The following is a 144,179-nucleotide window of genomic DNA, read 5'->3' as shown; positions in this document are numbered from 1 at the left end:
TTTGCATAAAAAGAAATAAACTGAGGTTGACTTGTAAAAAAATGTGCATGTTGTTTTAAAAAGAAAATGTGAAAAACAACCTCAATATATATTTTGCGTTCACTCATGAGATATGTATGAAAGATAAAAGAAATGTTTTGACATGAATAGTGTAGACATGAGCAATATTTGACATGTTTCTGAAATATGCAAAAGAACGATTATGATATCATTGAGATTTTTATGCATGTGATATGAAATGATTTGGATCTATTTTTTGATCAAATGGAAATGATATAAATATGTTTCGCGCATCTTTTGATATGATATGGATATGATAAAATTTTGGCATACTTATCTGTTCTGAATTTGATTTCTAAATATGGTTCTGATATGATGATACCGATTCACGTGATATGCTTGGTACCAACATGATATGATATGATATGAGTGCACCCACTTTGGAAACAAAGTGGTCTTTTTACGTGTTCTTTCATGTGTGCACACTCGGGGCTCCGAGAATGAAAAAAAGGAAGTTCACCATATGACATTGCCTGGTTTGGCCACCGGGAATAGCACAACCATACCACGGGGGTTAAACATGGTATATGATATGATACGATATGATATGATAAGATGAAGATATCCAGTTATGTTATGCCAAAGCGTTTTTTAATATGAAACGGATCTTTAAATATGAATAGTTGATTTTGAGTATGAAAATATTAAAAAGTCGCTCTAATTTTCTGATAACACATTTTCTGATATCTGCATATAAAAATAAAATGTTTTGTTTCTGCATACTGAACTTTATGAAAAGGCTCATGTTTACATACTAGTATATGTTCTCTGCTTACTGAGTTGTTAATAACTCACCCCCTCTTATCTTCAATATTTTCAGATGATTTTTGGATATTTTAGCTGAGAATCAGGACTATGAAGAGTTGGGTGAGATAACTTAAGAATAGTAGATTAAGAATAGAAAACTTTCGATGAATATTGGTATTTTTTATAGGGTCTTGCTACGTACAGTCCCCCGTTGGGGCTTGCGTGCGCACGAAAGGGATGTTTATGTCATTTTCCTTGTAATTTTGGTCAAATGTGAAAAATATCCCTCACTTTATCTTCCTCCCTCAAGCAATGCGACAACTCTCTGCACTTTGAATCTTTATCTCTCTTTCCAAAACACAGGCCCAGACTCGTCGACTCGAAGCAAAGTGGCCTTGCGTTTGAGTGTTTGAAAATAGATCTCTACCGTTTGAGTTCCCTCTACATCTCCTCCACCACTGTCAGCATGCATAGTCTCATTCGAAGCGTTTGAGTGCTTTGAAAGTCGTTGTCGTCCTCCAAAAACATATACTTAAAAACAGACCACTTCAAAGATGGATCCAGATGAATTTTGTTCTGAAATTTTAGTCTCCAACGAGAAAAACTTTGATTGCTCACATATGTAAAAGAATCATTCCAATCTTTCCAGTGATCTTGCATTCTTGAACTAATATACCCATTTGAAAAATCATCTTGAATATCAGGAGATCCAGGCCTAAATTGAATATTGATTTGTAGCCACAACATGGATTTGAGTTAAGACGATAACATACATGACTAGTAAATATTGATTTAATGAAGGATTTTGCAAGATTCTAGGAGTTCGTTTTCTAACATTCTATCTGGTGGACTGGGATGAGGTAGGGGATGGCGGACCCACGCTCGCCGCTCAGGAAAGGGACGAAGGACCAGCTTTCAGTAAGGACTCAAGAAGGTCATTTTGTTGGTCTTCTCCAATACGCACCGTTTGCTCCAGTCAATCGACATCTCAATTCCACTAAAATGAAACGATACGTCTCATAACACGTCAAGTGTGCGCAGGGAGTCCCCTGACGAGGATTGCCTTTAGAATTATTCTTTTTTATAATTGTATTGTTGAAAAGTGAGTTTAAGTGACATGTAGAGGCGTTGGTAATTTTGAGGGTTATTGTATGGAAGATTTTATAGACGAATACGTGTGGTTAATTAAATTTGAAGTATTTACTTTGAATTTGGAACTTTTGGAAATGTATTAGTAATGTTGGAGTTGATTATCAAGTGTTTTGAGTTAACTCTCCGGACTCTCGGGGTCGAGGCGTTACAGTTACCCTTGCAAGTTGTTTTTGTAAGAAAAAGAGAGTAATGCAAAGACAGAAATGCAGATTGTATTGGAGTAGATTTCAATCATCTACCTACTGAAAGATTCATGTATTTATAGAGTTGTAGTTACAAAAGAATTCAGCTTTACACGGATATCCAACAACTTATCTTAAGAAACGTTACAATTCAAATTTCAATTATTTAAAATTCTGTTTTGACATAGCTACACATTCGGCAACTGATCTGATACTGCTACATAATCGGTAATGCTAACAATTTTCTCCTGGACAACTATCCATTTCAGGTAAGTGGTTTCTTGCCCCTTCCTTCTTCAGACCAAGTCCCTCCAAAAGTTCCCTTGCCATGCCTCCTTTTTTGTGTTTTTGTTCAACCACCAGAGGATGACTCAGAACTACATGCGCTGCCCCCCTCTTACCTGCACCACCCACCGCCACCTCTGCATACGCCTTGGACTGCCTCTCTTTTTATTTGTGGTGCAAGGACTGGAGCTTTCTTAGCCAAACTTTGTTTTAACTCCATAGAAAAGCTCTTCCAACCCTTTCTTTTCACTCCTTTCAGGATCACTAAGAGACCACGACCCCCCCTACCACCACCATAGTTAGTTACTTCCAAAAATGCCCAAAAGAATTCGACCTCCTATGAGCAAACAGAGTTTTGATTCCATCCCTATATGTCTTGAAGAAGTCTTTCCTTCCCTACGATAAAACACATTTTTTCACTGTACTGGCTAGCCAATAAGCACTGGCATGACTGAGCACGATCTCCTCAGTTACCTTCCAACCCCTTTCTGTGATAAGACAATAATTTCCACCCTCCATAGACAATAAACACCTTTGATTCTATTAAAAGGTGTTTAAGAGTCCCCATCGTATAAACACTCTCCCAAAGTTGTATAAACACATTTCACCGGATCAAACTTCTCATTGTTGGTGGCCAAAAAAAAAAAAGATATGTGGGCCAAAAAAAATCAGGCTACTCAAAAACTCAGTCATTAGAGATGGTACCGGCGTCGAAAGTCCCTTTGGTAGGACCCATGTGTTGTGGTCCATGGCCAAGCCACTAGCCATGTGGAGACAAAGCTAGACAGCCCCAAAACAGCCTCATGGGCATGCCATGGACCCTGCCTTGACATGCCCAAGATGCCCAAGGAGGCTGGGAGCCAAGCCAGCCATGCCAGCACCCAGACCAGCCCAAGGTCACGTCAGCCACATGCCAACAGCCATGCCCATGGCCCATGCCGTGGGTCAGCCTAGCCCACCCTTGGGTTCATGCATGCTATGAGTCAACTTGGCCCATGCCAACTACGTTATTTTTTATTATTTATTTTTAATTAATTATTAATTTTTCAATGGACCTATTGGGAGTTTCCAAGTTGTAATCCTTATAAATAGGACCCTTAGGTTTTGCCTTTACATCTTTTGAAAAATTCCTTTGTGGGTAGACAATTTTGTTCTTGAGATCACCATTCAGTGCTAAGGCAATTGGGCTCTTTGGGGTGCAATACGTGAATCCCCCAAGAGAAGATCACACCTTGCAATTCGTAAATAGGTGTGGTTCAATCTATTTTGTTCTTGCAACTTGGTGCAATTCATGAATCCAAGTTGTGTTTTTTAATATATGAGGTTTATTCAATTCTTGTGCAATTCGTGAATCAAGTATTGAATTATCTTACTTGTTCTTTTGTTCATTTAAGTTCATAAGTATTGTTGCTTTTGTTATTGAGTGTTCATCATAGTGTTTTTGGTGTTCATCTTATTTTTGCTCTTCCAATCCGTCCAAGCCACAAAAGTCGACCAACCTAGTGTTTGTCATCATTTCCATAAGTTTGTCACTTTCCATAATTGGTTTGCCTCATCAAACTTGCTCTAGCTGAAACATACTCCCAATTTGAATTCAAATTCAAATTTCGACAACCCTTGCCTTATTTGAATTTCCCCTAGCCAGCCATTCCACCTTTCATATCCATCACTCTTGCCCTAGGTCCAAAACCCTAATCCTAAACCCTAGCCATCCATCATCATCTTCCCAACACTAAACCCTAAACTCAAGTGGTGCCAACCCTAGTGTCTCCATCTTACCATCTTTGTCATTTACCATAAATAGCCTCATCATCCACCATAAACCCTAGCCGTCCACCTCAAAGCTCTATAAGGAAACTCATTCCTTTTACAAGTCTTGACTTCCTCCAATTCAAATTCAAATTCAAATTCCAATCCCAATTCCAATCCCTTAATATAAGGAATTGCAAATCCTCTTCAATTTCTTAAATCACTCCTCCTACAATCACTCTAAGTCAACTATTGACTTGTCATCTTAATTCAAATTTAAATTTCCCTCTTCACTCAAAGATTCATTTTATCTTACAAACTTCTCATATCCACCCCTAACCGAACCAAATCTAGCCAATCTTCCTAAGACCAAGTCAATCCAAATCCGCCCACCTTAGCCACCAAACCCTAGCCTCACTCTTCCATCTCATTCTCAAACTCTAGCATCATCCCAAACTCCAATCCTAAACCAACTCTTGCAAATCTCGAAATCCACCCTAGCCACCCCACAAAATCCTAGCTACACTACACCATACCTACCATAATTACCATCCAAGTGGCCCAAACAACAAGGGAAACCCTTAAGCCATTCCCATTACATCAAACACCCATAATCATCTCTTAGATCACTCATATTCCATCATCTTGGTATTTTACTCAAGAACAAGTCTAGCCACCCACATTGATTTGTCTTAGCCTAAACACTTAGCATACCCAAGTGCATCACCATTCCATCACTCAAACACCATCATTTTGTGGAAGGTCAAGCAAGTTAGCAAGATCACTCGGTCGTCATCTTCACCAAAGCAAGCTCGTGGACTTAGTGTTAGGGATAAGACCGGGGTCCCTACCATTAATTGGTGCTTTCATTGAGAGGGCTACCTTGCTTGGAAATTTTGATAAATTCTCACTTCTCTAAGGAGGTAAACAACGCGTTAACCCAAGCTTTGTGAATTGGTTCGGGGAGTCCCTCGTGGATCCAATTGATTTTTTTTCTTGATTGTGAAATACATGAAGTTTGAGGGTTGAGGAGGAGAAAGGAGTAATTTTTCTTTTAGGGGTCAGCCACACAAGTTGGTGGAAGACCCAAGGTTGGACCTTTTGTGCAAGGAAGGGGTCGACCACCCTTGAAGGTGGGGGACCCAAGGTTGGACTTGTGAACTAAAAGCAAGCCCCACCACTAAATTGTTAGCCATGAGTTGTGTGGTTCAAGAGGAAGAACAAGGGGGTTCCAACCGGGAACGTATAGAGGCCATAGAAATGCAAGGCTTAAGGCTTGACCACCTCATCCATGAGGTCAAGACTACCTTGGCCGAACTTACAATGTCCTTGAATGCTACCAACCGTGTGGTTGAGGAAAGTAGAAGGGAGATGGAGACCCATAAGAGGGAGACCAATGCAAGTCTTGAGAGGCTTGAAAGGAGAATGGTGGAAACTAATGGTCAAAGGCCCCCACATAGTCCGAATAGGCAAGGGCATGAAGCCTTTGTGGATGGGGCCGAGACAAGTGTCACGGGGTCCGTACGTGAGCCACCACAAAATGACTTGAGAAGGGGGGTAGAGTTGAAAACAATAGAGTGATTGTTGATAGGTGGATCCCAAATATTGATCATCCCACTAGAACCCCAAGTGTGAGAGAAGAGTATCAAGATGTAAGGCTTGAGAGACCACAAAGAGAGGAAGCCTTTGAGCCCGAGTTTGAGCATGAGCATGAGTATGAGAGACCTTATGGTCGTGGAGGCCATTATGAGAGAAGAAGAGACCATCATGGGAGGGGGTATGATGTTGACCACCATGATAATAGAAGGGGAAACCGGACTTATGACCAGGGACCTAAGAGGCCAAAGGTGGACTTTCCCAAGTTTAATGGGGAAGATCCATATGAATGGCTAGATAAGGTGGACCACTATTTCCATGCATATGAGGTGCCTAGGCAAGAAAGAGTGTCGACGACGTGTTTTTATTTAGAGGGAAAAACAAATAAATGGTGGAGGTGGATCCGGGACCAATATGAGAAGGAGAGGAGAAGATTGGGTTGGACAGCCTTTGAAAAAGAATTCCTAATGCAATTTGGGCCATCCCCAACCATTAATCATCATGGACAACTTGTCAAGTTGACGCAAGAAGGCAAAGTGCATACTTACATTGAGGAGTTTAGGCAACTCCAAATACTTGTGAGAGGTTGGTCCGAGGAGGCCCTTGCGGGCGCATTTGTGGATGGGTTGAAGTCTTGGATAACCAAGGAAATTAAGTTGAAACATACCACTAAAATTCAAGAGACTATGAGGATGGCAGAAATCCTAGAGGAGAGCACTAATATGGAGAAACGTCAATCTAAGGAAATTGGGAGTAAGGTTACTATACCCTTACAAACCAATGTTCCTTAGAAAGGCAATAAGGAAATAGGGAGTGCTAATAAAACTAAGCAAATTGAAGTGAAGAAGCTTTCAAGGGAAGAGGTACAAGAGATAATAAAAAATGGTCTTTGTTTTAAATGTGGAGAAAAATTGGGCATAGGGCACAAATGTAGATCAGGACAAGTGTACATGTTGGTTGATAATAGGAGTGTAGAAGAGGAAGATGAATATATTGTGAAAACATGTAATGAAGAGTCCGATCAAGAAGAGGCCAAAGTGAAAAATAATAATAAAGAGGCCGAATTATCCCTTAATACCATGATTGGGACCCAAAAGAATACCTCCATGAGAGTAATGGCTTGGATAGGAACAATTGAAGTCCCTTTGTTGGTAGATAGTGGCTCCACGCACAACTTTATCAACTCCAACATTGTTACTAAAGTTGGGTTGAAAACAATTGCTATAGAACCATTTGATGTGAAAATGGCAAGTGAGGATAAAATGAAATGTGAAGGACTAGTGAAGGAAGTAAAAATGAATGTGCAAGGAATGAGAGTAGTGGCGAACCTACATGTACTTCCTTTGGTAGGTCTTGATGTTATATTGGGCAATTCATAGCTCAAGGGCCTAGAAAGGGTAGTGCTTGACTACAACAAAAGGACAATAGAATTCAAGTAAGGGTCCAAGAAGAATGTATGGGCAACTTTATCTTCCCAAGAGACTAAGTCGGGTGAGGTCTCAATGTTAGAAAAATTGGACAAAGGAGCAGCACAGTGTTTTGCCATAGAGATGGGTAAGGAAGAAAAAGATAAGAGGGCATGGACATTTTCAAATTTAATCCTTGAAGGCAAGGATTTTCTTGAAGGGAGGGGGAATGGTAGAACCCCATGTGTTGTGGCCAATGGCCAAGCCACTACCCATGTGGAGACAAGGCTAGACAGCCCCAAAACAGCCTCATGGGCCCTGCCTTGACATGCCCAGGATGCCCAAGGAGGCTGGGGGCCAAGCCAGCCATGCCAGTGCCCAGACCAGCCCATGTCAGCCACATGCCAACAACCGTGCCAGCCATGCCGATGGCCCATACCATGGGCCAGCTTAGCCCACCCATGGGCTCATGCATGCCATGGGTCAATTTGACCCATGCCAACTATATTATTTTTTATTCTTTATTTAATTATTTATTTTTCAAGAGACCTATCGGGAGTTTTCAAGTTGTAATCCTTATAAATAGGATCATTAGATTTTGCATTTACATCTTTTGAAAAATTTCCTAGTGGGTAGACTATTTTATTCTTGAGATCACCATTCGGTGCTAAGGCATTTGGGCTCTTTGGGGTGCAATACGCGAATCCCCTAAGAGAGGATCACACCTTGCAATTCGTGAATACGTGTGGTTCAATCTATCTTGTTCTTGCAACTTGGTGCAATTCGTGAATCAAGAATTGAATTATCTTGTTTGTTCTTTTGTTCGTTTAAGTTCATAAGTATTGTTGCTTTTGTTCTTGAGTGTTCATCATAATGTTCTTGGTGCTCATCTTATTTTTGCTCTTCCAATCCATCCAAGCCACAAAAGTCGACCAACCTAGTATTTGTCATCCTTTCCATAATTGGTTTGCCTCATTAAACTTGCCCTAGCCGAAACACACTCCCAATTTGAATTCAAATTCAAATTTCGACAACCCTTGCTTATTTGAATTTGCCCTAGCCAGCCATTCCACCTTCCAGATTCATCACTCTTGCCCTAGGTCCAAAACCCTAATTCTAAACCATAGCCGTCCATCATCATCTTCCCAACACTAAACCCTAAACTCAAGTGGAGCCAACCCTAGTGTCCCCATCTTACCATCTTTGTCACTTACCATAAATAGCCTCATCATCCACCATAAACCCTAGCCGCCCACCTCAAAGCTCTATAAGGAAACTCATTCCTTTTAGGAATCTTGACTTCCTCCAATTCAAATTCAAATTCAAATCTCAATTCCAATCCCTTAATTTAAGGAATTGCAAATCCTCTTCAATTCCTTAAATCACTTTTCCTACAATCACTCTAAGTCAACTATTGACTTGTCATCTTAATTCAAATTTAAATTTCCCTCTTCACTCAAAGATTTCTTCCATCTTACAAACTTCCCATATCCACCCCTAACTCAACCAAATCTAGCCAATCTTCCTAAGACCAAGTCAATCCAAATCCGCCCACCTTAGCTACCAAACTCTAGCCTCACTCTTCCATCTCATTCTCAAACCCTAGCATCATCCTAAACTCCAACCCTAAGCCAACTCTTGCAAATCTCGAAATCCACCCTAGCCACCCCACAAAACCCTAGCTACACTACACCATATTTACCCTAATCACCATCCAAGTGGCCCAAACAACAAGGGCAACCCTTAAACCATTCTCATTACATCAAACACCCATAATCATCTCTTAGAACACTCATATTCCATCATCTTGGTACTTTACTCAAGAACAAGTCTAGCCACCCACATTGATTTGCCTTAGCCTAAACACTTAGCCTACTCAAGTGCATCACCATTCCATCACTCAAACACCATCCTTTTGTGGAAAGCCAAGCAAGTTGACAAGATCACTCGGTCTTCATCTTCACCAAGACAAGCTCGTGGACCTTAGTGTTAAGGACAAGACCGGGGTCCCTAACACCCTTGTTGGAGTCTCAATTCTTGTTTGTGTCGGTCGATGTGCCGGAAACACAATCAGCCGCCTGAGGGATGGCCGATGACTGAACACAAGGAACACAACGTCAGAACACAGATCTAGCAAAAAACCATGTCGTCGGAAGCCTGCCAACACTGGACAACCCTCGGCGAAGTCGCTAGGGGGCAATCTTTTATGTGCAGGCAGTGCGAAGACACTCGCCAAACTAGAGTGGGTATCGGGGAGTTATGATTGTGCTGAGAGTGGGTATCTGTGCTGCGAGTTATGACTGAGAGACGGTGGCGAGATCACGGGGATGGAGGGTTTAGAAAGGCCGACAGCGAGAGTGGGACGACGTTTTCCCAGAAAGTACAGTTCTTTGCTTACTTGCCTTAACAACTAATGTTAACCTAGGAGATTTTTTCTACAAACTAAGGTAATTGTCTAATGTTTATCCAGTTAATAATACAGGAGAAGATCAAAGCATTTTCTACATAATGACAACATATTAGTTCAAACAGACAAGAAACTCATTTCAACACCAGATGATGAGAAACCTAGGCAAAGCTGGCCATTGATTATGGATTACGAACTGAAGTACTAATCCTGCTCCTGATCCAACTCAAACTAATGTATCGCACCCTGCAATCAAATTAGCACCCTCCATTAAGAGTCAATAGTCCAGATTGTGCCATGTCATCTATTTCTTGCCCTCTCAGAGGTCATACTTTGATAAAGAATGCAATTCAAGAAAAAGTAATTGTAGCACCCGGACCCAAAATTGGTATAGTTGGACTTTAGATTTTTATTTATTTATTTATTTGAGCTTGGTATTTTAAGTTTTTATTTTACGAATTTGAGTAGCGATTTTTTTTCCTTTAATTTGGAGATCTTGGCAGTTTATTATTATTTTTTTCTTTCCCGCATGTTTCATTTTTAATTCCTTCTCTTTCCGTCTATTTTATTTTTTTTCGCACGGCTTATTTTTTTTTTCCGTCGCACAGCATGCACACACGCACGCATTCGTTCACGGTATGCATGCACACACACGTCTACTTCTCTAGGGTTTTCCTTTCTTGTTCATCCACCTACATATATATATATATATATATATATATGTATGTGAAGATAGCTCACGCCGCTGGCCTCCCACGCGGAACCATAGCCCAGTTTTTCCTCCTCAGCCTTCATCCCCTCGGTTCCTCGCACCCCAAAGCTTATCCGCGTGCCGCGACGCCGCCAAGCACCGTCCGCGTCTATACCTCAGCCTCTCTTAGTTCACCACCCCAACCGTGCCCAGCTAGACGAAGCTGCCACCAGCGCCCGTGAAGCCTCTATTTCACGCCTTGACTTCCACCATTTGTGACATCCGAAAAACACAGTTGTCCAACCACCATAAGTCGCTGCACTCACCCTCCACCGAGAGCTCCACCGCGTGGTGATCCCGCCTCACGAAAGCCACCACCGCGAGCCACCCCTCTCACGGAAGACTCAACAGCTTTTTCCCCTGTTTTTGGCCTCCCGAAACAGAGTCTCATCCACTGGACCACTGCACTGCACCGCACCGCTCCAGCACTCCAGGCCGTCGCCACCCGCGCGGATAAGGGCGCCGAACACCCTCAGGCCACCCCTGTCGTAGCACCCTCATGGTGAGTACCTCCCTCGGTTACTCCCTCCTTTCTCTTCGCTCTCTCTCACTCACCTCTCTCTCTCTCTCTTTGTCTCGTGCCCAGCGCTGCTCGACGGAAGCTTCGCCGCGCTCCTGCTCTTCTGCCGCACCACTGCAGTCCCTCCAGCCAGCCCGTCGCGCCTCGATTTCCCTTGGGTAGTTTCCGCCGTGCATGTTTTCTATTTACGTAGGTTTTGTTTTGGTTAGTTTGCAAGGAATTAAGTGAATTACCGTAATGCCCTTTACTGCATGTTATATCAATGGGTTTTTTTTTTATTATTATTATGTATTAGTACACTGTTATTTAATTATGATTACAGAAAACTATTTTTAATATGTTATTAAGTAAAGATTTATGTTAAGAGTAAATAATATTGGAGTAATATTGTTTTTACACTTTAGATATGATTTAGTCTATTTAAAATAGTCATGGTTTATTTTAAAATATTTTGGGATAATTATATTACTTAGTATTAAGCTTCATAAGTTGTTTTCATTAGTAAATAGGTCTGACTTTTAAATGTTTTAGTCATAGTATTAAAATTAGCATTGACGATTTTAGAAAGTGATGAGTGGTAATTTTAGGTTTTGAGGAATTAAATAGATTATTTTATAAGCTTAGGATTAAATATCGAAATACGTGATTAATTATATATTTATGAGAATTACGTGATTATTTTATATGTGACGATTAATTATTGTTCGACGTTTTTGAAGAATTTCGAAAAAGCTAAGAAATTCAGGTAAGCGGGATTCTTATGCTAGACTTTGCATTTAAAATAAAATGAGCTGAGGTTATTTTTGGAAAATGTACATATTTGATGTTGAAAAGAAATTTAAACTGCCTCAGTTATTTGTTCTGCATTACTCATGAGATTCTGTTTAAGAAGAAATTATTTTCTGTCATGACTGGTGTAGACATGAGCTTATTTTTGACATTCTGTTTCTGAACTTTGAAAAAGAGAGCGAATATGAAATTTTGTGCATAAATTATGTTGTGTAATAATTTTGTTCTGTTCTAAAGATTTTCTGTACTCTGAAATGATCTGATGTGATTTCTGAAAACCTCTGGCATAACATTCTATTTCTATTTCTGTTTTTGATCCGTTCTGACCTCACCACGGGTGTAAAACTGTGGCCTCTGTTCGGGTTGGTACCAACTTTTCTGTTTCTGGTGCACCCACTTTGGAAACAAAGTGATTTTCTGCGTGGTCTTTCCTATGTGCACACTCGGGACTCCGAGAATGAATAAGGGGAAGATTCACATTCTGTTTCTGCTCGGTTAGCTACCGGGATTTGCACAACCCTACCACGGGAGTTAAACATGGTATTTGTTCTGATATGACAAGATAAGATGTGATGTTTCAGTTTATGCTATGCCAAAGGGATTTTGATTATGAATATTTTCGAACTATTGCTCTGATATTTTTGGTAACATGTTCTGACGCTGCATTTTGAAAACATTATTCTGATTCTGCATTTTGAAAGAAAATATTTTGTTCTGCATTCTGATTTCTGTAAATGCTCATGTTTACACACTAGTATATGTCCTCTGCTTACTGAGTTGTTGATAACTCACCCCTTATCTCCATAATATTTCAGATGAAATTGATTGTTCAGCTGAGGATCAATATTAGAGTTTATGGAGAAGATTAGCAGTGAATGGTTGTTGGGTATCTCGTGGTATTAGTGTTGATGTTGGAAGTTATTTATATTTCTTAAGTTTGCTTCAATGGATTTAGACGGTTTATGGAGACTTATGTTAATGTTTCATTATTTTAGTTTGTTATTTGAGACATGAAGAAGAGTTGATTTTATTTGAGTTGCTGGATTGAAAATTGGATAGATGAGTTTATATGGTTTATTTAATTGAAGTATTTACGTGTGATTTGAGGTTTAAGAAAATATATATTCTTGAATTTGGAAGTACTCTAGCCTTATTAGAGTTGATTATCAGGTTATATGAGTTAACTCTCCGGACCCTCGGGGACGGGGCGTTACAGTAATAGTTGGAGCTGGGACCAATATGTCAGTTTCGGTAGTTCAGTGTATCATATTCAGCATATCTCCTCAGCGTATCCAACAATAAACTGTGTAACAAAAATGTCAGGTAACCAAGCAGCGTACATAAGCTTACATCTTTCGAAGCAAATCCCTAAATGGTGGGGTTCGTATTCAACCTTGAATTAACTGCTTCAAGCTTCATTGAGAGGAACTGCAAAACCCAATTAATTACAGCAAAGGTTCAGGATCAACAATGGAAATTAATATCATAAAGTGGCAACGGAGATACACACCTCAACCTGGTGTTGCAGCGACTGGACATAATTAATAATCTCATCGAGGACAAGTGCTTTTCCAATAACCTGTTCAGTGGGGAAGTTGGAACTAAGTCAAGAAAAGCCGAATTTGAACTCGCCTTTAGATTTTGCAGAGTTATAATTGGTTTAATCTATTCAGGAGGTAAGAAAAGTGAAATATGTCAAAACAAATCACACAGAACCCTTAACTTATTTTCATATGATAAATTGTATATCACTAATCAGAGTAATGACAGTTATGGTACCTATGTTAAAAGAAAAAACCAACACAAAACATTACATACCTTGTTACATCCAGGGACCAAATCTTGGAGAATTTTCATACTCTCACTGATCTTCTCTCTCCTTGCCTGCCGATTTGGGTAGGTAAGTAATATGTTTCCAAATATAAATATGTTCTGTTAACCAGCTTTACCACCACACACGTCCTAGACAACAGTCACCCACAGTAAAATACTAAAGACATCTGGATCTAGAGCTCCTGTAACAGAACGAAAGTCTAGTTTATAATGTTCAGAAATTACGTAATAAATGGAATGCAGAGTTCAAGGAGACTCAACGGGATTACCCTCTCTGCTAGACTGTGGCTATCAGTAGCTTGGCCCCTTCTCGCTCTCACATGAATATAGTCTTGCTTAGGTGGCTCAGAAGGTTTAGTACTTTCTTCAGCTCGCATGTTTCCAGCCGCTGAACTAGCTTGCGCTTCAGCTATTGAACAAGCATTCGCATCTCGGGATCCAGCTAGTTTCATCCGTTTACCATTTGATTCTTTCTGTTCGAAATGAATAAGCACTGTCAAACTAGGGTTTGAAAACTGGCGTTAAAATTAAGCAAATTCACAAGCTAAATTGCTTAATAAAATTGCAACCAATTTCATGCCAAGTCGCACAATGCTTAATTTCGTAAAAATTCAAAATTAAACTCCATTGTTTTACATCACAATCTTAGTTATAAGCTAAATAGAAAGAACAAGACAAGATATTCCTCAAAGATGAATTGAAGAAGACAAGACAAGATAAGCTAAATAGGAAGAACAAGACAACGTGCCGACAGTAAACAGTATATTAAAATGAAATCAATCGAATTGAAAGTTAAAAGTTAAATAAAATATTAAAATATTATTTTTTAATATTTTTATTATTTTATAATTTAAAAAATTAAATTATTTATTATATTATAAAATAAAAAAATTATAATAATAAGATGGTTCGAGACACAATGCTACTTATATCGGGCAAGTTTGCAAAAATAAAAAGAAATCACACACAAATAACCCAAAAACCCAGTTAAGTTGCCAAGAAAACGTAGTAAAATAAGCCCTTTTAACCCAAATGGTCACATTCAGGCTTAAACACAATCTACAAAAACCACTCAGAATAAGTTTCTATTTTTTTATTTTTTTGGATAAATAGAATGCAGAGCAAAAAATTTGGAACCTTTGTCCAGTTTCGGAAACTACACAGGAAAAGACGCCCACTCAAATCAGCTTAAACCAAAAATTCAGGCTTTTCATCTATCCAAACAAAAAAACACAAGAACAACATAAAACATTAGACTGAAAATCTTATCATTTTTTCTGCTTTTCTTTCCTATCACTTTCCTCATTTTCCCGACATCCAAACAGAGAATTGAGGCAAAAAAAATCAAAGCGAACGAGTAAAAGCGATAGACCGACCAAGTTGTTGGCACTACCACAAGAAACCGTCTTCGACGACTCGCCCTCCGAGCTCACTTCTTTCCTCTTCTTCCTATTACCACAACCACCGCCACTCTGCTCAGTCACTGTAGATTCCTCGGCCGAACTGTCGCGATTCGCGGAGCTCTCGCGGAACGCTAGAGGGGTCTGACCCATATTTCCAATCCGGAGCCCCAGTCCCCCACCGCCGGGATCCGTACCTAGTGGCCTAATCTCCGCCAAGCTGTAGGCGGACGGGTTGACCGCCGAGAACGAAGATTCGTTTATCAGTGGAGGATCCATTTCCACAGACCCGAACTCATCCACGACCCGTACGAAGATTCAGGACTTGGTGTAAAATCCAAATTGAGGTTATAACTTCCAACACCAGAGAGAAAGAGAGAGAGAGAGAGTGAGGCAGTGGAAGCGGAGGTGTGAATTTTTGGTGGGAGTGAGAGAAGAGTGGTGCGCGTTGCGTCCATCCGTCACATTCAGAACTTAACTACCAAAGAGGAAAAAGGGCGGGCCCCATTTCCTACAGAAAGGGAATTGCTTTCCTGTTTTTTCTTTTTCCTTTTTTCGAAACTTCAGACTTCGTTTCAAATAATGTCACTATGGCCTTCAGACATTGCATTGTGAGTAAAATAGTCTGCCGCCTCATTCTTATCGTTTTAGTTGTCCGCTTGTATAGTTTTTTTTTTTTTATATTTAGTAATTAAAAAAATGATTTTAAGTATATTAATATTTTTTTTATTTTTTAAAAATATTTAAATATATTAAAAAACTATAAAAAAAAATACTAAACAATACGCCTAACGATAAAAATGGTGCGGCATAATAGCCCCACTCTTTCATTGTTTAGGACAAGAACAAACACTACATTATTATGATCTACATCATTTACAGTAGATTGTGCTATAGTTATTACATTTGGACAAAAATTTGATCTATGTATGTCAGTCATAACTTAAGCACTTATATCTGAATTGATAAAATCAATATCAATAACTTCACAAATTTGGTAAAGTGTTTGTTGTGCTAGTCAATATTTTGAATACCGTATCGGACGTCGTACCGATCAAGGTACTGGAACGAAATATTTCGATACCGATACTATTTCGGAATAGCGTTTCAGGATAACGTTTCGGGATAGTCGATATATAAATAAATTATATATATAAATATATATAAAAATTATATTCCAAAATAATAGTCTATATATAAATAAATTATATATAAATACATATATATAAAAATTATAAATAGTTTAGTTTGAATTAGGAGTTAAAAAATAAGTTTGTAGTTTGAAAAACTAATAAAATAATAAATAAATAAAAACACAGGCCGAAATATCGGCCGGTACCGACTGAAATATAGGCCGGTACAGGCCGAAATTTAGTCCGGTATAGCCGGTACGGCCTGTATTTTAGCCGGTATGGAACATATATAGTACCTGTACCGGCTGGACGGCCGAAACGAAAAATTTCGACCGTACCGGCTGGTACAGTACGAAATTTAAAACACTGGTGCTAGCTGATGAGCCACCTGATTAGCACCCATCTTTACATGTCTTATCTTCCATCTTATATCTACCAAGATTGAATGAACATCTTTCACAAGATATTGGAACATACCATTCTTCTGAAAATGTTGTTTTATTGCATTTACAACCTTAAGTGAATCTTCTTCAAAAACTACTTTATGTAAATTGAGCTCTTTGCATAGCTTTATAGCTGATATTAAACCTCTAGCTTCTGTCATAGTAGCTTGTGAACAGAATTGTAATGGTTGCATGCACGAAGCCAATAGATCCCCCTCAGAATCTCTAACTACAATCTCAACTCCAATTCTATGGCCTCTTTCTCTTACTGTTACATCTCAATTTATCTTAATCTAAGCTATCTCAAGAGAATGCCAATGAGTATTGCCTATTTGATCCAATTTGCCATGATTTCTCGAATGGAATTGTTTGTGTTGCATTTGTTGGAAATCATTGTACGCCTGTGTTGCTCTCTTCACCCAAATGGAAAGGGCTAAAAAACTGTCTTCAAACAGCATCTTGTTTCTTCTTCTCCACAACATTCTAGCAATTTCTGCAAACAATAAAGTTTTATCAAGGAATTAAGTTATAGCAACCGACAAAAGTCACCATTGTTTAGATAGCGAGATAAAATAAGATTAGATAAACTAAAAATTAAAATATGATTAAAATGTCATTTTTTAATATTAATATTATTTTAAAATTTTAAAAAATTAAATTGTTTATTATATTTTGTGTAAGAATTTGAAAAAATTATAATGATGAGATGAGATGAAACACTTCTTATATCCAAACTAAGCATAATCAACCGATTAAGTTTTTTTATGTAGTGATTAAAAAAATATTTTTAATACTATTGTGATTTTTTTAAAAAATGTTTAAGAAAATATAAGATTCATATAAAAAATAATTTTTTTTAAAATAAACCCTATATTTTCTAAAAAAAAATAATCCGCACTATATACAACGTTACTCTTGTTTCTTATGACCCCTTGTCACGTTTGGCAATCTCCAACATGCCAAAGACTCAGGATCGATTGGTCATAACCGCGTATTCAACCACATGGCTCTTTTGATATGACTTTCTTATTAGGTACTTCAATGCCGTGTGTCCTCCGGCACCTAGTTTGGTCACCATTTCAGTTTAGTGCAAGTATACTGTCATGAACCGGCGGCTGGCATTGGGACAAGAAACGAAGAACCCTAGAGTAGAGAAACTAATGGGCGTCGAACTGGAAGTGAGAAGTGGAAGCTAAAGTGTTAAGTGTTAAGTGCATAACTTGGAACGACGACGTAAGAAGGAAAGGGAAACGGTGCGTAGCGAGGTCCTGAAGGCAAAGTCGGTGTGCGTGTGTTTTGAGGAGTCGTGAATGGGTGCGTGCGTTTCGGGTGAAATTTGAGCAGTGTGCGTGCGTTTTGAATTACGCATGGGTGCGTGCGTTTTATGTTATATTTTCGGCGTTTAATAACTGTTAAACGCACCGTTTGAGTTGGAAGACTTCAAACTGTGCGTTGGGACAATGCTGGGATTAAAAGCCTGTGCATTACAAAGTGAAGATGAATTTCAATATTGAGTCTGTCATTTGAATATTAAAGTCAGTGAGATTAGTTTATCATTTTGAGAGTTAGTTACAAGTGAGAGAAAATATAAGAATAAAGAGGAATGTGAGTGGAGAGGAACGACATTGAAGAATCTTATTGTAAGAGAATTTTATTGTAAGGAGATTGGGAGCCCTCGAAGCACTCCCGTGGCAATACAAATTCTCATAGTCTTTTTATCAAACATCTTCCATGCACTCTGTTCTTTTCCTTGCAGCAACCATCTCCAACGTATTCATCTTCCTCCATTACATACACTCACCCACCAGGTTCTTAACATATACCCAAATATAAACAAATTTCTATACTACAACAAGAACATGTTGTGTAACGTCTACGTTAGATTCCACTGAAAAATTAGCAGAGGGCGAGGTAAGATGCCACTCCTTAATAACTCTTTTTCCGGCCGGATTGGTAAACCCAAAAGGATTATGCAACATAAGAACTCCATGGCTGGCTTCTTAGAGAAACGATGTGAAAATATGGTCTTTTTACAGCATGTGTGCATACAGTTTCTCTGAAAGCAATATCTGAACGTCACCCAAAAGTACAAAGTACAGCTTTTCATTTGTTCAATATGGTGATCGATGGGTGGGAAGAGATTCTTTCAGTGAAGAGGTAAAGAGGTAAGACTACTTGAGGAGCACATCTATTTCGACCACTATCGTTAAACGGTAGACAACATCATAAAATCTGAATACAACAATAAAAGAATAGAGAGAAAATAACCTCAGCCTCGTTTGTTCAACTCTTTAAAATCTTTCTTTTGTACATGTTGAACCTGTGAGGAGTTTCTAGTTATCAGGGATGGGCAAGAATAATACATTGTTGCTCTGATTCAGCATGGATGTTATAAAACATAACTGTCTGATTTTCCCTCCATACCATAGCAATAAACCCTGGATTCCTGAAGAGAGGCTGTAACAGGGCCTCGTGGCAATCAAAACAAAGAGGTGCTTGACCGATCAGAACTTGACATGGTAGCTCAGCTCGATCAGAAGATTTTGTATCCAAGGGGGAGCTGAAAACAGAGCTTGACGTCACATGAAGTATGTTGATGGGATACCTTCTAATTCCACGGACTTGGCAGCCGAGCATCTCTAAAAGTGGAGGTACCACCAGAAGCAGCAGGAGAAGGAGAGGATGCCATGTAATTTGTTCCTGATACAGATAATGTGGGCAGGTTTGCAGGGTTCCCCGGGTGCCCTGTGGGAGCAAAGCGTGATGGACTACCAGTTACCCCAAAACTTGGTCGTGAGGGGTGTGAAACCTTCATATAAAATTGACATCCAAAAATGAAAATATTGTACTTTCATCATAAGGGACCAAAAAAAAAACTCATAAACTAAAAAAAAAAAAAAAAACTATCAGCCACCTATATTGGTGATTGCATTGCTGTAGAAAATATTTATCGACTCATTGTAGGTCTCTTAAGATGCATGGAACATGGTCATATGTTTATCCATGATTTATGCTATTGCAAAATATTAAATAGGCATAAAATTGTGCAATAACAATAACTTAAGGTCCTAAAAGTGTTGTTTATGCACAAATCCCTAATACAATAACATTAGCAATATGTAGACAGATTCTACAAATGAGAAATATGCAGACAGAGGCTTTGTTTCACAATTCTAACGTGCATGCAACACTTCAATACATTGACAAACAATAATGCATCATTAAATGAGCAACTTCACCATAATCACGCTTTTTTAAAGGAGAAATCAATATGTCCTTCCTGCTGGAAGTTTATTTAGCAATTCAAACAGCTGTATCAGCAATTACTTCTTCATCCTTTTTTAATATTCTAACTCAAGTAGACAAAAACTTAATTCAGTTTTTTTTTTTATGTCATAGAACCTCACCAAGACAGTCGTTCGGACTCATTCTCAGGGAATAAACCCTACGCCAGAATCGTGCATTAATCAAAGGGAACTATCAGTGTGGCAAATATGATAATCTTTATCAAACAACGATTCCTACTGTTTCTTAGCTTCTTTTGAAAAAAAATGTATTAGAACATGGACTGGGCCTTTTACACCTTATTTAGGGACCTAACAACCTTTCTAAGACACCTTAAAAGCCCATAAAATAGGCCTAAGACAATAAATAAATAAATAAATCAACAAAATCCCCATTATAAACTTTAATGAAGTCTTTTTTCCCCCTTTTGATAAGTAGGGTGGTGTGACACAATATTCTAAACTCACTAGAAGGGAACATCTTTGCAATTAATGTTCAAGATACTCCTTTTTGTTGCCATTGCAAGCATGGCCATTAGGCACAAACAAGGTTACTACTTCAAATGCTAGATGTAGAAATAACCTCAAGTCTGAAACTTCTTTCTTTTTTTTTTTCTCTCTGCGATTTTTATCTAAGATTCCTTATTTTCTCACTTAGTCACGTTATCAGATCTATTGCAAACATATATATGCATGTACCATATACCAGACATAGCACTGTCCTCTTACTTCGTATATTTGAAGGAAGTGCCGCTCAAACTATAACTCATTGGCTGCTCTAAAACATTATCATTTTTTTTCTATAGTTTCCATTCTTTAATTTCAGACACTAAATTTGGTCAACAGCTCATATCTTTCTCTTTTTTTTTTATAAGTAACAGCTCATATCTTACAGGAGCTAAAGGTTGGGCCTGCCATATGGCACTATAGGTTTTAAAAGGAAGAGTGAGCTGAAAATGAGAGTAACTTCTGAGAAGAGCTTCTATTAGCATGTGACCAACTCAGCTCAGCCAGCCCTGATTGAAAGTCCAAGCTAAAACCTCCAGATAGTAAATATGTATACTCACTTTAGAAGTTCACACCAAACTCAAAAAAAAAAAAATGAAGAAACAATAACGAAAATAAGAAAAGGTTCAAAAAAGTTTGAAAGAAAACGAGTAAATTAAAGCTGATAAAAGGAAACATGCATAAGTACTTTGCCACATGATATTGTGGTAATTAGTACGCAATACCATGTTGTGTTGATTAGAGGCAGGCCTTCTAAGAGGAGACTCTGAAGATGGTGACATACTACTCATCCGAAATGTATGGCGAGGATGAGTGTTATGGTTTAAAGGATCATCAGCTTCTCCCCCTTCCATATCTCCACCAAGATTGGTCTCCGAGCCCGTCCTAGGAGTGGGCTGCCTAGTCAATGACCCAGTGTCATTTGCAGCATCCACTTGAAGTGGAACGGACGGGCGAATTGTCATTCCTTGCATGCTATTTCGCCTCTTTAATTCCTCCTCTGCATTCAAGATCTGCCAACCACAGCCAGTTAATTTTTTATTTATTCGAATCATTTTCAGAGAAAATAGAAACGTAAAACACAAGTATTATACCAACGTAAAGCATATAGGTATGCCCATAACATCTATATATCTCTTCTCCCATGCTTGAGAAGTACAAAACCAAAGCTTACCTGCTTCAGCGCTTGTACAAGATTATGTTTCTTTGCATTCAGACTTTGTAACTTATCCTCGACTTCCCGTTTCCTCTTTTCTCTGCCATTTAACAAATCTACTTTGTTGGTTACCTAGCACGTAAGATTAAAAAAGAATGGTTAACATGCGTCACAAAGAGCGCGGAAGAATCATAAACACACATTTAAAGAATTAAAATTGATGGTTAGTTAATGTGTCATGACATCTGTAATGCGATCAAGATCTCAAGGTTAATGGTGATGGAAAACATTCGACCTCTCAAACAAGCTAAGCTTCTTAAGATACATGATTGATATTCGTCACCTTCTCTGCGTTATTCTTTACCAATCCATACGAACGAACTAATGCATATTTTCCACCGAATTCTAACCAAATTATAAATGATCCTTTGATTACTTCCACCAAAACGTAATTGGTTTCACTGCACATCTCCTCTAACCAAAATCACCACCACCAATTAATCATTTGTAAAAATATGACCTTCATCGACAATTCATAACAAACTTATCATAATAACGGCGTTCTCCATTAATATTTCGAAAATCACAAGCGGATTTGGCTAAGACGAAGCATACTGTATAAAATCATTGATAATCCATAAACATAGCATGAACAATACCTCCAAATTTGGGGTTGCAAGGTCAGCCAGTTTTGTTTGGACAGGCAAGGCTTTCTCATTGGCACCACCATCAACCGCACCGGAGCCTTTCTCAGGCAACGCATCAGCTGCATCAACTTTCACAGGGAAATCGCCACCGCCGTCTGATTCTTTCTGGTCTTTCTGGTGTTTTTCCTCACCAGAAGGCCCTTCTCCACAATAACAGGGACTTTTTGCTTCCAGTTTAGGCTCAATAGAAGACTCATTCTCTTTCAGGCATTCGCTCTGTTGCTTCTGTTCGGAGATGGGGTTGGGGTTGGGGTTGGGGTTGGCGTTAGCAGTGGTAGTGGAAGAATGGAGGCGAGAGAGGGCTTTGGAGCGACGCTGAAGGAGGGATTTGAACACTCCGAGGGAGATTTTAGGGGTTGGCATAAGCCATCGACGAGGCACGTCGGGAACTCTGTGGAGGTTCCCTCTGTACAGAGAAATCGCCCCCATTTTCCCGATTCTGTAAGCCCTAATCTTCTCTCTGCTTCTAAATACGCAACACTCACATTGTCCTACAAGTCGTTTGACACCGAACTGCATTTGTCGACATGTCGTCTACATGATGAGCTGTACTACGAGTCGTTTATTTACAGTTGTGCCTCGATTTTAAACTATTCTGATTCGGTCATTCAGATCATCTACATTTTCATAGCTAATTTTATTATAATATTCATAGAACTTTAAAAGTTATTTCCACCAATTCAATAACTTCAAAACATCTTGATTCATGATTGATCAAGCTTTAACTTCAATACAAATTTCATACAAACCAAGGGGCTTTATTCTTATGGAGTTTCGTGTGAGAAAAACTCAACTTGCACACAATTTAGTTTCAATAATTCAGTGGAGTATGGTCTGTTGGGAGAAGATCAAGCAGTGATTCACCCAATTACATGAAGTACTTATTTTCAGGAATAAGCTATACTGTCCTAAAAATCTAGCCTTGTGCCCATAAAAGGTTTTTCAGAAAGTGTTAGAAAATACACAGTAATAAAATGAAAAATTACAATAAAATAAAATTTTCAAACGAAATCTGATTGAATTGAGGTATCAAAATATCGCTCTCTTTAAAAAAATTTAAGTTATTTACGATATGTAAAGTTTCAATTGAATCGGTGCAGTAAACTTTCTCTTGATTTATCTCTTTCAAGATACAACAACTTAATTAATTGTCGTATAATTCGAACCAACTTTACAAAAGTTATTGAACTCAAGACTTCCTCTAAAAATAACACTTCTTTTTTGTTTAAAAAATTCTCAATAATATCAAAGTACTATTTTTTCTTACCATACGTGGAATGATAAAAAAAAATGGCTGCAAACCTTTTTATTTTTCTTTTCTCACCTTCGTACGTATCCACAGTACCACTTCTTAAAAGCCTTTTTCCCTCCAAAAACAGTAGGTTGGTTTTTTACGGAACCTACCACCAGATTGTTGCATGCCATATTTTGCTTCTACATTCTAGAAACTGAAAAGTTGCAAATCGCTAGTTTTACTATTTTAGAAATGATAGTTGCAATCATATTATATAAATATTATATAATTATTTTGAAAATAAATAAATAAATATAGAAATCAGATAAAAAAATAATAATTTTTTAATAATAAATTCTACTCTTTTTCAAAACGATTGTACAATATTTACGCATTTTACGATTGTATGTAACATTATTATTTTTTTTTTCCATCCGTTAAAATTAGGGGTGTAAACTCAAACCGGAAAACCGGTCCAGAACCGATTTTTAAAATGTAAAAACCGACCGGTTTCGATTTTGAGATTTTTTGGACCGGACCGGACTTGACCGGTTGATTAAAAAAATAAAAAATAATATTTTTATATATAAGTTTTATACAAAATATTTTAAATATATATTAAATATTAATATAAATAAGTTTTATATATAATGTATAATTATAAATTTATACATTAAATGTTAATTTATAATTTCATATATATATATATACATATATATATGAAATAATTTCATATTATAATTTATAAATTATTACATTAAATGTTAATACTAATATATAAGTTTATAAATAATACTAATAGTCTAATATAGACTATAGATTATAGTTATACTTATAATTAATATTAAAAGTTTTTACTAAAAGATTATAACTAATACTAATACTTATAATTAATACTAAAAGTTTTTTTTTTATAAACAAATTTTTAATGACAAATTGTGAAATTTACATTTTAAAAAAAATCAAAAAATCGGACCGGACCGGACCGGACCGAAAATCGGTAAAACCGAAAGTACCGGTTTAGGAGGGTAACCGGTGCGTAATCGGTTTTGAAAAATACAAAACCGGTACATACCGGTTCATTCTTAGATTTTATCCAAAACCGAACCGGACCGGACCAGTTACACCCCTAGTTAAAACCAATTTGACTTTTTTAACATGTGCACTTAGAAGCTGCCATTTAAACATCCCAAGTTCTAACAAACTGATTCTTAAGAAAACAGAGAAAGAATGTAATGTAGGATTACGAGCTCGGGGTTGATCGGAGTCGAAGATATCGAATCCAAATTGATCACACAGTATATTGCAAAACTTGAATGTAAAATACGGATAATGAGAAAAAGACGGTGAAAGAGGAAGACATTTTAATACTGTCTTATTAAAAAATACCAACAGAAAGTCCTTATTTTTAACCTATTATATAGGTTAATACTATAGTATTAATCTCATCAATCAACTTGGAGGGGACTTTAGTAGTAGAATGGTTCCTCCAAAAGGTTAGGGAAGTCTAAGAACATTCGATATTCTTGATCTAGCATGGCTTCCACAAAAGAGATTTCAGAGGATGAGGAGGGTTGAAAGTCATTGCTTAGGATTTCACAATCTGTTCCTTTAGCTTTAATACATTCTTCTATAGCAGCCTCCTTATTTGTCTCATTTTTCTGTACTATCACATTTTGGTTTTGGCTTGCAAATTCCTTTGATGAATGCGAAGCCATGATTTCTTGTTCTTGAGGATCAGCTGGTAGAAATTCATCGTCGAGAAGAAAGTCATGCCAACTTAAGTCAAGGGGTGACTTCTCTTGCGCTGCAGTGGAACAGGTTGGAGATGATGATGACGACGATGACAAGGAATCTTCGAGGAAGATTGGTGGTGGGTGGGTGTTGTTGTGGCTGCAATTCGAGACCTCCGTGACCAGCTTTATGGTTTGGAGCTCGGCGAGAAGATCAAATGAATGGTTGTTGTTAGCTTGGTTACTATTAAAAAAGGTGTCTAATTGGATTGGTGTTGTTTGGGGTGATGTTGTTGAGGGCACCAATTGACTGCTGATGTTTGGGAATCCTTGTGGTGGGAATGGATATGGTTCAGATTTCAACATAGTTACATTCTTAAAATCTTTATTGAGAGATCCAATTCTGCTGCCAGGTTTTCGAAGGCCTCCAATGTTTCCATAATCAGCAAGTATTTGAGAGAAAGGCTTATGAGTGACAGGATCGATTCCCATTTCAGAAAGCTTCTTTCTCAACTTGGTATTCCAGTGGTTCTTAACATCATTGTCTGTTCTCCCAGGAAGTTGTTGTGCTATTATGGACCACCTGGACATATAAACCATAAGAGAGAAGCCATTATAATTTATATCCCTTAACTAGTAACAGAAGCCAGACAACTAAAATGGATGGTAGTTGTGTTTGGTATGACTTCTGAGTAATGACACCACTTTCTCCTACTCCATACATAAGAAATGCAAAATAGTTTTAAGGCATCCACCCCTCAACAAGAAGAGTGTGCCGCCGTATGGATTTTTTTTCTAGGTTTAGTGCTCAATGCTCATCATGGAGAGACAAGGCCAAAACTGCTCATAGCATAAAGGTAAGTGTGGGAAAGTAACTTTATAATATGATGATTAATAAAGACATGATTATAGATTCTGATGGATAAAACATAATATGGAAGTATTGAAAAGTGGCTTGGTCTCACTGCATCAATATGAAACTCTTTAGAAGAAGTAAGCATTTACTCATGGTAAGTGCCGGAAAACAAATATGATTGCCTTGGGAACTGCAAGTGAATGCATATGATAGTCTGCTTCAAGAGTCAAGACAGACTATTTCTTTCAAAGCGATTAGATCTGAAAAACTTCAGCAAAAAAAATGAAAGGAGAAAGAAAATGTTGGAAGAACAACGGGAAAAGAAAAAAAAAAAATTCCTAGATAGATTAGAGAGAGAGAGAGAGAGAGAGCTTGGGTAGAAGTTTGAGACTAGATCACCTGCTGCCTATGGCTGCATGAAGCCTAACAATCATCTCCTCTTCTTGGGGAGTGAAGCTGTCATGCTTAAGATCAGGCCTCAGGTAGTTAGTCCACCTTAGCCTGCAGCTCTTCCCACATCTTTTAAGACCTGTGAAATGTTAAAACCATCACATACAGCACTCTGATCATAGCACAATCCAATTACAACCATGTTCAAGTAATCCAGCCCATATATATCACATTAAGCTAACCTGCTTTTTTAGGAACAGCTGTCCAGTTTCCTGTGCCATGCTTTGAGACATATGCAAGTATCTTTGCATCTTCCTGTGCAGTCCAGAGACCCCTTTTAAGGTTCAGCTTGTCACAGCAAGGAGGTCTTACCATCTTATCTGCTCAAAACACACTGAAAAGGAAGTGGGAAAAAAAAAAAGAAAAAAAAAAAGGAAGTTGATGTTGTGAAAGCTAGATGACAGTGATGCAACTTCAAATAACTTATTTTGCAAAATGCTCTTGAAGAGGAAAGAGACGATGGAGGTGAGGGGTTTAAAGGTATAACAAGTGTGAAGGCAAGAAAAGCATGGGGCTTGCTCCCATGTTAACTAAATTTGCATGATGAAAATAAAGATCACTCGCTTTTCAACACCTCCATACACAAATGCTTGGTCTACAAGAGGAGCATCTTAGTCAGGTTCGAATCGGGTGAATTATTTGGTTAAACCAAAAGATTAATCTAAGTAAGTTCAAATAAAGTACTGATTTGTTTATATTAGTTAGTTCAGAGTGCAAAGTAAATGACATCTGTTTTAGTTTCTAATAATCACAAGTTTGATGAGAAACACTATTTTAGACAAGGATTCAACTAATTATCGAAAATGGTATTCAAAATCCATACCAGTATCTTTCAACACGCAAGAACCGTGCTTGCATGAGTACCGATTGTTTACAATCCATGATTTTGAGATCTCCATTCATAAGAAGAAGAAAAAAAAGCATAGTAATTAATTAAGAGACAAAAAATAAAACCAAAAAAAAAAAATCAGACTTTGAATTATCAACTTGATAGCAAGGTCTGTAACTAATTTAGATGTTTTGCCCACATCTTCGGGCCAACACGCCATATGCCAGAGACTTGAGCAGAAGAGAGAATTATGCAGCCTTGTGGGGTGGAGACTGGAGACAAGTACTATCTTGCAAACAAACTCTAGAGAAGGGAGCCTACGTTGTATGAAAAATTCAACGCGCCATCCTTATACCACACGCCACACATGATTTTTTTATTTTTTATTTTCTTGTCAAATGAGTAATGTATAGATGATGAGTAAAAGAATTTATTTAGTTTAACAAGAATAAAATAAATAAAATAAAAATCAAATATAGTTTGTAGTGTATAAAATATAAATTATGAGTAGAATGGCCAAAGGTCTGTAACCTGGTTGGCATAACCCCTAGCCTCTAAAAGAAATGTATGAAGTTCGAAACCCTCCACTAGGGATGGGCTCCGACTTTTGTCGCCCCTCCGACTCCAACTCCGAACTGAGTCGGAGTCCGATTCCAATCTGAGTTCGAAGCTCCGACCTCCGATCGGAACTCCGAATGGAGGTCGGAGCTCCGACATTCAATCGGAACTCCGAAACGATGGTCGAGGGAGTTCCGAACGGACGTCGGAGCTCCGACTCCGAATTAAATTTTCGAACTCCGTTCAGAAATAAATTTCTAGTTGTTGTTTTCTGTTCTTTTTTTTTATTTTTTAAATTTTGTTGTTCAATTTCGTTTCAGATAGTGAGCAACATATATTTTTTTTTTAAAAGTGAACCATCTACAAATATTTGGTTTATTCAAGAGTTTTCAATAATTTAAATATTCCTTCTGATTTTGTTACTGAATTTTGATTATATCTTTAATTTGTTTTATGTCTGCCTGAAATTTAGCATTAAAAGTGCTCATGACTCATGAGTCGAAAATTACACAAATTTAAAATTTTATAGAGAAGAATGATGGTACGAATTTGTATAATTCAATTAATTTCAGTTGGATAATAAATTATAAACGTTTGAGAGAAGATGGATAAGTACTAATAGAAATTATAGAATAAAGAGTACTTATCCCACGTCTTTGCTCGGGATATAACTACATAAATATAACTATATAAATAGTTTAAAAAGTAAATAACATGTATGAAGTAGACATAAGTTATAACAGTCTCATTTATAACGTAATAACAATATGACTCAGCCTTGAAATATAACTACATAAAAATTAAACACGGATTTCACTCAAATACTTTTTGTTCCATTGGTCATGCCTGAAATGAAGATAGAAAGTTACAATCAATAGATGAAAAAAAATTGATAATAAAAAATTGAACACGGTAAAAGAATAATTTGATTCTTACCAAGAAAGGAGGTTCTCTCAACTCCATCCCAACTCTCAAGTGGCGTCCGTTCCAGACTCTCAATCATCGGTAATTATGTTAGAGTTCACAATTAGATCTATAAAATCATAAAAAGTAGAAGTTAAAAACATTAAAAATAATTAAATCATCATTTAAAAGCATATAAACTTACCCGATTCAAGCCTATAGCTCTCGGCATCAACGCCAACGGTATCTAGTCCAATGGGCGTTTCACTTATCCAATTCTGTGTGCAAACGAGGGCCTCCACGGTTGACGGTGACAATGAACTTCGATAAGCATCCAACACACGACCTCCAGTGCTAAATGCCGACTCTAAGGCAACCGTAGTGACAGGAATGGCTAGCACATCTCGGGCCACACGGGAAAGGACTGGATATTTAGTGGAATTAACTTTCCACCAAGTTAATAACTGAAATACATCACTAGGTGCTTCGACAGCTTCCATAAAATATCGTTCAACCTCAGATGTACAATGAATAATATTCTTTGTTGACATGAGTTGATGATACTGTCGTATAATACGATGGCCTCTAACCCCTACAGATGGGTTAGTATCACCTGAGGAAACTGTCGATCCTGTCGGTCTCGAATGTGAGGAGCTACCAGCTGCAGATGAAGGCTGAGCACTAGTACTGTAGTGATTATATAAGTCATCAACATCACTTCTTAACAATCTAATAAACTCTACAGCCTTCACTGCCCCGAGGACGGAATTTATCCAAAATTCTAGAACAGCCAACTTAACTCAGGGGTCAAAGATCACAGCCACAAATAGCAATCTATTTATCTTCTCAGTATTCCCCCAATATTTATCATATTTGATCTTCATCCTCGTAGCCATAGCAAATAACAATCCAGTAGAGTCAGTACAACTATTTTCTAACTGGAAGTGAAGCTCTGAGAGCTCAATGAAAAATGAGTTCGCAGTCGTATATTTGGATCCAGATAGCCGCATGGTTATCTCATAAAAAGTTCTTAAAAATTCAACAAAATAACTCACACTGGCCCAATCATGTGCGTCCGGCGCACCGAGCCCTCTCTTGCTGGCTCCAACAAAGCATACCTCAGGCCCCCATCCTCGACCTCCATCCGCTCGAATGCTTTTTGGTACCTCTGTGCCACATCCAACATCATGTATGTGGAATTCCATCGAGTCGGAAATTCCAAGCATAGTATACTAGAACATTCAATCTTCAGATCTTCTGCTATTACCTTAAACTTGGCAAGCCTTTGAGGGAAACCCCTCACATATCGTACAATGTTGCAGACTCAGGTTATGGAATCATCAACCTCTTTTAATCCCTCAACAACTATGAGGTTAATGATATGAGCACAGCATCGAACGTGAATAAACTCGTGGGCCCGAATGGCATCATCTCTGACCGTTGTGTTCCGCTTAAACCAATCAATTGCTGTTTCATTTGCACTGGCATTGTCAACTGTAATACACAGCACTTTTCAAATTCTCTAGTCCTTTAAACAATCATCCATATTCATCCTAATGGATGCACCTTTATGATCCATAATTTCTTTAAAACCAATAATTGTTTTATGCAAAATCCACTCACTGTCAATGTAGTGTGCTGTGATACACATGTAGCAGACGTTCTGTATGGAAGTCCATGTGTCAGTCGTAAACGACACTCTCTAGCCAGTGGTAATAAACATCTTCCTCATCTCCTCCTTGTCCTTCGCATGCCTCTTCATACAATTTCGCATCACTGTATACCGTGATGGAATGGGAAATCGTGGCTCAACAAAATTTAGAAACTTTTGAAAGCCTCTTTTCTCGACTATGGTAAATGGCATCTCATCAGTAATTATCATCTCTGCAAGCATGTCCCTCAACATCTTCTCACTGTATTGAGGGATGACCAATTTCTTAGTCTGTGTACCATCAATGGCTGTAGAAGTTTGGTAACTGAGGTTGGTCTGATCAGTGGTTTACAATATCTTCGTTATCTTATATCGTTGGCAACCATTTAGATGTGCTATTAACACACTGGTACCTTGCTTCTTCGAATGGCATCCACAAAGTGATCCACAGTAATGGCATCTTGCTACCGGTTTCGCAATATCACCAGGAATTTTGGTGAATTGCTCCCATGTCCACGACCTCTTTTTAGAAGGCCGTGATGGTTGATCTTGCTCAATGGGCATCTCTTCCTCTTCGTTGAACATATCCTCATCCTCTATATCAACTGGGAGTGGGAGTCGACCACTCGCACAAGATGTAGCTGCTCTAGATGTAGCTACCCTAGATGTGACTCTAGGGGTGGAAGTACCCACCGGTGTAGGAGTTGTAGCATTGGCATCCGCCACATCCCCTTGTGGACGATCATCTCCACTATGTCTAGGAAGCATATCACAATCAGTGAAGCTGAAAAAATTAAATTAGAAGCAAAAAATTAGTTTAAAAATAAACTAGGCTATTGTATTATTGTATAGGACATGTATTATTGTATCATAATGTATTATTGTATCGATGTATTATTACATCAAGCTTCGGTTGACGTGCGCTCGACTCAGCGGAACCCATCCAGGCATCCAAAGAGGTTCACTCGACGTGCGCTCGAAGTGGCGCTCGAGTAGAACCCATCCAGAGAGGTTCGCTCGACGTGCGCTCGACGTGGCGCTTGAGCAGAACCCATCCAAAGAGGTTCGCTCGATGTGCGCTCGACGTAGCGTTCGAGCATAACTCTTCCAGAAAGATTCGCTCGACTTCCGCTCGACATATCGCTCGAGCCAATGTTCAATACAACTTGCGCTCGACACCTCGCTCGAGCGCAAGTGTTCAATACAATGTAAAATTCAAGATTTTAAGCGCCGTGATTTGTTAGGACTATATTCAATACAACCAATACACAAGAATCACAATTGCTGGCTCCAATTCATAAGAGACGTGCTTAAATTAAATTGCTTGAATTAAATTTAGGGCTCATAACCTTACTCTCACCGTAGGTGGAAGCTGAACAGAGGAGCAACGAGAAACGGCGGCACGGAGGAGCAACAACGAACGGTGGCACGCTGGCAAGAAAGACACGAGACGTGAGGTGCGAGACGGCTTCACTGGTTCAGTGAGATGCGAGAGAGAAGGGAGAAGGAAGAAGGAAGAAGGAAGCAGAAGATTCAGAAGAAGGAAGAAGAACTGAAGAAGGGGGGACCTGGGCGAGTTGGGCGTTTTGGAGGGCCTTTTTAATATGAAATGACGCCGTTCCATATTAAGTAGAACGGTGTCGTTCAATTTTTTTTTTAAAAACCCAGCTAGGTTTTATAAAAAAAATTTCGGAGTCGGAATCGGAGCTACAAGGAGCTCCGACTCCAAATAGTTATTCGGAACTACTCCGAATTCCAACAACTCCGACGGAGTCGGAGTCGGCGTCGGAGCGAAGTCGGAATTTTTGAAATTTTGCACACCCCTACCCTCCACCCCAAATGTATCAAAAATAAATAAATAATGAGTAGAATGACTCATGTTGTATGTAATATTTATAAGAACGATAGCATTTTGTATTATTAGAAAAAATATTCATAATGGAGTTACAAAAACAGTTAATTATAAAATTAGTTTATGCTTGCAAATCACTCTTTTAAATTTTAAATATTTTTTATTTAATATATGTAAATTCTTACAATTAAATTATTTAGCCCATCTCCCATCAATTCATCTAACAGTGAGTTTGTCACATGACATTATTATCAAGTAACAGCCAATCAGAACTCAACATGTAGCATTCCAATTCCATGTCAGCAACTTTATAAAAAAAACTAATTAAAAATCTAAAATACAAGAATAAACATACAGGTTCGTTAAAATAGATTTAAAAAGTAAAAAATGAATATAAATATATGTATAAGTGTAAACATTATTTAAAGAAGCTACACAAATTTAAAGAAAATTTCAAAAATCATTAATAATAATAATAAAAAAAAAGTATTCAGAAGAGTAAGGGAAAAAAATATATCATAAGAAACTTATATTAAATGTGCAATCTTTCAAACCTATGTTTAAAATCACCTCTAGAAATCGATTAAAAAAAATTATTTTTACAAATTTCAAATAGATAAATTTTACAGAATCTTTTGTAAGAAAAAAAATTAGACACTAACTTAAAAAAATATAAAAAAAAATTATTCTTTATTAATAACATTCACTTTTTCACAGATAATTTACATCTTATCTGAGACTTGTAACTAAAATTATTAAAAAAAAATCACCTTTAGAAACATATTTAAAAATCAACAACTTTGTATCAAAACTTTAAAATATGTTGAGCCAACTAGGTAAAGTATGTTTAGATGTAAAAAAAAAATTTTAGATTGTGTTTGAGTAGTGAGATAAAATCTCGATATTTTATTAATAATAATAATAATAAATAATAATAAAATAATAATAGAATAATAAATAAAAGTTGAATATTATCAAAATAAAGAAATTTTTTCATCCTTGTACTTGCATTGCAAAACCATCAGACCCTCTAAATAACGAAACTCCTACCATGTGACTAATAAGCTTAATCATTGTAGTAGAAATTCACCACGTCATAATAGAAAGTAAAATAAAAAAATATTAAAAAATAAACACACCATCGTGTCTCATCATGATATGTAATTTTTTATTTTTTTAATTTGTATCTTTTAAATATTTTTATTTTTATTATAACACTTGGATAGCACACCCAACCAAATATGACAAGTGGCATATATTTGTTGGCAATGACGTGGCTTACATGCCACTTGTCAAAGATTCCGTTAGTGGGTTAATCTACGAAAAAGATCAAAACCATTGAAGTTGAGAATACAAAAATGAAATATTTCTTTAATTCACTAAAAGGATCGAATATATACTTCTTTTTTTTCTTATGTTTCCCATGTTTTAGAGAGGACAGACACATATATATATATATATATGAAAAATATTATTTTGTCCATTCTATTTATCCTCTCATTTAGACACTTTATGTATTTTAATTTTTTTGAATTTATTTCTTTATTTAATAGTTAAGGAAGTGATTATTAATATATTAATATTTTTTATATTTTTTTAAAATATTTTAAAATGATAAAAAAATATGAATAAAAAAATTGAAGAAAAAAAAAATTACAGTATATATATATATCTCTATGGCACAGCTATCCATTTCGAATGTGAGGTTCAAACAAGTATACTTGACCAAACTATAAATACTTTCTTTCATTTGGCCATTTTCTCTTATGTTCAAATAGAGAAAAAGAAAATATTTTTTTTTTATTGTTCATATAATTAACAATTGTTTTACATTTTGTGCTCCTAATTGTCAAATTTGATAAACTCTACTCTTAAATTATCGCTTATCATCCAATAGATCCAACTATTCATCCAAGCCAAATAGTTAATATGTTAAAAAAATAAGTGACATCACACAATATTGATCGGTGGATCTTTTGATTTAAGGTGCTATTTGAAGTCGGTATATAAGTGGTGCAAAGTGCAACTCGTTTGGATAAGAATATTTTAGATTATCTGTGAATGACAGCGAAATGGTTTGCAAATAGTAGGGGTGTTACCCGCTCCGCATGGGCCCCCAACCGTCTGCCCCCTGCCCCTCCAATCTCCACAACAATTCAGTGATTAACAGCACATTGACCACAATCAAGCAATTCACAAAACCACATGCACAATCAAATGCTCTACAATTCACAATCTCATCCTCATTTAATCTCATCCTCCAATCTCCATCCACAAATAATAAAAAAAAAAAAATCAAAAAATATGGGGCGATTCACGAAGAGATTCGGGAGTGAGCCATTGAGCCCTACTTATATTCGTCTGGCACTGAGGCTGAGACGGCGATGGAAATCTACGATAGCAACGGCGACTAAAGATGACGGTGGTGATTGGTGAGACAAACGGCGAATTGGAGAGAACCGAGATGCAAGAATCGCACAGAGAGAGAGATAGAGAGAGCAGAAGGGGAATCACGAGGAAGAAGAGAAATCGTGAGGAAGAAGAGAAACATGGGCTGGGGGGCTCTTCGACTGAGTATTAACCCATAATCAAGCCGTCGTTTTGATTATGGGCATGGGTATTAAAAAACATACCCAGGCACAAAACGACATATTATGTATTATGTATTATATAATATATATATATATATATATATATATTACAGCGGACGGGATAATCTGTCCCTCCACACGGAGGCGAGCGGTCAGGGGATGGGACAGCGAGGGCGGGGGCGAGGCCCCACTGCCCACCTCTAGTAAATAGTAATAAAATAATTTGAGTTAATATATTTTATTGAATTTTTAGAAAGTAGATTTAAAAAACTATTAGTATAATTTTTGTTTTAAAGTTTGAGAAAGTTGTATAGGGTTTCGGGTCTGTTTGGAGTTGCGGTTGGAGTCTTAAAAAATTCTTAAATAGCCTTAAAAGTTATTTAATGAAAAAATTAGATTGTTTGAGTGTTTTGATATGTAACACTCAAACATTTTGATACTTTTCTTAAAGAGAAAATCTATTTGCAATCCTACTCAGAGCTGTGTGTGCAGTCTCATTGATGAATGAGGTAAAATGAGTATCATTTTAAAAATGATATTATTATAATTTTAATTTTTTTTTAAATATTACTGTATGAGCTTGCATGAACAATCCCTATTTTGGGTCTGTATGTAGACTAACTATTTCCTAAAACTAGCTTTTCTGGATAATGCAGAATATAATTCAAATTTTAAAAATATTGTTAATTGGCAAAATTACTGATACAATTTTCATATAATTACAACTTTCAAACATTCAAGGAAATTATTATAATCTTTAAAAAAAATCAAATAATCTTCATTTTTAACTTAGAAAGTACTTTTTTTAATTTGTTTACAAACAAATATAATATGTTTGAAAGTATTTTAAACATATGGTTATCAAACAGTAAATAACTTTTTAATTGTAGAACTTATTACTTAAACTATAAGTTATAAGCTCTAAGACTAGGAGTGACAATATGTAACACGATCCGTTAACCCAATACAAACACGACACGATAATAACAGGTTATGATTTAGCCTTAATGAGTTTGGATCAAAACGGGTTGAACCTTTTAGACACGATTGTATAAAGGGTTGATAACGAATCAACCCGTTTTGATCTGATATAACTCATTATGACCCGTTAAAAAAGTTAAAGTTACAATTATACTCTTATACCTAAAAGTAAAATTGTTGAGATTTTAATTTCGATATTTTTATTATTTGGATTGTACTTTTGAACTTGTGGTAGTTTTATATTTTTTATAGATATTGTGATTTTAATATTTATAATTATGCTAAACATAACCAGGTCAAACGGGTTAATTTCAGATCTGTTTACTACTCATCATCCCCACACACCGCACTTCTTTTTATTTATTTTTTAAAAAAAGATTTAATTTTATTTATTTATTCTTTTTACACTTATTGAATTTTTCTACTCATCATTTATATACAACACATTTTGTAAGAGAAAAGATAAATAAATAAGTGTGGTGTGTGGGGATGATGAATAGAATATTTATTTACATAAACGGGTTAAAACGGGTCGGGTCGTGTTAATCTAATTCATAGTATTCACTATCGGATCAAAACGGGTTGACATGACACAATCCGTTATATTAATGAGTCATATTAGCATTTGAGATTTTGACACAATAAGTTTAATAGGTCGAGTTAGTGTTGACCCATATAGTATAATATATATACTTTGACATGATATGAACATGACCCGTTAACACGATTTAACATCTTTACCTAAAACAATAAGCTATATTTTTCACTATAATCTCAAACATGCACTTTTTGTTTTACTTGAGAATTTTAGAAATTTATAATGATTGGATAAATGATTAGATGAAAAAATTAAAAATTTAAAAATAAAAAATATTTTATGTTTGAGTTATATTTAGAAATGAAATATTGAAAATATTTTAGAATACTTAAGAACAATTGTATTCTAAACAAGCCCTAAAACTCATGTTACTCGAGATAAATTTTAAAAAGGATAATTAATTATCTTTTTATTTACAAATCATTATCCTAATTTTTTTATTTATAAATTTTTTACTTGACATAACTGCCACCAAAGTTTACTGAGGCAAAATATAATTTTTATTTTTAGAAAAAAAAAGAGTTTTCTATGCCAAACAATTTGGATTCATATCGCGTTTGGAAGTGGCAAAGAGGCAAGAATTCCGGTTCATTAATAGGCACCTACATTGTACCAAGTAGTTGTACGTTGTTGCTAACTGTACTGAGAAATAATATTTAAATGTATAAGTATTATATAATTATTTTTTAAAAAAATAAATAAATATAAAATTTATATAAAAATTAATTAATTTTTAATAACAAACTCTATTTTTTTAAAATAATTATATAATATTTATATATTTCACGAATACATATAATATTATTGTACAATATAATTCAAAGTTAGTGCGGTCACAATCTCGTTTCTAAAAGGAGATTTTAATGATCTCATGGTGACATCATGTGTACGATATTATAGATTCCTAATTTTGTACTATTTTGTTGACAGATTAACCACCTTTAATATCCGGAAAAGACAGAGATACTTTTAAGTTTAAGTTTATATATGATTTAAAAAATATTTTTATTTTTTATAATAAAATAAATTTTGCAATATGATATTCGATATCAAATTGAATTTATAAATCTATTTTTATAAAATTATTATAAAAATTAAATATATTTTTAAAAAAATATATCACCCTTGGTATTTAGAGAAATATTACATATAAGTATAAAATGCGTAAATGTCATATAGTCGTTTTGAAAAAGAATAAAATTTACTTATAAAAAATTAATTTCTTTTCATATGGGTCCCATATTTATTTATTTATTTTAAAATAACTACACGATGCTTACATACTCACAACTATAAATATTATTTTTTTAATATTTATCTCTTTCTAATCTGTTTTAGATGTGTGTATGTTTCATACTTCCATGCACCACCTCCGTAACAAGCGCCGCACCTAGGCTCTCTTATCTATACCACCTCCATCTCACTTTCCAACCTTCGAACTCCAGTTCGGCTAATCTTCTTAGAGCACTCTCATTGGATTAGTTAAATTAAAATACATTTTTGATGAATGCAAGATAAATTTAACATTTAACTATTACATTCACATAAGTTTCTATATTGGAATAGCTATTTTTCATTATATAACAATAAAATAATATAAGATGAATTTAACTTTGACTATTCACATCAAATTTCTAAATTAGATTATCCATTTATTCATTATATAGTAATGAGTAATTAATAATTTTGAAAATTTTTTAATTTTTTTAATTATGAATTTATTTTATTTTATCATATTTTACTATTCATAATATTATATATTAATTAGTAATTGTATTCTAATTATATTTTTTCAATTGTCATTTAAAATGGAGAGAGAAATAATTGATATTAAAATGAGAGAGAAAGAAATAATATAAAATGGATTTGATGAATGAATAGTGTGTTATAGATTTGGAATATAGCTAATTCAATGTGAGGGATTTTATGATCTAATAGTTAAATTCTCATTGGATTTAACTTTTAACTAATCCAATGAGAATGCTCTTAGTAGAGATATAACTCGGTCAGTCTAGTCCGGTCAGTTTGATTCGGAGGATTTGTCATTTTTCTTAAATCAGACCGGCTATCGGTCCAGTTCAACTATTTTTTTTATTTTTATATTTTTTAAATAAATTAATAAAAAAATTATTTAAATTATTAAATTAAAATTAAATGAATTATTAATGTGAAGATGACATACCGGCTTACAGCTCTACCTCTCCGTCCCACTCTCTTCTACTTTTTTCTTTTTTATTAAATATGAAGTTGACATTGAGCTTTTCCACACTTTATCTACAATAATTTCCAAATTATGTCTTTTTCATTACCAATGGGTGTTTAGGACAAAGTGCTAATTAATTTGGAAGATGCACAGATTCTGGATAAGGATTTTTTTTTTTTTTTTTGTAATTGTACTTCAAATAATAGAAAAATAAGTCTCCTAACCATAAATACAAAATATTAAATTAGGACGTTCGGAATTTCAAATTGCACTCTTGTTATTAATGTGGGTACGTAGCCAAATATATGTGTTAACAACGTGTTTTACATACTGGTCACCAGGCTCGACGCTCCTGCAACACGAGGAATGTGAGGGCTTGGAGGTGGTGAAACACCTTGAATCTTCATGCCCAAGTCTATTTTTTATCCTTAAAGATGAATTTTCTGTATGTAAGCGTACCTGAAGATGAATTCTAACCTGTTGCAAAAAGTAAAAATCGTTGCAAAAGATCAATTTAGTATTTGCAGCGAACTTTTATATCGCAAAAAATTAAAAATCGTTGGAAAAGATCATTTTATAAACTTCATGAAAAAATATTGTGGCGATGTAGAAATCACCGCAATTAAAGCCTTTTTGCAACGATTTTATTTCCAATAAACATAAAATCGTCGCAAAAAGTCTCATTTCTTGTAATGCCACATCGTACACTTATGCCTAATAATTAATATTTCGTTTATTTTCATAATTCCTCTCAACTCATCTCATCTCATTATTATAATTTTTTTAAATTTTTACATAAAATAAAATAAATATTTCAATTTTTTAAAATTTTAAAATAAAAATAATAATTTAATAATATTTTATTTAACTTCAATGTTTTGGAATGCCTCCAATGTTTCCATAATCAGTAAGTATTTGAGAGAGAGGCTTATGAGTGACAGGGTCGATTCCCATTTCAGAAAGCTTCTTACTCGGCTTGCTATTCCAGTGGTTCTTAACATCATTGTCTGTTCTCCCAGGAAGTTGTTGTGCTATTATGGACCACCTGGACATATAAACCATGAGAGAGAAGACAATATCCCTTAACTAGCTAGTAACAAAAGCCAGACAACTAAAATGGTTGGTAGTTGTGTTTGGTATGACTTCTGAGTAATGACACCACTTTCTCCTACTCCATACATAAGAAATGCAAAATAGTTTTAGGGCATCCACCCCTCAACAAGAAGAGTGTGCCGCCGTATGGATTTTTTTTCTAGTGCTTAAGATATGGAGAAATATTTAGGTCTGATGTCTCGTTTGTTTTCGTAGATCATATGAGATTAGTTGAGATAAAAGTTAAAAATTGAATAACATATTGTTAAAATAAAAGTTGAATTGTTTATTTTATTTTGTGTAGAAATTTAGAAAATTTATAACGATTAAATGAGATGAGTTGAGAAGTTTTGAGAAAACAAACGAATTTCAAGCCAAAACAAATCATAGCATAAAGATAAGTGTGGGAAAGTAGCTTTAAAATATGACGATTAATAAAGACATGATTATAGATTCTGATGGATAAAACATAATATGGAAGTATTGAAAAGTGGCTTGGTCTCACTGCATCAATATGAAACTCTTTACAAGAAGTAAGCCTTTTCATGGTAAGTGCCGGAAAACAGATATGAATGCCTTAGGAACTGCAAGTGAATGCATATGATAGTCTGCTTCAAGAGTCAAGACAGACTATTTCTTTCAAAGCGATTAGATCTGAAAAACTTCAGCAAAAAAAATTAAAGGAGAAAGAAAATGTTGGAAGAACAACAGGAAAAGAAAAAAAAAAATTCCTAGATAGATTAGAGAGAGAGAGAGAGAGAGAGCTTGGGTAGAAGTTTGAGACTAGATCACCTGCTGCCTATGGCTGCATGAAGCCTAACAATCATCTCCTCTTCTTGGGGAGTGAAGCTGTCATGCTTAAGATCAGGCCTCAGGTAGTTAGTCCACCTTAGCCTGCAGCTCTTCCCACATCTTTTAAGACCTGTGAAAATGTTAAAACCATTACATACAGCACTCTGATCATAGCACAATCCAATTACAACCATGTTCAAGTAATCCAGCCCATATATATCACATTAAGCTAACCTGCTTTTTTAGGAACAGCTGTCCAGTTTCCTGTGCCATGCTTTGAGACATATGCAAGTATCTTTGCATCTTCCTGTGCAGTCCAGAGACCCCTTTTAAGGTTCAGCTTGTCACAGCAAGGAGGTCTTACCATCTTATCTGCTCAAAACACACTGAAAAGGAAGTGGGAAAAAAAAAAAGAAAAAAAAAAAGAAAAGGAAGTTGATGTTGTGAAAGCTAGATGACAGTGATGCAACTTCAAATAACTTATTTTGCAAAATGCTCTTGAAGAGGAAAGACACGATGGAGGAGAGGGGTTTAAAGGTATAACAAGTGTGAAGGCAAGAAAATCATGGGGCTTGCTCCCATGTTAACTAAATTTGCATGATGAAAATAAAGATCACTCACTTTTCAACACCTCCATACACAAATGCTTGGTCTACAAGAGGAGCATCTTAGTCATGTCCGAATCGGGTGAATTATTTGGTTAAACCAAAAGATTAAACTAAGTAAGTTCAAATAAAGTACTGATTTGTTTATATTAGTTAGTTCAGAGTGCAAAGTAAATGACATCTGTTTTAGTTTCTAATAATCACAAGTTTGATGAGAAACACTATACCTAATTATAGAAAATGGAATTCAAAATCCATACCTGTATCTTTCAACACGCAAGAACCGTGCTTGCATGAGTACCAAATGTTTAGAATCCAAAATTTTGAGATCTCCATTCATAAGAAAAAGAAAAAAAAAAGAAGCATAGAATTAAATTTATTAAAAGACACCAAACAAAATCAGGCTTTGAATTATCAACTTGATAGCAAGGTCTGTAACTAATTTAGATGTTGTCATAAAATGATGATTTTGCTGTTTTGCCCACATGATCTTCGGGCCAACACGCCATATGGGGACTTGAACAGAAGCGAATGCAGCCTTGTGGGGTGGAGACCGGAGAAGGGATGAAAAATTCAACACGTCATCCATACACCATACACCACACATGATTTTTTTTTTTTTCTTGCCAAATGTGTGGTCATGTATGGATATTGATGGGTAAAAGAATTTATTTAGTTTAGAAAGAATAAAATCAAATAAATAAAAAATCAAATATAGTGTGTAATGTATAAAATATAAATGATGAGCAGAAGGGCTCATGTTATATATAGTATTTATAAGAACGATAGCATATTGTTTTAGAAAAAATATTCATAATTATTGCCCATGGAGTTACAAAAAGAGTTAATTATAAAATTAGTTTATGTTTGCAAATCACTCTTTTAAATTTTAAATTTTTTTTATTTAATCTATGATATAATAAGGCTGCATTTGGATGTTGAGTTAATTTGAGCTGAGTTTAGTTCTTTATGAATAGTAATGAGTTGAGATGGTATAGTGAGTTTTGTGGGATCCACTTAAGATGAGTTTAAGGCCCCGTTTGGTTGTTAAACTCATCTGAGTTCAACTCAGTTCAATCTAATTTTAAGCTAAATCTAACATTCAAACACTTAACTCTCAAATTACTAAACTCATCTCAACTCAAAACCTCTTTAAACGTGGGACCCACAACCTTTTTCAATTCAACACTTCTTTACACGTGAAATAAGTTTGAGTCAAGAAATAAGTTGAAATTATTTGTGGTAGTAAAGCCTGATTTTGGGCCATGAGATGAGCTTTAGACCAACTGGATACTTTGGAGGTGCTATAGGAACGGTCTCGCCTTTGGAGCATAGCTATGATGTAAGAAAGGGGCACCCATAGTGGGCACCCCTTCATTTTCTCTCAGAGGTTATGAAGTGGTTCTTAAACTATTTCATGAGATTTGATGGCTGGCTATTAAGGGCCAGCCTGGGGTTACGCTTAGAGGGGCTATGTAAATAGCCCTCCCCCCTTTGGATGAGACATTTGCATCACAAACAAAAAATCTCTCTCAAAAATGGTTATCTCTAGTCCGAGCATTTAGGTTGTGGAATATGTTGGTGTTGCTCTGGTATTACCATGTAGTACATTTTACCATCGTCAAGAAGATTACAGATGAACAACGACGACGACAGAGAATCTATGGAACAACCGCACTAAATCTACGATTTACTAACGAGGTAATATCGCTTCTATTGTATACTTTGATGTAGTTTTTCTAATATTGGTATCAGAGCCCAATCGGTTGTTCCCGATCTATTTTTTTTACTTGCATGTTGTATTCATTTAAGAGAAAAACATTTCATGCACGATGTACATTATACGAGATGGCTGCCGAGGTTGGCCATTACGGTGTTAGCGCCGCTGTGGAATGGCTGCAACTACCCACTAGAATCAACAATGACCCATGCACGTGGAGTTCAGATATAGACGCTAAGGCATGTGATCTAGGTGCTGCAAGCACTGCAGAAGGTAGCGGCGCGCATCGAATGGGTGATGCGTCGTATTCACTACTTCGGTGGTGCAACTGCCACAAGTGATGGATTTCCATCGCACCATTGTTGAGCAATTGCACCTCTGTGCAAGTGGGCAGTTAGATCTGCTTAACCTGGAGGTGCGATGAGCACCTAGCTGCGACTAGAATTGCCATCTTGGGTGGGCCTCATGGTGCTATGCACACCCACGCCCCGCTGACCTATGAGCACCAGTCCAACACAATGCTGCACTGGTTGTTGGGCGATGAGAAGCGCCACTCATGGCGCTGTGGTAGTAAAATGCTGTCTCAAGGCAGTTTCAGCCATGGAGGACCATAGCCCATCGACACGGTGCGACAAGCAGCACAGGTGCAATGGTGCACCCTCTGCTGCGCTGAGCAGGGCCGGCTCAATGGTAAGGCCATTTAGGCCAGTGCCTAAGGCCATTTAGGCCAGTGCCTAAGGCCATTTAGGCCATTGCCTAAGGCCCCCACTCTATGTAAGACCTCCAAAAATAAAAATGAAGTGTTTTTTTTTTTTTAATTCTTTTGGAAAAAAAAATAAAAACCATTTTATTAAATAAAATTTTAAATAATTTTTATAGTTTTCAATATGTGCAATGTCCTATAATATTAAATTTAATATTTAATACAACTATTTTTTTTTTTATAAGTAATACAATGAATTATTTATATTTTAAATAATATTTTTAAGATTTTACTAAATTGAGGCATAAAATCTGAATTGAGATCTCATTTTAACTTGTTGTTCTGAATATAAATTCACAATTTGTATTGAGCCGTCCCCGGCGCTGAGCTGCAACAACAGGCCGATGAAAATCCCTGGCCATGCGCTGAGCCAAGCCCTACCGTGTGCAGACCTAAGTTCCACTGCACGCACAACCGCACACAAGGTTGGAGCTGTTTTTCTGCATTCATCGCGGGGTAGTGCTCCTGGCCTGTGCAGCTTGCGCGCATTGCTGCCAGTAGAGCAGTTGTGCACCTGGCCAATGCGGCAGACATTGCTGCACCCAGAGATGCGTTAAATGGCGATTTAGCAGCCCATGGAGAAGCTGCGGGCACCAGTTGGGTGCAGTCCGCAACACAATCAAAGGAGTTGCATCACTGCATGATACGCCGGGTGAGGTAGCGCCGCCATCGCTTTCTATTGCCGCTAGGAGCTGCGACTATGAGCTGGAAATTTTTTTTTTTTCTTCCGTGTGTAAGGATCGGTGGTGACGGCTGAATTTTTTTTTCTTGTCTGTTAAGATGAATAGTAACTGTATGTAGGTTACGGTTTAAGGAAGAAGATGAATAGCATCTTTATTTGTGTAAAAGCATACGGGCTTGGGCTATGTACTTGTTTTAAATTTTTTTTTGGGCTGTTATATTTTATTTACTTGGGTTGAAATCGTTTTTGGCTATAAACAGATTTATTTTAAATCTGGCTTATCTATGTTCTTGTATATAAAATGCACCAGTCTATTATTTTTTAAAAGGCCACTGACTGATTTGGCCTGTGAGCTTAGAAGACCTCAGCCTGCTCTGCAACTGGGGGCCCAAGAGGGTGAGGCCCACTGGTTGTCCAAGATCAGTGGCACAAGATTTTTGACCAAATGTCTGGGTGGTGTTTTAAACCCAAGACCAAACACACAAGGGCTATAAGTTCAACCATTGGGCAAGAACTTATTGTTGGAGTGTTAGCTAATTTTATTTAAATTAAAATGTCGTTATTGCACAGAATATTTATTTAAAATTATTGTTTGCATGATTATTATTATTAAATACATGCATGTCATGATATTATGAGATATTATATCTCATTTGTTAGGTATTTTATTTTATGTTATAAATTGCCTATATTATTATTCTTTGTGAATAATTAATATTTGGATGAAATGTGATGTGATTATTTTTTGTACATGTATTATGATTGCATGTAATTGTATGAGCTTATTTTATCACTGATATTTTCTAGGCTAATTTTAGAAATTAGTTTTTTAGAATCTTTTTTAGATGTGATAAAATGAATGAATAAGTGACTCGAGTTTTGATTAGTCCATGCCTATGATTGGCTCAAATTAATTTCTTCGATTTAGGAAGAAATTATTTTTTGCATGTGACTGACTCAATAAATTAGTTATCCTAGTGGGAGTATAGTCGAGATTAATTTAGAATTAATCTCCTATACAATTTTGATTTGCACAAAAATTAAGTTAGAAATTAATGATTACGCATTGTGGCGCAAGAGATGATTAGGAAGCATATCGAATTTTCGATCTTGCGATATGTATTAATTATTTTCGTTCTGACTTGGATTAACGCGACAAATTTCTTATATATGTGTGCAATTAGATGCGCGGTTAGTAACTTTGAGATAATTGAGAATAAAGCCTAGAGATTATGTATGCGACTTAGTTATCGCATTAATCTCCTCCATAAGCAGTAGTTGGAAATGAATGAAGATTATTATGAGTGTCAGATAGTCTTAAACCATCATTATTGTAAAACCTCTGAAAGGTCTAGAGTAAAATTGGAAGTGCGCGTGGGACGTATGCACTACAATTTTTATAAAAGTTAATGGGATCAACTGTTAGATAGACCTAAACCACTATTTTATCTTTGAATCTTGTGGGTAATAACAGAAGTTTCATGTTGCTTTTGTAACGCAAAGATTAATTGTTCCTATATTTGAGGTTAGACATTATAATCTTGAAGCAACTTAGATTAACTCACAGATAAACACATATCCTCTTTACTTGCTAGTATATCTGACAAGTAAGGACATTAAAATTTGAGTGTGTAAAAGTGTTGAGGACATTCTTGATTGGCACATTCATTTTTTTAAATTTTTTATCAGTGCACCTCTATATGGTATTAGTACTGGTAATCTTACTTTCTTTCTACCGAGAAAAAATAGGTTCTTGCAGATATATGAATTTAGGAGCACCCATTGAGAGTGATACCAAGCAATTTGAAAGTTTGCATGGTAACTGTGGCAAAAAGTCTGAATAATTAGGTACAATTTATCTAAGCCTAACCTAAAAGATTTTGCTCGTAGTTACACTGATACAAGATAGATTTTAGGCTAAGATAATTTCTCGCAAAATTTTTCTTTTATCTCTTAGAGTGGATTGGAGAATAGGAAAAATATTGAGTATGCAAGAAATAAGAATATATCGCTAATTAGAAGCTAAAACGTCACATACTGCATTTGTTGCACAAAACGATATTTTTATTAGCGCTTTTAATGCGATATTAGTGAAGTCTAAACCTAATTTGATTTAAAACTCATTGAAAATAGTGGTGTTAGTGAGAATTTCTAGAAGTTTTAAAGTTGGACGGTTATTCTTTGACTGAGTGATATTATTTCTCGAGTGGAAAGATGATATACTAAAATGTGTTGTGGAGGCATAGAATAATGGGTGTGAAGCTTGAGAAATTGAATTTTTTCTCGCTAATTGAGATCCATCTCCTTGGTTTAGAAGAGTCAAAGAGAAAATGCAATATAAGCATTTTCTATATGAAAGTTCTTATATATGCACACTAAGGACTTGGATAATAAAAATATTGTTTCATCATATAAATACGATTCCAAATTTTGTAAGGAAAATATATTTTTTCAATTAAAATTTTTTTTCAAATCGAAATCGTATGAGTTATATGATGAGAACAATTATCTCGCAGTTTAATGACTTGCGGAGAATGGAGTTATAAATTAATTATAGCGCAAAATGGTTATTACATTACACTTGGATTGATGTAATATGGGGTTATAGCCTTAATTCTAACTTGTCATCCTTACTTTGAGTTCATTTTCCTTTGAAAAAGGCTGAGTGACAATTTTGTGCAAACGTGAATTCTATTTAAAATTTAGAGGATCTAAGTTTGATCATTTTTTGGTTGAGTCAAGAAAATTACTCATATTTTCGGCAAGGGTGGGGAATTGTGGATTTTTGTAAACACATATTTTTTAAAAGAATATTTCATTACGTTTCATTACACATTACGTTTCATTACACATTACACTTCATTCCACATTATCTTAACCTTAATATTTTCAAAATTGTTTTTATAAAAGATCACCAAAAATAGTGAGAGTAGTTTAACAACTAGTGTGAGTATACATTTGAGTGATGGTGTACCACTAGTGATAGTGACTCCCAAAAATTATAAAATATAAATATCCTCATAAATAGTGTGGAAGCCATATATCAATATTATCTCGTGTTTAGAAATTAGAAAAGAATATTTGTAATATGGCTCCGCTAAAGGTATTGAATTCACATAATAGGAATCTCAACATAGAATTTTAGATTCACTGCACTTATATGATCCAATCTGGATTGTTGATCTGATTGACATAGAAAAGTGGAATTGATAGAGCTATAGATCCATCTCTTGGCACTAATTGAGTTGCATTTAGATAATCATTGATCGCATATTTATCGAAACTTTTCTTGAGGGAGTTAAATAGCTTATTCTCATAGGAGAATTAGATGGTTAGCTTTTGTGATGTTTATGCATGAAGTACTTTCAGCACGTGATTGTTGCTGGTATTATTTTGACCTTAAATCAGATTTGCGATGAGTTATCACTGACTTCATAGTTATGCAAAGGATGTTTATATATAAACGTAAGATCTCTTGGTAGACACATATTTTGGAAAGTTACTACGCATGAGAATGGGCACGGAGAGAAATGATCCTAAAACTTCACTTGAGATTTGTGGTTTGATTATTTTTAGTTGACCATGTAATTTCTCTCTGTCATGTTTTTGCTTGTCGTGCACATGACACTGATGTGTTCTTTGCTCATGTGGTGTGGTTGAAAGCATTTTTTTTGTTTTTGTTTTTTTTGTAAGCACACACAGTCACCATAAATTTGGGTGTTATGGTGAAAAAGATATATCAACAAGCATAAATTGGCTCACTCACACGAGCGATTGTCTTTGGCGCTACAAAAGGGTAGCGAGCAAAGATGAAACAATGTGTCATTCGATACTTGTCCAGAGAGGAATAAGTTGTAAGATATAAAAAATATGTCGCCTTAGTGAGAGCTAAGATGAGGACCATCACTGCCGACAAGTTATGTTGCTTCTTGGGAGTTGCATCATAGCTGTGAGTACATTATGTTTTATGGAGATTGAGCATTATTCTGAGTCATTTGGACTCGAGAGGGATTATGGATGCTTAGTCTGATATGACCAAATGAGTCGGGACATAACGAAACACTTTTAAGGATATTGCTATGCTAGTATTCTCTCAAAGAGATTTAGTATAGCTGTGCTCGATAGTCGCATAGCCTATTTGCTAGTATGAACAAGATTGAAAACATATTGAGGGATGCAGACTTGAGATTTTACTCATTATGTGTGAGGGAGATGTAAGAAAGGGGCACCCATAGTGGGCACCCCTTTACCTTCTCTTGGAGGTTATGAAGTGGTTCTTAAACTATTTCATGAGTCTTGATGGCTGGCCATTAAGAGCCAGCTGGGGGTTACGCTTAGAGGGGCTATTTACATAGCCCCTCCTCCCTTTGGATGAGACACTTGCATCACAAACAGAAAATCTCTCTCACAAATGGTTCTCTCTAGTCCCGATATTTAGGCTGTGGAATATGTGGGTGTTGCTATGGTATTACCATGTAGCACACTTCATCATCGCCAAGAGGATTACAAATGAACAATGACAAAGACGGAGAATTTGTGAAACAACCGTACTAGATCTATGATTTATCAACGAGGTAATATCGCTTTCGCTGTATACTTTGATCTAATTTTTTTAACAGCTCAAATCGAATATTTCATAGTGAGGACTAGGAGGAGCTCGTATAGTGACACTAAAAAAGTATTACTATGCTGATCATCTCGCCTCTAAGAAAAAAAAATGTAGTTGTACGTTGTTAGTGCGGTCACAACCTCGTATCTAAATGAGTTTTTAATGATCTCATGGTGGCATCATGTGTACGATATTATAGATTCCTAATTTTGTACTATTTTGATGAAGGATTAATTCCACTTTTAATGCCGGAAAAAGATAGGGGTATTTTAATTTTGTAGAAAGGTGGAATATACAAATTGACGTGATTGAATAATAGAGGTATCTTCAGATCTGCTCGTCCGTTCACCTCCTCAGGTGTCGCGTGTCCTACACGCGCCTCCACTGGCTGTGTTGACCAGTCGTCGGCGACTCGGCTTAGATTTCGACTGCTACCCTATGTTACCGCTTTTCCTAACCAGTGATCTTGTAAGAGGGATTGTGGACCTCTCCAAAAATCATCTTCAGACAACATGTGACAGTGTACCTTCACTGCTTCCAACGGAGGTTCCATCGTCTCCAACGGTGGTTCCAACTTTTGTATTTTTGTGAATATATTTTTGTCTTTTTATAAAATGGCATCCTTTCGTAGGATAGGGGTAGGGACTAAGAAATTGGTCCTAAATAAATCCGTTCACCATTTTGCTTTATTTTCTATTGCTTTTTGGAGCGATTGCTGAGAACTTCACCCCCTCCTTATGTATCATTTTTTAGTTTAATGAAATTAAGAGAGAAATTCACATAAATTATACCACATTGATAAATAAGACAATAAAATTTTAAAAAAAATATTATTAAATCAAGAATAAAATTTATATCCAAGCACTTTTGACATATTTTATCTTCCTCGAAATACTTTGCTTACTCTAAAGAAAATAATTTGTACATGATTAAGGCATTGCATAATTAAATCATATCCTTTGAAAAGAAGTAAAATAATTTAAACATTTTGAGAAATAATATATACAGTTTTAAGAAGGCTTACGTCTTTTATTCAGATAATGAATAAATCTTTATTAGATCCAGAATTCACACCAACTTATCTTATTTTATCATTATAATTTTGTTAAATTTTTATATAAAATATAAAAAATATTTTCAAATTTTCAAATCTTAAAATAATGATAATATTAAAAATAATATTCTAATAATATTTTATTTAATTTATTTAAAATCATTTTAATTTATTTCTAAATTTAAACGGAGTCAATTTACATTATAAATAAATAAAAAATTTAATAGTAAAATCTAATAATTAGATTAGACTTACAAAAGTTATAGCTATGGTTTGAGGTCCTCATAAACACCGACTAATAAGTCGAGTGCATTGAATAGTTTTGATCGGACGGAGCTTTCGAGAAACGTTTCACATTATTAATGCCCTTTTGATTCCCACTCGCTAGAGTAAGTACCAAAGTAGGTACTTGCCTAGTTGCTTCGCCGTCTGGCAATTTAGCTAAGCTACATAGGAAATTTCCCCTTTTGGCATGTTGTATTATTTGCAATCTATATTAGATGGAGGTTAATAAATTCTTGCAATGCCCTTTTAGATCACTGATATCAGTCTTTTCACATTATTAATAAAATTTGAAAGGATTGTTTTTTTTAAAAAAAATCTACACAACCTCTAAACCTTCTAATCTCTACACATCACATATTTTTTAATTTTTATTATTTTTTTCTTTCATCAAATTTTTAATATATGAATAATAAATAGAAAAATAAAATTATTTTAAAAAGAATAAACTCAAAAAATTTTTTAAAAAAATATTAAAAAATATAAAGATTTTAAAAAAAGATGGTGTATAGAAGTTGGGGAGGTTGTGTAGCATTGCTCTTTTTTAAATCATCGTATTAGATTTGGTATACACATAAATCTATTCACATTTTATAATTATTATTTTATTTACTTAAATTATTAATTATTAATTAATATATAGTTAGTGTAATTGTAAAATATAAAAAAATAAATTAAAATTATTATTATTAAAATAATAATATTATATTATTATTTTGACTAATTCAATTACTAATCCAATATGTAGTTATAGCTATGGAGGTTTTAGATTTATGAAAAAAATATATTTTTTATCAAATTTTAAAGATTAATTTGATGAAACTAATATCAATTAAGCTTGAGTTGACTTTGATATATATGATGAAATAAAATAATTGATTTTTTAAAAATATTTTTCCCATATTTGAAGATTTAGCTCATATATATATATGAATACTGCTACAACCACAAAGAGATTATACAAAAGTGATTTTATAAATTGACGTAACTTCATGTAATCTGTTAGATCTACTTTACAATAAAAATATTTTTACAATCTGACGAAGCATATCATGTCACATCAGTTTGTAGAATTATTTTTGTGTAATCTATTTGTGATTATAGTCTCTCTATATATATATATATGATAGATTCTAGGATATTTATTAAGTAAATAAAGATGTCTACAAAATTCTTAAAATTTGTTTTTGTTGTAGTATTCATTTTTGTATATACATATTTTTTTTTTCCATTCTAAATTTTAAAATTTGGACACAAACTCTTAAAAATCTTATCCGAGATAAAAGATAACGCTTTTTTTTTTTTTTTTTTCAATTTTGATTTTTCTAGCGATGAATCTTGATTTTTATGATATTAAAGTTTATACATAAAGGACTAACCTCTAAATTCATTACATTACATTAGTTTAGAATCATCTTGTCTACGAAGGAGTATGATCAATTGACAAAAAAAGTAAAATCAGTAGACACGATTCCAAGTGTTGCCAAAGATTGTAACAGACATTATCAAGAAATAAAGAGACATCTCTTTTATTGCAGAGAGTTTAAAAATAATAATAATATTGTGTTTAACTCTACCACTCGTTTGAATATATATAAAGTTTATCTTTTTTTACATAGAGCACATATAAGCAAAAATGTAGGTTATAAAAATAATTCATATTCAAATTTCTTTATTTTCAATTTTTCATGTGGCAAATAATTTGGTATCGTGTTAAATAGACATATTTTGATTCTTATCTTAAGTTGGTTATAAATTAGGATCCATGTAGGTAAATAGTTATGCTCTATATATACTCTTATTTTATTATCATTATACCATATTTGTAAGGGGATTTTTCCAGTTTCACAAGCCTATTGGGCTTCGACCCGATACTCGGCCTCAAGGCCCAAACTTATCCATGAATCAAGTCACCTATAAGGAAAAGTAAACAATGATGGCTGATGGGACGGACATGCCTGATGTTGCTCGGCCACACTATTCTCATGGGAACTTGTACAGGACAGAACGAAAAAGACGGAGAACTTTTAATCTTCTGACATGGGGATATTGACGGACCACCGAAGGTAAACGAATCGATGAATCACACCACATTAATGACACAATTACCCGAGTTATACGTCACATTAATGACGTTGTTGCATAGGCATGTCGCATGAAAGAACTCTGACAAAAGGAACAGTACAAATGACATAGACTCCACGAGGTCAGACAAGATCTGTCCCCTCCAGACTCCCGGTATAAATAGCAATCTAGAGGTACGAGAAACTCTCTATGATCACTAAACTCTTTCATTATTTATAAACTTCCAAAAGATTATACTAATTTTGGCATTGGAGACTCCCGGCCCCAAAGCCATTCTCTTTCAGTTGTCTTCTTCTCTATTTTTACAAGCCCAATTCTAAAGAGCTGATTTGTTGGAACCTTACCCAAAAGCACACGAAACACGACGTTAACAATATTGATATTGTATCTTCCATCAACCTTTATTTTTTTAAATAATAAGTTCGAAAATTGATAAATAATATTATATCAATTCAATAATATGTGAGTTGAACAAAAAGAAAATATAAAGTAATTAAAGAGAGATATTCATGTTATCAACTGTTTTACAATTTTATGACACTAGTTTTTGTAAAGCAAGGACACTCTCACAACCCTATTTTACGAAAATACTCTAAATTTAAAATAAGATTGTAAAAAAAGTTGTTATTTTTTGAAAATATAGCCATGTTTATTTCAACCGATTTTCAAAACCTTAGGAAAAAAAGTTAAGGAAATTGCTATTTGTATTTATAATTTTTACTTACCTAACAATATGTACTGACATATCAATTATTGATATATTAAAAATTATGAAATTCAAAACTTGAATTTAAAAAGAAAACTGATAAAATAGGTTTTGTATATCAAAATTTACTATTTCAACATTTTCATTCAATAATCTAATCTTCTTTTTTTTTTTTTTTTTTTTTTTATGGGATCCAATAATCTACTTAAATCCAAGTAAAACTAAAGTAGAAATATCTTAAAAAAGAGTAATACTACGTACAGTCGTGAAATGTGCAAGTGTCATACAGTCGCTTTGAAAAAAACTGTGATCTATTATTAAAAAAATTAATTTTTTTGGATATGGATCCTGTATTTATTTATTTTTTTCAGATTGCGCGTTGCTTACATACTCACGACTGCAATTATCATTTCTCATTAATATGAGACCCATATGAAAAATTTAATTTTTTAATAATAGACGCCACTCTTTTTCAAAATAACTATACGTCACTTGCATACTTCACGATTGTATGTAGCATTACTCAAAATCTAATTCTTCACATTTATTTTCATAAATTTTAAAATAAAATGTATTCAAAGAGACTTATTCAAATTTTCTTATTTATATTGAAAATCTAAATAAAAAAATTACATATCAAAATTTTTCAAGAAAGTGTCTTAAAACTTCATTAACACAGTATATATATATATATATATATATATATATATATATATATATAACGGTTTCCAATTTCCATTGGAAAATGACAGTCAATTAAGTGCCAGTAGTTACTTTAGCCGACTCGGTCAAACGATAGAGAATACGGGAAGAAAAGATAAATAATATTTGTAGTTTTTAGTGAGCTGTACTTCTTTTAAAAAAAATAATAAATTTAATTTATATAAAAAATTATTTTTACAAAAAAAATAAAAAAAATTTGTACACAATTTGTACGAGAGATTTATATTTTATACCTGACATTATTGTTTGCATAGTCTCGTTTAATCTCGTTCATTTACCAAAAGTACTGCGCACTCATTGCCAAAAATATATAAATAAGAAGTACCACCTGGTTGCGAGTGTATTCTCCGTCTTGTCTCTTTTCTTGATTTCTTCAGCATCCTCTTGCAGCCTTGCTTTTCCCATTTGAAAAGTCTCAGGACTCCATACCAATTCTCTCGAAGCCCTTGGAACTTCTTCTCTATTTCCCTCAAGTCTGCACGCTTCTGCCCATTGCTACTAGCCTACCTCTCTTTACTTTCCTTGTAGTTTTTCATATATGTGTGTGTGTATATATATATATATATATATATGTATATCGTTGTGTGATTTTTTTCTCGTTTTAAAAACTCCGGACTTCAACCCAGTGGAGTATTGGGGATCCCCTCTGGATTCCGGGGCTTAGTTGTGTTAAAAAATGGGGATGAAGAGGGGAAAACTGGAAAAGTTCAACATGGTCGTGTCTCTGAGCAGGCAAAGATTGGTTCAGATAGTGATCGGAGTGGGTCTTTTGTATATTCTTATGGTCTTCCTAGAAATCCCCTTTGTGTTCAGGACTGGGTTCGGTGCTGTGTCTCAGGAGGCTCTCTCACGGCTCTCTCGGCTCGAGTCCGACGAGGACTTGGAAGAACGCCCCAATAAACTTATCTCCCTTAACTCTCCTCAGCCTAGTCAGTCTCAACCTCTCGAGTACAGAATGTTATCCGGCTTGGCGTTCGACCCCAAAACTTTCATTTCGGGTCGTGGGGACGGGGCTTCGGCACTTTACAAGTCGGCGGGGGCGGCCTGGGAAGTGGGGAAAACGTTCTGGGCAGATATCCAATCGGGAAAAACAAAAGTTACCGTCAAGACCGAGAACCGGTCGGTGGAGCGGTGCCCGCATTCGGTTTCGCTATCCGAGTTGGAGTTCTTGACCTGGAAGCAAGTCGCAGTGCTGCCGTGCGGCCTCACATTGGGGTCGTACGTGACTTTGGTTGGGAAGCCAAGGCCGGCGCATGTCGAACACGAACCGAAGATAGCGATGGAGAAGAACAACAAAGACTCGGTGATGGTGTCGCAGTTCATGGTGGAATTGCAAGGCTTGAAGACTGCTGAGGGCGAGGACCCACCTAGAATTTTGCATTTCAATCCGAGGTTGAAAGGGGACTGGAGCGGGAAGCCCGTGATTGAGCTCAATACTTGCTATAGGATGCAGTGGGGGTCAGCGTTAAGGTGCGAGGGGTGGAAGTCCAGGGCTGATGAAGAAACCGGTGAGTGATTGGTAAAGATTTTGTTGTTGATTGCACGTAGTATTTGAAATTGAACTGCTTTTTACTGAGTTTTATTTCCTGCATCTTCTTGAGTTATTGGGTCAATTGAATTAAGTCATTTTGACGCAAAAGACTGTAATAGTGTGGTAGTTGCTTGTTAAGGATCCCTACCACTGGTGAAGAATTTATGGATGGTAAAGAAACTACAGGTGATTGGTTGATATTCGTCGGAAGATTGTTTTATGTTTTGAAACTAAATTGTTTCTTGTTGGGGCTTTGAAACCCGATTATGAAAATTGAACGGACTTACTGCATTTGTAGAAAGATTTTTTTTTTGTCTCAGTATAATGTGTTCTGTCTTGCTGTTTTGTCATAATGTTTTATGTAAATTGTTCAGTTTTCTAGCGTTTAATGGTTGGAGATCAGTATTCATGAGAGTTTTTTAAAAGAATGATGCTAAATGGCCCCATCAGTTTGCACCCTCATTTTGACCGCGCATTTATTTTACTTTTATTATTATTATTATTATTATTATTTTTAATGGTTAAGGAGGTGCCTACTAGTGAATTTGTATATTTATTTATTTTTTTAAAATGTTTAAAGATGTTTAAAAAATGTTTGAAAGAAAAAGAAAAGAAAAGTGCAATTACACTAGTGGTAACTTTGAGGGAGCAAAATGATGCTGAGTAGCATTGCCCTTTTTAAAAACTACCGCGTACATTACTATTCCTCATGATTCTGTTGTTTTCTTTTCCAAAAAAAAGAATTGATCAGTTGTTCTTAGTAAATTTTCTGGAAATGAATTTAGCTCACTTCATTTATAATCTGGACTCTCGCCAATTAAACTTTGTGAACCTCTCAATAGACATGCAATCAAACCTTGCCCACACTAGGGATTGGCCAGTAGGTGGACCAATGGGGAAGGGCAACTGGGTTTGTATCCTGCATCCCCAGGTGGCCTTCAGAATATTGCCCATGAGAATGCAGCAGAAGTATTTTCACACGTTGATAATTAATTGAAGCAGAGACATGCGTCTCTGTAACGTGATGCTTATATTGGTTATAGGGAAGATAGGGAAAAATAATAGGTTACTTGGTAGGAAAACTGTTCTGGGTTGGCATGGTGGTCACAAGATTCGACCATGTATTTCTATCATGTTAGAACTCTAAAGTATTATTGGGGGAAAAATATTCCATACTGAGGATTTTGTGGGGCTTCTGTTCTTTGATAATGTTTTTATTACTATTTTTTAATCATATTGGCCATTTGCTCTCTGCAAATTTGCATTATCCCCTTTGTATTCTAAATTTTTTCCTAAAACAACCAAATAATGGCACTTTATACTCGGGAAAATATGCTCTTGCCTCATCTGTTTTCATACTGGTAGCAACAAATTCCTTTGACTGGCTGCAGTTGATGGTCAGGTGAAGTGTGAGAAGTGGATTCGAGATGATCAACACGGAACAGAGGAGTCTAAGGCAACATGGTGGTTGAATCGGCTAATAGGCCGAACAAAAACAGTTACTATTGACTGGCCATATCCATTTGCAGAGGGCAAGCTATTTGTTCTAACTCTTAGTGCTGGATTGGAGGGTTATCATGTTAATATTGATGGGAGGCATGTCACCTCTTTCCCTTATCGTACAGTGAGTATTTTCCTGCAACTTGCTTTTCTCCGGATGAATGCGAATTTATTCTAAGATTGTCTGTTCACTGAAACAGGGATTTAGTATGGAGGATGCCATTGGGCTATCAGTGATTGGGGATGTTGATATCCACTCTGTATACGCTGCCTCTTTACCTACATCACATCCTAGTTTTTCTCCACAGCGACATCTTGAGTTTTCAAACAGATGGAAGGCTCCACCACTTCTAGATGAGGATGCAGAGCTTTTCATTGGTATTCTTTCTGCTGGCAACCATTTTGCTGAGCGGATGGCTGTAAGGAAGTCTTGGATGCAGCATAAGCTTATCAAGTCTTCTATTGTGGCAGCTCGCTTCTTTGTAGCATTGGTAATTCTTGACAATTTTGGCACTTGCAGTTTTGATGGTTTTGGTTTGATGTACGAGATTCAAGTTGGAGTTTATTAAATACCTTTCGAATTGATATTCTGACAGCACACAAGAAAGGAAGTGAATATTGAACTGAAGAAAGAAGCAGAGTTCTTTGGAGATATTGTTATTGTCCCGTACATGGATAATTATGATCTTGTTGTGTTGAAAACTGTTGCCATCTGCGAATACGGGGTGAGATGTGGGAAAAATAAAAAATAGAGATTGAAGAATTTAATATTAACTTGTAGGTTATTCTCCAAAGATCATGACACTTAGTGTCGTTTTCTGTTCACAGGTTCGCGTAGTCTCTGCTAAGTATATCATGAAGTGTGATGATGACACATTTGTGAGAGTCGATGCAGTTTTTAATGAAGCAAAGAAAGTGCCTGAGGGTAGGAGCTTGTACATTGGAAACATAAATTACTACCATAAGCCCTTGCGCTATGGCAAATGGGCAGTAGCATACGAGGTAGGAAGAAATCATTGGTTCTGGTACCAGAAGGATAATTAACTAGTTTATTGTTCTGTAGTGTGCATAATTTAACTTGTGTTCACTTAATGCATTCTTATTTGGATGCTATTTTCTAATTTAATTTAAGTTCTCTGCATTTCAATGCAATACAGCAACACTCTCTATCTCTGGCACAGTCAGGTTCTTCTACGGGTTATAGCATCCAACTGTTCCATGACTTGCCCTGTTTTTCTTCTAGGACTGGTTGGAGATAGGAATGTTCATGACTTCAATTTTTGGGTTTTCTATTTTTTTCCTGGGTTTTGTTTGTGAGGAGATTTCAATCATGTTTCACATAAGTATTGTTCTAGTTGTAGTTTGGACTTGTGAGAATTACTTGTGTTACTACACTACATTATATGTTACTTTGTTGAGATTTTTTTAATGCACATTCAATATTGACTCTCTTACCAAATCTCTGTCATTTGGTGTTGGTTTCAGGAGTGGCCAGAAGAAGATTATCCGCCCTATGCAAATGGACCAGGCTATATTTTGTCATCTGACATTGCACACTTTATTGTATCTGAATTTGAGACGCATAAATTAAGGGTACTCTCCTCTCTCTCTCTCTCTCTCTCTCTCTCTCTCCCCATGACACGTGACTGAAATCACGCTGATTATGAAGAGTGTGTGTGTGTGTGTGTGTGTTTGCTTGCTGATTCTTGATATAGTTACAACTTTGTGTAGATGTTTAAAATGGAAGATGTGAGCATGGGAATGTGGGTGGAGCAATTCAACAGCTCAAAACCGGTTGTGTATGTGCATAGTTTGAAGTTCTGCCAGTTTGGTTGCATAGAAGATTATTATACGGCCCATTATCAGTCTCCAAGGCAGATAATGTGCATGTGGACCAAATTGCAATTGCAGGGAAGGCCTCAGTGCTGCAACATGAGATGATGAATGACTGTGGTGTGTGACCTATCATCTTCAGAATCCAGTATAGAAAAAGGAAAGAAACAAGTGCAAGTTTTGCAGTCGGCATAATGTTATTGTATATCCTGTGGAGGTACCGTATAAATACCCTTCCAAATTCTTTCATTTTTTTCTCGTTCTTTGTTCCGGTTTTCTTTTTCGTCTTCCTCCTTGCTTGGAGGGCCTGGTGTTCGAAGGTGATGAGATTAGATGTGGAGGGAACAAATTCAAAAGGATCCAAGTTCTGTAATTTACAATAGAACCACAGCTAATGGAAATGATTATCATTTAGATTCAGTACGTACTTCTATTCTTGTGTACTTATTATTGTTTGGATTTATTTTAGGTTTGCTTTTTATTTTTTCCTACTCCATTTTCTTTCTCGAGGTCTGCTCGTCTGATAAAACTCATACATTTATAGTCCTGCCTATCTTCCTTTCTATCTGCTATTATTGGAAAATTTTATGTATCACTCTTTCATCCTACTATAATTAGGTGTCATTGTTCATCAACTTTTGATTTTTCTTAAAAATAAAAAATAATCAACAGTGATAAAAGTGCTTAAGAATAAAGTGAGATGAGAGTATGATATATAACGATACCCATTATAATTTAGAGTTAATTGGAGTAGAATTATGAATTCTATTTATTTTCACCAGTGTCATACTTCTTTTCTTCCAAGTCAGTATGCGGCATAATCACATCTTGTTTTTGTTTTTTATTTGTTGAGTAAATAAAGGGGTATAGTTCTGAATTAAGGCCTCTTCATACTTCCTGGTTGTAAGGAACTTCCTAGAACCTCACAGCAATCACTCAGAATCACGCAGAGGAAATCAACAAATCACACACACAGAGAACTCACAGACGAATGATCAAGATTCCATGGTAAATCTTATAGAGAATCTTTGAGGGATTCTCATCCTCCAAAAATGATCTCACTAAAATCTTCGATGCCCAATTACATGATCACTCCTGCTTTTATAGAAGCAGTCATGGAGAATAAAAACAATGTAATGTTCTAATACTCAGAAACGTGAGTTACAAAGAGCTAAAGGCAAAGTATGAAATACAATAAATGACAAAACGTGCCATTCACTTAAAGACTTCATTCTGTTATTCACCTTCTGCACTTCCATTCTTCTATTCTACCTCCTCACGCCTTGCCCATTGCACCCGTGACAATCCCTACCCCTTCAAGGCCTTGCCCACAAGGCACTTGTGACACATCACAGAATTGTGCCCACCAAATGTGGATATGAAGCTCGAAGGTCCCATAGCAACTCCCATGAACTATGTTCAATGGCAGCCCCTACCCATTTAACTAACATTTCAGTAGAGGCATGGTTCCCTACTTTCCTCACCCTTCTTTCCAAGATTGTTTCAAGTTCAAGCTACACACTACCCTTTTTGTCAACTGGAGGCAAAGTAGATAATGGAAAAATATGATCACTGAGTTTTTTCTTCAAATAGGAGACATGAAAAACAGGATGGATTTTTGAGGAGAAAGGCAGATTCAACTTATAAGCTACCACACCTATCCTCTCAAGGATTTGAAATGGGCCATAATATTTAGGAGCCAACTTCATATTGTGTCTCATGGCTACAGATTTTTTTCTAAAAGGCTGCAACTTGAGAAAAAACCAATCACCCACTGCAAAAACCCTCTCAGACCTTCTTCTATCAGCAAACAACTTCATTCTTTCTTGAGCCTTTTTCAAATTCTCCTTTAAAAGTGACAATATCTCATCTCTAGACTTCAATTGCTTATCCACTGTTGCATTAGCAGTAGTGCCTAGTATATATGTCAACAATTTGATAGGAGGCTAAACCAAAAGCAGTCCCAAGATTCAGTGGGTTAAATATCTTCACAGGCAACCTTATCTCATCTTTCAATCATCTGACAAAGCAACTAAGCTTATGTTTTTCAGACAAGCCTTTCAACCTATTTGACAAGTCTTCCAACTGAGATTTATACAAACTAACAAAAGTAGTTTGTTTTAGTCTGGTTAATGCCTCCATTGGATCATCATAAGTAGATGACCCAAATCTTACTTGCATTGCCACGACTAAAGATTCCCAAGAATTGAATTGCCTCGAGTCTACAGTATCTTGGTACCAAACCAATGATTCCCCCTCCATATGGTGTGAAGCCACCATCAATTTCTGATGGAATGATAATTGATAAAAATCAAAGTATTGGTTGGCTCTAAAGGTCCATCCCGCAGGATCATTACCAGCAAATCTTGAAAATTCTAATAAAAAATTTCTCTGAAACACAACCCTATCATCTTGACCTCTAGGCTCATTATAAACCTCTCTATCTCTACAAGAGTTTTCATTAACAGTTTCAACTAAAGAACGCAACATGTCAGAAAATTGTTCTAACCTTTCTGCCATACCATTGATAGCTTGCTGATGATGCTCCAACTGTTTCTGAGCCATTTATTGTTGTTTCTGATATCCTTCTTGCTGACCCTTCATGGCGCCAAGAGTACCATTTGCCATTATAACCTCCCCAAGATCGACTACTACTGATACCACTTGTAAGGGATTTCCTAGAACCTCACTGCAATCACTCAGAATCACACAGAGGAAATCAACAAATCACACACAGAGAGAACTCATGGAAGAATGATCAAGATTCCATGGTGAATCTTACACAGAATCTTCGAGGGATTCTCAACCTCCAAAAATGATCTCACTAAAATCTTCGATGCCCAATTACATGATCACTCCTGCTTTTATAGAAGCAGTCGTGGAGAAGAAAAACATTGTAATGTTCTAATACTGAAAATGCGAGTTACAAAGAGCTAAACGCAAAGCATGAAATACAACAAATGAAAAAACGTATCGTTTCACTTATTCCTTACAATAGACCAAAATGCGTCGTTTCACTTAAAGACTTCATTCTGTTATTCCCATTCTGTTAATTCTATTATTCACTTTCTGCACTTCCATTCTTCTATTCCACATCCTCACGCTTGCCCACTGCACCTGTGACACTGGTACTCAGTACTTTGAAGTTTGAAGAATGTTTAAAATGTTTTAAAGGAATCTATAACGGAACAAATGGAGCGGGACAAAGACTGCATATACACTAACTTTGGAGATTATTTATTGGTTTGTATCTCTCTTGTATTAATTATTTGGTTGTTAACTCTTGGGGTTGTCTCAAGTGGTAACCCTCTTGGTCTTGGTGGTATGCCCCCCCTCCAAGGTGTAAGGATTGAATCCTCTTAGATGCACACAATCTCTAGGGGTTATTGGACTGAGAGATTTTTTTCTTGAATTACCTGATGTACACTGGCAGGAAATTTCTTACCAAGGACCTATGTACCATTGGTATTAGTCGGAATGTTGTTCTTGAATACCTGGTACCAATAAAAAAAACTATTTGGTTGCGTAATAGGTACAAGAATTACTGATTTGGTAACTAGTATTGTGGCATGAAGCTTGATGTAGGAATGCAGTACGCATTTATTGGGATGTAAAGGGAGAGAACCCTCCTTATTCTAAGTTAGAGATGATACGCTTGATTATTTCTGGGGTTTTTATCTGGATCTCTTGTAGTGGTTAAATAGAATGTATTATTTCTGGGGTTCAAAATAAGTTATGCTATAAATATGGACAGAACACATGGAGTTTTTGTCCGTGTTTCTATCATTTTTGTTTCAGACTACCATCTAACATTACTCTTAAAAATACTTTATAATTGGTAACCTTGCTAGTATACCTCCAAAGCATGCTTTGAGTTCTCAGTCCAAACAAGTTATATATATATATATATATATATATATATATTACACTCGGCAAATTCAAGAGGCTAGTCATTGTAAAAAGTGAGATATGGGTATAATAAATAGCATTACTCTTAGAAAAATTATATGTTGATTTAAAAATATCTTGGTGGTGTCGCAACAGTTGAGTGGCCAGCAAAGCTAGTCCCAAAAGTTGGCCCTATATTGAGAAGTGAGCAACAACAATGTGTTTACGAGAACTTGGAGGAACCTTTTGTCTGTCCTCCTATATTTGCAAAACGACATGAAGTCCATCACAGCTTGAGTTTTATTCCTACTTCTGCAGCTATTGGTTTGCACTTTTACCCAAATAAACCATGTGAAAAATATAGAATTGATAAGCAAGAAAATACACACACTCTCCTTCAATCTACACAGGAAAAACTAAACTGCACTAGGCAAATTCAAGAGCCAAGTCATTGTAAAGACGAACTACATTTCCTACATTAAAGGTCTTCCATCATTTCCTTGATAAAAGTGAGGGGAGGTGTGCAAGTACTCCCAAACTTGATATATGGGAATTTCCCAAGAATGCATTTGGGATGAGCTGGAAAATTAAGCTCTGCACGATAATAGAACCAATGTTTTGGATCTCGTTTTTCTTCACAAATATCGTAGTAGTGTTCTCCGAAGACATCTTCAACACCATAACAGAGTATGAAAGAACTTTCATAACATCCGTAACCCATGGTCTACGATAGTGTAGCGCATCTAAAGTCCACTTTAAACTCACAATCAGCACAACACAAAAGTATTCCTCTATGACCACAAGAACTACACTCATTAAAATCTAATAGATTGGAGAGAATAAGTTGATGCTCATGACCCTTGTGAGTAAGGAACTTTGGGATCAAACTGCATTGGACATCAAGGTTGAACCCACATGTGTTAAGGGGTTTAATTTTCTCTTGATTTTGAGAGGTGATTAGGGTTCTCGTATGGCGATGGCCGCCGATCCTTCGTCCTTGGCAGCAGGGAAGGGCTTCAAAGGGATGGTTTGAATCGGGTTGGTGAGAGGAATTCGTTTTCGTCGTCAATTTGTGGTACTGGGACATCGTCTGCAATGGGTTTTGCAAAGGTTGTTGCTGCAAAGCCTCATCTGCTCCCTGAAGTAGTGATTCTGCAGAAGGAGCCTTGGTTCCATGAGGGAGAGATGTTTTCCCTTTTTTCAAAGGCTGAGATAAAGCAATCGGCAGAGCCTTTTTTAGTTCTCTGTGGTTTTGAAGTTTCTTCGTCTGACTAGGGGTGTAACCGGTCCGGTCCGATTTTGGACAAAATCTAGGACCGAACCGGTATGTACTGGTTTTTCATTTTAAAAAACCGATTACACCCCGGTTACCATCTTAAACCGATACATTCGATTTTACCGGTTTCCGGTCCGATCCAGTTTTCTGATTTTTTTAGAATGTAAAAAACATATAATAAAATGTTACTTCTTATGATAAAATATTATTAATAATTTAATATATATATTATGTTTAAAGCATATGATCAATTAAATTTTCATTTTTAAGATTAAATTTTTATTTTATAAATTATAATAACATTATCTTATATATAATTATATTAATAACATATGATCAAACAAATTAAAAATGTTTATATTTAAGATTAACATTTTATGTTATAATTTATAAATTATAATATGAAATTATTTCATATATGATATATAATTATATATTATATATAAAAATTTAATATATTATTATATATTATATATAAAACTTATATATATAAATATTTTGTATAATATATAAAATTAATTTATATATATATTTTTTCCAACCGGTCCGGTCCGGTTCCGAAAACTACGGAACCGAAATCGGACCGGTTCCGACCGATTGTTATAATATAGGATTTTGGATTTTGAGATTGTGTCAGTATCGGATCAAGCGATTAGTGGATGGTTGGTTCATGGTAATTGCCGTGTGTTAGTGACTTTTGTTTATGCTAGTTGTGTTGTGCAAAACACACACACCAAAAATGGCAAACTAAAGTAAAAGCAAGCACAATCAAGCACACGATACACAATATACATGGTTTAACAAATTGCCTACGTCTATAGAGTTGCAAAAATCTTATTAACCAAAGGAGATTACAATCACTCAATCTCAACTCACACTCTCTAGAGCTTTTTGCTCTCTCACACACAATATGCACTTATTTGACAATTGTTCTCTCTCAAAATATGCTGAAAGTCGTACAAAACAAGTCAAATATGACATATATATATATATATAACAAACAACGTTGGAAATCCTAATCTGGCAAAATCTGCATTCTTCGCTCAACCGGCGTGTCGAGCACACATTGAGCGAACGACCAATCAACATTGGCTTGAGTAGGGTGTCGAGTGAGACTCGAGCAAACACTATGGTTTGTGTCTCGCTCGAGCTCACTGTCGCGCGAGACTCGAGTGAACTCACAGGTTGAGCTTCGCTTTAGCGCACGTCAAGCAGACACTCTATTTCTCAATTTTCTGCTCCAAAACCAGTCTCCACATCAATCTCCCACTTGGAGACTGAGTCTCCATGTGCTAGCCACTGTTTCCAACCAAGCCCTATCATCTCAGCTCCCAGATCCTGTCTTCAAGCCAGAAGACGCACTGAAGTCAAGCTCGACTTCAGTTTTCTATGTACATGCCCTTAGTCAGCACATCCACTAGGTGACTCACAACTCCCACTGCACCAGGAGTATCTGGTCTCGAACTGATCTCGACAACCTTAGCCATCTTTCCCAGGCTTTCATGAGGAACAGCAAAGCTGACTCCCTTTGGCTTTCTCATTTGTTTCGCGCGATCAAGCTTGCCTTTTTGCACTCTTGTATTTATTTGCACATCACTGGACCCTAATGTTAAATACAAAGACTCAGATATTTTACCATGCGAAAACCAACACACCCTTAGTGATCTTCCAAACTCCTCCAGAGAATGCTACTGCATAACCGCTGCCATCAACCTATCCCACAGAGATCGGATTTTTCTTCAGATCTGGAACGCGTTTAACTTGCTGTAAAGTCCACACACCCCTGTTTGGAAGTGTGATGAGCACATCACCCACTTCCACTACATCCAGTGCCTCTCCATCAGCAATATACATCTTTTCAAAATCACCAGCAATATAATTCTGCATGATTTCTTGATGTGAGATGCTATGAAATGAAGTCCCTTGAATCCAACACTCAATCATCAATCAGACTGTGCACTGCAAGTAAGGCATCATGAATTTCTTCTGCCACTACATTCACAGCATCATCCTCAGTACTTTCTTGATTTCTTTAGTTTTTCTTAATGTGGCCCGGCTTGCCACAACTCCAGCATGTGATCTGCTGTCCAGATCTAGTCTTGCTCTTCCCCTTGCTCTTGGAGCTTGACCTGTCATGTCCTCTGCCGATCTTGAATCCGAGAACTCACTCGAGTCTCTTCTACGTACCTCTTCAGCAAGTACCATGTCACGTATGTAGTCGAAGTTCAGTTTCATCTTGCCGACTGAACTACTCACAACCATCTTCATGGCCTCCCAACTATTTGGCAGTGATGCCAACAGAATCAACGCTTTGATCTCATCATCAAACTCAATTTCTACAAAAGACAGTTGATTTGTGATCGAATTGAATTCATTCAAGTTTTAGGCCACATACATACCTTCTGACATCTTCAGATTGAACAATTTCTTCATCAGGTGCACTTTGTTATTTGCCGATGGTTTTTCATAGATACCTGACAAAATCTCAATGAGATCCATCGTGGTTCTCTCCCTACTGGCATTATGTGCCACTGTTCTTGACAAGGTCAGCCGAACAATCCCCATAACTTGTTGATCTAATAGGGTCCACTCAACATCATCCATGCTCTCCGGCTTCTTTCCCAGCAGTGGAAGAAGAAGCCTCTTCCCATAGAGATAGTCCTTGATCTGCATCTTCCAGTATCCAAAATCAATGTCGTCAAACTTCTCGATCCCGGGTGCTTTCACTTTATCTCCAGCCATCGCTCTCCTTCAGATCCGACTATGGCTCTTGATACCAGTTGTTGTACAAAATACACACACACCAACGATGACAAACTAAAGTAAAAGCAAGCACGATTAAGCACACAACACAAAATATATGTGGTTCGGCAAATTGCTTACGTCCATAGAGCTGCAGAAATCTTATTAACCAGAGGAGATTACAATCACTCAATCTCAACTCACACTCTCTAAGGTTTTTTGCTCTCTCACTCACAATATGCACTCACTTGACAACTGTTTTCTCTCAAAATATACTGAAGTCGTACAAAACAAGTCAAATATGACATATATATGGCTAGCGGTGCTCGAACAACGTTTTTTGCTCGAACGGCGTGTCGAGCGCGCATTAAGTGAACGACCAATCAACATTGGCTCAAGCAGGATGTCGAGTGGGACTCGAGCGAACTCACGGGTTTGTGTTTCGCTCGAGCTCACTGTGACGTGAGACTCGAGCGAACTCATGGGTTGAGCTTCACTCTAGCTCACTATCGAGCAAACTCACAGATTGAGTTTCGCTCGAGTGCACGTCAAGTGCATGTCGAGCAAACACTCTGTTTCTCAATTTTTAGCTCCAAAACCAGTCTCTACATACACCCCAACAAGCTGCTTCCGTAATAAACGTTTGGAGTTGTGTGAGTTTTTGTGTGGTCAGAATGCAAATGGTTTTTCGTGGTTCATAGGGGGGATTTTAATATTATTTGGTATGACACGGAAAATGTTGGTAGTATTTTGTAGGCGTCAAGGGCAGAGGTTGAGTTTAATGATTGTATTCATGATGGTGGCCTCGTTGGTCTTCCTTATGAGGGCCATCATTTATCTTGGTGTAATGGAAGATTGGGGAGGAGGTGTATATGGGCTCGATTGGATAGAGTTTTGGTGAATACAGATTTTCTCAATTTCTTTGGGGATGTTCGAGTTTCATATTTGCCTAGAACTTCTTCGGATCATTGCCCGATGTTGCTTTCTTTATCACGGGAGAGGGGGACGGTGGTAAGGCCGTTTTGTTTTCAACGTATGTGGGGTACTCATGAAGGTTTTCTCACTTTAGTACAGAATGTATGGAATGTTAATGTAAAGGGCTGCTTTATGGTGTGGGTAAACCAAAAATTAAAAGCTCTCAAAGGGGCATTGCGGGAGTGATTGAGGTGTTCGGTAGAGTGGATATGGAAGTAAAAACTTTTGAAGACCATATCGTCGAACTGGAACAAGCTGTAGGTGATGATTTCTCTCAACAAGCTAAAAATGAATTATTATTGTGTAAACAAAAGCATTTGCAGTGGCTTCATCGTGAGGAAGTTTTGAGTTGTCAAAAGTCTCATGTAAAATGGTTAGCAGAAGGGGATTCCAATACTGCTTTCTTTCATGCAGTCTTGAGAATCATAAAGGCTAATAAGAAAGTTGATAGAATGGTTCTTGAGGATGGTCAGGTGTTAGGATCTTCCGGGGAGGTCCATGATGGTGCTGTAAATTTTTTCCAGACTTTACTTATGTCGTCCGCTGTGGAGTTTGATGAGGAGGCATTTTCTTTGTTGTCTCCTTCGGTTTCAATGTAGGAAAATGAGGCTTTATGTGCAAGGCCATCAATGGAAGAAGTAAAAGCAGCTCTTTGGTCTATTCCGGCTGATAGTAGCCCAGACCTGGATGGATTCTTGTCTAGTTTCTTTATACAAGCCTGGGAGGTTGTAAAGTTTGATCTATTGGGTATGGCCATTGAATTTTTTGAAGGACAACCGTTAACAACTTTTTTTGGTGCTACAAATTTGGTATTAATTCCGAAGGTGGATGAACCTGTGGGATTTGGTCAGTTTCGCCCGATTAACCAGTGTTCCATTGTTTATAAGATCATGTCAAAGATTATGATTTTTCGGTTGGCTCCTATCCTTGATCGTCTCATTTCTCTTGAACAAGCAGCATTCATTCGAGGTCAAAGTATCTTTGATAATATTTCTCTAGCGCAGCAATTGGGACATGGGATTAATAGGAAGGCAAGAAGTGGCAATGTTATGTTAAAATTTGATATGGCAAAGGCTTACGATATGGTGAATTGGCATTTTCTTTTGGAGGTGTTACGTAGGTTGGGTTTCTCGGATAAATGGAGGAATATTATTTTTAACTCTATATCTTCTCCTTTTTATTCGATCATGCTGAATTGAGGCACAAGAGGTTTTTTTAAGGCATCTCAGGGTCTTCAGCAAGGTGACCCACTCTCACCTTATTTATTTATTTTGTTCGAGGAAGTGTTGTCTAGAATGTTAAACCATGAATTTCAGTTGGGAAGGATCAAGCCTTTCAATTCAAATGGGGGTTCTATAATTACTCATTTGTTTTATGCGGATGATCTCTTGTTATTTGCTAATGGAGGTAAGGCTTCTATGCGGCGGCTCATGGAGGTGGTTCACAGGTATGAGAGCATGTCGGGTCAATTGATTAGCCTGCATAAGTCTTCAATATTTTTTTCTTCCAGCATTTCATATGAGCGGAAAAATGCTTTGAAGCGAATTTCTGGTTTTGAAGGAGTATGGACGTGCACGTATTTGGGAGTTCCTTTGTATGTGGGGAGAATAAAAATCCGAATGTTCGATTTTTTGTTGGCCAAAGTTTAAAAAAAAAAATAGCCGGTTGAAAAAGCAAGCTTCGCTCATTTGAAAGCATGTTTTGAATAGTATGACAATTCACATGCTTTCAGTTTTAAACTTGCCGAAAGGAATTTTGTCTGGTTTGAATGTGATCTTTTCAAATTCCTTATGGGGTTCTAGTCTGGATAAAAAGAAAAGGAAATGGATTCCATGGAGAAAAATTTATTTTCTGGTAGAGGAAGTTGGGCTGGGTATTAGAAATCTCAATGAGGTTCAAAATTCTCTTTTTACGAAGTTTGGTTGGAAATTAATTTCGGGATGTACGATGTGGTCAGAATTTTTTGTTGCAAAATATGTGGGGGATGCACCTATTGCCTCGATGATGTCTTTGGGGAGAGAATCTCGATTTTGGAAAGGTTTTATGGGTTTGTTGCCTATTGTTCTTTCAAATTCGCGTTGGATAGTTCGGAATGAGAATGTAAATTTTTGTTTCGATAACTAGCTGGGAGTGGGTCCTTTGGCGGAGAGGTGTTTGGTGTTAGGGGATCCGGGATTAAAGGTTCGTGCAATGTTGACTTATTCGGGGCCAAATTGTGATTTGTTAATAGAGATAGTGCCATAAAATATGGTTGATCAGATTATTCAAGCTGGGGTGAGGCTACTTGAAGGTCAGTATATTTGTGTATGGAAGCATGCGGTGAACGTAATTTTTACTACAAAATCAGCTTCGCAAGTGATTCGAAAACAGGAACCAATATGCACTTGGAGGCGTTGGTTGTGGCAAGATCTTGTGCAAAAAAAAAAAATGTACTTTTTATGCTGGAGAGTTAGACGAAGAGACCAGTTGATGATGTTATTCAGCAACTTGGGATTCCAATTGCCTCAAAGTGCCACTGTTGTATGAATGCAAAAGTAGAGACTATTAATCATATTCTCTATGAAGGAGAGGGAGCTCGAGAAGTCTGAAATTATTTTGCACTGGTTTGTAGAGTTTGTTTGCCACATATGAGGAGTTGTGAAGGTATGATGTCTTATTGGTGGGCTCGATCTTTGGTAGCAACACAGGTAGGGTGGACTCATGGCATACTTCCAATAATTATTTCCTGGGAATTATGGAAGGCTCGTTGTGTAGCCCGGATGGAAGGAAAAAAATTTAGTCGATGTGCAACTATTCATGCTGTGAAGGTAACTTTAATGGATATCAATAGTAATATTCAGAAATTCAGAAAAATGGGAACACATGATGGTGCAATTCTACAAGAATTACATTGTCCAATTGTGCTGGTTTGTGCGTAGATGCCGAGATTTATTTCCTAGGCACCGCCGTTAGAGGGGAGTTTCAAGTTAAATGTTGATGGTGCTTCTTGTGGCAACCTGGGGTTGTTAGGTGGGGGGAGGGGTTATTCGAGATTCTCAAGGAAGAGTTCTAGACGGATTTGCTCATTTTTATGGACACGCTACTAATGCAGTTGCGGAATGTAGAACATACTTGATGGATTGTGGTTATGCAGTTCACTTGGTTGGAGAGATTTATTGGTGGAGTCTGATTCTAGTGTGGTGGTGGGATGGCTAAGTTCAGGTATTTGTTGATATTGGTATTTATCGGAGGAAGTGAAGGACCTTGTTAGCTTGCTTCAAGTTCTTTTTCGGCATAATTATAGAGAAGCTAATATGGTGGAGGGTTTTTTAGCTAAAGAAGGATCTAAAGGTATAATAGTTGATTTCTTTGGTGATGATTTGGTGCAAGGTTGCCTTCGGGGATTAGTTCGCATGGATAAACTAGGTTTATCTTTTATTCAACATTGATGTATTGTTTTATTAGAGTTGTTATTATTGGTTTTCCTCCACCTCACCGAGGGCTTATTAATAATAAGCTTTGACCTCGCTTTTCTTTTTTTTTTTCTAAAAAAAAAACCCACGTGTTGCAGCTATAGGTGAAGCCATTACATATATAACCACAAACATGACACCAAAAGTAGCTACTATCATATCCTTGGGAGGAGGGTTCATGGCCAACATGTTTGATTTGTACTAGTATTTCCATCTTGTCCTTCCCTATCTTGATCCTCTTGACAACATAAACAAATGCGTCGATGCTCGATTCATCAACCCCATCTTCTTATTTCAGCATACTCGTTGATACAATGAGCTCATTGCTTTAAATTCCCTAAGAAATGTTTCATAAATGTTATTCATGTCTTGCTCATATATAGCACATGGAACATGGCAAACAAAATGGTACCTTGAGCAAAAAAAAACCTTGTGGTGGACATCTATCTTTTTTATGCAAAGGTAGCAAATCTAGCAGTCAGAGTCATTGCCCTGAAACAAATTGGTGAGGTTGAGAGGGTTCTGGTGATGTCTGTGTTTGATTGTCAATGGTAATGAAGTGCATACTAGGTCGACCATGAATGGGCATGTGGCACACAAGTAAGCATGCCCTTGACTTCCTTTCCACAAGCATCGCAAGTGAAAGAGACCGACTTTTGCAAGAGATTCAACGAGTGCTCGTGACTTTCAACATCAATGGCGAGTGGGAGAGAAGCACATTTAGTGTCAAGGTTAAAGTTACAATGATCACAATGGTAAGCGAAGCCCCCTCAAATATCCACTGCAACCGTCACATTTGCATGGTCGTGGCACTTGTTTGAAGAGAGTGAGATGATGTTTTGGGTGTAATGGGTGCTGCAACTCAAGGGGAAGCTCAACACCAGATTTATGGAGGATGAACTAGTTGCACTGTTTGCAACTGTAATTTGAACTTGTTACTCGATTCCAGCACCCACTTGAATTCATTGATTCACCATCATTTTTGTGGTCTTCATTGAAGAGCAATGGATGCTCATGGTTGAAATGTTCAATCTCCATTTCTCACTCTCTCTATTCTACAAAACAAATATATGTACAAACAGAAGTTTTTTATTACTAATATTACAAAACCAACTGCTCGTGGATTTGCAATTGTTTCTTAAGCTTCACCAAAAGGAGTCTCTCTCTCTCTCTCCCTTATTGTTTGTTTTAGTGATGGAACTTCTCTATGGTTGTTAAACTAATTACAACTCATCTCAAATCAATTATTGATGGCACTCACTACTTTTTCAATTTCCTATAAAAAAAAATTCATCTCAACTTACTCCATACGTTCAAACACATATATCAACATATTTACATTCAAACACATATCAATGAGACCCACAAATCACTATTATTCACAGATCAATTCAAATCATCTGAGATCACCTCAGCATCCAAATACAACCCTAGTTGATAAACTTACCTGGAAAATGAACTTTTTAGATCCTGATAAATGTGTCTTCAGGCTTTCAACTTCAACAAAAAAGATAGACCCAGTTGTTCCATATCATTTATCTTTATCTCGGACATGTTTTAGGAAATTTATTTCACAGAGTGCAAGCTTCAACACTCCCCTACACCAAAACAGGACAATCATCCTCAAATAACGAAGGACGAAAGCGGTCTCCAAATTTAGGTAAACAAAGGGGAAACATGCTCACATATGCAAGGAAATTCACATAAACAAAGAACAGTAGAGGTTTTATTGTTTGAGGCATTGCAAGAAGTGTTATTAGATATGAAGAATGAAGTTGACTTTATGTTTAAGTGGGTTGAGTTGGGTATTGGCCTGGGCCTTTTGAGCCCAGAGGTTTTAAATAATAAATATGTGGATAAATAAAGAGTGTGAAGGGAAGTGGACCGGTCTTTGGTGTGGGTTGTATGGACGCTAAGGATTTGAAGGGCAAAACAAAAGTGGCTAGGTCGGGTTTGGGAAAAAGCCTGAAATGGGTGTGGTGAGTTAAGGGCTACACTGATATTTTGGATTTATCAAAAATATCGGTCACGATTTCTTTTTCTTCCATGCCGCAGCCGAATCTTGCTCCAATGGTTCTAGATTTGGTGCATAAAAGTTTGATGGTCACCAGTGACTCTTCTAGTGATTCATTGGACTTGAATTCGTCGATGGAAGTGGAACATGGCGAGATTGCTAAACGAATTGTCAGCTGTGAAATGGCGAATGGAGGGGAGCTCATTCCAATCGTGTCTCTGGATCCATTGGTCAACGGTGTTCATCTATTGGATTCGGTTCCTAGGTTTTTAAAGCAGATTTTTCCAATTGAGGAGATTCGACAACTAGAGTTGGATGAAGATGTTTTGGAGTTTTGCAGTTGGTTAGTTCACCTGAAGAAGTCTCAATAGAGTCTAATCTTCAAATGGAGTTATTTGAGGGAGATTGTGTTGAGGAAGAGGTGGGTAGTACGACTCCTTTACACACTCTTCCTCCTCAGTCTACAACCAAATTAGAGCTTCGGATTGGGTTTTAAAAAATGTGGAGGAATTACAGGCATGTGTGGGAATATCTCGTGAAGGTTATGGAAAGCAATTTAAGGCTCTTCTTATTGCAATCAAAGATGGTTAGTTTACATCTTGAAGTCAGTTATGAAGAAGAATAGGGAGCTAAAAAGATTAAAATGCTCTATTAATTATGATAATAAATAGGGAAGTGTGGGGAGAGATAGATTGGAAGGGAGGGCATATTATTCCTCACATGAAGCCTAAGATCCTCTCTTGGAATATAAGGGGGATCAATGACGTTAATAAGCGTCTTCAAATTTGGTCTCTCATTCATAGTTGGAAAATTGATATCATTTGTCTTTAAGAAACAAAGATGAGTTTTATTGATAGAAGTATTATCCGTAGTTTGTGGGGATGTTCTTTTGTGGGTTGGACTTATTTACCTTCTTTGGGAGTTTCAGGAGGTATTTTGTTGATGTGAGATAAGAGAGTGATGAAGTTAGTGGAGGAGTGCATTGAGAATTTTTATGGGGCATGTCTTTTAATAATATTGAGGATGGGTGGAAGTGGGCTTTTGCGGGAGTTTATAGGCCAAATTTGGGTAGAGATAGAAGTTTCTTGTGGGAGGAATTGGTGGGCTTGTATTATTTGTGGGATTTGCCTTGGTGTATGTGTGGGGACTTCAACATAATTTTGGTTTCCTAGTGAGCGCATAGGAGTATCTAGTTTTTCTTCGACTATGGAGGACTTTTCGGAGTTGATTTTTGACCTGGATCTTTTGGATCTTCCCCTGGTTGGGAGAGTATTTACTTGGTCCAACAGTAGGGTTGGTCAAGATTGGATAGATTTCTTGTCTCTCCATCTTGGGAGACTCATTACCCAGAGTTATGTCAGAAAAGATTGTCTCGTATTTGTTTAGATCACTTCCCTATCTTGCTCGATTGTGGTGGTATACATGAGGGTAGGCGCAATTTTAAGTTTGAAAACATGTGGCTTGAAGCTGATGGGTTTGTTGATAGGGTGAGGAGCTAGTGGTCTTCTTATCAGTTCATGGCAGGTAAACTTAAAGCCTTGAAGGTTGATTTAAAGAAGTGGAATAGTGAAGTTTTTGGAAATATTGATTTGCAGAAAAATTATCTTTTGGATGAGTTGCATATTTTGGAGGTTGGGGAGGAGAATGAGGTTATGAATGAGGAGTCTTTGTCAAGAGGATATTATTAATGGATGAGATCTCTTGGAAGCAAAAATCGACGGTCCTTTGGTTAAAAGAGAGGGGTACATGTAACACCCCCTTCCCGTAGACTGGAAGTGTCACATATTTTTCATAAAATAAACCCGGTAAGAGATCTCATATTTAATAAATGAACTTAGGATTTATTTTGTAGAAAAATTGTCTAATAAAAAATATTTTCCAAAAACATTAAATGAATAAACTGAATAAATTCTTATCATAAAAAAATGTTTTATTTTAGAAAGTCTAAAACTAAAAATTTACTGCTCCTTCTATTCTTGGCCTGTCTGCTCGTATTCATCATCCTCGTCTGGGTGATTAAAAACATGAAAACAAACTAAAATGAGTCGAAGACTCAGCAAGAAATCCATCACAACGTAAACATAATGAATATAAGGTTTTCATAAAAGTTTTCCTACTGAGAGCTTAAATTCATGATTGTTCATACTGATGCTTATGCTATGCATGACTAATTTAACTGAATTAACTAACTAATCTGACTGATTTATCTGATTTAACTAATTTATCTGATTGGCTAACACACTTAACCATGTGTGCAAGGTTGTGCACCGACCCCACGTCCCGCTGCAGCAAGGGGAGCCGCTGATAGTATTATGGCATACTATGGTGGACCACGACTAAGTTCATGGCTTGCACATCCACCCTGAAACTGAACTGCATTGGTACCATCTATTTAAATGGTCATCTTATTAACTGATCTGATTTTATCTTGCACTTGAACTTAAGATAGCTTATGTGTCTTATACACATGAGATACATGACATAATACATACATAATTATAATTTCTAAATTTGAACATGATACGGAATGACATGATCGTATGCTATGCTAGATGACATGTTTGCATATGACATGAGTGGTTCATAAATAATGGTTGTCAATGAACTGGCTTGAATAATACTTATATATAAGCTGAACTGTGATGATCTTAATTTATGATCAAATTACTTACCTCATTGCTCTTTTTCTTGAATAACACTTCGTAACTTGGCACCTATATACAATAATAACTATCACTAAATTTGTTTGGGAATAAATAAGTACTAATATCTTACTTGATTAAATTCAAAATCTAAAAGATAGTCAAACAAATCTTTTGTTTAACACTATAATCAATAAATCCTAGTATTTAAATTACTTAAAAATACTAATTTATAATTTAGTAGAAATACTCGAGCTATTTTAAAATAATTCATAAAACTTAAATTCTTAACTAAGTTTCACTTCTTATCATAATTATTAAATGAACCTAATAAATTCTATTAAATATTCTTAACATAATAATTTTATTAAATTCTTAACATAATAATTTTATTAAATCCTTAACATAATAATTTTATTAAATTCTACTAAATAGACAAATGAACATTAACAAAATATTAGTCTCAAGAATATACTTTAAAACATATTTCAAATTCTTTCAACACTTTCTTAATAAAATGAGCATTTGACTAATATATTTATTTAATAAAATTAAACTCAACTTAAAACATTAAACTCAACTTAAATAAAATGACATAATAATATTCATAATTAACATATACTTAAACGTAAGGTTAAAAATATAATTATACTTAAAACACTGCTTCCATATACTAGATTAAAAAGGGCATACTTGTAATTTTATCAATTAACACTTGAAAACCTAAAAATACAATATGTATCATTAGAAGAGAGAATAGAGGCTGGGGAGAGGGGCATGCGACAGAGGGGCTCACCGAGAGAGAGAGGGGCTGACGTGCGATGGTTCTGGGTGGCTGGCGGGGGGTCACGGCGGCGCGACTGGGTCTCTAGAAGGGTGGTGCGACGCCATGAGAGAGAGAGAGAGAGAGAGAGAGAGAGAGAGAGAGAGAACTGCCTAGCCGAGAACCGTGAGGCAGTCGAGGCTGAGGTTGCGCGCGGCGTACCTGGGGTGACGGGAAGTCTTCACCGGCGGTTTCTGTGATTCTCGAGAGGTGCTCCGACGTCCTTAAGGTGGCTGGCAAAACCACTTGGACTGACTGCGTCAAGGTGCTCGTCTACTGTGCAAGAGGCCACAACGTGGTTGAGTTGGTTTCTCGGGCAGTGGCGGTCCATGAGCTAGCACCGGCTTGATCTGAAAGTGGTGGCGGCGTCGGCATGTTCTGGGCGGTGGTGGAGTCGCCGTGGAGGAACATGGGTGATGGTGGTTTTGGACATTCAGGATGCTCTGTTTTTGGTATAGAAAAACAGAGTATTCCAAGAGGTTGGGGATGATTGGCGGTGCGGCGGGGCTGCTTTATGGTGGTTCTCGGTTTGGTTGCTGGTGATGCAACCGGTACTTGGCAGCTTATCGAGGTGCAAGGGTCGTGGCTACATTGGGTTATTGGTTGGACATGCGGCTTTCGTAGTGCACTTTCCATGCAGTTTCGGGGAGTACACAATTGCCTCATGGTGCAGTGGCGTGGGCTTGCTGTTCTGAAAACCCTAGGATATATGAAAGGTTGTGTGTGCAAGGTTGTGCATGAAGTGTATAAATAGGCACAGTGACGTGCATGCGGAGGAAATAGACGTCCATGCGGAGTATGCGGACGCGAATCGTGTAGAACGTGGAGTCTGATAAGATCTCATGGTTTGGGTTTTTTGGCCCATTAAAAAAATAATTTAGGTCCAATAAAAGAAAAATTTTAGAATTATTGGGTCGGATCGTTCCAGTACAAGTGCACTCAATTTTTTCGCAGAATGGTTAACTCACATAGGTGTAGTAATGCTATTGAGTTATTTCATTAAGAAAATCGTGCGTTTTCTGCCCCTAATGAGATTTAGGATCACATTGTGTGGTTTTATGAAGCTCTCCTTACCCAGACAGCAGATTAGAGACCTAATCTTGATGGATTGATTTTTCATTCTCTAGATTCTTGTACAGCAAGCAGGTTGGAAAGACCATTTGAGGATAATGAGGTTTATCAAGTGGTATGCGGAATGAGTAAAGACAAAGCTCATGGCTCAAATGGCTTTTTTATGGCTTTTTTTATGGCTTCTTTGCAAGCTCGATATGGAAAAGGCGATGATCATGTGAATTGAGATTTCCTTTTATAGATGTTCAGGAGATGTGGTTTGAGGGATAAGTGGTGTGAGTGGATTAGACATTGTGTTTCAACTGTTTTCAGTGTTAGTCAATGAAAATCCTCGTGGTTTTTTTTTCAGAGCTTGAGGGGCTTGAGACAAGGGGATTTGTTTATCTCATTTTCTCTTTGTTTTCATCATGGAGGCGTTGAGTCGTATAGTGAAGCTGCTATAACGGGGGTTTCTCTCCAGTTTTATAGTGGGAAATGCAACTAATAGAACTATCACAATTTATCATCTCCTTTTTGCAAATGACACTCTTATCTTTTGTGATGCTAATCGTGGACAGATTCAAGCCTTAAGGGCTGTATTATTATGTTTTGAATTTATTTCGGGCCTTAAGGTGAATTAGGAAAAGTTGGAGATGGTTCCAGTGGGGGATGTGTGGAATATCAACTATTTGACAAATCTTTTGGGTTGTAAAGTCACTTCTCTTCCTTTGAAATATCTTGGTTTTTCATTGGGAGCGTTTTTCAAGGCTAAGAATATTTGGGACGGGATGGTTGAGAAGATTGAGAAAAAAAATTGGCTAGATGGAAGTGGCTATACTTATAAAAAAAAAACAAAAACAAAAAACAAAAAAACAAAAAAAACAAAAAACAAAAAAGGGGGGGGGGGTAGAATTACTCTTATCAAAAGTACCATTTCCAAACTTTCAACTTATTTTCTTTATTTATTCCCATTGCCTATACTAGTGGCAAACCGGAGAAGTTATTTCGTGCATTTCTGTAGGGTAGAGTGGGAGAGGAGAATAAATTTCATCTTGTGAGCTAGAATAGAGTTTGTTGTCCTATTGTAAATGGAGGTTTGGGAGTTCAAAATTTGAGTAGCTTTAATAAGGCTTTGTTGGGGAAGTGATTGTGGAGGTATCAAGGGGAACCGATGTGGAGGGAGGTTATTGATTGGAAATATGGGAGTGATTGGAGGGGTTGGTATTCTAAGGAGGTTAGGGGGATTTATGGTGTGAGTATTTGGAAATTCATTAGAAAGGAAGTGGGAGGATTTTGTTAAACATGTTAATTTTGTTGTTGGAGAGGGCTCAAGGACTTGTTTTTGGTTTGATGTCTGGTGTAGTGAGCGTACTCTTTTTAGAATGTTTTCGGCTATTTTTCGAATGGTAACTAATTGGCATGCATCCATTTCAAACTTGTGGATCCATTCTAATGGAGCCTTGCATTAGAGTTGTCCGGATTAGGAACTTGATGAGGTTGCGAATTTTTATACTTTCTTGTATTCTCTGGGTATCAAAGGTGATGAGAGGGACAGAATGCTATGGAAGCATATGTGGAGTAAAAAGTTTTTAGTTTGGTCATATCATAAGGTGATAACTGTTTAGCATTGCATTTCTTTTCCATGGAAGCGTATTTGGAGGTCACACATGCCGTCCAATGTTGCTGTTTTTATTTGGACAACATCGCTTGGGAACATTTTGACAATTGATAATTTGAGGAAGTGTGGCTTTGTTGTTATGGAGTGGTGCTTCATATATAAGAAATATGGTGAATTAGTGGATCATGTACTTGTACATTGTGAGGTGGCTAAGGCTTTATGGGATGGTGTTTTTTGTAAAGTTGGGCTAGCTTGGGTAATGCGTATGAAAGTATGGGATTTACTTGTGTTGGAATGGAATTCATAGTTGTCGTCAAGTGGCTGCTGTGTGGAAGATGGTTCATTTGTCTTATGTGGTGTATTTGGTGGAAAAGGAATGAGCGGTAGGGATGAAAAAAAAAACTAGTGAACCTGTAAACCGAACCGAATCGGTGGGTTTAGTCTAGTACCGGTTTCATTTTCTCAAAACCGGTCAAAATTGGTTCGGATTTTATTTTCCTTTTTCTAACACCGGCCAAACCAGACCGAACCGGTTTATATATATTTTTTAATTTTTTATATTGTATAAAATATTTTTATATGATTTTTTATATTATATATAATTATATATAAAATAATTTTGTATCATATGATAAATTATTAATTAATACAATATTAAATTCTAAAATCCTATATAAATAACTATATATTATCACTATAGTCTATTGTATTAATAGTTATATTAATACTATATCACTATATATTATAATATACTACAATATATTATCATTATATTATTATGTACTCTAATATACTATATTATATAATATATCGAAAAAACCAGACTGAACTAGACTGGTGCCGGTAAAACCGGAAGTACCGGTTTATGAGTGTAACCAGTGCAGTACCGGTTCTTCAAATCTCAAAACCGGTAACTTCAATTTTAAAATATGTCCAAAATCGAACCAGTCACACCCCTAATGAGAGATGCTTTTACAATAAGGAGCGTACTATAGAGGAAATCTAAAAAAAAATTGTATTATCTTTACTTCAATAGTTTTTCACTATTGTACTTAATGGAGGGCAGAATTTTTGTTTTCGTTTTCTACTTCTAGAATGTAATTAGGTGTTTCTTTTGTATACTTCCGATGTACAAGGGCTTTACCTATTTCATTCAATAAATAAAAGTGTATTTCTTACTTGTAAAAAAAAAATGAATGCAATAATGGCAAATTTGTTGAGCTATGATGGCTATGATCTTGAGCTCTTAGAAGTAAAGGACAACATGGAACTGAAGAAGTTTTTGGCAAGGGCAACCAGTTAGTCTATCATCATGATCGAGGACATTAATCGCTCACTTGATCTTACCAATTAGAGGAAGAAGGAGGGAAATCTATAGATATGCAAGTGAAATTGGCAAGGAAGAGGACAGCAGCAGCAAAGTCACTCTTTCAGGATTGTTGAATTTCATTGATGGACTGCGGTCTGCTTGTGGTGGATAGAGGCTGATTATTTTTACGCCTAATTATGTGGAGAATCATATGTTATGTGGGATCTGGGTTGAAGGCTGTGTGGGAGTTGGCTTGAAGGATTGAAGAATAATTGGTTCAGGAAGTAACAATATTAACGACCAGTCAATACGGTGAGTTGAGTGTTAATAAAACGGTGCGCAACGGGAGTGTTGGGTTTTAATGAAAGGGTTCGTTTGAGTTGTTACAGGTTATAAAGAATAAAGTCAGGCGGTATCGTTTTGCTTCTTGATTAAATTAGGAAGTTTTTCACGAGTCTGTTAGTTAGTTCTGTTAGTATTTCTATAAAAGGGTGTAATGGTGTAAAGAAGGATCATTGATCATCTTGTTGAACTGCCATTGTTAGGAGCTTGGGAATTGCTCGAACATCTCTCAATTAGTCATTAATATTGTGATTCATTCTTGTGCCTTACTTCTCTGGCTAACTGCCTTAGTATTTCAATATTCCATTGCGTGTGCACTTTGTGTGGAAGTTCTTGTGAATCTGGTTCGTGAGTTCTGGGGAAGGAGTAAGAAGGTACGTGACATCATATTGATATTGAGCTCTCTAAATGCAATTTTGACGCGGTCAAGGTGTTTGCAAAGAATTACCATGATCTTGAAACTGCCTCCGATGTTTGATTCGGAGGATACCGAGGTTGAAACTGAATGAAAAAGCAACCTTACCTCCTCCCCTATAATCTGACTTCACAGTATCTGAATGAAACTGAACCGGGGACTTTGTGACACTTGAAATCAATTGATCTCCTCTGTCCCTCACACGAAGTATCTCTCTTCCAATATGCTTAACCTCATTCTCCAAAACAAACTTGCATTTAAGGAATTGTTTGGCCAAGGATCACCTGAATCTACTGCTGAAAATAGCACTGTTTATGGTAAAGAAAATCAGGTTGGAATTTGACATGCTTGAAACGATAAGTAGCAGCAGCAACCAAAGAGAATGGAGCAGTTCAAAGGTAGTTGTCTAATCTAACTCATAGGTTAAAGTGGGAAAATTCCCAGTGGATGATGCAGAGAAATGTCTATAAAACTTTATATAGGCTTTCAAGGAAGAAGCAACAAAGAAGACGAGGCGAACAATTTATCAGGGAAAGTGCCAAGGTAGTGGGGTTTACTCTCACTCATTTACAAAAGTTGTGAATCTATTTTCATGCAAAAACTCCATACACAACCCTTATACATTACAGCTAAAACAGTAGCACAAGCAGTTTTACGTGGTCAATCAAACAAGAGAACAAAACAATTTTGGGGAACAAAAAACAAAAAAGAAAGAAACGACACTGAAATAGAGATACAAGTTAGTTATCTTTTGAGGGAGAATGGTTCCATTACAATAAAACACAACAGTTTCTAACCTGATTGCTTTATCAACAGGACCCAACCAACCCAAGTGCTCCACAGGCAGATCGTCGTCAGCAGCATCAGAGCGAAACTACAAGGCTCGAACATATCTAATAGGCCAATTTTTAAGTTACAATATTTTAGTTAAAAGAGATTATTGTACATTTGATTGGATGAACTACCCAACTCCGAACAATTTCCTGATTCATCTGTCGAAGGTTTCTTTGAATCTAGAAGTACTAAAAAATAATTACCTAATCTATGTAACTCTCAGTATCACATTGCTTCCCGCAGCATATCACCCAACAAGGTAGCTGCTAAAATTACACCAAAGAAGAATTCTGACAGTAACTTCCTCCTTGGGCTCATCACAAAATTTATGAACTTGACTATCGTACACAGCTTCCCCGGGAAAAAACAAACCCCCAAGCTTTCCAGCAGGGGAAACTTTAGAAGTCATCTGTATCTTCATCATTTATTACTGTGTTTGGACCATCATCAAAACCGGAACCAGGAGCAAGCTCATTTAGGTCAAGAAAACGTCTTTTCTGCACACCCTCATTTTCATCATGGCCGGGGCTATTTGATTTCTCAGGTGGCTGCTTTTGCTCTTTCTCTACTGCCTCAGTGTAAGCTTCAACAGGCTGATCAACTTTCATTTCCTGGTCATTATCATCGCCATCAGATTCCTGACTTCCCATTGAATAATCCCCATTTTCACTCGCATCTGAGTGTGCATCTGATACATTTGACTTCTCAGGTTTCATAGACTCTGTTTCTGATTCTGACAGGTCATACTGTCGGTAGTTGATACGATTTCTAGTGGCCCTCTTACTGCGTCTTAGACCTGACTGGAGCTCATCAACCGACCTTAGTTTCGTTTCCCTCCTAGTGCGACCTGGAAGTTTTCTAAATTTTCGGGGCTCGTCACTGTCCTCACTACTTGGGGAATCGTCTTCGTCTTCTTCTTCTTCTTCTTCTTCCTCTTCTTCAGCATTATCTCCATCCCAATGATACTCCTCATCTCCTTCAGAACTACTTGAGTCCTTCCTCCTCTCTTTACGCTTCCTCAGATACTCATCATCATAAACAGCTTCCCCAACTATATCTTCATCACTATCATAATCTGCCTCATTATCCGAAACTGCTTCAACAAACTCTTTCACCGAATACCTTTGAGGTCTTTGTCTCCGCCGATTGCTACATTTAAATACAGATTACTCAATGCAGGGAAGTTAACATATAAAACATCCTGAGGGGGCATTAGAATATAAATAATAAAATGCAAGAGAATATATTCAGAAAAATTAAATAATAACAATGACAAACCTTCGATCCAATGGGTCTGTTTTATGCTCATCCTGGGCATCATCAAAATCAGGTGATGTGGGAGATGGCGCAGTGAAATTGACATGTGGAGAAGCATTTGAAGGGCTGCTCCATTTACCGTTTGTAGAAGCCTCAGGTTTCACAACCATTTCACTTCTGTGTAGAGGGTCTGGGGATGGCTGTTTCCGTCTGAAACAAAAGAATGGAGTACATCAGTTGAGAGCTCCTTATATTGGCATGACGTATAAACTAAGACCGCAGCAGGGGAAGGGTGGAGACAGGGAAGGACAGAGTAAATCAAGAACACTGTTGGTCTCAATAATTAATTCCATACTTGGTGATCTTGATAGCCTCATTTATGGATCGGTCATAATCATCTGCAAAACCATGAAAAACAATCAGATTTGATATGTCCATAACATTGACATAGCATCAGGGAGTATAAAAACATTTGTCCACCATGACATGGTAACACAGCAGCAGCACTCCCAGATTTTAACTTCAGATTAACTTACGTGAAGAAATATTTCATTAAGATATATCAATAGTACGTGAACAGAATATAGTATCCTAAAGAAGCCATATGACATTCCCAAGGCATGCGCAAGGAAGGTAGTCCCATCCAAATAAAAGAGAAAAAAAGAGAGAATATTTTACAAAAGTAAACTTCATTAAGATGAGTACACAATGTTGTGGAAGATAGATATCAATGATTTAGTAGAGGATTTGGCTCAAGATAAAGTTGGTTGGGGGAATAAAAAAGAAAAGACCCCTAAGTCAAAGGTTTTGTTAAATAATAAATTGAGTTTCATATTAACTTCTAGGGGTTGGCTCGAGTGGTAAGGGCCTTGGGCTTGGTGATATGCTCCCTCTAGGTCTAAGGAAGATTGGGGTGGGTGGTGCTCTAAGGAAGTAAGTGGAGGCTATGGGGTGGGTTTATGGAAATATATAAGGAAGGGGTGGCCATGTTTTGTAAATCAAGTTCGCTTTGTAATTGGTGAGGGCAGTCGTATCAGATTTTGGAGGGATGTGTGATGTGGAGTCCAGGCTTTGGAAAGAGTTTTTCCGACCTTATATTCTATTGCAGCTGATAGGGAAGTTTCAGTGGCTGATGTGCGTATATTCTCTAATGGAATGCATCTGTGGAATATCCTTTTTAATAGGGATCTACATGATTGGGAATTATCTATTGTTTCAGAATTTTTCAGCTTATTATATTCCACGGAGATTCTAGCGACACAGCGAGATAGTTTGAAATGGAGGTCTAATAACCATAAGTTATGTACAGTCAATGTGTATTATAGCATCTTGACAACACGACTTGAGATTTCTCCGTTCCCTTGGAAGAATATTTGGAGGGCTCGAGTGCCCCCTAGAGTAGCTTTCTTCGCTTGGAGTGCAGCTCTTGGGAAGATACTGACCACGGATAACTTGAGAAAGAGAGGATGCATAATATTGGACTGGTGCTATTTGTGTAAGAAGAATGGAGAATCTGTTGACCATCTATTACTATATTATGAGATAAGAAGGGTGTTGTGGGATGAGATCTTTCTGAGGGTTGATATTGCCTGGGTTATGCCTATGCGGGTGGTGGACTTGTTGGGATGTTGGTCAAAGCTGCAAGGTTGCAATCAAGTGGCAGCAGTGTGGAAGATGATCCTGCTGTGTATTATGTGGTGTAGTTGGATGGAAAGGAATGCCCGTTGTTTTGAAGATAAGGAACGCACAAGTACGGAGTTGAAGAATTTTTTTCTCCACACTCTAATGTGTTGGTTTTCCAATATTGTATTAAATGGGGACAATGTTCAGGAATTCTTGTCGTTAATTAGCCTTTAGAATGTCTTTAGGAGTTCCTTTGTATACGTCCCGTGTACAAGGATTACGTTTATTTCATTCATATATATAATATCTCTCTTTTTTACTGATAAAAAAAAAAAAAAGGTCTAAGCTTCAAATCCTCTTGGGTGCAAACAATTTCAAGGGGCCATAGGACTAGAAGAATTTCCCCTTGAATTGCCCGAGGTGCACTCGCAGAAAACTCTTTGCTGAGGGCCTGTGCAACCCCGGAAATCGGGATTAGTTGGGACTTTGTTCTTGGACACCCGGTGTCAATAAAAAAAATGAGTTGCATATAGGCAGTACATGCGACACCAAGATTAGATACTGTATTTTGGCTAGAGGAAGTTCAATAATTCTATATTATTAGATACATCCAGCATATGGTATGTTCATTAAGAGACCAATTAAGAAAAGAATGCCTGGATTGAAAATAGCATTGTGTCTGCTAAAAATTATGCAAGGTATCATGATTTGCCCGCAAAAGAAACACTAGTGGTTAGAGAACAAACACATTTAAATTAAACAAAAAAAGGTAAGAACAAGTTCTCACCAAATGTGTAGGTGACTGGTTTTCTGTCACGAAGGGAGCGCCCTGGACCAAGCCCATCCACACTCAAGAAATTATCTAGAAGAAGAGCTTGTCTGTGTTGCTTTTTCAGCAATCTCTCTTTCCTCTGCAAATGAAAAATTAATTGCAACTTTTCAGATAGATTCTTTCCATGGAAACAACAAAGATTAAATCATCTCGTTCATTACAGTAAAGTATCAACATATAGCTTCGAGTACCTTATGATCCTTCTCAATCTCAGGAAGCATATCTATCTTCAACCTTTTTCCTAGCGATGCCTCTGTTCTATTCTTACTTGAGAAAAGCTTTTCCTACAATGTATGGACAAGTTTCCTATGAGCTGCAGCCGAGAAAATCTTGGAATTCAATTTCCATAAATTTGGCAAAAACAAATTCAAAATTTGCCCAAGTCTTATAACAGAGCTACCACACAAGAATAATCACAATCATCAGTAGTACGTAACAAAATATTCTCCATTTCAAAGGTTGTATTTGACAGGCTTAAATCTTACTCAACTTTTTAAGAACATTGTTAAATAGGCACTTAATCTAATAAAAAACCTAACATTTATCAGCAATACCAACAAATAGATTACACACACTTAAAATGAATTTCTAGTTCTCCACATGGTAATATAGTTTCTAACTGAAAATAACCAACTCCACACAATATTCAACATAATCAAGCCTTAATCCCAATGTAACGGCACTGACCACATAAATCTCCTCTAGAAACCTAATAGCAGTTGGTTCTAGCTCTGCTGCAACTCTAATTCTCCAACTGATTAATCATTTGTGCCAAAACAAAGATCCCAAATTCGAGATATGGAATGGGCACAATATTTATACACACTAGGAAAAAGATGGTTAAGCCTTGCATACAATCTGCATTAGAAACGAGCGTATACATAGAGAGAAGAGCTAAATGAAAATTACAACTAAACGATCAGGAAGAAATTGTAGCACCAAAAATGATTACTACGACATCCATGAACAAAAGTTTTTGGGACACAAGGAACACGGATTGTTCACAAGGACAAAGGATGTCCAGGATAGTCAAATCATCAACCAGGTCTTTCGGGTTCATGAATTCACACATTTACAGAGTTCAAATTTACAGCCTCTCGGTCATGGTTACTTGAATTTGTTTTTTTTTATAAGTAATTTTAGGTCATGATTACTTGAATTTTTGGGATGTATTTTGACATGTAGCTCATACACCTCTATCCCTTTGAAGGACAGTTACAATTGTTCTGCCTTTGGCTGTTATATACAACCAAAGGGATAGATTCAAGAAACACAGAGAGACACAACCAGAGTACACAGGGTTCATACAAGAAAAAACACCCAACCAAGAAGAAGAGGGAAAGAGACATAAAATCAATAAAATAGCCATGATCATTCTAAGCTGACACTCAGAGAGAAAGTTTTTATCAATTTGGATCTTAGTTTATCAACCATCTTCTTGCAATCTTCAAAATTCTGAGCCTCACATTCATTCCACACACACTACATGAGGCATAACGAGGCCAGTCATCAAGCTTTCACACTGCGATGAGCACCATTCTTACTTCTCCAATATGTCAACGGCTCTACCACCCTTTTGGGGCATCACCCAATCAACACGCCAAAAAAAAAATGGAATACTGAGGCCTATATTTCACTAACAACTTCATAAGGCAGCAACAAATGATAAATTGATTCTCCACTCTTATAGCACATGCCCATTGATACCAATACAAAACTAAGATTCCCCTTAAGTTATCCATAGTAAGGATGTTCCCCAGTGCAACAGTCCACACAGAATGCTATCCTCGTTGAAATTTTGTTCTGCCAAACATGAGAAAGAGAGTTTTTTTTTATAAGTAACATGAGAAAGAGGAAGTTAAAGGACTACCTACAAGGCACTTTCTTTTTCTGGGAGAGATCTACCATACCTATCATTTCCACCTCTTCTCAACCTAGTAGAATACAAAAGGTTAAAGAATGAGGAAAACGACTCCCAAAAACAGGTAAATTCAGCGTAAATGATGGAAATGAGCCGGGATAGACTCGCAGAAGATCAACGTATCATTGGAAAATACAAGGTGTGACAACTTGTCACACAACCAAACTTCTATAACTGACCAAAAATCCTGATAGGAGACCTCTATTCAAAATTAACGGTAACAATCTAGCTTTTCTAGAACTCGAACCTCCTCTCCTTTCAAATATTCTAGTTGTTTTCATACAGAAACTATTGTGCCCAGCTTGCTTGTCATTCCATAGACCTTCAATGCATCAAGCTGTGGGAGTTTCTATAACATTTGCACCAGCTACTAATCTGAATTTCCTCATGCTTGTCATTTTTGTACCATTACCTGCTGGTAACAGTGACTATATTTCCCAGTTTGCCCTTGGGATGGACAAGCAATGATCTATCTCCCATACATGGGCACTTCACTGAGCCCCTGCCCACTGCTGCCTGCAGAAAGCTTCTAATGAATCAATCAACCACACAACACTGATCATGCCCAACATCAAACAACACAAGTCCATCCTCCTCTCCATGGTACAAACCTCAGAAATTTAATCCCCAACAGCAAACTCAAATAGTTCATTTCAATAATAACCTGGCTCAGTAAACCCATCGCAAAGCTCATATTTCCTTGAAAAGTAAACTCAGTTCACAAAATCTATGGTTAAATAATCACCGGCATGGAAAATGAAAGAGTGGTTGCACCGGCATGAATCACCAGGTAAATGGGAGAGAGTGTGTGTGTGTGTGAGAGAGAGAGTTTAAAAAAAGTGCTGCCTTTGGCTGTTATATACAACCTTGAATCAAAGTAGGTTGGTCAATTTGATAAATATTTGAGACAACATAAGTATGATCGCTTGAAAAAACAAATATGAAACTACCATCAAAGAATGAAAGTGTTTGGTCTACACAAAAATCTTACAAAAACGTGGTTTAATGCGATCCATAAGATTGTAAAGTTCTTTATATTGTAAAGTAGATCAAACATGTTATTACATTAAACCACATCAGTGTGTAAACTTCCTTGTGTAAGATTTGTAGGGGTGTAATGTAAACTTCCTTGTGTAAGACTTTTAGCCTTTTAGGGGTGTAATCGGACTGGTCCAGTGGGTCTTGGAGGAGAATTTTGGACAAAGTGTCTGAGAACAAAGTCCCGACTAATCCCAAGGTGCACAGGCCTTTGGCAAGGAGTTTCCAGCAAGTGCACCTCAAGTAACTCAAGGGGAAGTTCCCCCAGTCCAATGGCCCCTAGAAATTGTTTGCACCCAACAGAATTCGAACCTTAGACCTAGACGGAGCATACCAAGACCAAAGCCTTTGTCATTTGAGCTAACCCCTAGGGGTTAAAATAAATTAATAATGTAAATAGTATGTGCATTATCAATAATTAATAGTTAATATCCTATCTTAAAATTCTTAGCCTTTAATATTTTATATAATCTAAGCATAAATAATTAGGTTAGAAGAAAATTACATAATTACTTATAATTAGTTAGAAGAAAATCACATAATTATTTGTTTTCAACTTATATTACTTTAAAAAATTATAAAATATCATATAAAAAACACTTTAAAATTTTATATAGTAAATTCGGTTGGTACGGTACGGTCCGGTCCAGGATGAAAAAATCCCACCCAGAGACTGGACTGAAAACCAAAATTTTCTACTTTCATGAACCGAGACCAACTGATTCCTTAATCGGTCTAGACCAAAATTCTTACACCCCTAAAGATTTGTGTGTAGACCAAACACTTCTTTTAAAAAAAATATGAAACTACCATTAAAGAACAAGACAATAGAAAGTCCTGTGTTTGCAATAGATGAACATATAAATCTTCTTCATGCAATTTACTCAATTCACAAAGGGAAAAAAAATATGGAAACACAGACTCATTCAAATTTTAATAGAATATTTCAGTTTTTAATCAGGAAAAGTAGATTTCAGTTTAATACGGTTGATTGGGTTTTATTTTTTGTAATGAAGTAGACAATTACGACAATGCTCCCCCACCCCACGAGAAGAAAAAAAAAGAATTGAAAAAAAAGAATTCCAATTATCAGAAAACCAACATGTCAAATATTGGATCATTAAGAAAAAGCTGAAAATAAAATTTTATCTATTTAATATTTCAGAAAAAATTTCAAAATACATGCATATGGATAGACCATTTACTAACTTACAGAAACATCTTGAAATTCATCTAAATTGGTTGCCACTGTTTCCCACAGGTATGATACATTAGAAGGAACCTGGGAACCCTTTGTCTTTGCTTTCTTCACCTCGGCTTTCCTTATCTCCCGATATAAACGATGGCCAATTATAGGATCATCTTCATACCTGACCAACCAATTAACAAACTGATTATACCCTACTATAAAAACAATACAGAATATACAAAAACCTTCTGCCAAGAGTAACAAAATTTCTACTCAAAATGAGATACTGGGTGTATCTTTGCATGCAATGTACAAATACAAAAAAATATATATATAATCAAAGACATGCATGATATTTTTTTTCTTGCATATAAACCTTAATGGTTAGGAATTATGAGAAGATTAACTACATTACCAGTAAAACATTCCGTGTGAATCACCCCCCGTACGTTCTTTGCGAAATGCTGAAAGTTGAACACCTTGTTTAAGCGAGTTGTCAATATAGTTCCTGATATCTTCTTGCTGCAAAAAGTCACTCAGACTCAATGCTAACACCAGTGGTACAAAAGAAACAAAGTACTGACATTTCAATTTTTAAGGAAACAGCATTTATGGTGATTTTTACATACAGAAAAACGGTTTTGACGACTTGGACCATTTCGCATTATTCACAAACATATTTATGAAAAGATTAATGTACTAGCTAAACAGAGTTTTCCATATAAATTTGTCCGGCAACAGATGAATCAGGAACTCCTAATAATGCTTGAAAGGGCCTAGATTTGACATAACCCTTCACACTTTCAAATACAGATTTGGGGTTGAGTGAAATAAACATCAATAGAAGAGGCACATACTATCAAGAGCATTCAAATACATCCATTACTATGCTACCTCAACACGAATGTCACAGAGTGCTTTCAAGATGACCACACGAAGCCCAGGATCAAGCGTTTTATATACTTCGACTTCCACTCTAACAAATGAGCATGATTTGAAACATTAGAAAGATAGAAAACTCATTCTAAGGAAATCCAGAGATGCATGGTTACTCACCCATGAGAAGCAACAATGGGTAATTCCCCATCTGCAACCTACAATTAGATACCAAGCCCAACTTAGTTTTCACAACCAAAAAGAAATACAATCAGACCATAATAATGCCAGTCAACAATAAAATAAGTACAATGATCTAGTTACCCAATGCCACCAGTCTCTCAGTTTTCTACATAAAACGGTGACCCAGGTGTCTCGTGTAAGTGCCATTCGCGTAACAGGAGGAATCGCCTAAAAGAGATATAATTGAAAAGAGATGAGCAAAGACAATTGCAGTAGCAAGTGATTATAACCAACAAAATAGAAATTTCCCAGCAGCATGGTCTTTAACAGGGCCATGTTGAATCATAGCTACCAGGGGAATTTATCTTCATTGGTGACAATTTTGAAAAACAAGCAATCCCAATTTGGGGGGTAAACAGAAGAAAATTTAACATTTGAGAAGTATAATAATCATGAGACAAGGCAATGCAAAATCAATAAAATACAAGAAGATAAAAACTTGGCCATTATTTTGAATTTGTCTCCCATTACTTTGACTGTCACCACCAACTACCTGTAAGGTATTGTGCTCAATAGCTTCATCTCTGCATTACAAACATAATTATGATTGCAAGATGGTTTCTTTTTCTCTTTCTTGATTGGTCATAAGCACGTAATGGTTTCTTTTCTCCCAAATTACCAAAATGATGGAAAGAGAAGATATCATCCCAAATAAATCCCAAGAACAGAAGTGATGATTTTCCAAGTATTTCAAAACTCAAACACATTACTCAAGATGGCACAGCAAGCATTGCAACAGAAGAAAAAGGGTCTGTTACTGTTGCTGTACACTTCCTTCCTCAAACTAGCACATAAAATTGTATAAACCAAGATAGTCAACCTAAGATGAACCATCAATATCGATTTTTAATTGTTGTCCAGAAGCCTTAAAAGGTATAGGGGATTTTAGACGATCACATTAAGCAAGCCACTACCAAATTTAATGAGCCTCCAAACAAAAGGCAAATTGCATATTAAACTCTTCTCTTTTGTTCAGTTCCCCCTTTTCAGTCATCAATTCACAAATCCAGCAGCACCCAATAAAGAATCCACAAAGACAGTCCAAAATAGAAATAGCAACTTTTAATTTTCTTAAAGCTGCCTTTTTTTAGCAGATCTCTTTGCAACTAAACTTATAGTTAGTCAAAGTTCTGAGACCATATAACCCCAAGGGGTTGGCCCAAGGGGTATCACTCCCTTCAAGGTTCAAGGTTCAACACTTCATGAGTGCAAACAATCCTTTGGGGCCACACCTCCTGATGAAAAACCAGCGATTTAACCAGTTCCGTGTAGGGAAACTTCCAAGGGTGCGGTGTATGGGACTAGGGTTTACTCTACAGGGGTGGGTCCGAAGGGTCCTGTCTTGCAGAGGTTCCCCGACATAAAAAAAAAAAAAGAAGTTCTGAGACCATCTCATCAAAGGTAGAGGATTCAAATGAAAAACTTCCCTTCAGAAAGGAGCAAGTCCCTTAGCTCTTAAATATCTCTTCCCAGCGTCTACAAGAAATTTATAAGTCAACACAATCTTGAAAGCATATAGTAATCAGGTTCATCTAAAGTTGGTTTTGAGTCATAACCCAAACAAGAACCCGATTGTATTAGGTAATGTCAAGTTTTACCACATACTTCCACTACAACTACCTTCTTAATTACCCATGAGTACCTTACCTATCCAGAAAAAAAAACCATGATCGTCATCAATCACTACTGTGCTTATCCCAAACGTATGATGTATTGAGCCAAAACCTCAAACTCTCTACTCTTAATGAACCATAAAATTAAAACCAGTGGTTTTTTTTTGACCATGCAATAAGAAGAATAGATCATAGAGTTGAAATATATTGATCTCCTCTACACCTCCTATTAAGAATCTTTCTTCCAAGATTCTTAACTTTTTCTCAGAAAACTCGAGCATGAAATCCAAAACTAATTTTCACTTAAGAAATGTTTGGCCAGCAATCACTGGTTCAGGAGATTCTTTGGATTAATAACGCACAGTTTATCTCCAAGAAAAGAATGACATTGGTTTGGTCTGATCATAATCAATAGGACCTACTACAAGGGGCGCTCTTTTGAAGATCTTCGAAACTTTTTCTTTTCTACTTTGAGTTTGTGGGCTAAGATCTTTGTAAGGAATGATGAGAATGTACTAAATCTGTTTCTGTTTTAGTTTTCCTATTTTTTAGAGTGTAGTAGGTATTTCCTTTGTACTTCATGTGTACTTGAGCTATACCTATTTGTGATAATAAAATTCTTATTAATTATAAAAAAAAAAAAAAAAAAATCAATAAGAAGCACCAGACAACCAAGAAACTGGAGAAAGCGCAATTTGAGATTAAAAAATAAAATAAAATAAAAGAGGAAAGACTCGGCTCATTTTAGGCCTACCGTTTTACAAGCAGGAACTATCCAATTTTGTGCCAAAAGTCGTCTGAAGAACCTCCTCGGCGCATATTACAGTATCTTTCTATGATGTAGTTAGGAGTAAACTTGAGTCGCATTAAAAAAAGTTAACACCATTACCACCCAATGCCGTAAAGTTTAAATACAGCATGCTCAAACTCAAATACATAACTAAGTTTGAGGAACTAAGCATAACCACAATGTGCAAGAACCATGGAAACAGAAGCCACGTGAAGTGCACATTTATACAAAGTACAAAGAAAAAGCTCCATCTCCCCCCCCCCCATCAAAAAAAAAAAAAAAAAAAAGAGAAAATGAGAAAAACAGTTTTGAAGAAGTGCAAACATGGAAAAAAAAAAACCGGAAAAAAAAAACACAATCTAACAAACTTCATGCTCCAAAACCAAATACCAACCTTCAATAACGGCATATGAATGTCACTCAAAGTATCATTCGGCGTAATCAATGCAGTCTCGAACTCCTCGGCAGAGAACTCCAACGAGATATTCAGAAGATGCCTAAATACCTAAAACTCAAAAGGAGAAAAAGGCAAAACAATCATATAAACCCTAAAGCACCAAAAACACAGAAATAAAATGGCTTTTCAACAAATATCACAGCTTCATAAGCTCACATGCAAGAAATTAAGTACGGAAGCCAACTCCCACATCGACCGGATAGTCCACCGCGGCAATTGAGACGGCGGGGGCGGCCCAACTAGCTGCGTGACGATCTTGCTGCATTGCTCTTTCTGCTGCGGCGACTCATCGTGCCGCTGCTCTTTCTTCTTTGGCTTAGCCGCCGGCGCGGAGGCCGCCGCAGCGTGGAGCCTAGCAGCGGCTCGAATAGTGCACGCCCGCGACGGCCGGTTACTTCTATTAACGGGAGGCGTAGGAGTGGTGGCGGCGGTGTCGTTCTGGGCTATTGGCGCGTCATTACGGGAATTGTGGTTGGGGGTGTGATTTTCCGTTGAGGGGGATCGGTCGTTGGGGATCGGAGAAGGGGATGGCTCTCGGGACATGGTTGTGGGGGAGATCAGTCAGGTTCGGAGGAGTTACTGTGGGATTACATGTAGAGGATCATGGATTTGCATTCATTGGGGGCAAAAAGAGAAGGGTTTCTTGTTGTTTTCGACAAGGAATGGCAGAAGGCAAAGAAGAGAGAGATAGACAAGGAGGAGATGGGAGGACCGAAGGTCCAAACCATCATTCAAATAGGTCTAAGAATGTATTATCTATGTGTCTGTCTGTGTTTGCTCATATCACTGTAAATAGGAAACCGAGAAAGAGGCGAAAATGGAGAGAGAGAGAGAGAGAGAGAGAGAGAAGAGAGGAAGAACCAAGAAAGGTGTCTTTAGGTGTGCAATATTTTGTTCAAACACTGTAAACTGGGACTACCTTTTCTCTCTCTTTTCCATAGATGCAAAGAAATTTATTTCCTTTTAAATAGTTTTGATGAGAATTTGATGGATAATAATAAAATAATTTGTGAGGATTAATGATAAATAAATTTTTTGTAAATTTTTTTTAAGTATATTTAATATTTTTTAGTAATAAAATAGTTTGAGTTAAATAATTTTTTAGTTTTGATAAAAGAGAAGAAAAAATTAAATAAAAAATATTATGTTGTTATAATATAGTTTTATAATATCATTTTTGTTTAAAAATTTAAGATAATTGAATTGTTGTTTATTTTTTATTTAAAAGTTTAGAAAAGTCATAATGATTAATTTGAAAAAGTTGTAATGATTAGTTTAAAAATATTTGTATTTAAATTATGTTTGAAAAATAGATAAAATGAAATAATGTGAGAATTTTAAGATGAGATATATTCCCAAACAAGCCTTTTAATACTTATTTATGTGGAGAATCTTGAGATGAAAGGATTTTCTTAAAAAATAATGATTATTTATTGATGGTTGACAAATTGTGAGTGATATTAATTATTGATGAAATTGTGAAATTTTTAATATCTATGTTGCTTGATGTTATCCTCACCAAGAGGGTGGAAAGTATTGTGTGTTTGAGAAATAAATAGGAAAAAAAATGAGTAGTGTTACATATACTTATAATTTTATTTACGAGATTTATTTTATTAATTTTTTTTAATTTTAAATTTCATGATTTTTAACATATTAATAACTGATATGAGGAAAAATAAATTTTTTGTAAATTTTTCTTAACTACATTTACCATTTTTCAAAAAAAAATTATTGTAGATGCAAATTTACTCTATTGTAGATAACTACAGATGAATTTCATTTTTTGCCAAACATGCTTAATCCTCTGCATTTATTATTAAGTATTGTGTCTTATTAAAAATAATTAAGTATTTAATGTTGAAGTAACTCATAAGACTAGTTTTATATATTTTAAATTTATTTCTTGTATTTATCTTGAGTTAATTCTATATTAAAGACTCAATTTAAACTTGAAAATAATATCTAAAAACACGGGCACACTTGCATGAACCGTACCCATGAAGAATAGTTACGGACATGGTTTGTGTGAATGTGTCCGTAAAAATCGCTTCCAACCGCCCGTACTTTTAACATTAGTGATATATTCTCTCCCAAATTGACTTCATAGGATGGAGAAATTGAACAATGAGAAATAATTTGTATAAATTTTAAATAGATAAGTCTCATATAAATCTTTTGTAAAAAAGTGAGTCTCACTGATAAAAAATAGTTTCTTTTACACTTTTTTACAGTGCGGTTCACTTTTTTACAATAACTTGTATGAGATTTATCTATTTGAATCTTGTATAAATCATTTCTCTTATAAAAAAGTGAATCTTATCTTAAAAAAATGTAAAAAAAAAACTATTATTTATTAGTAGAGCCCGTTTTTTTATAAAAGACTTGTATAAACTTATTTATTTAGAACTTGTACGTAGCATTACTTATTGAACAAGTGTCCATCCACCAGCAGATGTGCTCTTTTCATCAATATAAGCATTAAGCCCCCAATTTCCGGTTCTCATCACCCCCTTCCTCCCATAGGTTGCATTAGTTTCCTTTAAGCAAACAGAATATGCATCAAAGAAAAAACATTAGGTATAGTTCTAGTTAGGGTTTTAAATGAACAATTCAAACTCCACTAGTTTATACTTGTTGGAACTTGATTCATTTAAACAAATTTTATTTGTGATTAATGTTAATATTAGTTTAACTATTAAATGAGTCTAACTCGTAAAAATTTAACTCGATTTAATTTTAAGCTCGCGGAAAAATCTATAATCTATAATTTGTTATTTATACATTTAGTTATCTATTATTAATTAATTAATTAATAGTTTACCTTATATAATATATTTAGTTAGGTTATCAAAGCATGTATTGCACATGTCATATAATTAGTTATATATGTTTAGTATCGCATTATTAATTTATATTTATTGCAAGCTATATAATATATCTAATTATTTTATAAATCTAGTTAGTTGTGTATTATATGATATAATATTAAGTATTTTATGTTATATTTATCAATTGTCACATAATTATATATGTATAACTTATGTGTGTGTGTGTGTATATATATATATATATAAATTCAAAAGTTGATGGATAATGCCACTTCATTATAGCCGAATAAGAGTAAGATACGATGATATGATGATATAATATTTTCTAAACATATAATGAGTACTATGATTTGTTAATACAATCATGGTTGGTTGGCTTTTTTTTTTTTTTTTTTTTGTTAATACTTGTAGTATACACGTTGTGCAGTAGAGTTTTTGCTTTATGATACTCAGACAGTATAATTTGTGAGCTACACGTGGTGGTGGAGCTGAGTATACACATTAGAAAATGATTTATATCTAACATTTTTCACAACACTTTATACAATTATGTTTTAAATTAAATGTATTTTTATAAAATATCTTATAAAAGTCATATTATTTTACAAAAATACATTTATTTTATAATATTATTGTGCAATGTGTTGTACAATCTATTATGTATATATCATTACTCATACACATTTTTATGCAAAAACTAATTATTCAAGTTAACATTAAAAAAAACCAATTAGAAGCCCAGAGACATCTTTATTTTAGGTGAATACATAGAAGCCAAAGTGTTTATGTTATGACAAATTCAGACTTTAGTTTTGAGCCATGACTTTTATATGATCACTGAAAAAATAAGATCGTTAAAAAATTATATCTGTTAAAATAATATGAACATTAAAAAATTAATGTATTTTTTTAATAAGGAAATTTTCATTAGAATTAAAATAAATGAAAATTACAAATAGATATTTAAATGGAATAATAAAATATTTAGAGAGTTTGTTATTTAGTGTTGTTGAAAAATGACTAGCTAAATCAGAAAAAGTGAACTTACTAGTCAAGACTCAAATTTTGGCTAAAGAATAGCTAGGCCACTACTAATGCACTTTTTATTGACATCAAATAACACTAAGAATCTATCTCCATTGTATTAAAATATCTATTTTAGATATTTTAATTTTTATTTATATTATTTAATTCAAATGATAATTGGAATATTTATTTCTTATTAAAAATATGCACATTAAAATATAATTTTCTAACGTTCATATTATTTCAACAAACATAATTTTGTAGTGGTCATAATTTTCCAACGGTCATACTCTTCCAACAGTCTTATTCTTCCAACAGATATATTTTCTCAACGGATATATTTTCCAAAGGTTATATTCTTTCACTATAAAACAAAACATTCACTCAACAATTTTATTCACTTAAACTCAAGTTTATTTATAAAATAATTTTTTCATTTTCTCCTAATGGGTCGTTCACTTTTTCGAAAAATGGTACTTCTCGGTTTAGATTCTTATGAAGAATCTGAGATAACGAAACAACTTGTTATGGAAGAAAAATGATCAAGCTCGTGTGCTTGTTCTAAAAAATCACGTAGATTCATCAAGCGTGATAGATTGCAAGCCTACCAAAATCTTTTCATGACAATTTTATTGATCTGCCAATCTATCCTCACAAATACTTTCGAATGAGATTTCGAATGAGTCGTTCTCTTTTTTTTTGTATCCAGTCTACAGGAAAAGCCCATAAACCTTATTTTATCAAAAAAAAAAAAAAAAGGTTCTAGTAGACTTGATTTTTCTTTCCTTCTATAGATAACAGCTGCTTTAAGATGCTTTCATATGGTGTCATGATTGATTTTATGGATGGATTGGGGAGACTAACGCATTAAAAAGCCTACATTTTTTTGTTAAAGCAATTGCTTCAATTTTTTTTTTGAATAGTACTTAAAGAAACCCAACAGTGATGACACTACTAGATTGCTCACAGTTGGTGAGAAACATGGGTTTTCAAGTATGTTAAGGAGCATCGGTTACATGCATTGGAAGTGAAAAAACTACCCAACTGCTTGACATGGTATGTATTCTGGTCATATCCACGAGCCAACAAATATTTTAGAAGCAGTGACTTCTTTCGATCTATGGATTTGACACTTTTTTTTTTAATTACCTAGGTCTTATAATGATATAAATATGTTTGATAGATCATTTATATTTTCTGACCTTACTCAAAGGCATACTTCGACTGTCAATTACACAATTAATGGTCATAACTATGCAATGAAGTACTCTCTTGCTAATAGTATATATCAACAATGGGTAACATTTGTTAAAACTATTTCAACTCCCAAAGGAAATAATAAAAAATACTTTGATGCAGCCCAAGAGTCCATAAGGAAGAATGTGGAGCGTGTTTTTGGTGTGCTTCAAACACAATTTGCTATACTTTGTGAACCTGTGCGATTTTTTCACATTGAAACGCTGAATTATATTATGATGGCATACATAATTTTACATAATATGATCATTGACGATGAACAGACTGACAATGAATCTAAAGAGTTCAAATATGAACAATTGGCATAAAGCACATATGAGCAAGTGTCACCCAACCCTACGACTGACTTTAGTGAGTCCATTCAATGCCATGGTCATATGGTCATATTAGAGATAGGAATATCCATTATCAACCAAGCAGACCTCGTCGACTACTTATGGCAACTATATAGCGCAACATAACATTTTTATCATGTATGATTATATTAATATTTTATTTTTTCTTTACACTATCATTTCCTTGTCTTTTTGTTTAGAAGAATGTGTAACCATTTCTTTCATGCAAAATAATGTAGTATGTCTTTTTTTTTTTATTTACCCAAATCGTGCAATGGTCAATTATTCAAAACCACAGTAAATGTATGGTTCAAAACATTAAATAAAATGTATGGCTCAAAACATCAAATAAAAGTTGCTCCATAAGAAAAACAAGCCAACAAACAACTAGCACCTAAAATACATGACAATTAACCTAAAATACATTCCAAAATATACTAGTTTCTCCTAGCACGACTTGCAAGGATTTCCATTTGTCGTTGAAGATAATATTCTTGTAGCATTTGAGACATGACACTTGTATTAATCATCATAATTCCTTCTTTCTTTTTTTCATTTCGTACTTTCTCCTGCTCAACTAGCATCTTCTCTTTCTGAATACGCAATTCCTTTTGCTTAAGACAAAGCATTTGTTTGTTATGATCACGTGCTTCTTCAAAACGTTTTATCCTATTCTTTCTATCTTCATCTCATTTAGTATTATGAGATAATCTAAATCTATTTTTTCTTTCTCTTTTGCTTATCTTTCTCAACTTTACAGCCTATTGGTCGATCTAAATTTGTAGATGTTGCATGTAAATCCTCATCTTTTCCTTACACTGCATCTAAGGAAACTTCAAGTCATCCCTCCACAAGCATCAAATCTTCCTCCACACTAAAGTTTGAACCTCATTGTGATTTTTGTCCAATAAGTTCAACCTCAATAACCTCAACTTGAGGTTGAGACACTTGGTGTTCATTTATCTCATTTGTAGTTTGAATGAAATAGTCATTGTCATTGAAAAGATTTGTGACGTAGGCATCTTGGTGAGTTCTTGAATCCATTCCTATTTAGAGATGAGAAATTTATTTCTATACACTAACAATATGAATCCTTGTATCAATAACAATATGATAACAAATCTCTAAGTGCAAAAAATTTTTAGATCTTGATATGAGATATTATTATAGAATGCCTTTTTTTTTCCTCTTTGATTTTCCAACGGTCCCAGGCCAATTATGTCAAAAAAGATTTTCCCTCTCTTTTTCATTGAATTCAAGTGACTAGCTAGCTACTGCTCAGCTGATATCATGCTTTATTGGCTTTGAAATCAAATTATTGAATCTAAGCACTGGATCGAAAAGGAATGGAAAATATCATGTCATTATTGAAAGAGGAGCAATTTAGCAACGAATTAACTTGCAGTCAATTAAAATCTATATTCAATCCCCAAATATTAATTAGTTTTGTCGGTGTTGCAACCCTGCATGCTTCACAGCAGTCTTTCAAAGGATATATCCTACGTGTAGCTAGTTATCTACCTTTTGGAAATTAGCCATAACATGACATATGTTTGGGTAATATTCACAAACAATTGGCAGGCAAACAAGCAAATGAAAATATTAGCAGATTCTTTTATTCCATTCAAACTCAAAAATATAGAGATTGCAACCAACACACTGCACAAGTAGATAGAAAACAAAACAAATTCAAATTACTAAAGTAAGTAGTCGACCTAACCTTCGGTTCCCGTAACCAAGTTTTTGTTTCTCACTAGGCCCTTTCACGACTCAACTAGAGAAAAAAAAAATGAAATAAAAAAAGTTGGGAGTTGTGAAAAAAACCGTTCCAGTGATTTCAGTCTGTAGCGGTGTAAAAAGAAAGTGTCAATCTGTAAAACAAATTTGGCAGCTGTGTAAAAAATGTGTCAATCTGTATGAGGAAAAAAAAAGGGTAAGGATGTGAAGAGAGAGAGAGAACAGACCCAACTAGAGAGACAATTTCCAGTAATTTCTTTGTTTCTCCTTTCAAGCAACCAGAAACTCCAGTGATTTTTAACCCTTTCAATCGTTCAGAAATGGCAGCTGTATCTTGTAGAGTGAATAGAAGGGGACAATGAAAAGGGAGGGAGCTTCTGGCGCCGATGAATAATATATTTGAGGAAAATATTTGGCCTGCCGAACTTGACGACAACTTTAGAATATTGTCTATGGCCAAGTATAGGAAAAATGATGAATACATGTCATTTTTTACAATACATTATTCAATTATATTTTAAAATAAAAGTTAATTTAGGAAATACTTTATAAAAATACATTACTTTACAAAAATATCCTCACTTTTAAACATATATTTTGAAATGTGTTGTGAAATGTGTTTTATGTATATAATTACTCATATATATATATACACTAGGGAATGTCTCTAGATACGTTAGTCTCGGGGTGCACCTGACATAATGATTTAAATAAAAAAAAATGAAAAAGTCAGTAACTTATTTGTCTAGAAAAATAAAATACAAGTTTAAAGAAAGACAAAAAATAAAGATTAAAAAAATCTAAACTTCAGCAAAGTATGAGCTTTGATCTGCATCCATATTCAATTATCTATTTACTCTCTATATAATAATAAAATATTATTAATTTTTTATTTAAAAAAATTGAAACAAAAAGAAAGGAAAATGAGTACACTGTCATAACAAAAAGGACATAAAAAATAGACGTTTATTCATGTGTGCCACGGGACTATTAAGGGTCTTTTGGTAAAATATGATCATTCATTAAATTCTATACCTGCGCTACACGTCAAATGATCAATGATTTTAAGGACATTTTAGTAAAACATGATATTTCATTAAATTCTATAAGGGAGCTATACGTCAAATGGTTAAGGGTTTTAAGAGCCTTTTGGTAAAATATGACTTAACGAAAAAAAAAAATTAATGAAAAAACAACAAAAGTTACTATTCACAGTTAGATAGCTACTTATTATAATAGAGTAGATATGGATGTTGCTAGCGGGCCATCCAGCGTTTACCACTGAGAGTATCGTTAGTTATAAATTTTTTTTTTTCTTTTAATTTTCTTTCAAGTGTTGTTTTAACATTCTTAATTATTAAAAAAAATAAAAATATATATAATTTCATTAATAATCACTTTTTAATCATTAAGTAAAAAAAAATTAAAATATATAAACGGTAAGTTTCAAGAACTTCACTAGCATTTTCCATATATATATATATAATATATATATATATATATAGCCAGCTCGGTACTGATGCTCTAAATCAAAGTGAACATATATTTTTTATATTATTAACACATCATGATTTGCAATAGAATTTAATTTTAAATTTTTTTGTCAATCAAATTATGCTATGTCAGCGACATAAAAAATGTGTCATTTAGATCGGTTTGTAATTATAATTTTCTATATCTTATATGCTAAAGTTATAAGTTATTCTATTATTAAGTCTGCTCCATATCACTTAAATTATAAGATTTAATTTTGTAAAGTTCGGATTTTAAAATTTAACTTTCAAATCAAATTATGACATGTAAATACTTTATTAGATAAGCTTTATACGCCGGCTTGGAATAGAGTTTTTTTCTGAAGTTATACTTATCCCATATGCAAAAATACACTTATAAATGCACTATAATATAGTCATAACTTAAATTTAATAATCATCTATGATCCAATTAGAACTCATGATTTATCCATTTATCTATGTATTAATATATAAATATATACATTGAAAAATTGGACTGAAAAAGAAAATAAGAGATTTACACATTGTAATTGTATTATGTATTAGTTTTTTTTTTTTTTAATTTTAAATTTCTATCTAATTTTTAAGTTTAAAATTTTATAAGTTAACTTTTATTAGAAATATAATAGGAATTTTTTTTATCAAAAATATTTGTTTGAATAATAGAATTGTTAAGATTTATCGTAGAATTTGTAACCTTTTTACATAATTTTTTTAAAAATATATATATTTTTAAAAAAGACTTATTTATATTCCAACTCGAATACTCTTGTTCCAATAGCACTAAGTATTGTTTGGATTAAAAAATTATCTCAACTCATCTTATCATTACAACTTTCTCAAAATTTCAAACAAATATAATAAACAATTTAATTTTTTCATATCACAAACCAAAAATAATATTAGAAAATTATATTATAATAATATTTTACTCAATTTTCAATTCTCATCTCATCTCAACTCAACTCATTATCCAAACTTCCCTAACAACATAGATCCACTTGACATTGCACTTCTGCAATTGAGATATAAAGATTCAAATATGCAAGAAAACCCGACACACAAGATCGTGAAAATCTAAAAACAGCATAAATTTATTTGATTAGTCTTCTTGCACAAAGGAAAGAGTAAGAAAAAGGCCCCCATGGTACAAACTCATGCCATTGCAATAAAACTCTCCCTCCTTCTACATGTGAAGATGTTGCAATAGACTAAAGGAAACCCAGCAAAAGCAACAACAAAGTTGAGAACATGAGCACTAAACTGTTATAGGGGTCACTCAAATGGCTAGCGTGAGATTTAGAGGGAGAAGGACCTGGGCTTACGACAACAGTGACATTTTCCTTTGAGCAAGTGTAATTACAACGACTAGGACTAACAACTCTGTAAACGCCACTGCTAGCAAGGATAAAAATATCCTTGCTGTTGTCTTCACCGAATGAGTAAATATAACCCAAAGTTGGAAGAGAGCTTCCATGAATGGAGCTGCAAGGTATAGGAGAGTCTGCTGCACAACTGAAAGGAATTTTATTAGTGGTAAAGTTGCCACTGTTTTCTGGAGTCTCAGTGCCAGCCCATAGGGCAGTTGCATACAGATCTGCATACAAGTACCTGGAAATTGAGATCAAGCGAGTTGTTAGCAAGTAACAAGATTATTGCCAAGGTCATCATGGTAGTCCCAAGAAAAATCTTTGATGGTTGGTAATCATAGATTTTGTTTCCTTCTAGACAATGTCATCACTCTTTAGAGGCTCTTCAACTTGTCATGTCTAGAAAGAATGACTAAAGTCTCATCCACTGTAGTACAAAGATAAGCAAAGCTTAATTACCTTCCATACATGCTACTTATCAAAAAAACATTACCTTCCATACATGCAAGGATCAGACATAGACCGATAGAAATAGCCTGCTGTGATTGATGCAGATCCTTCCTTCTTATTTACATCAGAATGGTAGTATCCCATCACTGGAAGAATTGGGCTTATGGAATTTGGAGACGTATTTCTGCTAGGTGAATCAGGAGGAGAGAATGAATTTGGGCCCTCATAAACACGCCAGCCATAGTTTCCATTCTTGGTGATGATATCCACCTCTTCATATGTATTCTGTAGGAAAAAGAAAATATCATGTGTTGTTCAGAAACTAGCGGTACATTCAGGCTTTTGAACCGGCAAATTAAACATTAAACAAAGATACTGGGAAATTAAGAACTAAACAATGATGCATAGGCATAACCACCTTAGCAGAAATAAAATGGAGGTCCTTGAAATCTGAAATGCCCTTAAGACTATACACAATAGATGGGTTCATCTGGCTAGAACACAACTTATCACAAATTTAATGAGCTCCGAAACACCCAGTAGAGGAGGATTCAAAAAAGGTAAGAATTGGTTGAGATCTTCATCATTTGAAGTCAGTGATAAACAAGACCAAGCTATTTAATCCAAGGCAGTAAGTAATCTACTCGAGGTAGTCAAGATATGTTCAGCTCGTACTGAAATAAATCAAAGTATTTTTCAGAAAAGGCCAGTTACAACCATTTTTCTTGTGAAGAAAGCCTACCAGATGCTTTGTAAAACTGAAAATTTTCTTCAATCGTTTCACCCCTATTCCTAGATTTTAAGTTGAAAAGCCTACCAGATGCTAACTCGAATAATGGACGATATTGAATTTGGAATTAGAAGCTGTCCATTTCTTCTCAGAGTTACTGCAGTCCTTTTTCCTTTTTTGTGTGTACCGTGTATGGGGAGCAAGGGGGAGGAGGGAATTAGCAAATTTCAACTGGTAGCATGAAAGGTCGAGCAAGGGATTTTCTATACGTAAGCTACTTTTCCTTTTTTCTATACGTAAGCTACTTTTCCTGGACTGCAATAGTTTCTTTATTGCATATTGATCAAATTAACTCCGGTAAAAAGAGCTTTTAATATTTTGAGTGACAAGAATAATCTAAAGAGGTCTCCAAAAGATGCAATCGTTTGTTATGTTTCTTACAAGATTAACTGAGGAATGATTGTTATACAACATATAGCTGAACATGGAAGAATTTTAGTCTGTTTTCTTTTCAGGGCTTCCGAGGATAGTTGGGGGAAAAATACTCTTGAAATGGAGGCACTTTTGGTTCACTTAACAGGCCATTCAGGTCAACAACAGTAGCACAATAAATTTCCATCAAAGAGTATTGAAAGATAGAAATATCTCAAACCTCCCCAACATCTCCACACATGAAGTAGGAAGGCCTTTCTGAATCAAAACTACAGCGCCAAGGATTTCTTAATCCATAAGCCCATATTTCAGGCTGCAATCCTGTATCTTCCTTATAAGGATTACCATTGGGGATAGAATAGTTTCCCCAAAGACCAAGTTTATCAATTTCTTCTGTACCTGGAAAGACAAATTACAAGGATTGGGTGAGAAAAAAAACTAGGAACTACAAGAATTATGCAAGTAAACCAGCTCCTTATTCATGCTACTTCATGAAGAAAGGAAAACGCCACTAATACAATCACCACACGTAGTTTTATTTCCATATTTCAAATATTTCTTTCTATATCCTCCCCCTTTCTAATTGATTGACATGATGGCATGAGAGCAGACAGGTCTTTTACAACCGTACTTCTAGTTCATAGGAAGGACAAACAAATTTGGAGGGATCATTGATTTCTTAGGCCTCGTTTGGTTACACAGATGAGAAAAGATGAAAGTTAAATAAAATATTGTTAAAATATATATTTTTTAATATTATTTTTGTTTTGAGATTTGAAAAAGTTGAATTGTTTATTGTATTTTGTGTGAGAGTTTGAGAAAGTTGTAAAGATGAAATGAGATGAGATGAGATGATTTGTGTAACTAAACGAGGCCTTAGTCATAAAGTGGATCAATATCAGAGCAAAAAGGGTATATATAAATATCTGAAGGGAGAAAGATATAAACAAGCAGCAGACTGGTTTTAGAAACACAAATCAATTACAAAATAAACAAACAAATATTCAATGCTGATACTCACTGGGTATGCTATTCACGTCAAGCCTCATAATCTTTCCAAGCAATGATTTCTTGTTTTGAGCGAAATTGTAAGGATCACCTCTACCACCACCATCTCCTGTCATGATGTACAAATACCCATCTGCAGGTCCAAAGAGTATCTGCCCTCCATGATGAGACGTAAATGGAAGCCCCATTGTAAATATCCTTCGCACCTCTGTTGGTTTGGCACTTGTTGCCTGGAAAAATATGAAGAGCCAGTGAGAATCATCTGTTTTTAATCAACAACTGAAATCTTTTGAGTGTAGAGCTTTATACCAAAGAAGGCTGGGATGAGGTACCATTAACGGTATACTCTGCAACAACAATTTGATGCTGGCATGGTTGGGCACCATTATCAGGACCTAGTTTTGAAGGATCACAGTTGACATCTGAGTTACATGAACATCTTCCTGTACATCCTTGCCACCTAACTTTATCACAAGTGAATGACGCAAAGAATCTCCCATTTTGTGAAAAGTTTGGATGAAATGCCATACCCATCATCCCAAATATAGTATCAAAATATACTTCATCAGTTAGATCTACAAAAGGATTTGATTCATCAAGCTCCAATGCTCCTCCCGCTCCCTGTCTTGGAATAGTTGCCATCCAAATCTTACCTGGTTGGTTACTGAAAAATGCTCGATTTGACCCATCAGGATGAGCAACCATGTTGAGGTAAGATCCATTCCCTATTTTCTCAAGGCACAAACCATGTGGGGGGCTAGGAGTTCCAGTGTTATTTAGTGTAACAGGTTGACCACCAAAACATACCGATCCATCACCAGAAGCTCCGCCAAATGCATTGCAGAAATCAGTTTCTGACTGCCAATACTGGGTCAGTTTGCTAGCATTGGAATCCAGTGGTACTCCTACTTGACCTTTCAGGGAAGGGGCAAAGGGAGAATTCAAGAAAGACACATTTTGACATGTATCCCATACACTGGAGCAGAAGTTAGTTGCAGCTTGATTAGATTGAGACGAATTGGCAGAAACAGTGGAGTTGCAAAGTACAGGAACTGGCCGAGGTGTAGAATCAACTGTAAATAGCTTAGCCGAAAATGGATCGCATCTCTATAAACCACGTTAACAAATAAACAACACACAATTACTTTTCATTTCAACAGATGAAAAATTGACTCATGTAACAACCAAAATTTGCAAGGTTCTTTATCCAAAAATTTAAACATCAAAATGGTAACATGGACAATCTTTTGGTTATATTTATTACATAATGTCTGAAGGTATGCTAACTTAGGCAGGCTTGGGAGGTGGGATGAGACACAAAATTCTCATCTCATCTCATCATTACACTTTTTTCAAATCCCCATACAAAATATAATAAACAATTCAACTTTTTCAAATCTCAATTCAACTTTTTCAAATCCCAATACAATAATAATACTAAAACATAATATTTTAAACACTAAAACAAAATACAAAATTTTCATCTCACCCCCCAAACCTGCCCTAATTACAACTAGTATTTTCATTTAGTAAATTTAACTATTCTGACAGATTGCATTAGGGTTATGCCTAGTTTGCCTAAAAGTAATGCTAATTTTTATACAAGGAAGTAAAACTGAAAAAAGAGAAAAAAAAAACATGTGAATCTGGAAATCAAATCGGTATTACAAAAGGAACATCTCGAGAAGGGATTATACAACACTTCATTATCAATGACAACTCCTGTTCATACAAATGGCAAGTTATAAATTGGTCATGAAATGGGAATACTCGGACCGACAACCAAGGTTTATGGGGGAAAGAACATTTATACGGTTGCAGTATGTAATTAGGATGAGAATTTCAAGGGTACCATATTAGACATTGCAAACAACAAACGGCCATACACAAGAAATCCTAAAAGATTTTATTATCATCATCACTATTATTAGAACTCCTTACAGCGCAAAGTATTGATTTCACAACAGAAGCACAGCTAGGATCAGAAATGTTCATTGCATGGTATTGCTTCTGTAATTGTAAATCTTCAGTGGAGTTGCAGCACACGCTCCCATTGTAAGGACAAAATTCCAGTGTAGTGTTCAGGGTAAAGGTTGCCGCTACACCAATCAAATTAGTAAAAATGACAAGTCAGTTTAGAATTAGATTAATATACTTGAGGCACTAAAATCTAAAATTAGGAATTCAAACCCCAGAGAGAGAGAGAGAGAGAGAGAGAGCGAGCTAATAACAAGTATCAGAGCAAAACTCACTTGAATCACTGCATAAAGGAAGCGAAAAGGAAGGGTCAAAAAGCAGCACCAAGCTACAATAGAGGACAATACTGAAAAGAACTCGTCCCATCTCAGAAAACAGATGAAAAAGGCAGATAATTAACTATAACAACCTCCCTCAAATCAACCCCAGAAGAGTCTGAAGCAGCAATATTACGGGACTGACTCCCAAGAGCAAATGAAGATAAAGTAAGAAGGGGAAACTTCCTGGCTGCTGAAATTGATGCCCATTAACAAAATCTGGTCTTTCACTTGACTCAACCACAAGCAAATATACTCCTTCTATCTCTTTCTCCAAAATCTTAGACATACTTCATTTAAGCTTCAGGTAACTCATTTTCAACTCTCTCTCTCTCTGAGTGACTGCAGCTTCCATAAGCAAGGTTCAGACTATAGTTAATTCTCCCCCCATGGTTTTGTAAAGGGTAGATGCAGCAACTGGGACAGTTTATTTAGTTGACTATCACGAATTCTTTATTCAAATGTGCAAATTAATGGGTGTGGTTAAAAGGAACCCTCTGTTTTTTACCTTGAGCTGAGCAGAAAAGCGGTTTTCTCATAGAAAAAAACTTTTATAGATCATTGGTGTAATGTGCCTTTGCGCCTATATCACAAGCCTAAAAGCATGGCCAATTAATAGGGGTGGAAACAACTTGCATTTCCATCAGGAAAAAGGCCAGTCTTGACTGTGACAGAAATAACACGACAAACTGAACGAAATAGGCAGTGGCTAAGGAAAACAAATGAAGAAAGGAAAAATAAGAAGATATTATTGGAAATATTATGTTTTTTTCTAAAAAGGTGGTGCTCTTGTAGATAAATACAAGGAACATCACACTGTCGTCATCAATGTTAGACACGGTTCTCACTTTCGATAACTGGGTCAAGAAGCCGATGCTAAGAATACTGTAGATACGAGAATAAAATCGAAAGTATTTCATCACATTTTATTTTATTTTATTATAATTTTTTCATTTTTACGTGTAAAGTATAATAAATAATTTAATATTTTTAATTTTTAAAATAATAAAAATATTAAAAAATAATATTTTATTTAACTTTTAATTTTCATTTCAATCCATCTCATCTTAACTAACTATCCAAACGATATCTTAAAATAGTAATAAGTTAAGATGTTTAAGTGCACCTATCACCTTTATCACTTCCAGCGGAGGTTCCACGGTCACAAATGGTGATTCTATTGTTCGTTTTTTTGCTAACATCTTATTTCCGTCTTTCTATAAGACGGCGTCCTATTGTAGGACAATGGTAGGGATCAAGTGGTCTCAAATAAACTTGTTCACCATTTTACACTATTTTTTATTGTTTTGAGGCGTTTGTTAAGAAACCTCACCCCTCCTCATGTATCATCTTTCTAGTTTAATGAAGTTAACTTGCTTAAAAAAAAGAAGTTAAGATGTTTAAGTAGTTTTTGTATAAGAATGTGGTACTATTAAGATATATTTGGATGTATGAAATAAGTTGAGATATAAATAATAATGAATTAAAATGTTTGAGTAGCTTTTGTGGAAGAATGTGGTCCTATTAATATATGTTTGGATGTATAAAATAAGTTGAGATATGAAAAATAATGAGTTAAGATGTCTGAGTAGCTTTTATATAAGAATGTGATCCTATTAATATATGTTTGGATATATGAAATAAGTTTGAGATATGAAAAATAATGAGTTAAGATATTTGAGTAGCTTTTATATAAGACTGTGGTCCTATTAATATATGTTTAGATGTATGAAATAAGTTAAGATATGTTTAATTTTTTTATGAGAAGTTAAAAAAATAATATTTTATTAATGATTGATTTGTTTACATAATGATGAAATAATTATTTTATTTATATATTTTAATAATAAAATACAATTATAATCCAATTTAATTTATATGGGTCTGCCACTGCCATACCGACGATGTCGTATAAATTTACTTTGCCTATGTCATGCCTCTACCATGCCTCCTGAGAGGGTGCGGTCTAGAGAACTAGGGTGTAGGTAAAGATAAATGTAAAATTTAGTTAAAATCACATATTTTACTTTTGAAAAAAGCTAAACGTTGTGTAACTGCGGGGACCACGGCTGATGTGGAAAATGAAGTGCACCATTTTGTGTCTGTTGTAATACTGTGCGTTTCATATCAAGACCAAAACCCACATCCCCTCCCTTCGTCTCCACCTCTCCCTCCCACGACAACAAACAATTCTCCCCCTCCCTTCAATTTCTCCCTCCGTTCAAAGACCATGAACAAGGCCTCCTCCCTTCGTTTTCGAGATCTTCCCTCCCATGAAGATGCTTTGCCACTTCTTTTGATGCTCTGCCTCACCACCAAGCTCGTCGAAGGTTCAAAGAGCGAGCTCGTTGAAGGTTCAGAATAAGGCCAAGGGCTCTAAGGGGGCAACAAGCTATCAAGCACAAAAAACGTAGCTTGAGACAGAGACCAAGAATGGGAAATCCCTAGGCTCAAATTCTGTGAACCCCATTGTCCAGAAGCCGGTGAGGACCCGATAAATTGCGAGTATTGAAGCAGAGAAGTAGGGTTAATCAGCTGTGAGGGTGGTATATCATGTCTCTTGTTACCATTCTCATTGCCTCCAGGACTCAAATTTTTCGGTAGTTGACGAACATGAAACCCCATCTGAGACACAATGAAATTTTGCATATCTGTTTGTTATGTGATTTCACTCTAAAAGCAGATTGAAGCCCCACTTGCATAGTAGTTCCACTTTCATCAGTGCAACCCATCCCCCACTATTGTTGTAAGGGAAAAACTATTCTGTCGCCCCACTTTGACCGCTCTACTTGATCGCTGGTCAAATTTTTTATTTTTTTTATTTAATGATTAAAAAAGTTATTTTAAGTATATTGGTATATTTTTTATTTTTTAAAAATATTTAAATGTATCAAAAAAATATGAAAAGAAAAAAGAAAAAAAAAAACTGCTGGGCGGTACGCCCAGCGATAAGAGTGGGGCGGCATAGTAGCCCCACTCTTATAGTAATAGACGAAAGACCCTACCTCTTTGGTTTCCGCACATCGCAAATGAAACCCAAAAGTAAAAGCATGACCGACTGCTATTGAAGACCGTGATAGGTTTTATCGGCCAAATGTATCCACAGTAGAGATTAGAGAATGAAAAAAACTAAATGCAGTCATCTACCCACGAAGAGCTCTACTCTCAGCAGCTCATCTACCCATGAAGATGAAGATGAGACCCACGAAGACCAGAACCCATGATGACGAAGACGAGACCCACAAAGATCACAAAAATACTCTCTTGAGGATGAAAACGAAACCCATGAAGATCACCCCTCCCTTTGAAGATGAAGAGCTCTTGTTTTCATCTGTTTCCTTTTTTCTTTCGATTTTCTATTTTCAAAGGATAGTGCTACAGCCCCCGCTGGGGGCTCCCGCTGGAAGCTCCCGCTGGGGGCTGTAGCATGTATTTGTTTGTGTTTTTTTTTAAATTATTTTTTATATAAATTATTTTAATATTTTTTAATATTTTTAAAATATAAAATAAATATAAAATATTATTAAAAACACTTTCTTAATCAAGAAGTAAAAAAAAAAATTATTAAAAAATACTTTCTTAATTATGAAGTAAAATAAAAAATATTAAAAAAATATTTTTTATTTTACTTCGTGATTAAGAAAGTATTATTTAATAATATTATGAATTTTTTTATTTTTTAAAAATATTAAAAATTATTAAAAATATCTATATAAAAAAAATTAAAAAATACACATATAAAAAATACACTAGAGCTCCAGCGGGAGCTCTAGCATTTTCCATTTTCAAATGCTTTCTATTTTTGTCTGTCTTTCATTTTTTTTTATGTAGTTGGCTGATGTGGCAGGCGACTCCCCCGCGGCTACACCTCCTGACTATACGTAAAAGAATTGTTTACTTTTTACATTTATCATTTAAGAAAAATTTTCACATTAAATTATTCATCTATCTACATTAAATTATCCATCTATTAACTAAAATAAATTTTTAAGTGAGAAAAAGGAAGAGAAAGTGAGAGAAAGTGAGAGCAGGAAAGAGAAAGTCACAGAAAGGGATCATAAATAAATTACGCGAGGCAAAACTGAGAAGCAATTAATGATTTTAATTGAATAAAATATACCTTTGGCTCTAAATAAGCAGACGCAAAATATAACTTTTTTTTTTTTAAAAGGAAATTCCAATTCATTGAACTCAAACAATACATGATTTGTTAATAGAGATGATAAGAAGAACCTCAACAGGTCCCTCCTCCATTCATACATGCTCAAAGTCTAAAGACAATGTCAGTTTTGCAACTGCATGAGTAGCTTAATTTCCTTCTCTGCCAATGAATGAGAGCAACCAACTTGGATGTCGTGACAAAACTATCTTGATGTCTTCAATTACTTGCCTGTCCAAGAGGAATCTACTCTGGTAGCATTAATAGAATTCACCACAACCTTAACATCCCCTTCCAGTACCACCTGCCTAAATCCCAACTCATGACATAAATTAATAGCTCTCAGCAAAGCATAACTCTTAGCAACATAAGCAGATATGACAAACTTCTTTGGAGCAGCAAGCACAACCTCCACATCTCCCCTTTAATCTCTAATCACAATACCAATCTCCATCCTCTCCCATACTTTGTCAAAGGCAGCAACATCAACATTCATCTTAAACCAAGATGTAGCTGGTGGTCTCCAAATCTGCATTTCTGCAAATATCACCACCATTTCAGGTGTATTACAACTCTTAAAGTGGGCTAGTTTGTAAGTTTCAAGATCCTGTATTGCCAAATTGAACACAATAGTAGGACCTCTAAATTTATTTTCAAAAACTAACTCCTTTCTCCTACTCCACAACCGATGAAAAACTACTGCAATCAAGTCCAAGCTATCAGAATCGAGTCTAGTAATTATATCAGACTACAAAGTTGAAAAATCATCATAATTTCTTCTCCACTTCTTAATTGGATTTCCTTCCTCCCCCCATACATCAACTGCTATTGGACACCCCATAAAATATGAATGATTGATTCCTCCTCTCTATTGCAGATTGGACAAATTAAATTCTTCACAATCTATTTCTTAAACAGATTACCTTTGGTAGATAAGATGCCATTGAGAGCTTTCCACACTAGTTGTTTGACCTTACCTGTGCCTACTAAGTTCCACAGTTTCCTCTATTATTCCTCATCCTGGACACCTCTTGAGGACTCCCCACCCATTTATTTTTTCTTCACCAAATCAGCATAATAAGCACTTCTCATAGAGAAAACCTCCTTCTATGATAAACCACATATAATTTTATCTTCAGATCCCCTTGCACTGATAGGAATGTTGCAAATACTGTGAGCCTCTTCTGGACTAAAAACTGCATCAGTCACATCTTTTTTCCAGGTCTTGTTCTCCTCATCAATTAAAGCATCCACTGTGGCATTAGACTCAAGCTTGTTAATGGGAGTCTGGATCTGATAAGTAGAGGGACTAGGCACCCATTTGTCCCTCCAAACCCTAATACGCTTTCCATTCCCAACTCTCCAAATATATCCATCCTTAACCAAATCCATGACTGACCATATGCTCTTCCAGATATGAGATGGACAATAGCCTAACTTGGCATCCACTAGCTGACCACCTTTAAAATATTTTTCTTTATATATACGTGCCACCAAAGAAGAGGGCTCCTAAATGATTCTCCACCCTTGTTTAGCAAGCAGAGCTCTATTAAAACAGTTAAGATCATGAAAGCCTAGCCCTCCCTTGCTTTTTACTGTACCAAGCCTATCCCAACATTTCCAGTGTATAACTTCCCATCTTTTTTATGACTCCACCAAGACCTTGCAAGCATGGCTTCAATTTCTTTAAGTAAGGACCTTGGTAATCAAAATACACTTATAGTATAGGCTGGAATAGCCTACAATACACTCTTGATGAGTATTTCCTTCCCTGCTGAGGATAGCAGATTGTCTTCCAGCTGTTTATTCTTTTCCAAATCTTGTCTTTAAACCCTCTGAATGTATTATACTTGGACCTTCCTATCGTAGTAGGTAAGCCCAAATACTTATAGTAGTTGTCACAAGTAACCCCTTCATCATGTTGAGAAATAAACACCTTTGCAGCTACTTTAGTATTTGAGCTAAAGAGAATAGAGGTCTTCTGTTTATTAAGGGTCTGTCCTGAGACATCTTCATATTGCTTTAGAATGTGAAGGATATTAAACCATTCATTTTGTTTTGATTTGTAAAAAATTACATAATCGTCAGCAAAACAAAGATGGTTGATCCTTATGCCTCCCCTTGAGACTGCAACTCCTTTTATAAGTCCCCTTAACTCTGCTTGTTGCAGCAAGACACTAAACCCATCAGCACATATCAAAAACAGATAAAGGGATAAATGATCCCCTTGTCTCAACCCTCTTAAAAGCAAGATAATATCACCTGGGACCCCATTCACTACCACTAAGTAACTGACAAATTACACATTCCATCAACAACTTTATCCACCTCCCACCAAAACCCAGCTTCTCTAACAAAGCCTCCAAGAAATTCTATTCCACTATGTTATAAGCCTTAGACATATCTAATTTGATAGCCATGCTACCTTCCCTTCCCTTCTGCCTTGACTGCATATTATGGAGAATTTCGTAAGCTACCATGATATTGTTTGTAATCAACCTACCAAGAATGAAAGCACTTTGGTTCCAAGAAATTATGGTTGATAGCACCAATTTTAGTCTATTTGCCAAAACTTTAGAAATTAGCTTAAACTACACATTACATAAATTGATTGGTCTGAATTCATGTACCGATTTTAGAGATTTAACTTTAGGAACTAAAGCTATGAGGGTATGATTCAAATCTCAAGGCATATCCCCACTTATGAGAAACTCCAGCATTGCCCGAACCACATCAATGCCAACAATTCCCCAATGGTCTTGAAAGAATCCTGCACTGAAACCATCAGGCCCAAGAGATTTGAAAGGGGACATTTTTTCTAGGGCAGCTTCAACTTCCTCTCTGGTAAAACCTTTATCCAACTTCTCCCTCATTTCTAATGTGATTCTCTGATCTACTCCATACATACACTGCTAAATAGACATTCTGGTGGGTTTTGAGGATTGAAAGACCTTAGAAAAATGAATCCAAAACCCTTTTGCAATCTCCTCCTTAGTTGACAAAAGGCTACCCTCCCCATTCACCACCTTAATAAAATTCTTTTTCCTTCTTTGATTAACACAAGCATGTTAGAATTTAGTGTTCCTATCCCCTAGTGCCAACCAATGCTTTTTGGCCTTCTGTTTTCACCTTGTATCTTCTTGGTCTAACAAAAACCCCAACTCACTTTGCAGCCTTTTAAAATCCATCATGTTTTCTGCACACTCATTCCTTTGTAATTGACTTAACTTTAGTCTTTTCTCTAATTGCTGTTGTTCTTTCTCTAATTAAGTCTTTACTCCATTTCTAAAGCCCTTTACTAAATCCTTCAAGTTTCATTTGCAAACTCTCCAAGTGATTCAACAAATCAACCCCTCTCTGCCATGCTGATTCAATTGTGTCACTGCAACCCTCTTCCTTGCTTCAACTAGCCTCATACTTGAAATGAAACTGACTTCTTACATCATAGCCCCTCCCATGCACACACTCAAGAAGGATAGGCTTGTGATCTGAGCATAGAGCAATCAAAGTTTCTACTCTAATTTCAGAAAAATCATCCATCCATTGTTTATTAGCCAGGGCTCTATCTAGCATTTCCTTAGTAAAAGACTCATCCTCGTGTCGATTACACCATGTTTATTTTGACCCCTTTAGCCTAAATCAAATAAATTGCCTTGCTCAATAACCCCCCTAAACAATCTCATATGGTTTTCACACCTAAGTCTGCCACTCACCTTCTCATCATCGGATAGAACCTCATTGAAGTCACCTATTAAACACCATCCCAAGTTCACATGCTTAAAAGATTGCAGTAGCTTCCAAGCCTCATTTCTCTGATTAGTATCAGGATGCCCATAGAAACAGGTGAGCAACCATCTCGAGTCATCATCCTCACTCTTAATAACCACATTGATATGCCTCTGAGAGAAATTCACTAGCTCTAAGTGAACCTCCTGCTTCCACATCACCATCAAACCCCCACTTCTCCCCACTGCATCCACCACTACACAACCCTCAAACTTAGCTTTCCTAGCAATGTTTGTAGCACACAACTGAGCCAACTTGGTTTCCATCAAGAAAACCAAATTAGGACCTTTAGCCTTTACTTGTAAACAAAGGTTTTGAACTGTTTGGGAGTTCCCAAGCTCCCGACAGTCCCAACTTAATATTTTCATAATGTTTGATGGGGCTGTCAACCAGCCTCCGCCGCTTCACTAGACATAACATCAGAACACAAGTTTGCAACCCTCTTACCCTTATTTGCATCTTCATTAATTGCATGGACTTCATTCGAAACCTTTGCAAGTCTTTTAGTACTAGATAGAACAACTACCTCAGTACACACTTCCCCTTGACCACGAGCTTTACACTTCCACTTTCGGCCACCTTTGAGAGATTTTTGGTTTAGCACTGGGAGAGGTCCCTCCGATACCTTCTGTTTCTCCTCTTCACATAACTGACTTTCTGTGAATAAGCTACCCTTCAATGAATAAGTGGTATTGGGCCCATTATCCATGCAAGTCTTCATAGCGGCCCTTCCCGAGTCACCCAGCCCATCTTGGCCCATCTCCTTTGTAATGGCTTCCCGCCCACCCTTCCTTTCTTCCTCATTTAAAACTTCATCCCCCTTAAAACGCATAACCACTTCTTGCGATAACTGCTCCTGTATCCCTTCATTCTCGCCTATATTCAAACTCTCTCTAACGTCGCCTTCTAAATCCGCCTGTAACATACCTAATTCACCTATTTCAACATTAATACCACACGTTCCGTTAGTTCCATACCTGTCTCTACCATCAAAATTCCTGAACTGCCCCTGACCTGAATCCTTCGACAGTCGCCCATTGGTAGTGCTACCAACAGAACCCTCCACTTCTCTATTCATCATTTCCATCACTGGATCCTTTAAAACTTCCTCGCGACCATCGGAACTAGCTTATGTAGAGGTAAAGGGAGACCTCTGCCAGTAACTATCCTTAGCACGTAACCAAGGACCAAACTGAGTATTAGAACTATTATTTGAACCTGTTTCCTAGCCCCCTTCAAACAGCCATTCACCCCATGTAATATCCATCCACAGTTAAAACAAATATTCGGAAGTTCCTTCATATTTGAAATTGAGCCATACCTTCTTGCCATGCACCATTATAATTCTTCCCCTTGCAATTGCCTTTTGCAACTGCACCTCTACCTTCACCTTCAAGAATTTTCCCCAACCAATCCCATCCTCCGCCACATCTACATCTAGAACACGACCCACAAAAGCACCTATTTGTACACCCAGTTCTTTTGTCAATTGTCCAGTGGCAAGTTATGAATTTGAAGCCAAAAAGTTTCATAATTAAAATTTATCTTGCTAGGTTGTAGAACTCCATCATATGGAAGGATCACGAACAACACATTATCAAAAGGCCATGGTTTCCCATCAAGAATATGCTATTCATCTGCATGATTAGCAAAAGTTATGACAAAAATATTTTTGTCCACCTCTTGGAAGATTGCATGCTTGCATGCTTACTAATTCTCCAAAATTTCCCCATAGTATTGGCAATGACTTCCTTTCCCACAATACAATCAGAACAAATCTTTCTAATGGGACTTCTCTCCCCTTTCCGTTGAACTTCATCTTCACTGACTTGAGGATTCTCGATCACAACCTCTTCTTCTGTCAACCTAAGGTCACTCTGCAAGTCTTCAATATCATCCATACTGCAGACTCTTATCCCCTCCAAACCGAGGACTAAACACTAGGCCACAAAAATCCTTCTTCTCACCTCCTCTAGAATTGCCAGACACCAGAGAGGAGACTCAGCTATTGACACACACCAATGGCTCCTTTAACTTGAGACTTCAAACTGCAAAATATGACTTTTGACTTCCATTTAGTGTAGCTCAAAATTTCATCTCTTACCTTTTAGCTAGCTTAATGTAGGATTTTTTTAATATAAAACTATGCATATTTTGTAATTTACTAACATTTGGTTAGGCTCTCTTTCTTCTGTCGTGCCATGCGTACAAATGAGAAGGCTTTTTCTCTCTCCTCTATCGTGGTTACTACCTACTGGTTTGTCTGATTAGAATTTTTCTTTCATCTAGCTAAAACTGAGAAGGTCGCTCCAAGAGTTGACAATGAAGGCAGGAAACATAAAACATTGAGCTTCTTGGCTCGATTTGTTTATTGATAATTGTTTTTGTATTTTTCAATAATTGAGTATTTTTTTTTTTACTTTTACATTATTGATTGCATATATTTTATAGGGTAATGATATCCTTACACCTCATTTACTACTGATTTAAAATTTAGTTTTTTTGTTTTGTTCGCAATTTGCTATTTGAATTTGAATTAAAAAATATTAGAATATGACCTTTTTGCATAATCTAGAAGAAAATAAATTCAATCAGCCAATGTAATTATGTAATTTAATTAAAAATAAATTTAATTTTATAAAAATTGACTCAAAGAGTAAACGAAGATCAATTTTTATAAAATTGAATTTATTTGTAATTAAATTACATAATTACGTTGGTTGATTGAATTTATTTTCTGCTAGATTATGCAAGAATGTCATATTCTGTGATTTTTAGTCCAGATTCAAAGACAAAAAGGAAAAAAAAAATAGATGAGTAGTAAACTAGTAGTAAAGGAGGTGTAAGGGTATCATTACCCAATTTTATATGTATGGTTCGCCCTGGGCACCGTGTGGGAGGGGTCGCCTAATAACATCTTGCCCCTAAACTCGCCTTACAAACGGATGTTTCGTGACTAGAGAACAATGTCGTGGGTCTCTGGTTCACGATTAGAAAACGACGCCGTGAATCTTTGGTTAACGACTAGAGAATGACGGTGTTGCGACCAAGAAAAGTAGGGATGTAAGAAAAAATTGAAAACCAATCAAACCAAACAAATTGAACAATTTGGTTTGAATCACAACCTATTTGGTCGATTTCAAACCGGTTCGGTCCCAATTTTCAAAACACTAGACAAAAAATGGACCGAATCAAACGAAATATATATTTTTTAATTTTTTATATTATATACTATATATATTATACATATTATAAAATTAATATAACATAGAATTTTAATCTTATTATTTATGCTTCCTCGATATAAACTTACTCTTAAACGTGAATATTAATATTAAGTTATTAATATGTTATTATTTATCTTTATATATTAAGTTACATACTTAAATATATAATATGGTATAAATATAAGGGTACATTATATATATATCAAAGATAATTACATTTTTGATAAATACATTTTTACACATATTTACATTTCATCTAATTCATGATAAAGTCTTAATTGGGACTAACGATTATTTTGTTGCTAGTTCTATGCTTATCTAGCCTTGGAGATTGGAGATTTGATTTATTTGAATGAAATTGTAAGGTTTATTCGAAGAGTGGATATTTGGAGTCGGGACTCTTGGAGTTGGTTGATATGAGCTGGTTATTTTTTTTTTGTAATTGTGTGGCTACTGGTGATTGGGTTAAATCATGTGTGATTGGTTTATTTTTATTTGACAACATGTAATTGTAATTTTTTTAAGCTAAGTACTTGGTAAGCAGTTATCCTGTAATTGTTTTTTATATACTGTTGGACCTTTTACTTTAGTGGTTATATGTACGGTGTTTTTAAAAATAATGTTTTGGGTTCTATCATATTTGGGGTAAAAAATATTTTTATTTGGGTGTGAAAAACCAACTACCCCAACAAAAAACCTAAAACTGAATCACACCTGTAAAATCGAACCGAAACAAAAAAAAAAAAAAAAGTCGAAAGTTTTGATTTTTGGGATGAATCGGCCTATATCAGTTCTCAGAATTCTAAAACTGATTTTGACTTATTTGGTTTCAAAATATGTCCAAAACTGAACCGGATTGAACTGATTACCACCTTAAGAGAAGGATCTGGAGAACTTCTTGAGACCCACGAAGTCAGAGAAGAAGAGGGTAGAGGAAAAGACTTGAAGAAGAAGGAGAAGATAGAAGAGAGGAGAGGTTCAAAAGGAAGAAGAAGAAGAAGAAGAAAAAGAGAGGAGAGAAGAAAGAAAGAAGAAAACGGAAGAGATGTGAGATGAGAAAACGAGAAAGAAGAAGAAGAAGAAGAAGAAAGATATGGCGACAGGGTTAGAAACTTAAAATTAAGATTTTTTTTATATATAGGCGGGGCGGGTGGATATCCTACCTGCAATCCCTAGTGTCAAGTGGCTGGGCAGGACACGCAAGCGAGTCAGGGGATTGGCCCCCATTGCCCAGCCCTATTGTGACATACCAGTTTTGGTTTTAGGGTATATTAGTAATTTTTCCTAGTAAACTTTTATTTTAGAATTTATATTTTTATGAGTATAGTTTTATCAAAATTTATATTTAATTTATCTCTATATTTTCTATTATGGTTGCTATTTATGATTTGTTAGAGTTTTGTTTTAATAAGGATTTCTAAAGTGTTTCAGATTACGTTCACTGCGATGTTTGTTTTGAAAATTAAAGTTTAAATTTTTCTAGTCTCCGAACCTCATCACTTTGTTAGCCGCTGTTTGACAAATTCAAATCACCAATCCGTAAGTTTCATCCACTTTGTTTCAAATTTGAACCCTGATCTCATACTCTTTCTCATCCCGTAGTGTGTAAATTCGAGTCCTAGTAGGAGTCTAACTCTCATTAAAAAAACCCTATCAGATAGCCTTTCTATCGTCTTTATAAATCCATCTAGAATATCTGATTCAAACACAAGAAAAATACAAAGAAAACTCACTTGTATTTGAGTTCTCTTCTCTGACCCGCAGCCACCCACTCCTTCTCGCAGTAACTCCACGCCACTCAGAGACGCGGGACTCCCTTCCGGCGTCACAGACGGTGCCGACCAGCCCAGCCCTAGCTCAGCCACCCATTTTCGGTAAGCCAACCGCCATCAGCTCTCTTTTTCTCTTCTTTTGTTTCGGTTTAGTAGTTCCTCTCTCCAAACGCTTTCTCTCTTCCCTCGGTGTCGCACCATCATAGGAACCCCCCCTGTCGCGCCGCCGATCGCTCCCAGCCGCCAGAACCGTCGTCGAGTTAGCCCCTCTTCCTCGGTGAGCTCCTCCATCGCAGACACTTTCTCTCTCAACTCTCTGTTTTCATTTTTTATCGGATATTAGACTTGTTCTCGGGTTCTTGAGGAACCCGTGGGTTCTTTTGTTGGGCCTTGGGCCTTAGGCCCGTATGAGGTTGGGTTTGGGTTTAGTTTCCTGTTTGGGCTCATGTAGTATAGTATTATACTTATGGGCAAGAGTTTTTAACCCTTTTTACAGATTATAGTGATATTTATTTGAGCTTATATTTTAAGTTAGACTTGATCTCATTTTACTTCAATAATTGTTTTAGTGATTTATATTGAGTTTAATATTACTAGTTGAGTTTATTAAATAAATATATTAGTTAAAGGTTCTTTTTAATAAATGTTTAAAGAATTGAAAATATGTTTTAAAGTATAAATTTTTTAAGTCTAATATTTGAGTTAATATTGTCAATTTAGTAAGATTTTAATAAAATTTCTATGTTAAGAATTTAATGGAATTTATTAAGTTTCTTATAAGATTTAATAATTACGTTAAGAAATGAAACTTAGTTTAAGAATTTAAGTTTTTGTGAATTATTTAAAAATAGCTCGAGTATTTCTACTAAATTATAAATTAGTATTTTAAGTAATTTAAATACTATGAATTATTGATTTTAGTGTTAAACAAATATTGGTTTGACTATGTTTTAGAATTCCGAATTTAGTTAAGTAAGATATTAGCATTTATTTTAGTTCCAAACAATTTAGTGATAGTTATTTATTGAATATAGGTCTCAAGTTACGAAGTATTATTCAAGAAGAAACGCATCGAGGTAAGTAAATTTGATCATAAATTAGGATCATCATAGTTAGCTTATATGTATGTATTATTCAAGCCAGTTCTTTGATAGCCATTATTTATGAACCGCTCATGTACAAGCATGTCATCCAGCATAGCATATGATCATGTCATTCCGCATCATGTTTCAGTTTCAGAAATTATAGTTATGTATGTATTATGTCATGCATCTCATGTGTATAAGACACATAAGCCATCTTAAATTCAAGTGTAAGATAAAAATCAGATCAGTTAATAAGATGGCCATTCAGATGCATGGTACCAATGCAGTTCAGTTTCAGGGTGGTGTGCAAGCCACGAACTCAGTCGTGGTCCACCATAGTATGCTAGAATACTATCAGCAGTTCCCCTTGCTGCAGCGGGATGTGGGGCTGGTGCACAACCTTGCACACAGGGTTAAGTGTGTTGGCCAGTCAGATAAGTAAGATAAATCAGTCAGTTAGTTCAGAAAATTCAGTCATACATAGCATAAGCATTAGCATGAACAGTCATAAATTTTAAGTTCAGCATGAAAGTTCTTATGAAAATTTTATGTTTATTACGTTTTCGTTATGATAGATTTCTTACTGAGTCATCGACTCATTTTAGTTTATTTTCATGTTTTTAATTACCCAGGTGAAGATGATGATTACGAGCAGGCAGGCCAGGAGTAGAAGGAACATTTTAGTTTTGTTCAGACTTTTTAAAATAAAATGTGTCTTTTATGACGAATTTATTCAGTTATTTCTTTAATGTTTTGGGAAGACATTTTTTATTAGACCTTTTATTTCATAATAAATTACTTCAGTTTATTTTTCAATTATGAAATTAGAGAATCGCTTGCCGGGTTATTTTTCATGAAAAATACGTGACACACCTAGCCTACGGGAAGGGGGTGTTACACCTATTTATCAGTGTCATCAGTGGTTTAATTTTGATGGATTGAAATCTTCTATAATATAATTAATTAAAAATAAACGGAAGACTTACTTTAAAATTCGACATATGTCATAAGTATCTTTTTAAAAAAGTTTACCTCATGTACTCATTTGAAATTGGACAAAACCTCAAACCAATTAACAAGTTTATCTTAATACAAAATTGGTCAAATTAAAATATGAATATGATTTTGTGGTGTCATTTAATGGTGTATACTAGGAAGTTGCTCATGCCATCAAGAAGGTTATTACCAATATATGTAAATGCAAATAACCTTTTACAATCTTTGTTAAAACTTTAAATTTACACACAGATATGATTTAGTTAGATCCATCAAATGGTAAATCTTTGTATTATTATTGTAAAATAAATCCAACATATTGTATTAAGCCTTTGTATAAGATTTGTGTGTGGACCTAACACCTCTCTCTATAAGAAAAAAATTCAAAAAGAGGGACACTAGTTGCAGTCATGTTTTACCATATGGAGTTCAAGGACAATTCCATAATTTAGTTAAAGTTATGCGTTTAGCACAACATCTATATATAATTTGCTCATTTTAATTTCTATAATTTGTCAAGGCCAAAGGGCAACATCTATAGTAGAGTAATGACCCCAACGATTTTTTTAAGGGACTCTATCATTTAGGTTTCATTTGGATTGCAAGATGTTTTGATCTCATCTCAACGTTCAAACACTAGAAATATAAATACTTTTTAATTTTAAATCTTCAACTTTTTTATCTAATCATTACCCAACCATTACAAATCCAAACTTCCAAACAAAACACAAAAAAAAATTTAACTTTTTCAAATTTTAAAATAAAAATTATATTCTAATAATATTTTTTAACTTTATAATATTTTTATTTAACTTTTTCTCCCTCATTTTTCAAAACTCCATAAAACATCTTAACTTAAACCGTTTTATTACTATGTACAAACCATTTTACTATCTTTTAATTAGGTCCCATTTGGATTGTAAGATGCTCTTATCTCATCTTAATATTCAAACACCACAAGTACAAATATTTTTTAATTTTAAAATCTTAAACTTTTTCATTTAATCATTATCCAATCATTACAAATTTTTCAAACTTTCAAATAAAACATAAAAAGTAATTTAATTTTTTTAAATCTCAAAATAAAAATTATATTAAAAAATTATATTTTAACGATATTTTTTAACTTTATAATATTTTTATTTAACTTTTTTTCTCTCATTTTTCAAAACTCCATAAAATATCTCAACTCAAACTGTTTTATTACTATTTATAAATCATTTTATTATTATTTACAAATCATCACATCTCATTAGAGTATCCAAATGATCTTAGTATTTGTTAAATCTCAACTATTATTTTAAAATAAAATAGTGGAAATTTTATCGCATCAACATTTATTACTGTAAAAATAGTTATATATTGGTGATGCGGTACTAACGCACAAATGGCCAACTCAATTTCTATTACTTTCGTAGTAAACCTTTCAGTGTCCTTAAAGCATTTTCCAAATAGATAAATAGGATAAGTACTGACTTTTTCTTTATGCATGATTAATATAATATATATATATATATATATATATATATATATATATTAAAACACCTTTTGAACATTGGATAAAACATAAAGGATTTTGATCATACAATGAAATGTCCAATTATTTTTAAAATAAAGAATATTTTGATCATTTCACTTGTCAATCTAATTATTTAAATAGTAAATAATGACTAAAACCCAATAATCTAACTAAATATACATTGTCAATTACATTTGGCTTTATTCTCTTGTGGCATTGATCAATATTTTTGTCATTATCTTGTGGCATTAAGCTAATAAACAATCTTTAGGGCTCTACACTTTCCCATTGAGAGCAATTTTCTTGATATACAACACCCATTAATGAGGATATATACTCATTACTCCAATTCAATTTCTGCACATGAAATTGGTTGTGCTATATTGTCTGCCATCAGTTGTACACTATCCACCAATATTTGCTTTTCAACACTGAGCCTTGGGGTCTCCATTTGAAGTTAATGTATCTAGCTACTTTGACAATAAGAAAGAAAAAACATATTATTTATTATTATTTAATCATCGTCAACTCATCAGGTCTCTAATGTTGCATTAAGGCCCTGTTTTGGATATAGCAATGGTTTCATTTCATTTCATTTCATTTCATTTCATTTCATTATTATAATTTTTTAAAATTTTTACACAAAATATAATAAACAATTTAATTTTTTTAAATTAAAAAAAATAATATTAAAAAATAATATTTTATTCAACTCATATAAAATTATTACATTTCATCTCATTATCCAAAGAGCTCTAAATAACTAATTGACGATTGAAATTGAATAAAAAGTTTTTAAATAATTTAATACCATATTATGGAAGAATAATAAGTGGATAATAAATAAAAAAGATGATAAATAGAATTATTATTATTTGAATAATTGATATCTCCTTAGTGCAAAGATTTCCAAAGTTGGTAATCAATCATTTTCTAAATTAAATAGAACTTTTTTTTTTTTTTTGAAATTTGTCAGAGGTAGATCTAGAATAGGTGTTAGGTTTTTCTTTGTAAAAGGCAGATTGAGGTTGCGTTTGGATGTTGAAGTGAGTTGAGTTGAGATGATAAAATATTGTTAGAATATTATTTTTTAATATTATTATTATTTTAAGATTTGAAAAAATTGAATTGTTTATTATATTTTATATTGAGATTTGAAAAAATTATAATAATGAATTGAGATGAGTTGAGAGATGTTTGTCATCCAAACGAAGCCTGACTTATTGGTTCCATGAATTTTCAGCGACAAGTTCTTTTGGCGGAGGCAGGTTGACTTTGAAAAGCATCAAACAGCTCGAACTCCATAATTGAGTTATCTTTAGTACCAGCTTTTCCTGGCACAAAGCAAGCAGCCTGCATGGCATGGTTGATATATGCTAGCCTCGTGGCCCCATTTTACTATGAATAGGACATTTCTTAGCTCATCAAGGAGAAAAAGTCGATGAGATCTCAAATCTTAACTACTACTACACACACACATATATATATATATATATATGTATGCAAATGCAAAAAAGTTCTTGTAGAATTTTTTGTCAGAATTTCAGAGTTCGGAGAGGAGGAGAATAATAAATATAAGAAGCAATTCATATAACATTTAATGAGCTTTGTTACTCACCATTTTTACACATCACTTATTTTTATTATTTTTAATTTTATTCTTCTTAAATTATTTTAATTCTTCTACTCATAATTCATAATTTCATACACCACATATTTGGTGAGAGAAAAAAATAAAAATAAAATAAAAATAAGTATGGTGTGTGGTGATGATGAATATAATTTTTTAACATTTATTGATATTTATGTAAATCCCTCAAATAATATTAAATTCTCCATAAATTACATTACAATGCCAAGCTTTGATATCATACCTCTTCATGCATGCAAAAAATCTATTGCGTGTTTGTGCACCAGTATACCAACAATGGTTTATTAACATACAAATTCAGAATAAGATTCACCTTAGTGTTCAAAACCAAAACTTGGGTGGGGGGGGTGGGTTGGTGTTATAAACACACAAATACAATAAATAACTAGGAAAGGAGGATCAACTAGCCATACCTATAAGTTCTGTAGTGTACTGAGCTAGTGGTCTCTTAACAACAGTAGATGCAGCAGATTTATAAATATAAGATTTCTGAGGAGCAGTTGGCCTATTAGTAGCATGCTCATCTTCTTGGAAGGTAGGTGGAGGACCCGGTGGATGTGGTGGTCTCATCATTTGGGGAGGCCCCGGAGGACCATACGACCTTGGCATTAGCAGATGCATAACTCCAGGAGGTCCTGCAAGGCCGGCAAGTCCAGGACCAACTAATGGAGGCCGCATATCTAGAGGAGGCAGTGGTGGGGGGATGACTAGATATTCCAGTTGGTAATACATCCGACTGTAAAGTTGTGAGCGGTCCAGGTACTGGAGGTTGTTGCCTTGGAGGGGGTGGAGGTGGAACCAATTTTGAGAGATCCTTGGTTGCTGAAAAATTATTGGTGTCAGCATCAGATGATGCACCTTCGGTCTGGTTACTTGACTTCATTGGCAGCCCAAGTGGGGGAGGAGGAAGCATGGTACACACCTATAACGGAGATATTAAAGCTACTAAGTGCAAACTGGAATAGCAGTACAAAACCATCAGGTTTTAGATTGCCAACCAAGTATGTATCTTTTTGGGTATGAAAACCCCAATTACGCTACCCTGTACATTAATATTCAAAATCTCACAAGAACATGCCTACTTAGCTAGGTGTGGATCCATCTCATTTCTGAAAATCTTATGCATTTCAAGATAGACGACATTGTAGGAAGAACGAAGATAAGCTTACCTGCATGCTCCTTGGAAGTCAAACCATCTAACAATGCAGGTTGGTTTATCTCCTTTTCATCTCCACTGACACCAGGTGGAGGTGGTTGGGCAGACAATTGGAGTGGGGGAGGTGGAAGGTGATTCACATTTTGTTTTTTCAGCGGGGGGCCAGGTGGCGGTGGTGCAGGCAATGGCATAACCAAATTTGCTGCAACAGGCTTTGGAGGCATTATAGGTGGAGGCGGTAGAGGTAAAGATGTGGGTTTAATAGCGCCATCCCTATAGTTGATGTTGCCAGTATCCAGCAAAGGGGGAGGTGGTCGTGGTGGAGGTGGAGGAGGTGCAGCCACCACAGCATCTTCTGACAATATCTTTGATGAAGAAGCAGAAGTACTCGAGGAACAAGACAAGGGAATTCTATGCCCTGCAGTTCAAATTCAACAGCAGAGAGAGAGAGAGAGAGAGAGAGAGAGTAAACAAAAATATCTTTTTTAATATTCAATTGAGGAAGAATTGGAATGATCTTCACAAGCCACAGGGCACCAGTAGGGTTCAGCGTAGGGTGAGTGCACGTTCTCGAGTAAACAGGAAAGAATTGGAATGATCTTCACAAGCCACATCTTACTTCAGGCTTTGGGTGCTTGACTTTCTCTTCTTCCATAAATATACCAGATAGAGGGCAAGAGCTATTTTTGTGATATGTGGCTTAAGATGTAAAGAAACATTTTAGAATGTATGATTTGCAGTAGCTTTCCTCAGCTCCAAAAGAGGAGGCACTGGTACTGGTGTGTACACACAGCATGTACAAAAGTACAAACACAAACACAAAGTGCCAATTATAAACTGCTCGGCCTTTGCCAACATCAGGTCAATACAACCTCAACACAGCAGCCAAAAATTACATATGACTTATCCATAAATATACCAGCAGCCTCTCAAGCATAGCAAAGAAGCACTAGACAATTGAGATTCAGTACACGTTCTGCCAAGCATAACTAAATTAAGCATAGAATATTTTTTTTAAAAAAAAAACAGGTATATTATATAGGTAACTGTCTTTCAAACATTCTAATACATATATAAATAGAAACTGATACACTATCCAGGAGGCATTATTATTGTCTGCAGATGAAATCACAACACTATTAGTGCTCTCTTAGACTTCTCCAGGGTGTGGCATTTAGCATATTCTGTCCTAAATATTTCAGCAATCATCTTTTCATTCATTCACTGCCGGGAGCTTCAAGGTCCTGTTATATTATAAGACTTTTGTTCTGTTCTAGGATCAACCTAGGCAAAGAATCCGAGGATTGTCACTGATAAAATGGTTGCCCAGAGGTTGAAATCCAAGAGTTGATCCAGAGTGCTAACTCTTACTTTCCATGGGTTATATTGAAAAAAATTAACTATAATGATTATTTATACAAAACTGGAAGAGTTAAGTTAATTTAAGTCAAACAAATGGGAAGGATAGAGAATGGACAAAATCTCTGTTTCACATACAAGTGTACAAATGTATGAACAATGAGGATGAAAAAAGATATGGGCAATCAATATTCGATAACCATATAAAGAAGAGAATCAACATTATCACTACATAATCAATATCCGGATCAGTCTTCTAAGTGGACCATCAATTACATAAATAAACGAATTCAGAGAATTCATGAAACTTAATAGCACAAAATACTTCAGTAAAAACTTGGAAAATAAAAATGTGAACAAACAAAATGATCCTTGCTTCGCCCTCTTTTTTTAAAAAAAAAAAAAAAAAAAAAACTAAAACTAATGAAGAAGAAGAACAAATAAGTAAACGAGTTGAGAATAATATTAAACAAGCTGTTGGTGCTCACAGAACAAATCAGTAAATATATTCACTGATTTTTTATATTTACATATCAATAATATGGCAAACTATAACTTAACTTCTCTTCTGAAAACGGAGATATGATTCAATCAATAACAAAGAAAAAAGTAAATTATGAGCTTTTGAATTATATAAAAAAAAAAAAGAGAAAAAAAGGAGGTGATGGCCTCATTCATTACATTCACGTGCACGATTTACTTGTCATTTAGAGAATGTTTTAACCTTCTAAGCACGACAAGCTGATAGAACCTCTTAGTCCGGAAGAACAATGCAACAGCAACAAGGAAACCGAAAAAAGTCACAGATGCCATGATCAGGAAAGATGACATAAAGCAGCCAGTGCCATGGCAGGTGCCATCTTCACCAGATGCTTCTTTGTCATAAATATACCCTATCACTCTTACAGAGAAAATATAAGATCCGACAGGACTTGCTATGGAAATTGTGTTGAAAATAGTACCCATGTGCCTGACTCCAAATATCTCCGAAGTGATCGTGGGCATTAGCGACCACTGTGAACCATAACAAATTCCCACTAGGATTGAACCCATATATAAATTTCCGGGAAAACCAAAAGCAATTACTACATGGCCAGCTGTCATTGTGGCTAGCGTAATAGCCATCAACAATGGCCTTGCCCAACCTCTTGTGTGCAGTAAATAATCCGATACATATCCCGCTCCGAAACGGCCAAGGAAATTCCATATACTCCATAGAGAAACCAAGTTATTTATCTCCACGGTTTTGTAACTGAGAGATTCCCCCATTTGGCTCATGTTGTTAATTGTAGCCAGCCCAGAGCCCATTCCACATATCATGGCAACAAACAACAACCAGAAGTTTACAGTACGCATAGCTTGCAATAGATTCAAGTGTTCTGCATCCGCAAGTGTTTTGTCAACTGAACTGGTCCCCTCTCCACCCACTCCACCTTGGACTTCATGATACTCTATGGGATCCTCTGCTGAAGAAAACTTTTGGGAAGTAATTTGCTCGGCACTTTCAGTTAAAAGATTACTATCAATTGAATCTGTTTGTTGTAATCTCCTTGTGTCCTCCTTCTGTGCCTTGATTGAAATTCCAAGAGGTGATGCGAGTAGAAACAGAAGAAGAATAAATGTAGAAATTTGTGCCCAAAATGGCAAGGTGAAGACGTTTTCCAAAATTATAAGAACCATAAGATAACCAGCAATGACCAGAGCAACAGAAGAATAGCCATTTAAGTGCCTCTTGTCATCACCTGTAGTTGCTTTATAAATTCTCACAAAAAACATAAGCGCAAGGGAGATGAATGTAGGAAACAGAGCAAGCATCAGAATGTACGTGCTTGGCCTGCCCTTGCACAGAGTGTCATACACTTGGATTAGTATTGCTCCACTTATACCGAGAAAGCCCTGTTCATGAAAGGAGATAAATGAAAAAATTTGACTAGGGAAGTATTAGAAGTTCTACAAAACAATAGCCAGGTTCTTCAATCCTCAGTGACTTCACAAGGAAAACTTATTTTTCAGGACAGAATTGTTAAATTTAGTCATTGCCAACAGTTAGTCAGATCAGAGCACCTAAGCAAGGCGAAATGCATGTCATTCTCTTTGAATTCCTAATCTGATGCTGCACGTAATATGAAATTCAACTACAACAATTGCTGTTAGATCTGCTTTAAAATTCCTTCCAATTTGTACCTCGTAGTCCTTAGAGGAAACAATTGACTACATCCCATTCTTCCATCATCGGTCAGGGAAGAAGTGAGTAAAGTTCAGAAAAAAAAAAAAAAAATTGTATGGATGAAGGCATAGACTTTGAATTAAAGCACTAGTTATGGTGCAGATAAATCTAACCCTGAACACTACCTACAATGCTAAAATGCATAACCAAGGGATTATTAGAGCAATCATACTTGGCTCAACAAATGTTTGGCTAACATTTAGTTAGAAGATCATCTTTTTTCCCTTTTGACTATCCACCTACATCCGAATCTCCATTTTGACTATTCACTTTCACCATTCAATCTAAATATTCTTTCTTTTTTTTTTTTTTCTTACCATCATATTTTTAAAATTTGTCTTTTCCCATGGCACTTATTTTTCAAAATCTTATTAAAATATATTTTCCCATTTAAATATATAAGATCTTGTTTTCCATTTAAATAGTGTTTTTATTGGACCGTTAAGCTATAATATTTTTTATTTATATTATTGTATTGAAATGGAGTTATTCTATTCTCAAGCCGGTGTGTAGAGCATGTCATCCACATCACTTAAATGCTAAGATTTAATCAGTAAGATTCAATTTTTAAAATTTATCTTCCAAATCAAATTTTTGCTATGTAAGCATTTTATTAGATGTGCTCTACACACTGACTTGAGAATTGAATTTTTCATTGAAATTAATTATTCTATTCTCAAGCCAATGTATAGGCACACCATTAACATCACTTAAATGGTAAGATTTAAATTTTAATATTCAAATTTTAAAAAATTTAATCGTTTTTCCATTTAAATATTATTATATTAAAATATAAAGTATTTTCCTTCTAAATATATCGCATTGAAAAAGTGACTTGTGTTCTTAATTCATAAAGTTATAGATGGCTAGTGATCAACAGTGTTTGCCAACAAGCCCTATAGTGGCTGGCTATTTCTTTAGAGAGCATTGGCATTGGATTAGTCATTCCAATCTTCAAAATTTGACTAATATATAACTTTTTTGCTTTTGGCTAATAACTCAAAATTTAAAATCTACATTGATTTAGCTATCACACTCTTTATAATAATAAAATATTATTATTTTTATTTTTTATATTTATTTAATTAATTTATATTTTGTAAATACTTTTTTATTTATCCCTCAGATTTGCTACCCGGTTCAAGATGCAGTCCATGTCGAGCTCCGTGGCTCCTATGGTCTTCCTCTTTGTGTTTCAGGGATTGCTTATCCCCTCTCTTTCTCTAAGGAGTATGTTTTTTTCTGTCCATCTCTCTCTCTCTCTCTCTGAGAATACAATGAAGAAATGGCGGAACCTTGTTCAAATCAAGAAATGGGTACTCAACGATTCCTTGAGAGAGTGCTTGTAGAGATCAAAGAAGGTGGGGTTCATGGAGATCTGGCTGGTCTTCTGCATGATCTGGCCCACATTTATTTGGCTTGTACAGCTAAGCTGCTTAAACTTTACTCTATCTACCATGTTTGGACAAGCTGTTTGCTTTACTTGATATTTATATTTCTTTGCTTTTCTGAATCTCTCTCTTTGGCTCTTCTCCTTGTTTTCTCTGTGATTTGATTTGATCTGCTTTTCTTTGTTTTCTCTCTTTTGGCATCAAATTCTTGAGGTAAGAAACCTGATTAATTTAGCCTCGAAGTTTTGACGGTAAATACTCCCATTCTCTTGAACAAAGATTTCCATCCTGAAGGTGGTATTTTTAATATTTTTTTAGTCTCTGAAATCATGAACGAGAAAGTTTGGTCCCGAGTCTCTGCTGGAAAGGAGCAGTGGGAAATTTTACAGGAATGAAAAGGAAAAGAGCCGTGCGGGAGATAGGGAGAAAGGAGATGTGCAGGAAAAGGAAAATAAGGAGCTGATGGTAGTGTGAAGAAGATGTGCGGGGAAAGGAATGTGCAGAAGAGAAGTTGTGCAAAGGTGGAAATATTAATATGAAGGTGTTACAGTTCACTTCATATATGGAAGCCAAACCAAACATCTGGCTGGTCGTATGAGATTGCTCTTAGCACAACTGTTCTATTGTAAAGACTGCAACAAAACACCAGAGACTAAAGTAGGTGGGGTTTCCTGAATGACCGCCATTGGCTTAGCCAAATGCCAGTTCTATTAACATATGTGCCTCTACTGATCTTCAAGATGCGCACCAAAGAGGCACTGCACCAACAGCAGAGCAACCACAGCACTTGAAATAGCTCTTTACAGATTGTACTGTATTCTGTTATTCTCTACTGGTTATTTAACAAACTTATTCTTTATTCTTTCTTGTAAAGTCTATATATAGACCACTGTTGGCATAATGAAAAGCACGGAGGAAAGTTTCCAATTCTGTTATCTTAACATGGTATCACGAGCCACATGACTTAACCAGTCCCACTGAATCCATGGCCTCTTCCTCTACTCCTTCTTCCCTCACCCCACCCTCCATCACCCCCTCCTTCTCCCACATAGTCATCACCAAGCTCACCACAGAAAACTACCTACTCTGGAAAGTCCAGACCTCTGCTTATCTTCGCAGTCAGGATTTATATGGCTACGTTGATGGCACTCACCCCAAACCTCCCGAATTCATCTCTGAATCTGCAACTCCCCCTCCCAAACTAAACCCTGCTTACTCACTTTGGAAACACACAGATCAACTAGTTCTCAGCGTCCTTTTCTCTTCCCTCTTAGATTCCATCATCAACAGCCCGGCATGGCTTATCACGAGACTTTCAGCCCCGTAGTGAAGCCAATGACAATCGTCTAGTTTTGTCCATTGCGGTGTCCCGCGGCTGGCCCTTACGGCAACTCGACATTGAGAATGCCTTTCTCCATGGCACCCTAACTAATACAATCTTCATGTAGCAGCCTCAAGGATTCGTGAGTGCAGAGCATCTCACCTATGTGTGCAAGCTGTCCAAAGCTTTGTATGGCCTTAAGCAGGCGCCACAAGCCTGGTTCAGCCAGCTCAGTTCTTGGTTAACAGAGTATGGATTCTCCCCATCCAAAGCTGACCCGTCACTTTTCATGCTCAATCAAGGTAACACTCATATCTTCCTCCTTGTCTATGTTGATGACATTGTCGTTACTGCATCAAACACCTCTGCCATTGATACCTTGATTCATAATATGAGTATAGTGTTTCCTGTACGTGATTTGGGCAAACTTTCATTCTTCCTAGGTCTTGAGCTTGATTATACTGTGAATGGTGTGTTTCTTTCTCAAAGAAAATACATCAAACACCTTCTATCCCGTAGCAATATGCTATAGGCAAAACCCATGACACCCCCAATGGCCTCCTCCATCAAGCTATCCAAATATGACACTCCTGACTTTGATGATCCTTCCCTGTATCGGAGCTTGGTAGGAGGTCTACAATACTTCTCATTCATTAGGCCTGATATATCATTTGCAGTAAACAAGATTTGCCAATTTATGCACACACCAAAAACCTCGCATTGGCTGCACTTAAACGAATTCTAAGATACCTTAAGGGTACAATCAACCACGGATTCTTCTTTGCATCCCATTCAAGCTTCACACTGCAAGCTTATTCCGACGCTGATTGGGGAGGATGTCCAGACGACAGGAGGTCTACTGGAGGATTTTGCATCTTCCTTGGTAAGTATATCATCTCGTGGTGCTCCAAAAAGCAGAAATAGTTGCCAGATCCTCCACGGAAGCTGAGTACAAATCCTTAGCTTCCAGTGTTGCTGAGCTACTATGGCTTCAAACCTTACTTCGAGAACTCAGCCTTCCATTGCATCAAGCACCCACCCTTTGGTGTGATAACCTTGAAGCGACCTATCTATGTGTAAATCCTGTATATCATTCCAAGACAAAACACATGGATATTGACTATCCCTTCGTCAGTGATCGTGTTACAGCAAACACTTTAAAGATTGCCTTTTGCAGCTCAAAAGAACAACTGGCCGATGTTCTACCAAGCCAATTGTTGCTGACAAGTTCCTCAGCTTCAAGACTCGTCTCAATTTGGTTAACACCCCCTTGGACTCGAGGGGGCATATTAACATATGTGCCTCTACTGATCTTCAAGATGCGCACCAAAGAGGCACTGCACCAACAACAGAGCAACCACAGCACTTAAAATAGCTCTTTACAGATTGTACTGTATTCTGTTATTCTCTATTGTTATGTAACAAACTTATTCTTTATTCTTTCTTGTAAAAGTCTATATATAGACCACTGTTGGCATAATGAAAAGCACAGAGGAAAGTTTCCAATTCTTTTATCTTAACAAGTTCATCTTCAGAATTTGAAGAAATAGAGATGGAATCATCTATATTGGAGTAGTCAAATACTAGTGGCTTCAAATATGAGCTATAGTATTTCTAAGTGTTTCTTCATATTTGAAGATGTACCATTCATCTTCAAAAGTTATATTTTATTCTAAAATATCAGACCCAACTAAATGCTTCGATATATTCAGATCTGCTTCTATATTATACTTGGTCTTGTATAATTGCTCCACTCATCTTTTATCTCTCCCCCTTTTTCGGCAAAAGATGTACAAGTCAAGTTAATGCCTTCACAGTTCACGGGTGGTGCTCCATAGGCCATAAAGTCATTTCCTTGTGTGAAGAACAGCCTAACAGGACAGATAGAAATCAGGGTGACATTGTGCAAGTCATTATTTCGTGCACTTGTCGTAACTCTACTCAAAGTTGCCTATTTCACGGCTCTAATTTGTCACGATTTCACTCACTATGAATGGAATGAGTATCACATATATTTTTTTGGCTCGACATGCAAACCTTTTATGGGAATTCTTTTTACAGTTTGGGATGATTTTTCTTTCTCCTAATTAAAAATTGAAGCTTGTTGAAATTCCAAAGAAAGATTTTTGAGTTCCTAATTAAGTGTGTGTTAGGCTCATGCAAGTAATTAAATGAAAAACCCAGAACCAGAGCTCTGAGCACCGATCAATCAGAGTAGAACAAACATAAAACATAAATACCCATTGAGCTAGCCGAACCCATCTTGCCTCCCATCTTCCCATCTTGTCACTTACCATAATTAGCTCATCATCCACATAAGCCCTAGCCGCCCACCTCAAGCTCTATAAGGAAACTCATTCCTTTTAGGAGTCTTGAATCCCTCACATTCAAATTCAAATCTCATTTCAAATTCCTAAATTTAAGGAATTGACCATCACATTCAATCCCTTAAATTACTCTTCCTACAATCTCTCTAGACAACTATTGACTTGCCATCTAAATTCAAATTCAAATTCCCTTATTCCCTCTAAGATTCTCTTCAACTTACAAACTTCCATATCCATTCCTAAACCAACCAAATCTAGCCAATCTTCCAAAGACCAAGTCAATCCCAATCCGTCCACCTTAGCCATCCAACATCCCAAAACCCTAATTCCATCTTAACCATTTCGGCAACCCTAGCCAACCAAACCCTAGCCTCACTCTTCCACCTCATTCCCAAACCCTAGCATCATCCTAAACTCCAACCCTAAGCCAACTCTTCCAAATCTCGAAATCCACCCTAGCCACCTCACAAAACCCTAACTACACTTCACCATACCTACCCTAATCACCATCCCAGTGGCCCTAACATCAAGGGCAACCCTTAAGCCATCTCCATTGCATCAAACACCCATAATCCTAAGCCAATCTTCCAAGACCACGCCAACCCTAATCCTACCATAGTCCATAGCAACCCTAGTTGTCTCCAACCCGTAACCCTAGCCTCCATCATCTTGGCACCTCACTTAAGAACAAGTCTAGCCACCCTCATTGATTTGCCTTAGCCTAAACACTTAGCCTACCCAAGTGCATCATCTTCATCATTCCATTACTCAAACACCATTCCTTTGTTAAAGGCCAAGCAAGTTGGCAAGATCACTTGGTCATTATCTTCACCAAGGCAAGCTCATGGACCTTAGTGTTAGGGACAAGACCGGGGTCCCTAACAGGATGTCCAGACGACAGGAGGTGTATTGGAGGATTTTGCATCTTCCTTGGTAAGTATCTGATCTCGTGGTGCTCCAAAAAGCAGAAATAGTTGCCAGATCCTCCACGGAAGCTGAGTACAAATCCTTAGCTTCCACTGCTGCTGAGCTACTATGGCTTCAAACCTTACTTCGAGAACTCAGCCTTCCATTGCATCAAGCTCCCACCCTTTGGTGTGATAACCTTTGAGCGACCTATCTATGTGCAAATCCTGTATATCATTCCAAGACAAAACACATGGATATTGACTATCCCTTCGTCAGTGATCGTGTTGCAGCAAACACTTTAAAGATTGCCTTTTGCAGCTCAAAAGAACAACTGGCCAATGTTCTAACCAAGCCAATTGTTGCTGACAAGTTCCTCAGCTTCAAGACTCATCTCAATTTGGTTAACACCCCCTTGGACTCGAGGGGGCATATTAACATATGTGCCTCTACTGATCTTCAAGATGCGCACCAAAGAGGCACTGCACCAACAGTAGTGCAACCACAACACTTAAAATAGCTCCTTACAGATTGTACTGTATTCTGTTATTCTCTATTGTTATGTAAAAAACTTATTCTTTATTCTTTCTTGTAAAAGTCTATATATAGACCACAGTTGGCATAATGAAAAGCACAGAGGAAAGTTTCCAATTCTTTTATCTTAACAAGTTCATCTTCAGAATTTGAAGAAATAGAGATGGAATCATCTATATTGGAGTAGTCAAATACTAGTGGCTTCAAATATGAGCTACAATATTTCTACGTGTGTCTTCATATTTGAAGATGTACTATTCATCTTTAAAAGTGATATTTTATTCTAAAATATCAGACCCAACTAACTGCTTCAATATATTAAGATCAGCTTCTATATTATACTTGGTCTTGTATAATTGCTCGACTCATCTTTTTTCTCTCCCCCTTTTTCGGCAAAAGATGTACAAGTCAAGTTAATGCCTTCACAGTTCACGGGTGGTGCTCCATAGGCCATAAAGTCATTTCCTTATGTGAAGAACAGCCTAACAGGACAGATAGAAATCAGGGTGACATTGTGCAAGTCATTATTGCGTGCACTTGTCGTAACTCTACACAAAGTTGCCTATTTCACGGCTCTAATTTGTCACGATTTCACTCACTATGAATGGAATGAGTATCACATTTATTTTTTTGGCTCGACATGCAAACCTTTTATGGGAATTCTTTTTACAGTTTGGGATGATTTTTCTTTCTCCTAATTAAAAATTGAAGCTTGTTGAAATTCCAAAGAAAGATTTTTGAGTTCCTAATTAAGTGTGTGTTAGGCTCATGCAAGTAATTAAATGAAAAACCCAGAACCAGAGCTCTGAGCACCGATCAATCAGAGTAGAACAAACATAAAACAAGTACACTTACCTTCATGATGCCGACGATGGTTCCACCATAGTGAGGAAAGTTTTCCAGACCACTGACCACATTGGCGGTGTTGAAGAAAGTCTGAGAATGCGCCGCTAGAAACAAGAAGAGGCACATCAACGGCACCGGAGGCCGAGGGATCAACCCGACGACGGAGGCCCAAATGAGGAAATAGCCCAGGAAGCACTGGATCGCACCGGCAGCGTGGACCACCCATGGACCACGGAGACGCGCGGTACGGAGGGTGACGGAGGAATAAAGAAGGCCTGAGAGGACGCCAGCGTTGGCGCCAATGTCCTTGAAGACGGAAACGGTGTCGAGGGTGGATTGATCATATGACTGGGTTGATTTAAGAACCGAGGAGTAGATGCCGAAGGTGTAGGATGCACCACAGCTGCACTGGATCCATATGCTGGCAACCGTAGCCATCCATCTGCTGCTCGGCGTCTCCATTTCTCTCTCTATTCTCTCTCTCGGCTCAGATCATGATCGTCGTGTGCCTCATCTTTTGAAAAATGATTAATCCACAACATTTTATACAACACGTTATATAATAATGTGTTAAATGAATTATAAGATATTTTATAAAAATATCCTTTGTATAATATACTGTAGTATATCATTACTGATATGAAGAAATAACTTGGACAATACACTCGAGACAAGAGTCCACCAAGTTATCAAATCATCTTTATTCCATCCATATCTAGCCAATCCATGAGCTGTATCATTGCCTAAGCGGCTACTGTGTTGAATAGAACAAATAGGAAATCTCAATATTAGCTGATCTGCTGCACCAGATTTTCGTAGAGAAATCTTGATGCTTCTTCACTTTGCACTTCATTCACCATGAATAAGGAGTCACTTTCAATAACAAGTGCGTAATGCTAAGGGGAAAGCAAAATTGGAGGCCTCTCAAAATTGCTAACATCTCTATTTCAATTGAATTATTTACTTATTTTTCTCTTAAAGAAAAGAGTACTGTTATAGAAAAGTTATTATAATAATATATATTTTATACTCATTATTTTTAATTAATTATTCTCAACACTTATTTAAAAAGATATATAATCTAAATGATATTATATTATATATATAAAATGAATATTCTTAATAATAACTTCTATCAATATTTATTATAATGAAAATGATTTCAACCTTTGCATTTCTGAGAATAAGTCCCACACCGCATTCCTTGGTCAGGAGGACAAGCTTTATTGGTGTGCCTTATCTTCTTGTCTCGATGTTCATTACTCGATAGGCTATCGTCATGGTTCGTATTTCGTTATAATATTGCAGATAAGGACAAGCTTCGCTACAATTTGTCGTAACTCGTAAATTACTTAAAAAAAGACAGAAATCATATTTGACATAAATCTTATATTTTGTGGAGAATATATATTCTAATATTCGATATTAGTTAATTCAAGCATTATTTTTTATTTTCTCAAATTATAGAGAATTTCTATAACAAAAAAATCTTAAGTATCATAGATAAATGTTACTTTTACATATAAATATATATAAAAAAATATTATTCTTACTTGACATAATAAAAATGTATGTGAAAAGAATTAGAGTAATTCTATAGAGTAATGTTACATAACCTCTTAACCTCCACATACTATATTTTTTAAAATTTTTAAATTTTTTAAATTTTAATTTTTTTTTAGTTTATTCTTTTTAAACTAATTCACTTCTTCTATTTATTATTTATATATTAAATATTTGATAAAAAAAATAAAAATTAAAAAAAATATGGTGTGTGGAGGTTATGTGAATAGTAAGAGGTTGTGTAGATTTTTTCAATGCTATATGTAGTCGTGGAATGCGCACAATCGCTTTGAAAAAAAATACAATTCATTATTAAAAAATTATTATTTTTTCATGTGAATCCCATATATATTCATTTTTTTTCAAAATGATTGTACGATACTTGCGCACTCACGACTACAACTATCATTTCTCAAAGAGTTATTCACGCATCATTTTTCATAAAATAATATTAGGAATCCGGTAAGATTATACATTTTTATTATTATTATTTTTTTAGTAATGCTACATATAGTCATGGAGTGCACAAGTGTCGTGCATTTATTTTGAAAAAGAGTTGGGTGTACTATTAAAAAATTAATTTCTTTTCATGCGAGTCCCGTATTTATTCACTTTTTTAAAGCGACTGCACGGAACTTGCGCACTCATGATTACAAATATCATTTTTCTTTTTTTTAGGCAACAATGTTGAGAACTGCCTAGAATGTATTTTTGGGCATGCCCAGGTGTATTTGATTTTTTTAAAATATATTTTTAAAATATATTTTTAAATATTCTTAATTATTAAGAAAATATACAATTTTATTAATAGTCTTTTTTTAATCATTAAAAAAATTAAAATATTTAAACAGTACTTTTGGCCTGGCCAAGTATAATTTTTCTAACATTTTTATATATTAATATTAGTTTTTTAACACATTTCAAATGTATAAATGTTTAGGCCATACAACTCCAATTTTAGGGCTTCAATTAAACAGGTGAAATTTAACGAATTATTTATAGATAATAAAATACGGGATTCTTTTTTTAAAATATGATAAAAATATGGTATTAATCGTAGAAGAAGATCTTAGATTGAGCCAGCACAGCTGCATAGCTCATATTTTTGTACGGGAAGAAAAGTATTGCTACTTTCAACTGTTCAACTAGGAAAATGCTGGCCCCACCGCTTAAGCTTCCCGCTTGACGTGGCATCTAGGTGGCTAGCTTAATAGAATAAAAAATGCCATGACTACATCTCCATTTTTCCCGAAAACTGATCTTTACCTTCTTCTCCCTCCTCTCTCCCTACATCTTGAAAACATAGTTTCCACCAACTAGTTCATGAGAAAGTATCATCAACAAAGTTGTGATTAGGACTTAAAAAGCTAATTTAAGATTATGAACTAATCAATAATTTTGCTAATGTTAAAAGAACTTAATTCTATGCCGTCAATCTTCATCATAATTCTCTTTAAAATCCTTCGGTTTTACATGACTAAGTACTGCCTGATTCTAATTCTAGGATAATATAAATATTCCCCAATCCCATAGAACAAAGCTGATCATCAACAAAGCATGAAAAACTCAATAGACAAACATGATTGAGTGAAGACAAAGAACATAGGTATAATGGAGTCAGACCCACCACTTCCCAGCTTTTTTCTCTACTTTTTTTGGTCTTTTTCTTTTTGTTTGGTGGAATGGAGCCAGCCTTGTTTGTTGCTATAGGTGAAGTCTGAAGTGTTGCAAATAATGAGAAATGAATGCACTCTGCTGGATCTATTCATGATTGCTTCGGTTTAAAGTTTTTTTTTCTCCACTTTCTACACATCCAAACAGACCATGCAAAATCCAAAAATAACAGAGGAGAAAAGGAAAGAAATCTAAGGTCGGACGGAGGAGAGTTGCAACAAAGAATGCCGGAAATGGGTCTCTTGTGCCAGACGAGATCTGTCGGGGAGGGGTTTGGGGGGTATTTTTTCATCTAGGTGGAAAGAAGTAAATGAGGCATAAAAAAGAAAAGCAACGTATTCCACGTCAAGCGGGAACCAAAAAGGGAAGATATAGCAGTGGCTGTAGCAGCGCCCGTTCAACTAACATATTGTACTATTAAATTATGAAATTTTAAAAACTATTAAAATTAACTCACTGGACCCTCCAAAATATAAAAAGTTACACTTCAATCTCCATTAATACTTTACCATTGCCATTTCTCCTGCTTTTCACAAGAGGTGCCACATGGCAAACATGCGAGTCAACCTTTTGAGTACATTGAATCTGGACATGAAAGTGGAAGAAGGGGTAAGGGGAGAGAGAGGAGGGTTTCGAAACCCTAAGGGCCTCATGCCACACACATGCACTTTTGTGAATTCCTAGACGGTGTAATGATTTGGGGCGCCTAGGTAATGTACAACCATAACTAAATATAAGAGTAAAATTAGATAAAATTATAAATTATGCAAGTGTCGCATATTTTTTTAAAAAAAAAATAGTGTCTACTACTAAAAATTAAATTAAATTTTTCAAAAAGAATAATGGATACTTTATGACTATAAATATCATTTTTCATATATTAAGTATTAGTGCTTAATAGATAGAATGCGTAAAATATTAATTATAATAATTTACAATGTAGAATATAAACTCTTCAATAATTTAAATATTTGGTCTACACGTAAATTTTACATGAATAATTTTACGTACTTTTTAATGCAATATATTAGATTGTAAAATTATTTATATTAAAAAAATAGATTTAAGATATCATATTAAATTATGTTAATATATAAATTTTTATGCGTAAAATTTATTTTGTAAATAAATAGGACAATTCTAGAATGAGTATTAAATGTGCCCACCAAATGTGCACGCTATACAAATAAGTTTTTATTTTATTTTATTTTATTTTTCTTTAAGCATTTTTTAAACATCCTTTACAATTAAGAAAAAATAAAAAAAATATAAATTCACTAATAGTTACTTCCTTAACCATTAAGAAAATAAATAAAAATAAAAATAAAAATATGTGAGTGGGCATATTTGATAGTCATATTGTTAACGCCCAAAAAAGACGAAGTCCAAAAAGGAAGAAAGATCCATTCTCGGATGTGCTGCAGTGGGCAGGGCCTTGATCGATGAGGTATGGAGTCCCTTGTGATAATCCGGTGCAGCTGTATGTAAATTGTACTTTTCTTTGAGCAGACATATTTGGTGGACATATTTAATAATCATACTAACATTTTCCAAATAAATAAGTAAACCATACTTTTCTTTGAGAAATCCCTCGGTGATAGCACGATTGTTTGTTAAGTTATCTTGGGGATAACGTGATTGTTTGTTAAGTTGGTGACGTAGTGTAATCCTTAGCTTTCAGAGAAGATATATACAAGTCCCAAATGGAACTTCATGTAAGTTCTTTATAAAAAAATAGATTCCAACATGAAAGAATGTGAAAAACTCATTTTTTCTTGATGGGACTAACATTTTTACAAAATATTTGTACAAAGCTTGTACATTTGAGCTTGTATCTAATATTACTCTTACACATGGGCGGAGTGGTGATTATTAATTGAGAAGTGCTACACCAATAAATAAATTTATAAATTGGCGTAGTTTGATATTGTACATTAGATATATTTTATAATAA

At 35.6% G+C, this 144,179-nt stretch overlaps 9 protein-coding genes across 11 annotated transcripts; 1 reads left to right on the top strand and 8 right to left on the bottom strand.

The window, feature by feature from the left end:
* Positions 1-9,566: 9,566 nt before the first annotated feature.
* LOC108990159 (transcription factor bHLH79-like) lies at positions 9,567-15,401 on the bottom strand. 2 transcript variants are annotated; one of them, XM_035693755.1, is made up of 6 exons: positions 14,854-15,401; positions 13,747-13,950; positions 13,463-13,528; positions 13,155-13,223; positions 12,995-13,072; positions 9,567-9,830 (listed from the first exon to the last, which is right to left on the bottom strand). In XM_035693755.1, the coding sequence occupies exons 1-5, from the start codon at positions 15,154-15,156 to the stop codon at positions 13,013-13,015; spliced, it is 702 nt and encodes a 233-aa protein (XP_035549648.1). In that variant the 5' UTR covers positions 15,157-15,401; the 3' UTR covers positions 9,567-9,830; positions 12,995-13,012. The 2 variants fall into 2 exon arrangements, with proteins under 2 accessions (XP_035549648.1, XP_018819578.1); XM_018964033.2 differs by lacking the exon at positions 9,567-9,830 and having other exon boundaries at positions 12,887-13,072; positions 14,854-15,399.
* Positions 15,402-18,611: 3,210 nt separating this feature from the next.
* Positions 18,612-22,544, bottom strand: LOC108990167. The gene is made up of 4 exons (XM_018964049.1): positions 22,060-22,544; positions 21,419-21,532; positions 20,970-21,257; positions 18,612-19,262 (listed from the first exon to the last, which is right to left on the bottom strand). The coding sequence occupies exons 1-4, from the start codon at positions 22,534-22,536 to the stop codon at positions 19,062-19,064; spliced, it is 1,080 nt and encodes a 359-aa protein (XP_018819594.1). The 5' UTR covers positions 22,537-22,544; the 3' UTR covers positions 18,612-19,061.
* Positions 22,545-24,810: 2,266 nt separating this feature from the next.
* On the bottom strand, positions 24,811-26,695 carry LOC108990168 (transcription factor MYB35-like). Its single transcript, XM_018964050.2, has 3 exons — positions 26,563-26,695; positions 26,330-26,459; positions 24,811-25,657 (listed from the first exon to the last, which is right to left on the bottom strand). The coding sequence occupies exons 1-3, from the start codon at positions 26,693-26,695 to the stop codon at positions 24,811-24,813; spliced, it is 1,110 nt and encodes a 369-aa protein (XP_018819595.1).
* A 12,721-nt stretch (positions 26,696-39,416) lies between these two features.
* LOC108990148 (transcription factor MYB35-like) lies at positions 39,417-40,797 on the bottom strand. The gene is made up of 3 exons (XM_018964021.1): positions 40,665-40,797; positions 40,431-40,560; positions 39,417-39,591 (listed from the first exon to the last, which is right to left on the bottom strand). Exons 1-3 carry the CDS (start codon positions 40,795-40,797, stop codon positions 39,417-39,419), a joined length of 438 nt encoding a protein of 145 aa, XP_018819566.1.
* A 13,224-nt stretch (positions 40,798-54,021) lies between these two features.
* Positions 54,022-58,943, top strand: LOC108990149 (hydroxyproline O-galactosyltransferase GALT6-like). Of its 2 annotated transcripts, XM_035694252.1 has the most exons (7): positions 54,022-55,167; positions 56,582-56,814; positions 56,891-57,181; positions 57,287-57,415; positions 57,519-57,692; positions 58,176-58,283; positions 58,422-58,943. In XM_035694252.1, the coding sequence occupies exons 1-7, from the start codon at positions 54,336-54,338 to the stop codon at positions 58,629-58,631; spliced, it is 1,977 nt and encodes a 658-aa protein (XP_035550145.1). In that variant the 5' UTR covers positions 54,022-54,335; the 3' UTR covers positions 58,632-58,943. The 2 variants fall into 2 exon arrangements, with proteins under 2 accessions (XP_035550145.1, XP_035550146.1); XM_035694253.1 differs by lacking the exons at positions 57,287-57,415; positions 57,519-57,692.
* Positions 58,944-81,656: 22,713 nt separating this feature from the next.
* Positions 81,657-94,646, bottom strand: LOC108990164 (DDT domain-containing protein DDR4-like). Its single transcript, XM_018964037.2, has 12 exons — positions 93,899-94,646; positions 93,680-93,790; positions 90,964-91,050; positions 90,820-90,857; positions 90,658-90,739; positions 90,179-90,285; positions 89,788-89,944; positions 85,807-85,899; positions 85,571-85,694; positions 83,516-83,558; positions 83,182-83,370; positions 81,657-83,052 (listed from the first exon to the last, which is right to left on the bottom strand). Exons 1-12 carry the CDS (start codon positions 94,283-94,285, stop codon positions 82,302-82,304), a joined length of 2,169 nt encoding a protein of 722 aa, XP_018819582.1. The 5' UTR covers positions 94,286-94,646; the 3' UTR covers positions 81,657-82,301.
* Positions 94,647-103,512: 8,866 nt separating this feature from the next.
* LOC108990150 (HIPL1 protein-like) lies at positions 103,513-109,269 on the bottom strand. The gene is made up of 7 exons (XM_035694175.1): positions 108,685-109,269; positions 108,374-108,531; positions 106,742-107,539; positions 106,446-106,662; positions 105,645-105,823; positions 104,306-104,547; positions 103,513-104,053 (listed from the first exon to the last, which is right to left on the bottom strand). Exons 1-7 carry the CDS (start codon positions 108,773-108,775, stop codon positions 103,654-103,656), a joined length of 2,085 nt encoding a protein of 694 aa, XP_035550068.1. The 5' UTR covers positions 108,776-109,269; the 3' UTR covers positions 103,513-103,653.
* Positions 109,270-127,101: 17,832 nt separating this feature from the next.
* LOC109019877 (protein EARLY FLOWERING 5-like) lies at positions 127,102-129,066 on the bottom strand. The gene is made up of 2 exons (XM_019002253.2): positions 128,091-129,066; positions 127,102-127,843 (listed from the first exon to the last, which is right to left on the bottom strand). Exons 1-2 carry the CDS (start codon positions 128,094-128,096, stop codon positions 127,442-127,444), a joined length of 408 nt encoding a protein of 135 aa, XP_018857798.1. The 5' UTR covers positions 128,097-129,066; the 3' UTR covers positions 127,102-127,441.
* An 830-nt stretch (positions 129,067-129,896) lies between these two features.
* LOC108990152 (protein NUCLEAR FUSION DEFECTIVE 4-like) lies at positions 129,897-139,558 on the bottom strand. Its single transcript, XM_035694084.1, has 2 exons — positions 138,998-139,558; positions 129,897-131,332 (listed from the first exon to the last, which is right to left on the bottom strand). Exons 1-2 carry the CDS (start codon positions 139,448-139,450, stop codon positions 130,133-130,135), a joined length of 1,653 nt encoding a protein of 550 aa, XP_035549977.1. The 5' UTR covers positions 139,451-139,558; the 3' UTR covers positions 129,897-130,132.
* Between the last annotated feature and the right edge of the window lie 4,621 nt (positions 139,559-144,179).

Source organism: Juglans regia, chromosome 9, assembly GCF_001411555.2.
Source record: "Juglans regia cultivar Chandler chromosome 9, Walnut 2.0, whole genome shotgun sequence".
Classification (NCBI taxonomy): Eukaryota; Viridiplantae; Streptophyta; class Magnoliopsida; order Fagales; family Juglandaceae; genus Juglans; species Juglans regia.
This window is presented reverse-complemented; position numbering and strand designations above follow the sequence as displayed.

Coding starts and splice junctions, on each gene's coding strand:
- LOC108990159 (XM_035693755.1), bottom strand. CDS start 15,156: ATGGATCCTCCACTGATAAACGAATCTTCGTTCTCGGCGGTCAACCCG. Junction 13,529..13,746: donor GCCACAGTCTAGCAGAGAGG/GTAATCCCGTTG, acceptor CCAAATCGGCAG/GCAAGGAGAGAGAAGATCAG. Junction 13,224..13,462: donor TGGTCCCTGGATGTAACAAG/GTATGTAATGTT, acceptor CCCACTGAACAG/GTTATTGGAAAAGCACTTGT.
- LOC108990167 (XM_018964049.1), bottom strand. CDS start 22,536: ATGGGGGCGATTTCTCTGTACAGAGGGAACCTCCACAGAGTTCCCGAC. Junction 21,258..21,418: donor TTGTACAAGCGCTGAAGCAG/GTAAGCTTTGGT, acceptor TGTGGTTGGCAG/ATCTTGAATGCAGAGGAGGA. Junction 19,263..20,969: donor CCTCTAATCAACACAACATG/GTATTGCGTACT, acceptor TTTTATATGAAG/GTTTCACACCCCTCACGACC.
- LOC108990168 (XM_018964050.2), bottom strand. CDS start 26,695: ATGGTAAGACCTCCTTGCTGTGACAAGCTGAACCTTAAAAGGGGTCTC. Junction 26,460..26,562: donor AGCTGTTCCTAAAAAAGCAG/GTTAGCTTAATG, acceptor AACATTTCACAG/GTCTTAAAAGATGTGGGAAG. Junction 25,658..26,329: donor CATGCAGCCATAGGCAGCAG/GTGATCTAGTCT, acceptor TTATATGTCCAG/GTGGTCCATAATAGCACAAC.
- LOC108990148 (XM_018964021.1), bottom strand. CDS start 40,797: ATGGTAAGACCTCCTTGCTGTGACAAGCTGAACCTTAAAAGGGGTCTC. Junction 40,561..40,664: donor AGCTGTTCCTAAAAAAGCAG/GTTAGCTTAATG, acceptor ACATTTTCACAG/GTCTTAAAAGATGTGGGAAG. Junction 39,592..40,430: donor CATGCAGCCATAGGCAGCAG/GTGATCTAGTCT, acceptor TTATATGTCCAG/GTGGTCCATAATAGCACAAC.
- LOC108990149 (XM_035694252.1), top strand. CDS start 54,336: ATGGGGATGAAGAGGGGAAAACTGGAAAAGTTCAACATGGTCGTGTCT. Junction 55,168..56,581: donor CAGGGCTGATGAAGAAACCG/GTGAGTGATTGG, acceptor GACTGGCTGCAG/TTGATGGTCAGGTGAAGTGT. Junction 57,416..57,518: donor TTGCCATCTGCGAATACGGG/GTGAGATGTGGG, acceptor TTCTGTTCACAG/GTTCGCGTAGTCTCTGCTAA.
- LOC108990164 (XM_018964037.2), bottom strand. CDS start 94,285: ATGTCCCGAGAGCCATCCCCTTCTCCGATCCCCAACGACCGATCCCCC. Junction 83,559..85,570: donor ACCAGTCACCTACACATTTG/GTGAGAACTTGT, acceptor ATGGTTTTGCAG/ATGATTATGACCGATCCATA. Junction 83,053..83,181: donor ACAGACCCATTGGATCGAAG/GTTTGTCATTGT, acceptor ATTTAAATGTAG/CAATCGGCGGAGACAAAGAC.
- LOC108990150 (XM_035694175.1), bottom strand. CDS start 108,775: ATGGGACGAGTTCTTTTCAGTATTGTCCTCTATTGTAGCTTGGTGCTG. Junction 107,540..108,373: donor TGAAATCAATACTTTGCGCT/GTAAGGAGTTCT, acceptor CGTGGTTTATAG/AGATGCGATCCATTTTCGGC. Junction 105,824..106,445: donor TGACGTGAATAGCATACCCA/GTGAGTATCAGC, acceptor TTGTCTTTCCAG/GTACAGAAGAAATTGATAAA.
- LOC108990152 (XM_035694084.1), bottom strand. CDS start 139,450: ATGGAGACGCCGAGCAGCAGATGGATGGCTACGGTTGCCAGCATATGG. Junction 131,333..138,997: donor CCATCGTCGGCATCATGAAG/GTAAGTGTACTT, acceptor TTTCATGAACAG/GGCTTTCTCGGTATAAGTGG.